The 121,896-nt window shown below is 41.1% G+C and overlaps 1 protein-coding gene across 1 annotated transcript; it reads right to left on the minus strand.

Moving 5' to 3' along the window:
- Nucleotides 1-32,269: 32,269 nt before the first annotated feature.
- LRRC9 (leucine rich repeat containing 9) lies at nt 32,270-120,487 on the minus strand. Its single transcript, XM_075282719.1, has 33 exons — nt 120,367-120,487; nt 103,999-104,089; nt 101,369-101,587; nt 100,187-100,327; nt 99,216-99,279; nt 97,591-97,661; nt 95,778-95,960; nt 92,531-92,686; nt 90,578-90,801; nt 88,761-88,892; nt 87,748-87,924; nt 86,224-86,332; nt 83,855-83,981; nt 81,690-81,836; nt 80,543-80,664; nt 78,765-78,947; nt 76,736-76,855; nt 76,388-76,579; nt 74,191-74,316; nt 70,403-70,543; nt 67,354-67,531; nt 65,886-66,106; nt 64,576-64,698; nt 63,238-63,368; nt 58,641-58,749; nt 49,182-49,315; nt 48,798-48,934; nt 47,467-47,684; nt 45,910-45,978; nt 40,684-40,809; nt 37,324-37,510; nt 35,360-35,531; nt 32,270-32,381 (listed from the first exon to the last, which is right to left on the minus strand). Exons 2-33 carry the CDS (start codon nt 104,044-104,046, stop codon nt 32,342-32,344), a joined length of 4,527 nt encoding a protein of 1,508 aa, XP_075138820.1. The 5' UTR covers nt 104,047-104,089; nt 120,367-120,487; the 3' UTR covers nt 32,270-32,341.
- Nucleotides 120,488-121,896: the final 1,409 nt, after the last annotated feature.

Raw genomic sequence — 121,896 nt, forward strand, 5'->3', positions numbered from 1 at the left:
CAAGCACCAGTGTGAGCCAAGACTAAATAGGGAGGAAGAACCCGCCCAGAACCTGATAGGAAGGCAGGCTGTCAATCACAGGGCAAGGCAAAAATTAACCACTTAATGGACAGAGGCAACAAGGGCAGAAGAGGGGTGTGGCGCAAATTCAATTACAGAACTAGAGCCGTGTTCACACAGTGCAACTAAAAACTAAATTATCAAACTGCACACACCTCCTGCACCGCAGCATGCGAGCAGAGGGTGGCGCAGAGACCTGAACAGGGAGAGATGTTATAATGTCTATGTCTGCAGCAGGCTTTAAAGGGGTTGGCCACTTTCAGACCAATACTAAGAATCAAACGTTATTGTTTGTACAATAAAAAGATATACAATTTTCCAATATACTTTCTGTATCAATTCCTCACGGTTTTCTAGATCTCTGCTTGCTGTCATTTATTCTGTTACTTCTAGGAGGTAAAAGTCTGACCATGGTCATGTGATTTACCGTCCATGGTCATGTGATCAGCACAGCTGATTACCAGGCAGATGTCTGATTACTGTGCTGTGACTATAACAAGCGACACCTGTGTGCTCATCACATGACCATGGACTGTAAATCACATGACCATTATCCACTAGAAGTAACAGAGTGAATGACAGCAAGCAGAGATCTAGAAAACAGTGAGGAATTAGTACTCCGCATACATGGCAGCAAGTGGAAAATATCCTGTTCAGTAGTAACAAGTGGTGACTTAATCCTATAGACACATCTATACTCAAAGATAATGTGAAGAGCAAAACTATTTAAAACCATATATATATATATATATATATATATATATATATATATATATATATATATGTATATATTAAACGTCAAAAGATGTTGTTAAGGATTTTGCAAGAACTGTACTTTCCCTTTGCTGCTCTTGAACTATAAAACTTTGACAACATTTAATAAAAATAATATTTAGGTTAACATATTTTATTGTTTTATATCACTCTGTATAACAGGTGATAATATAGTAACAGGTAGCAGAAGCAGCTGTACTTGTAATACAGCAGTGCTTTTCAGCATACCATATTAGAATGGGGAGTGTGTTACATTGTGTGCAGCAGGGAATGGATTCTAGCTATAATATTACTGCCATCTACTGGCACAGTAGAAGTAAATGTGACAGTGCCATTATTTATTTTTATTACTGTATTCTGCCATAACAGGGAATCTAAGGATACGTCCATATGTACCAGATGTATTGCATTCCTTTTAAATGAATGGGGTTTACAGAAATCGATGTATACGCCGTCAAAACAATTCACACATTCACATATGTGGAACGGATTTTCATTTGCTTTTTCTGCAACGAATCTGAAACGTGTCAAAGTAACCCTAAGTTTAGTCCATACATTATGAAATCCAAAGCCAGAAGTATATAGGGCTTATATATGTATTTTGGCATTAATCCAATATGAGTAATTTTGGTGTCTTTTAATAACTTACAATTGTTAAACATAGAAAAAAATTATTTGTAGGGCAGTAAAAAAAAAAAAAAACAGGGCTCAATAAGAATAATGTAGAAGACAATCTTTGAAGATAGAATCTCTGCAAGTCATTTCTAGTATATCTAATCTTTAGCTATGCTGGCTGAGATCAACATTGGTCCCTCCTTAGTGCAAAGGTCATACAATTGTATTCAGGTAGTAAAAGTGTTTTGCAATTAAATTAAAAAAGAAAAAATAAATTTAAAAAATGACCTAGAATTTCATAGCCTTTCTCTGCAGCTTTTATTACCCTCATCTTATTTAGTTATTTTCATTGTTCCTTTTATTTGAGTCATTTATTCGTCTCATTCTCCCGGGTTATGACACAGATCCCTTGTGCTGTATGTACCTGAATACTTCTAGCGTGGTACCTGCCTATACTGGTTTATACTTGTATATAGTCTTAGTATGACTTGCACACTATAGAGTTTATATTGGTCTATCACTAGGTAAGTTGCAGTGAGGATTATTTTATTTGGCCAATTTTTCTTTTGTTTTAGGTATAGATTTTATTTGGGAATGAAACACGGAGGGCAAAGTATATTTTGTGGCCTTGGATTAGACAAATTGATAAATTAATATTTTTGTAACTTTTTCATTTAAATTTACAAAATATACTTTAGCTGGTCACAAAATCCTATTGTATCAAGCGACTGGGATTGTCAATGTCAATGTTTTGTATGATAGACCACTAAGGCAGGTAGACATTGTATGTAGGCGATTGTAGCTGGGTGGGCTAGGGGCTGATAATGACTAGTCTAGGTCAATGAACCCCCTAGCTATTCCTTCTTCTGTGAAACAAACAGTTCCAAACATTGCCTTTGTATCCTCTCTGCTGGGCTTGCTGTGACATTATAGACACACAACTCGCAGCTTCTACAATCATTGTTAGACTGATTGTAAACTTTATCATTGCAGACCTTCATGTGTCCAACTAATGCTAACAGATAAGAATGTTTTTTCAGGAATTGGTAGATTGCACCTTCAAAACATGTCTCTGTCTGATATGGAATAATATTACCACAATATCGCTGATAAAAAATTATAACCGTTACAAGTATAATCAGCACCAGCCGCAATGAGAGTCCATGGGTTATGGCTTCAGGATTGATTTGCCTGCCTTTCTTAATGCAATACTGAATTCATATCATATTGGTTGTCCCATCTGGATACCTCTATTCTTCTCCTACCATAAACATGCATATGCAGTTCCATGAGCCTCATCTCCATAATAAAGCATGTTGTACTATATGTTACATAGAAGTACACTAGATCCCACAGAATTCTATGTGACTTGTGCTGAAGAATGTGGTGATGATGACGAACATAGTGCACAGTATTGTGCAAGCTCTGAATAGTGGTATTATTTTGACAATATATAGGAGTGGAGATAGTAGGTTTGTTTTATTCAGGTATTGTATGGTGGTGTTATAGCGGCCCTGTATAGCACAATCTATTCACTGTATGTCAGGATTTTTTCACATCTCTGAGCCTTTTATCAGACCTTTATGAACATCTAGTGAATGCCACCATATAGCTATACGTCAGTACATCATCCTCTAACTTCCATTAAATAATAAATTAAATAAGTAAACTATATGCATATGAATAGATAGATAGATAGATAGATAGATAGATATGATAGATAGATAGATAGATATTAGATAAATGATAGATATGATAAATAGATAGATAGACATGAGATAGATAGATATGAGAGAGAGAGAGAGAGAGAGATATTAGATAGATAGATAGATAGATAGATAGATAGATAGATAGATAGATATGAGAGAGAGATAGAGAGATAGATATTTGATAGACAGATAGATAGATGATAGATAGATAGATAGATAGATGGATAGATAGATAGATAGATAGATAGATAGATAGATAGATAGATAGATAGATAGATAGATAATTTGATAGATAGACTGACTATTCTTTTTCTTGCAGGGTCCCTCTACATAAGAAGGTGTCGCTTAGCTATACAGAAAGAAAAGCCCTACCAATATATATATAAACCTGATGGGATCCAAAGACCCTTTTGACCTCCATTACTTGAATACAGCCTTATGAATAAGTTTGACATACACGCCAGGAGCTTTCCCGGCATATATTCTAGAAGTAAGTCTCAGTTTGGATAAAGCCTTATCTAGACCATGGCAAAATATTTAGTTGTATTTCTGGCACTCTATTTTAGTATTATCTAGATATATATTCAGTATATAGATATTGAATGGCACTATTTCTATTCTCCTAAAAATGTGACTAGGTCCAGTGCATCTTCTAAGTAAACTGCAAGTGACCATGGATCAAGTATTATGAGAGAGCAGTAAAGGGGAAATCAAATTCCCCCCAAATTCTTGTCTGTACTCGATGAATAGAAGGAATGAAAGGGCTATTATATTTGCTGCTCTCCTCTGTCACACAAATCCTGCGCATCTGAAAATGGACCAACTCTGGTAATGGAAGTATTTCGAAAGTTGCATTTATATATAGTTTTTTTTTTTTTTTACATTTTTGCGTCCAAGAACTCAGGCTGGTGATAATTTGATCATGCCATATAACAATATATATTGTTTTACCTATGGCTTGAAGAGACTTACGGGTAACACTTCATGAGCTTCTCTTTGGACAACTAGTTTGTCTTTTGCACTCCCAGGATCAAAATGGTTAAAATGCCTTAAAACCAAAATGCAGTGACTGTCAGTGATGCTCCTGCCACATTGGAAGTGGGATGCTTTTTAAGGTCAATTAGATAAAGAGGATGCAAGGGCAGGTAGTAGCCCCTACTGCTGTAATAGCCAAATTATTTGCTGTTTAGAAGTTCTTGATTAAAAACTGAGCAGTCAAAAAGTAGCGGAGCCCTTGAAGGTGATTTTGAAGATGGAGGAGTATCTGGGCAGCACAAACAGCAATCAAAGACAATTAGGAGAACTGGGGCAAGTGGCTCGTTCTGTTGTGAGTCTGCATGGAAATTGCTCTTCAGATTTCAGGCTTGTTACATTTACAGCAAGACCCCCCAGCTAAGTCATTTTAAAAGTCCAACTCCAATCAGAAGATATTGCTGGAAATCTTCCTATTATGGCTGAAGTGAAAGGATTGATTGTCTATGCTGATGAGTCCTGAGATTGGTATATAAAAAATGGTAATTTTGTCTTCAAACTCCATTATCATGTTGTTTCAATTGCTAAGAAAAATACTGGGCACAAGTCCGAAAACTAGATTCAGGATTGAAGATGATGATTTTTTTTTGTGATGACTTACAAGACAGGAAGACAGGTTGTATAAGGTGCGGCAGGACAAGAATATACATTTATATCCTAAATATATATATCATTATTTTGTCAATTGATTTATACAGTAAAGCTACGGATATATGGCTTGCTTATAGGCAGACTGGAATACTTTCTTATGCACTTAATGGCTATATGAGCAATACTTACACCCACTTTTACATTAATATGAGGGTCCACCATTAGGGTCCTCATTTATGAGCCAGAACAAAGAGTTCTTACAAGAATATGTCTCGCTTTGGAGGAATTGCCCGTCTGTTATAACTCAAACACTGCATTGACTTAAATGGGGAGTGTGTAATGCTTTATTTGCCCTGTGGGAGCGCTGCAAAGAAATAAAATAATTGATAAGTTTTCCCAGGTCACAGCTGTTTGTTGGCGGTCCCAGCAGCAGGACAACACATGATCAACTTATTCTAGACAACTCTCTTCTAGAAAAAAATGGATTGTCCAAATAACCATAGCCTTTATATACTTACATTTACTAATGTAGAGACTTGAAATATAGAACAGAGAAATGTTGATGCGCAAAAAGGAAATGTTCACATGGGGTAAGTGTCTTTCTCACGGATCTCCACCCTTGTTTTCACTGTTTCAAGTAACAATACAGTAACAAGAATATACAGCCATATCAAAAACCAAGTACGGTATGTCTGCTTTGAATTCCATGGTTTTACATATCAGGGTACAATGAAAAACATCTGCCCCTTAGAAGGTCTTAAAACATGGTAAAATAATACAACTTCAGATGAACAACAACACGTCACAAATTACACCGAGTCATTATTTATTCATTCAACAAAAAAGAGACCACAATGGAAAAGTATTGTGTAAAAAACTGAATACACCCCATAAATCAATAGCTTGTAGAACCACCAATAACTTGAAGTAATGTTTTTTTGTATGATTTTACCAGTTTCTCACAATACTCTGGGGTCTTGTGGCTCACTGTTCTTTACAATATGGCGTCAGTTCATTGAGGTCTATGGGCATTTATTTATACACATCTCTTTAACCACTTCAGTACCAGGCCAATTTGTGGTCCAGTACCAGACACATTTTAGTAAGGTAAATAAACCTTTCCTGCCTTCTCTCTAGGAGTTTCAGCTGAAGTTACAGCCGGCTCCCTGTTTCAGCAGCTGCACGATTTTGTTCCACTACATCCTTGCAGAATAAGGCAGCCATCTTCCGGACGTATATACCCAATGGGTGGTCTGGAAGTGATTAAGGTCCCACCACAACTCTTGGGTTTTTATGTAGTTTCTCTGCACCTTGCATGGTATGACCTTGTGTGAATTAGCGAAAATATCCACTCCTGAGAAGATTGTCATCTGTCTTTAATGTTTTCTACTTGTGAATAATCTTTCCTACTGTACAGTAATGGCTTCAAATTGCTTGGAAACAATCGTATAACCCTTCCCAAATCCATGGGCAGCAACAACAGCTTCTCTAAAGTCACTGCTGATGTCTTTATACTTTGGCATTTTATTCACATAGGTCTGAATGCTCCATACCAGCAAACTGCCAAAACCTCTGCTTTTATAGAGCTCAGGAATAATTTATTTATTTTTTCTTAATGTAGATTGTGAGCCCCATATAGGGATCACAATGTACATTATTTATTTATTTTCATTTTAAGTATGTCTTTGTGGAATGGGAGGAAATCCACGCAAACACGGGGAGAACATACAAACTCCTTGCAGGATTCGAACCCAGGACTCCAGTGCTGCAAGGCTGCAGTGCTAACCACTGAGCCACCGCGTTGCCCCTGAGCTCAGGAATAATTTAATACATCTATGGCCCTGGTCAAAATATACATAAGTGGGCCCCTCTGCGCATAATTTAATGCCCCTTAAGTAACCCCCACATAAGGCCCCCCCCCCCCCCGCTTTCTCAGTTGCCAGTATTATATACAAATAATGAAAAAAAGTTATACTCACCTAATCCTGTTCCCAAAGACTTGCCTGTACTACTGCGGATTCACCATCTGCCATATGGTTAAACCAACCCTGATAGGGCTGGTCACACTTGCAGTTACTAGAGGGTATTTGGCTGCTACCTACTCCCTTATTTCCTATAGAAGCAGCAAGGCTGGGCTTAATTTTTTAACGCACTGCTTCTGTATTTTTACCTAATTTTTATTAAAGAAATAAAGACCCGGTGTAATTTGTCATGTGTTGATGTTGATCTCACGAGGCAACCCTGGGTAGAAGTTAAGGATGATAAAGGGTTTTGTGTATTATAGCATGTCACTATTTGACACAACATGATTACAATCTATATCTTTAAGATGCCGCGACCACCAGTTGGAAACCTGACAATAGCTTTTAGCGTAATCAGCTGAAGAGGACCACAATCTAGATCCAGCACTTCTAAATCCAGCACTTCTAAATCACAAGGTGGGAGATGTGTTTCTACCTCGTAAATACTTCAAAGTACAGTTTGTCTTGTACAGCATTTTTATATATAATATCTACACTTTACACAAATTACAACTTTCCATATGTTCTAATATTATCAACATCACAACAACAGTATATGCTGTTTAGGGTAGTGTCTCCAAAAGGAAACTCCTTGGGGCACCCTTACCAAATAATTTTTACCAAACGACAAAAAAACATTCTATGGACGCAGATAATTTTGTATGAACGCATGTGGTCATCTTCCCAGCCAGCGTGCCGAAGCTCCCTGGTGAGTTTCCCTGAGTAAGCGTGTTGCCCCTGTTAGGAATCACTGGTTCAGGGTATATCCTATTAATAGTAGTATATCTAGTTGACTTTTCATAGAATTGTATGAGATTAGAAAAAGACCTCTGTTATTCATTTAGAAATAGATCCACTTTTGTCTATAAGCCTGTGTTTGGTATTGTAGCTCTGTAATCTAATTTACTTGATATTTGTACTGGTGGTTCTTGTGTTTTTTTTTCCATTTTTCACTTATTAGGGTATCTACTTTAAGGAATAGTGGTCTATACACATTGTGGAAACTCGGTTGCTGACATCATTTTACCCAAGTTGTCTGTCTGACTCATACACAGTTGACTCAGTGATTATGGTTTGGACAGAACATTTCTGCAAATACTATTTGTAGTATTTACAAGAAGAAGGGAGTGTCCACCATGGAGATAGGACTAAGACTAGAATGGAGTGGTCTAAATCTGGTGTATCATGAATCGAGTAGTTGGTGCTGCCTTGGTTCCCGGAGTGTTAGCTGTGTTTTCAGTCATCACAGCTATCACATCGAGAACTTTGGCATTTTCAGGTGTTACATTGTTAGCATAAAGGCAAACTATGCCTCTCCTAAATGCAAACAAAGGCCTCTGAGAAGGTCGGCATGATGTTAAAGGGAGCGCCCTCTATTGGTTTGCTTGACTGAGGCTCTGTCTTCCTAACTACCTCATGGAAGATAGACTTGCACATTCTCAGTGAGCGCCCTCTATTGGTGTGCATGCCTGAGGCACTGGCTTCCTAATTACATCATGGAAGTCAGATTTGCATAGCTGTAGTGTGTCAGTAAATTCTCCTACAGTGCAAATGAAGTATTACACCACTACCCATTAAGTCAATGGACTGTTTGTGTAATGTCAAGTCCTCCAAGGCAGGAAACACTAGATGAGGGTCCTGAAAAAGAAAACTCCCCTTGCTAACTCAGGATTTCTTTAGAACAATATTTAGTTTACAAAACCAAACAACCATCCTTTGACTCCCGTAACTTTGGTATATTTCCATATACCAAAATGTGTAGGACATTTTTGTGTGCAAGATATCGTAAGTTACTTTTTAGAAACTATTTTTGGTATTTTCATCAGTTTTTATTACAAATTTTTTTAATTTAAATATTTTAATAATTTGTCCATTTTTGTACACGGGATGGCTAATACGTTTTTTTTATTTATTTTTATATGTGACCTAGGGCATTGGGGATCATTTTCATATTTATGCTTATTGTTAACATTTTTTAAAACTTTATTTTTTTTTAGCACCCAAGGGAACTTGAGCCTGTAATCTTTATATGACTACGTTACTATTGAGCTCTATCACTGGGTGAGCTCAATAGCAATGATCCCATGACATGCCCTGGGCTACTATAGCAATAGAACTTCTCCTTTGATCTCCCCATAAGCGAACCGTTCCTTTGCTAAGAAATGAAAGTGAATCTATCCTCTCAGACATCTGAACAGTCACCATAGATATCCATGTGACCCAGATGTTCCCTGATGTTAATTCAGCGTGAGTCCATAAACTCGCCCTTTATTAATAGAACTGTGCATGCCATTCAGCTACAAAGATTAAGAACTGATGAAGGGGTGGAGCATCCTGTGCGACTCCTATACCCTGAAACGCATCATCTGAAACCAAATAATATATTTGTTCCTACTAGCAGTATCTCCTAACTTTCAATCCTCCCTCGAGTGAGCGCGTTTACCAACTAACCCTTTGGATTATTTTGTGTATTTCTGTCGACTGTTTGTTGTATAAGTTTAACGCTGCCAGATATACTCGATTCATCCCAAGGCATCTCAAGGCTTATCTATGCACTTGTGATACACAAACCTGTATACGTACCTGCTCCAAGGTCCTAAGGGAGCGCGGTTACTCTTGTTTATTTTTTCTATACTGTTCCTAACATTAGATTAGAATGTAGAAACCAGGCAACATTGTTACATTGACATTTTTGTTTTCAGGAAATTCTGTAATATTCCATATACCTTATGCGGTCAATTGTCAGCTATTAGGAAATTTATTGAATGCAATGTATTGATATTATTATGTAGTGTTATATATACATTGATGTTTCCACGGATTGTGTGCTTGTCTTACAGAATTGAGTTTCTCCAAATATGAAAGTTACAAGAGTTTTGTTTGGGCCACAAATCTTCAGGAACATGTTATGTCATTTTGATCCTTTGGCTTTTATCAATTTGTCTCAAAGGTCAATACAAATTTATAAAAAAAAGTCATGAAAAACTCCATGAAAAGACCACCTGTGTTTTGACAAGCTGAGCCGGACAGAGTGAAAGGAAAATCAGCCAAAGAATGAAAAAAACAGCAGTAGGCAGGATTATATGTTTTCCTGAGTAACTTGACTAGGGAAAGTCGTCATTCACATTTTTGTCATTGTGTTAAGCACAGAGACCAAGGCCAATCGTGTTCAATGTGTTGGGGTGAATAAAGGTTACAGACAGCGAAACTCCACATGATCGCTGCTGACAATGAGACTCCAGGAACAGTAACTAGACTCAGACTAACTTTACAGTCATGAAAAGTAAGTACAATTTCAAGAGGCTAACTTGTCTCTCAACTAGAAAAATCTATTGAAGGGGTTGTGCGGAATTTTTAAAATTGAATGACAGCAGGAAAGATGATAAATAATTAAAAAACCTTATTTGTTCAATCCTACATGACTCCATCATTGACAGCCTGGTGGTTCCCATCAGTCTTTTCTGCAGCAATAACTTGCTATATGTGCATATGAAAGCTACCAATCACTGGTCTCAGCAATGAGGTACAAGATCGCTGAGGTCAGTAACTGGCTGCTAAGGTCACATGAATGCATGTGATGTCATCGCTGCAGGAGCTAGTGCGGACCACCGATGCATCTGCATTGGAGCAGCAGAGAATGAACAAGTATTATTTTTTTTAATTTTATAAATGTTCCTGATATTATCCCAATCTTTTAAAATTCTAAGACCCCATTAAGCCTATTTTCCTTCTATAGTCATCATATACTCACCACTGCACATACATGTTGTGCTTGTCATTTACAGGAATTGTACTTACTGTACAGTCATCCTCCATAAGTCCTGTTAGGGCATATGGACATCATAGAGTGGGGTCACCCATTCAGGTTAACAGCTGTAGTACAGTAGCCATAGTGGAGAGGTGCAGCAAATAGTATTACACATCTTCTAACTGATTGCTGAAGACCCATCTGTGGGACACCCTGAGGAAAATCCAAAATGGACACCCACTTTAATTCATTCATTATTTGCAATGTTGATGGTCCAGGAAAAATTAATTAATAATAAATTACAGTCTGAATTTAAAATAAAATAAAAAACGATCGGGCCATCCTAGGAACACATGTAGAATTCCTCGGCACTATTTCCGGGGGTGGGGGGAAACAAACCTGCTTTGTTTATATAAGTTCATATAAGGTTGCAAATGCAAATTAGGGAAGTAAAACACTCCAGAATCTTTACATTTTAGCCCCCCCCCCCCCCCCCCATTGTCCTTGTGGTGGTGGTGGCAACATGGTGCTATAATTATGAAATCAGAGGTTACCATTGGGTGAGATGACCTTCCCTCTTATTGGAATTCACATTATATAGACAAAAACATGGGAAAGAAAAAAGATTGAAAAACAACAGGCCACCTTCTTTAAGGGGTTGTCCTCTTTCTGACATCTCCTTCTCAAACGCCCTCCAACCTGATTAGCTCTAATTGAGAGCCTCTTCTGCATTGGCCGACTGAAAGCGTTTAAGTTCTGTCTATGGGAAACAATACGGCTCCACAGAATTCTCCTGATTGACCATGAATGCGTCCCTTTACCTTGTCTTTCCCTAATGGGCGCTGCACATACAGAGCAGTCAGCTGATTGAGGAGTGGGGGGTTCTGCCAAGGGGTTTGATTCAATCAGCTTAAAAAAAAAAGTAAGCATCAATTCTGTTCTAAGATGGATTCTTAATACATTACAGTTTTTTGTATACTAAAGGCTGGTATGAATGAAGTATGCACTACAGTTTGATAACTAGGGTACAAGTCACCTGGATAACAGCTGGGTAAGGGGAGACTGGTAATGCTAGTTCTGAGGAAGAAATTTGCAGTGATCAGTTGTCATGTCCCTTCCCCCATACATCAGATTTCCCAGCCCACCTATGTGTGAGTTTGGTCTCTTTGCACTTTACAGCGATACTTTTAGTCCCAACTGTTTTATTAACCCTATTGTGGAATTGTTGGGATGTCCGTTAATCATAAGGAAATAAATCTCTTGGAGGATGTTATTAATACAATACTATATATTTAGGCTATGTTCACGTCTGCAATATTCAGTTTTTATATTCCTATTTCATAATGGAATAATACCAGTGCGAGATTCATCATATGCTGGGTACCAATATTGCTGAACAGACCAATGACTATAATGAGATCCATTGCATTGCTGTGGTGTCCTGAGTCTCCAACATTGATGTAAGCGCAGGATAACTAAATAAATGAAAATAATACCGTAAAAAAATTTTTTTAAAAATGATTTTTTTAATGTAGATTGTGAGCCCACAATGTACATTTTCCCCTATCAGTATGTCTTTTTGGAATATGGGATGGAAATCTATGCAAACAAGGGGAGAACATACAAACTCCTTGCAGATGTTTTTTTGCCCTTGGCGGGATTTGAACACCAGGACTCCAGTGCTGCAAGGCTGCAGTGCTAACCACTGAGCCACTGTGTGGCCCCCAACAAAAATGATTTTTGAACCATACTAAAACAAAAAATGAAATAGGAACAATGAAGTAAAATTATATAAACTGCACAGAAACTGTATACACAAACTGCACACACTCCCTGTATATAAACACAGAGTGTACACACACACACATACACTGAATATATAGACCACCTTAAAGTGTGTCGGAGTGTTATGTCTCTACCACACAACCTTGACAGCTAAGCACATTTTGAGAGCACTGAAAACAATATTTTGTGTCATGCCATCCTATACATGTAGTGCCTGCTCTTTTGTATCTTTTCTATAAGGACATACATTGTATATGTACATACACTATACACACAAACATAGAACATATACACACACTTACACTCTATACTTGAATACGCTGTACAAACATACATTGTATACACACAGATTGTATACATACATATACTCTATACCCACAGACATTGTATATACTTACTGTACACGAAAACATACACTGTACACAGTGAATGTATACACACAGACATTGCATACACACTGTATACACAAGCATGCATTGTACATACGGACATTGTATACCTGCACACACTGTACACAGTCAGTTTCTTCATTGATATTACTGCCTCACATTGAATATGAAAGAGATACATAGAGGATTTGAGATATAACATACACGGTATACACACAGATTGTATACATACACATGCTGTATACACACATTATATACACACATACAATGTATACACACATCGTATACCTACACTCACTGCACACAGTCAGTTTGGTCATTGATATCATTGCCACGTATTGAATATGAAATGAAACCATAGAAGATATGATATATAATATGTTACATCTCTACGTTATAGAGAAAGCCAGACACTAATAGACCAGCTCTGCTCTCTATTTCCAGCTGCTACACAATTAAAAGATTAATGTGCTACAATTTTTGTTAACAAGCTTAAAGGGAGATCATTGTTCTATGGTTAAAAATCTAAAATGAAATTCACATCTTAACTTTCATCTCCCTGACCTGCAGCGTTCAATGTCTTTAGCTACAAATCTCACTATTCTAATGTTCTTTATCAGTGTTACAGAATCCCAGCTTGCTTTTCCCTATTCTCAGCTAGTTATACATAGATGTCTGGGCTAAGCCTATTGTTCAGATTGTATATAGTTTAAAAAGCTCTGCAGTATTTGACTCTGTCTATTGTATCCGGCTTCCCTGAGTGCTCGGCTTGCTGCATTTTACTTGTACACTGTGTTTTCAGGCCCATTTACGCCTATTCTCTTTGTACACACTTGTTCATCGGGAAGCTTAAATTGACTTCTCTCTATTCTTTTTCCTTAACTAAAGATGCACCATTAAGCGTGATTGAACTCTTTTGAAAAACACTTCCTAAAATGAAAGACCACAACAAATTAGTCTAGCGGTGTTTGCAAATATTGTTTTTTTTTTCTACAGTCAAATTGATGGGAAAAGGAATTGAAAACTTACCCATGCAATTGATACATGTTTATTTGTTGCCTATTTCCCTGCTTTTCAGTGCTCTAACACGTTTCTACAAAGATCAATGTGCAATGAGGATGTTTTTTTTCCTTATTCTTTATACAGAATGATTATGTATTGTCAATGAAAAAAAATCTTGTACAAATGAACAATTGTGGTAAAGGGTATACTCATGTAGGAAATTGAAGTTTTGCAATGCTTTACATTTTGGTATGCAAAACTGTTATGATTTGATGAGCATAAGGATATAACATTGCTAATATTAATTCATAGTAATAAAGAGTTATCTGTCTCTATAAATGATATAGTACGTTCTATTACAGCATTAGTATTTTCTGTATACAAAGACCCATAGCATGCACATGTACAGGGTATGTGCATAAAATATGTCACATCAATTCCTACTCCAATGGGGCTCACACAATCTATTATTTCTCCTATCTCAGTCACCTGAGACAATTTTAATAGAAAGACAATTTACTTACCGGTGTGTTTTTTTGTGTGTGGGAGGAAACTAGAGTACGTAGAAGAAACCCATGTGAATATATATATCACATATATACATTTATTTACACACGTGTTCACGCATACACACAAATATATATATATATATATATATATATATATATATATATATATATACGCACATATACATAAATATATATACATATACACAAATATACATAAGTATATATATATATATATATATATACATATACACATACATATATAGATAGATATGTATATATATATCTGTACAGATGTACTGTAGCTGCCTTTAACTTGAATATTGATAACTTGCTGCAAGACACAATAACTTACACAAGAAAAGCCAGTGAAAAATTCATTTTGCCGCAAAATAACTTTGTTGTTTTAGATGAAAAATACAGTTGTCTTAGTCATGTATATACATACGCACACATTAAGCTAAGCTAGACAAAGATATATATATGTTATATATATATATATACAGTCCTATGAAAAAGTGTGGGCACCCCTATTAATCTTAATCATTTTTAGTTCTAAATATTTTGGTATTTGCAACAGCCATTTCAGTTTGATATATCTAATAACTGATGGACACAGTAATATTTCAGGATTGAAATGAGGTTTATTGTACTAACAGAAAATGCGCAATATGCATTAAACCAAAATTTGACCGGTGCAAAAGTATGGGCACCTCAACAGAAAAGTGACAATTTAGTACATCCTCCTTTTGCAAAGATAACAGCCTCTAGTCGCTTCCTGTAGCTTTTAATCAGTTCCTGGATCCTGGATAAAGGTATTTTGGACAAACAATTCAAGTTCAGTTAAGTTAGATGGTCGCCGAGCATGGACAGCCCGCTTCAAATCATTCCACAGATGTTCAATGATATTCAGGTCTGGGGACTGGGATGGCCATTCCAGAACATTGTCATTGTTCCTCTGCATGAATGCCTGAGGATTTGGAGCGGTGTTTTGGATCATTGTCTTGCTGAAATATCCATCCCCGGCGTAACTTCAACTTCGTCACTGATTCTTGAACATTATTCTCAAGAATCTGCTGATACTGAGTGGAATCCATGCGACCCTCAACTTTAACAAGATTCCCGATGCTGGCATTGGCCACACAGCCCCAAAGCATGATGGAACCTCCACCAAATTTTACAGTGGGTAGCATGTGTTTTTATTGGAATGCTGTTTCTTTTTGGACGCCATGCATAACGCCTTTTTTTATAACCAAACAACTCAATTTTTGTTTCCAAAATGAAGCTGCCTTGTCCAAATGTGCTTTTTCATACCTCAGGCAACTCTATTTGTGGCGTACGTGCAGAAACGGCTTCTTTCTCATCACTCTCCCATACAGCTTCTATTTGTACAAAGTGCGCTGTATAGTTGACCGATGCACAGTGACACCATCTGCAGCAAGATGATGCTGCAGCTCTTTGGAGGTGGTCTGTGGATTGTCCTTGACTGTTCTCACCATTCTTCTTCTCTGCCTTTCTGATATTTTTCTTGGCCTGCCACTTCTGGGCTTAACAAGAACTGTCCCTGTGGTCTTCCATTTCCTTACTATGTTCCTCACAGTGGAAACTGGCAGGTTAAATCTCTGAGACAACTTTTTGTATCCTTCCCCTGAACAACTATGTTGAACAATCTTTGTTTTCAGATCATTTGAGAGTTGTTTTAAGTAGCCCATGATGCCACTCTTCAGAGGAGATTCAAATAGGAGAACAACTTGCAATTGGCCACCTTAAATACCTTTTCTCATGATTGGATAGATCTGGCTATGAAGTTCAAAGCTCAGTGAGGTTACAAAAACAATTCTGTGCTTCAGTAAGTCAGTAAAAAGTAGTTAGGAGTATTCAAATCAATAAAATGATAAGGGTGCCCATACTTTTGCACCGGTCAAATTTTGGTTTAATGCATGTTGCACATTTTCTGTTAGTACAATAAACCTCATTTCACTCCTGAAATATTACTGTGTTCATCAGTTATTAGATATATCAAACTGAAATGGCTGCTGCAAACACCAAAATATTTAGAACTAAAAATGATTAAGATTAATAGGGGTGCCCAAACTTTTTCATAGGACTGTATATATAGAGAGAGAGAGCGCTATATATATATATATATATATATATATATATATATATATATATATATATATTAAGCATTATATATATTCTGAAATTTCCCCAATGTGGGACTATTAAAGGATTATCTTATCTTATCTTATATATACACACAGACACTTGTAACATATAGTACACTAATATACCCACCACTCACCCACCCAAATCCAACCCCCCCCCACACACACACACACACACTTTACTAGCTTTGGCAATGCCAAATATCTATTTGGACGTGCCAATAAAGCTTTTTTGATTTGATTTGATATCAGAATATTGTGTTTAGTCAACAGTAAAATAAGTTCTACATTAGTTCCATAATATACTCAAAATAAAGTTAAATTCTTGTCTTGCAGTATTCTAAATGTTGTACGTTTGTTGATCTGTATGTCAGTAAACAATGATGCCAGGATAGATTTACATTAGTAGATTCCTACTATGACACTCCCAAGTAGGATATGCAAAACATAATAAGAAAAGGAATTCATTTATTGAGGTTTTTTTTTTTTTTGTAATAATTCTTTTCACTATAATTTTCTATGAGGAAATTATTCTCCATCTGACATTTGTCTGTGATAACAATAAGAAACAAGTTTTTAGGGAAAAGGCATAACTCCCCCCCCCCCCAAATAATAATAAAAAAAAATAAAAAGTAACACTTTTTAATTAAAACCACCAAAAATGATTGCTCCAACTGAAATGTTGAATGTGTGACAATACTAGGAGAATCAGAAATGACTGCTGTAGAGCTGTATGTGACTCCAGGAGTTGTTCTACAGTACTGTGCGGAAGCTTTAGGGTTCATAGCAGAAAAAGGAACCCATTGAAGTCAATGGGAGGCTTTTTTTCAGTGCTGAAATACCACACCAAATTCCTCACCATTTTCCTCCATGTGAATGCACCCTTAGGCAGGTGTGGAAAAAATGCTGAAAACTAAAAATGCTTTTTAAAATAGATGTGTAAGGGCGGGTTCACATCTGCGCACGGTCTCCGCTTTAGGCAACCCGGCGGGTTTCCGTCTTCTGCCTGAGAAACTGAACAGGGGACAGAAACCCGGCAGTCAGTTTTCAAACCCATTCACTTGAATGGGGTTGCAAAGTGACCGACCGTGTGCGTCTTCTTCCTCTCCGTGGCGAAACCTTATTTTTTAACCAGACACAAAGGACTTTGTGTCCGGTTAAAAAAGAACGGTTTTGCCGTGTAGATACATAAGACGCACACGCACACTTTGCAAACCCATTAAAGTAAATAGGTTTGAAAACTGACTGCCGGGTTCGATCCTCTGTCCAGTTTCTCGGGGCAGAAGAAGGAAACCCACCAGATTGCCTAAAGCGGAGATCGGGCGCAGAAGTGAACCCGCCGTCAACAGGTAATTTTTGTCAATTAACAAAATGAAGTGAATAAACAAAAGAGAAACGTGAATCCTATCAATATTTGATGTGACTTCCCTTTGTCTTCCATCAGTTCTTCTAAAAAACACGAAAACTTGATAATCTTCAGTAGTTGATACCTTTTTAATGGCTAACTCATAATGATGACAAATGGCTGACGTTTCGGAACGCAAAAGGCTCCTTTATCAAAGTAAATTTAAAAACATCAGCAGGGAGGTTGTTCCAGACATCTTGGACAACAAAGCACAGATCTTCTGTGGACGTAGGCTTGTTCAGTCCTTCTGACTGTTCTTGTTATCTCAGACAGACTGGATGATGTTGAGATCAGGGCTCTGTGAGGACAATATCACTCTAACATCAAATAATTCATTTAATTGTTTTATCACACAAAATAATATAATAATATATGTATATAATTTTACAGTGTAGGTTAAAAAATATAGATCTGGAATATGAAAAAGTCTACATATATGTATGAAGATATGGTATTCTCACTTGTTTTAAAATAGAAGCCATCTTTTCATTACTGCCTTATGGTATAGTAATTCTTAATCTAGATGTCACACCTGTCTGAAGCACTGAACAATATGGCTGTCGTACAGGCTTTTCCAATTTCCAGAAATATTCCACCACTGCCAAGTCAGTTCCGTCTACTCTTTGCATCGATTGCTATTAAAGGGGTATTCCACTTTGAGCAATTAAACTTATTGTTTATATAAAGAAAGGTATGCAATTTAGCAATGGGACTGATCTGAACATACCAGGTATGATACTACAGGGATATCCAATTTCATTACAATTCTTTTATTAATTCTGTAAATAGTATATTGTTCATAGATATATTCCTTATGCATATGTTAGTAGTAAAAACAGATAAGGAATCTCACCCGAACTGTTAACAGTATTCAAGAATTTGCTATAAAGCACCCAGATTAGGAACTAGTATTCTGGATATGTTCATTGACTTCTATGGGAGTGTTTTTTGTAATTTTCATTTTCGGTCTTTCTGTCTGAGATTTAGTAAAAAACTGCTTTTGAGCGGTTTTCTTATGGGCTTTGGTTTTTTTTTTTTACTTATGGGGGTTAAAATGCAGTGATGTCAAATTTATATAGCTTTTGTTGTAGCACTTTAAAATAAAAAACTTTAAAAAATACCATATACAAAAAAAAATTCTTAAAGTAGCCATATTCTGACACCTATAACATATATATATATATATATATATATATATATATATATATATATATATATATATCCTTGTACAGGGCTGCACAAAGCATATTTTTTTTAAATGTTTTGATGGCTTGTTAATCAAGGGGTTTTTTTAGGTGAAATGGCGGTTTGGCCATCTGACGTTCACCCTGTGTCAAAAAAAAAAATATTTTAGATGTTTGCAGTTCAGACATTTCCAGAAACAGAAATACCGAATGTGTTTCTTTGTATTAGTTTATATATTTTTATTTAGGATATAGGGAATGGGGTGATTTAAGCTTCTTTGATTTTAATTCTTTAATTTAAGCTTCTTTATTTTTTTTTTAAATGTAGATTGTGAGCCCCATATAGGGATCTTTTCCTATCAGTATGTCTTTGTAGAATGGGAGGAAATCCACACAAACACAGGAAGAACATACAAACTCCCTGCAGATGCTGTTCCTGACATGATTCAAACCTAAGACTCCAGCACTGCAAAGGCTGCAGTGCTAACCACTGAGCCACCGTGTTGCCATGGCAGGCCTGGGATCCTTCAGAAGGCTCCCGACCCTCATGGAAGTAGAGCAGTCCCCGTGTTGTTGCCATAAGAGACCCATCTTAAAAACCAAAAGTGAAACGGAAGTGGGGGATGGTACCGGAGGGAAAAAAGATGGGGATCAGGGACTATCAAAAATACAGAGACTCAGCATTGATGACGCCGCCTCTGCTTCTGAGCAGGTGCTATATTTTAAGTGCTGACATCTGCCATATTAAGTAAAGGCTAACTAGAACTCTTTTGTGTATGTTTTTGGGGGAGACCTTTTTTACAATGAGGTGTACATTATCAAGCCCAACACACCAGAATTTGTACAAACATCAACAAACATCATGTGACTTTTGATATATTTGGCGCATATTCGAAGGCGAGTCAAAAATTTGCACTGTAGAGTTTAATTTAATGAACTTTCAGAAAAAGATAAATATATAATTTTTTGTTATAATCTCCCTGCTTTTCAATACACTTTGCCCATTTTGTATTTCCTCATTTAAAAAAGTTTTAGGCTGAGGTGCGAGCCACAAACGCGTCGCTGTTTTTATCTCTTCACCAGACATGATCAGACATCATGTACAAGTAGCCATTCATCTATCCTACAGAATCAGTTCATGCGCATGGTCAATGTACCTATCGGTTGTGGACATAGATGGGAGTCCGGCTCCGTTTTCATAGCAGGTACTTTTACAATCTTCCTTGAATTTCTTTACCCATTCATACACAGTTTTTCAGGAATCCATATTGTGCATAAAGCCTTTGATAAATATTGGCAGCAGACATCAAAAAACGAATAACTGTAAGCTTCACTTCTTTCATGGAAATGTCACAAATGAACAAGCCGGCACAGCAGTAACTGGGGAGACAGCGACTTCATACGGAAAGTGACAACCAAAGTTTTACTATATTTTGCATCCACATGGAACCCGTTTTCACAGATCCCTCATATGGCATCTACATATATGTATTTAAAGCATACAGTTGTGTATTTCTTATCATCTAAACACTGTTGTTGTATTTGATTATCTATACATGTGTGATTACTATATATTGTGCTGAAGTGCGACCTCCACTGATATCAATGCAATTTTAATTGTTTTTATTGTCTTTTTTTTTTTTTTTTGATAATTATAATAAAATTCATCTATTTATTGAAAATACTATTTTTGTGGTTATATTCATTACTTGAAACAGATACCAAATAGGTCCAATATGCCCTCATAGACTTGAGCCTACTGAGCGATCCGTGAAAACGGCACGGACTTAAAAAGGATAACGTCTTATTTTTTAATGGACTGTTCACATGGTCCGTTAAAAAAATGAACATGTGAATAGTCACATAGAAAGTCATTAATTTTAATGCAGCCATATGACGGCCATAATAAAAATAGCCATCACACAGATGAGATTCATGTTTGTGTGAACAGAGCCTAAACAATAATAAAAAATCAAGTTACTATCACTGCTTTAGTGATCATTAGTCAAATCTGATCATTACTGTAAAAACTCATTTTTTGATCCATATATAGAAATTTCACCATAAATATGCTTTTTGCAATATAAGGATAGCTGTGGCTAAACAGGGCAAAGCCTAGTCTTACTAGATGAATCTGAGTAGATATATATATATATATAAAGGACACTAGAGACATCTGGTGGACAGCATTGGAACTGAATTCTACATGTTATGGACAATCTGAATGAATTGTTTTAAAATTAGCTTTATTAGTAAATTAAGGAAAATATACATCCTTGCCTTTTCCAATTGGTATCCCCCCCTAATTCCAGAATGTCTTGTATTTCATTCTTTTCCAGGGCTGAATTCAGAATTCTGCAGGCTGCTGCATAGCCTTGTATTGAGAATTACAGTACATCGAAAGGATAGAAGAGCAGCGGCATAGTTCAGGATCTATAACGTAAGATTCAGTTTCTATTAGAAGCCATGATGTGTTCTCTGATCCAGTGAGAAACTGTTTTCCCCCTACGCCAAACAGCGGCACAACATGGGGTATTCCTGCCCCTGTGTACTGTTTAGGACAGGTGGAAATAAGTTTAATCAACTAACAAGTCTGACCTCCCCCTCCCCTATATTAGGTCAGAGAGAGACAGGTGGGGGGGAGAGATCTCTCTCCTCCCCCTTAGAGTTACTTAGCTTTGGGGGGGATCTTCGGAGCCTCCGTCCTGTGCCTGCGGCCGCGGGTCCCGCTGTGTCGGCTGCAGCGCGCGGCAGCCTTCAGTCGCGTAGGACCCTTGTTTCCAGGGAACCTTCCTCCTGGATTGGGTTCCCGGCGGACGGAATTAGCTGCGCACTCGGTCGGGCCGCCGCGCATGCGCAGAGGTTCCTGGCGCCGCGGCCCGGCCTATTGTGCCGATAGAGTGTCAGTTATGACTCTATCTGGCTGTGGCTTTCGTGGGTCCCCTCTCCCGCTTCAGGCTACCCCCAGCCCCCCCCCCCTTTTGAGAAGGGGGGGGGTCTTTTAGGGGGGGGGGTTTCCTTTGATGGGGTGGGACTTGTAGAAGTTCCCACCCTGGCTCCTCCATCCGTCCTCCTCTCCTCCTCCTTTCCTCCGCCGGCCTTTATAAGGCCCTTACTCCTGCTACTGAGTGCTTGACTGCATGCACTCAAGCTGGAACACTGGTATCCTTGTGGTATTAGGATTCTGTTCCCTATTTGCTTAAAGTTAAGGAGTTCTTTGGCGGAGGGGGAGGGGGAGTGAGGTTCCTATACAGGGTTTAACCCTTGCCTTTTTGCCTTCCAGATGTCGTCTTCTTCCTCCACACGGGATATCCCACCAAGGAAGTCCGCCGCTAAGCGCCGGCACCTGGCATGTGTTAAGTGCAACATCCCGCTACCTGATGGGTATGCCTACCAGTGCTGCCGTGGCTGCAGAGGTTCTCCTCCAGAAGAAACCTCTCTGCGAGATGTCGTGGGATGGGTGAAGGAGTTCGTAGGGGACTCTATGAGGAAACTGGAGACCTCCATTGCCCAGTTAGGCAAGAGACCTCGATTGGAGTCTCCACAGCTGTCCCTCCCGTCTTTGGAGGGCCTACAGATAGTTGATCAGGTTTCCTCTGAGGAGGAACTGGAAGAACCGGTAAAGGCTTCCTTCCCGCTTGAGAAGATCCCTAGGCTGCTAAAGATCGTCAGGGCCAGGGAACCAGAGGCTGAGTCCGGTGAGGGCCCTGCTGGATCTCTCAGGTCCTTCAGAGCAAGCCCTGAGGTAATGAAGAGGATGGAGGCGGAGTGGAAGAAGCCAGAGAGGGCGTTTAATACGTCCAGGAGATTCAAGACCCTCTTTACCATTACCGAAAGCCAGCTGAGTTCCTGGGGACCGCCTCCGAAAGTAGACATGGCGGTTGCTAAACTGTCTAGACGCACAGTTCTTCCAGCAGAGGACGGTTCCAATCTCCAGGACCCCATGGACCGGAGGTCGGAGGGATCCCTAAGGAGAATATATGCCGCCTCTTCAGCTCAGGCCTCCGTAAGCATTGCTGCAGGGGAAGTGGTGACCAAGCTACGGTCTGACCTAGCCACCCTGGCACAAGGACACAGACGCAGGAACCCACAGGGACGAGTTACTAGAGTCCATATCGGACATTAGTCTCATGGTGGATTACCTTGCCGAGGCCGTTTTTTATCAATCTAAACTAGCCTCTAGAGCCATGGCATTATCTACGGCCGCAAGACGGCCTCTATGGCTTAAACCTTGGCGGGCGGACAACGCCTCTAAGTTTACCTTGTGCAGTCTCCCCTTTGAGGCCGGAAGATTGTTTGGGAAGGAGCTTGATAGAATAATGGAGGGGTTGGCAGACTCTAAAGGCAAATGCCTTCCGCAGTCATTCGGAAGAGGCCAGCGCTCCTTTCGGTCTTACCGCCCTTCAAGAGGAACAGCAAGAGGTCGCTTCCAGAGGCGCTCGGGAGGTCAATCCAGAGGCGGCGGTCGGGGCTCCTCCCAGGAGGCAAAAAGAGGCATATGACTATCACGCCACCATGCACCGCGCGCTCGCAGTTGTAGGGGGTCGCCTTTCCGCTTTCGCCTCAGAGTGGTCCCGACATATCAAAGACCCATGGGTCCTCGACATCATTCACAGCGGCTACAAGATCAGCTTCGCTACACCACCTCCAGACAGATACATCAGGACCCGCCCTCTTCAGGGCACCAAACAACTTCATTTGGAGGAGTCCATACAGGAGTATGTGGACAAGGCTGCATTGGAACCGGTACCTATAGAGGAACAGGGTCTAGGAGTCTACTCCCCCGTGTTCCTGGTCCCAAAGGCGTCCGGAGGTTGGCGCATGATCATAGATCTCAGGTACCTCAATCAGTATATCTGCAAAGTACGGTTCCGTATGGAGACCATCAAGTCGGTCTTCCCCTTTCTGCAGCCAGGAGATTTTTTCGTCACCCTGGATCTAAGGGACGCTTATCTCCATGTACCTATTTTTGCCCTTCACAGGAGGTACCTAAGAATTGCTGTCCGCTTAGGCGGAAAACTTTGCCATTTTCAGTTCAGAGCTCTCCCATTCGGTATATCATCGGCCCCCCACACCTTCACCAAGGTGGTGGCCCCGGTCGTAGCCGCCCTGCGTCTCCAAGGGATATTTATTGTCCCTTATCTGGACGACTGGCTCCTAAAAGCCCAGTCAAGAGAGACCCTCGCCACACAGTTGAGTATCACAGTGGCTTTCATAAGCGAGCTGGGCTGGCTAGTAAACTGGCAGAAGTCAGTATTGGTTCCTTCCACCCGGATTCAATTCCTGGGATTCAAACTAGATTCTCTCAGCATGATGATCTCCCTGCCCTCTCCGCGCAAGGAGAAGATTGGTCGAGCGGCACGACACCTTTCCCGAACCCGGAAGGTTACGATAAGGTCAGCAATGAAGGTCCTAGGGCTAATGTCCGCGACCATCGAGGCAGTTCCCTGGGCGTTATGGCACATGCGCCCTCTTCAAGCCGAGATCCTGAGAGAATGGAACCACAGTCCCAGAGGACTGCAGAAGCCTATCCAGTTAACCATCAGGGCCCGTCGATCACTGAGTTGGTGGTCTCATCTCAAGGACGGGAGGTCCACGGTCCAGACTTCCTGGACCCTGTTGACCACGGATGCCTCCCTTTCGGGCTGGGGAGCGCATCTGAGGGAGACCCTAGCCCAAGGTACCTGGAGTCAACTGGAGAGAACCCGTTCCTCCAACTGGCGCGAGCTGATGGCGATATACCGCGCCCTCCTAGCCTTTGCCCCTTACCTAGAGGGAAGGGCGGTGAGAGTAAGATCAGACAACCTGACGGCGGTTCACTATGTCAACAAACAGGGGGGAACCAGGTCCCCCTCACTCATGGAGGTGACAGACCGCATTTTCACCTGGGCAGAAGACAACTTATCCCAATTGTCAGCGGTGCACATCAGAGGGCAGCTCAACATCCTAGCGGATCAACTGAGCAGAGGCCTAGCGATGAGAGGCGAATGGTCGCTGGATCCAGCTATATTTCATCATCTCACGGAGAGATGGGGTCTCCCCGAGGTGGACCTGATGGCCACCCAATACAATGCCAAGGTAGAGGTATTTTGCTCCCTCTACCGGGAGGACAATCCCTTGGCAATAGATGCCCTGTCAATACCATGGAGGTTCAAACTAGTTTATGTTTTTCCTCCAATTCCAATGATTCCGAAGGTATTGGCGAAACTCAGGCAGGACCAGACATCGGCAATTGTGATCATGCCATTCTGGCCAAAAAGGGCATGGTTTACCCACCTCATGTTGATGAGTCGAGGGACCTACTGGAGGCTTCCACGAGTCCACAACCTGGTAACTCTAAACGGTCAGCTCTGCCAGGACCTGGACAGGTTCAACCTCACTGCCTGGAGGTTAACCGCACCGTATGTGGAGACAGAGGATTATCCCAGGCCATCCTGAGGACATTGGCCAACTCAAGAGCAGACTCTACCAACCGCAGTTACCAAAGGATTGCTCGGATTTATCAAGAGTGGTGCATAGACAGTCAGGCCGACAATTCGTCCATCGAAACAGTTCTGGAATTTCTGCAGGGTGGCCTGGACAAGGGGTTAACCCCGGCCACTTTGAGGGTGCATGTGTCGGCACTGTCTGCTCATCTAGGTACGCGGTTGTCTCAGAATCCTCTGGTTAAACAATTTTTGAAAGGGGCCTCTAGGCTCCGCCCTCCTATGCAACAGCCGGTCCCGCAGTGGGACTTAGCCTCTGTGCTTCAGGGTCTCTGTGTACCACCCTTTGAACCCTTGTCTGAGGTGGACCTAAGAAACCTCACACTTAAGGTAACATTTTTATTGGCTATAACAGCTGCCAAAAGGGTTGGAGAACTACAGGCTCTATCAGCTTCAGAGCCTTATATTCAATTTTTTCCCGACAGGGTTCAATTGCGGTTTGTCCGCGGGTTCCTACCCAAGGTTCCCACCCCGGATAACATTAACCAGGTAATATCCCTACCCTCCTTTTTTCCTTCCCCTACCTCAGAACAGGAGGAGAAGTTGCATAGCTTGGACCTGGTGAGGGCTTTGCGGATATATTTGGAGCGGACAAGCCCCTTTCGGAAGTCGGAGAACTTACTCATAAATATATTTGGTCACAACAAAGGTAACAAGGCATCCAAAGTTACCCTGTCCAGATGGATAAAGGAGGCCATCATTGGCTCCTTACAAACTCAGGACTTGCCTGTTCCTGAGTGCCTAAGGGCCCATACTACCAGGGCCGTATCTGCTTCCTGCGCAGAAAAGCATTCCCTCTCAGTGGACCAAATATGTAGTGCAGCTTCCTGGAGCTCTCACCTCACGTTCGCTAAGCATTATAGACTTGGCTGGCGCACCTCCGATGCAGTAGCCTTTGGTCAGACCGTCTTAGCTGCGGCCTGCCAGGGTCTCCCTCCCTAGTGGGGTACCTTCTTGCTAGATCCCCATGTTGTGCCGCTGTTTGGCGTAGGGGGAACGAAAGATTATGAAGATAATCTTTTTTCCCTTAGCCCAAACAGCGGCACAAGGCTCCCTCCCTTTATTTTCAGATTTACTGTCTGTAAGGTAGATGGATCATTCTTGTGACTAACACAGGGGGGGAGAGGTCTCTCTGACCTAATATAGGGGAGGGGGAGGTCAGACTTGTTAGTTGATTAAACTTATTTCCACCTGTCCTAAACAGTACACAGGGGCAGGAATACCCCATGTTGTGCCGCTGTTTGGGCTAAGGGAAAACAGATTATCTTCATAATCTTTCGTTTATTAAAGACATTTATCTAGACAAATTTGACCTAAAGGGAAATGCCATTAAATAATAATAAAATAAATAATGACATAAAATATAATGTGAAAATATAATAAAATATTCATTAGTCCCGAAAAATCCCAGACCATTCCACGGCCTCTGTGTTGGTGTTCCTGGTGATCTGAGCCTCGGCTATGACGTGCCCAACTACCCACATTGCAATGAAGTGCCAGTCTTTGATTTATGTGCTACAGCAATGACATGTACAGTACACATAACCACAGAGGCCAATTACAGTCCTCAGCAGCACATTGTGACTGTCCGCAGCAATCGCATGGGCAGTCACCAACGTACTGGAGCAGCAATGCTGGAAGAGCAAGGCATTTATCAGGTGAGTTAAGGGTCATTTATTGGCTTCATTTACAACAATGCACCCAATTTCTGATGATCTCAGAAAATCCCTTTAAATTTGATTTGATTTGATTTTGTTCAGGAATTTTAACTACAAGTAAGGGCTCGTTCACATCTGCGTTCAAGGGGTCTGTTCTGCAGGTTTCCGTTTCCTGCATAAAACAGAGCAGGAGACGGAAACCTGCAGGAGTCTCTCACCCATTCATTTGAATGGGTGAGAAAGCTGTCCGACCGTGAGCGGCGGTGAGCGTTTTATGCTCTCCACCGTGAAACCAGGTTTTATAATCCGGACACAGAGTCGGACATGCAGTACTCTGTGTCCGGATTAAAAAATCCAGTTTCGAGGCGGAGAGCATAAAACGCTCACCGCCGCTCACGGCCGGACCCGGTCTGTGCTTTGCGTCTTCTGGCATGCAGAAGACGGAAAGCACAGAACGGAAGGCTGAACGCAGGTGTGAATCGATGAAATCGATGAAATGCGGTGGAGCAAAAAATCCGGGACAAATATTTAACAGACCAATCAGCTGTCAGCTTATAGAGGACTGTGCTAAATGATGTATTCCAAAAGCAAATACATTGGGGGCCAATTAAATGAGTGTTAGGAGATTTTCCCAAAGGGGTATAAGAAATAAAATAATAGAAAGTACTTAACTGTTAAACCCCCTGCATTGTAGTTGCTCAGACTCCATATCAGACTGTACTTGAGTGTAGTGATGATATAGCATCTAACACATGTGACCACTGCGATCAATCACTGGCTTGAGCAGTGTACCATGAAGGCCAGTGACTGGCTGCAGTGGTTATGTGTGGTAGATGGCATGTGTTTGTTAGAGACAAGGAAATAAGGAATAGAAAGCAGCACCAGAGCAGCATTGTACGGGGCTCTAACAGATGAGGACTTGATTTTATCCCTTATAACTCCTTGATCAAATTTTTCTCCTTAATAAGGACCTGTTACCAGGTCTGAAAAGCCCAGTGACCAGTAGTTCCTATCAGGCTGAGTATTTTGGTGTTTTGTTTGTTCCAATCCGTTCAGCCATTCCAAAGATATACGCCCTTTTAGGCTGAGTTCTCTGGATTATGCTTGCTATCAGAGCTGTTATTTTTTGCTAACTGCAGTTTGCTGATAAAGGCTCAGACAGAGGTAATTTCTCTTTGTAAACACAAAGATAACATTGAGTTTACTGGAAGTCCATTGTCTGTCCTGGCATCGTGTGCATTTTTTTTCTCTCCAAATTGTGTAATGTAATATAAATGTAGATCAAATTATATGCACATTAAATTTATATTAGATTTCTAGTAATCATAATAAATAATCTCTCAAGGTAAAGGCAATGACTATTTCTACTGAGGTACTTCAAAATGTCTAGTCCAGGGTTCAGCAACCTTCGGCACGCCAGCTGCTGTGAAACTACAACTCCCAACATGCTCCATTCACTTCCATGGGAGTTCCAAGAACAGCAGAGCAAGTATGCATGCTGGGAGTTGTAGTTTTAGAACAGCTGGAGTGCCTACCCCTGGTCGAGTCCATCAAACACGCAAGCGCACATATCAGCTTGCTGAAAAATACAGGAAGTAAGAAGAGGAAAGAGCAGGCAAATTGGTGAGTGGAGATAAAACTGTAAAAACTCCATATGCAAACTCATGGAGTTTTTAATGTAATCTTTGTGAGCATTTTGTGAGGAATGTGAAGGAAGCTCGTAAAATAATAATTTTGATATAATTTCTGCAACAGAAATGAGCAATTTGGTAACAGATAACTAAAAAACCCACAACCCACAACTAAAAAAAGAAATCGACATGAGCTTGTACAATGAGCTTCTCATATTATCTCTGATCTCTGACAAGCTCCTCCCACTTCTTTAGGATACGGTAAAGTAACTGAAGATACTATGTATGGCTAGGAGCTGTGAAGGGTGATAGAGGATGCCTGGTGTATGAGCACATAATCTAGGAAGCAAGTCGAAGATTGCCTGCCTGAGAATAACCACTTTGCATTGCTGTGGAAATAAACCATAAACTGAGGTTTTCAGCAAATAGAATGATGATAGAGAACATGTCAGAAGTCTGTGATTTTGTCTCTTCACTCAATAAATATGGAGTTTGCACTCACAACACCATGTATTCTTTATATTGGTTAAAAGGGAAGACGATTTCTGTAAAATGACTAGCTGTCAAGAAAACTGGCACTGTCAAATAACATACTCAGGAGAAATAACTACCCAAGAGCTGCGTCCGAGCCTCTCCAAATGAGTGTAATAATGGACTGAGAGCAACGGCTGCCATCAGCTGCTAGGAGCGTAATAAGCACAAAGACTACACAGACAGCAATTCTGGATTCCTCTATAGGGGTTGTGATAATAAAACACACACACACACACACACATATATATATATATATATATATATATATATACAGTATATAAATTATTTGCTCCCGCTGCATTATATATATAGATTATGTATCATCTATATTGTTTACCAATTTAAGGGAGTCTATGCTCAGCACAGTCCTTATAGAACTATAAGCAGATAGCCAGGGTCTCTGTATATAAAACACTTTTTTTCCGCTTCCTGACCAGTGCCTCAGTTGCTGAGCTATTAGTTTTTTTTCCTGATATGCTAATACACTTTGCCACATGTATGTAACTGTTACGCTAGGCTCACAATAGCATTAGGGTTTTCGTTCTTCAGGTCCGCTTGGGGACTCGAAAAATGTAAACCCAATCCACTTAAAAAATTGTTACCCGCCACATTTCCTCCCTAAAAATGCAGAGAGAAAGGTCATGTTTGCAAGACTTTCTCTCCGTATTTTTCAAGCAGAATGGGGGACGGAATCCCTGAATGGTCACACAGTCCTAGTGTTGGACTGTGCTAGTACTGGACATTTTTGTCCACTTCATACACTAGTCCAGCATCCACAACTGGATAGAAAAACACTGTTTTTTTTTGTAGATTGTGAGCCCCATATTGGGATTCAAACCCAGGACCCAAGAGCTGCAGTGCTAACCACTGAGCCACCATGTTGCCCTAGAAAAACACTGTTTAACATAAAAACTTGATTTAAACAATCCTACTAATCCTACTATTATAAATGTGAAAGTTTGAAAGTTTGTGTGTTTGTTCCTCAATCACACAAAAACGGCTGAACAGATTTGAATGTAATTTGGTACATAGATAGATAGCAACCTCGAGTAAAATATAGGCTACTTTTTATTCCGGTAAATGACATGGCTTCACGACTGTTATGAATTTAGGTTCACATACTATATTACACTGCTCCTGCAGCAGCCTTATCTCAGCCAGGGTAGTTATCACTCTGTGTAAATGCACACTAACCCTCAGTGTGTTCACACATTTGCATATTATCTGATCTGCTCCAGGGCTGACAAACATGGGCAAACACCTTTAATCCAAATTGGCAGTTTGCCAATTTTAAACATGCCTGGAAAAAGAAAATCTAATTTGTTGCAAACAATGAGAGCTATGAAGCTAGCCAGAAGTCACAGATGACTCCTGAAGCGCAGCTGAGGAGAATCATCAGCTCCAACAGCACACTCATTATATGGCATCCCAGCGAGCTGCTGAGATACCGGAACAATCACAGGCACAGCGCGAGGTACGAGTTCAGCGGCAGGCCAGCTTGACAGCTGCCGAAAGGCCGGAGCAGGCTGATCATCAACACCAACAACACGCTTATTATATGACGTCCCAGCGAGCTGCTGGAACAATTACAGGCACGGTGTGAGGAAAAAGTTTAGCAGAAGGACAGCTTAACAGCTGCCGAAATGCCGGAGCAGGAAAACCATCGATGGCAGCAATTTGCTGAATATAGGCAGATTATCGATGAAGATGAAGTCGTGGCAGAGGCTAGTAACCTATAAGGGCCCGTTCACACGGAGTAAACGTGCGTGTATTTTGGAAAATACACGTGTAAAAATAAGACTCCCATTGACTTCAATTACATTTTTCTACACGTGTAAAAAAACACGGCAAAATACACATCAAAATACATGTGTAAAATGCAATTGAAATCAATGGGAGTCTTATTTTAACACGTGTATTTTGCCAAAATACACGCGCGTTTACTCCGTGTGAACGGGCCCTAACTTAGATTTTTGTGGCATTTTTAGAGCCCTTTTGCCCAATTTCTGGTACTTGAAACAAAGTGAAGTCAGATATTCGCCAATAGTAAAAATATGAAATTCTCTATATTTCTCGTGTTTTTGGCCCTGATGCATTAGGTCTGATGTTTTTTAGAACAATTTCTACTCGTAAACTTCGATCTTGTTGTCATATTTTTCATACAAACCAACCATATCACTCTCATTCTCTTTCATTCTTGAACAGCAAATGTATCATTAGATTTATGTAGTGATACAGGGCAGTGCAGCTGTCCCCCTGCAAAACTTAGTAGACCTTCTATGGCATCTATGTCCAGCTTTCTTTAACCCTTGAGCCTACCATGGGCTAAAGTTCATTTAACCATAGTGGTAAAGTGTCAGCCTGCTTGAGAAACAAATAAAAAGCAGCTTAGAAATCAAATAAGCAAATCTAATACTTGTACATTTTATTTGATCTGATGTAGCAGTACTATACTATAATTATTTAATAGCATTTACAATATAAATAGTATTATATACGCATTCAGCAGTAATATTTATATATATAGTTCCCTATCTATGATATGGATGAGGAATTTCAACAGCTTTCATTTAATGTTTAATAATGTTGCTATAAAATATAAATAAAATTAAACAGGATTTGAAGGATTTGTTCTAGGGTTGGGAAATTGTTAAGTTAATGCTCCAGCATCCATGCTGGTCTCAGGTCCAAATGATGTGCCATACATGCACATGACCACTGTGTCTGATCGATCACTGGCCTAAGCAGTCCCCTGTTGTTCATGCTGGTATCCCCACTGTGACATGGATGTACAGCATGCCAACACTGCATCAAAATATCAAAGTATGTTCACACAGTTTTTGGAGCAGATTTTGAGAAATTGGGGATTTAAAGTATTTGTTTTCCTTATTTTCTAATATTTCATGCCGCCCCTGTAAATTTTGCTCACGTCAGATCACTCTTTTTACATATGCAAAAAATATTCGGTGAAGGGCAATGTGTGTCATATGCATTATCTTGTTGAGGTAGTTCGGGAAGGATTGTCTCACTATGCGCTCACTGTCTTACATCCGGTTTTGACGAACTGTCCCATTTCCAAGTAATCTGCCAAATAAAATACACAAAGTATTAAAAAGGCACCGATCACACTCATATTTTTGTTACAGATTTTCATACATGTTCTTGGAGATTTTAGTGCGGATTTTGAGCCATGTTTTTACAAATCTGCACTAGAAAAACAAAATACATTGACATGCTGTGGATTTTAAAATCAGCACTGTAGGTCAATACCTGCATAGAAAAAAATCTACATCAGGTGCTTGAGAAATAGAATTTTTCATTCACTTTGCTAATACAGTGCAGATTTTCCACCTTGAGATTTGTCGGAAACCAACATATAATCCTGATTGTGTGCATGTGCACTAAAATATCTATCTGTATATAAAAAATAGCTATTGTAAATGTTTGTATTTTATATTTCTATTTTTTTACTTCATCTAAATTGTCTTTACTTAAAGGGGATAAAACCAGTCTAAAAATGTATGTAGAGCAGAATAAAATATTCAGCTAATAAATATCCTGACACTTCCGATCTGATGCTTCAAGGGTGTTCTGCTCCTCTCAATTCCTGGTTCATCTTAACACACAGGAAATGCTGCTCGGCCAGTCATCTGCTGACATTGTCACAACGCAGTCAATGATTGGCTGACTGCTCATTTCCTATGCATGACCTGTGGGGGACTTGTAAAGTGTTGGATCAGGAGCAGCGAGGGATGGATGAGGTGAGCAGGATTTATTCTATTATTTTTTTCACCCTTCTCAGTCCTTTTTTTTTTCCCCCATCAGTATGTCTTTGGCTTGTGGGAGGAAACCCACACAAACATAGGGAGAACATACAAACTCCTTGCAGATGTTGTCCTAGGCAGGATTTGAACCCAGGACTCCAGTGCTAAACACTGAGCCACCGTGCTGCCTCTTCTCAGTCTTTAACAGTGGTTTCACAGAGCCATACAACAACAAAATGTAGGGCCCAGCTTCACAAATTCTATTGAGTGGGGCTTATATCATTATAGCATGATCCAGTTTAATGGGACTGCACAGGGTCAAGGTGTCATAGCCATAATACGCCCTTTTGAAAACAACTTCATACAGACATTAAAGGTTAAACCCACTAATGTGTCCATGGACTTACTCTGACTTTTTTTTACAACTCATTTTCTGGGAATAATCTGTAATTTCCACAATCTCACACACAGTAAAAACCTATGTAATAATCCCCAGTCAGTGCCTAAAAGGCATTTAAGATGGGTGAAATGGTCAAGTAACAAAAAGCTAGTTATTACTCTTTGTACAATTATGTGTGTCTGTAGATATATTCTACATTCAACTGGAACCCCTGCAATTGCCATTTATGTAATTTCTTCATATAAAGCATGGTTTGCTATGCTAAAGCTTCTCCATTATAAGAATAGATCATGAGCCACACTGCTCATTTTCTGCCAGAAGATAATGTGTTTTTCCTAGCAACTCAACAGGACATGAAGAAGGTTGATATGGAACATATTACATTTAGCTCTGTAAAGTAAGGCAAGAATTCAAGCTCTTAAAGTATAGTAGAAAAGGACTGTTTACAATTTACAATATCTATCTATCCATCTATCTATCTCTATCGAATATTTAGTAATAAAATATCTAGAAATCAAATATCCATCAATGTATCTAAGTCTTATCAATTATCTATCTTCCTATGTAATACCTACTATTTATGTATCCATGTATCTGGATAAAATCAGACATAGTGGATGCCATGCTGTATCTGCATAGAATCCAACCCTGCCCATCAGCGGCAGCTCAATAGATATTGTATAGTACGTGTTTTACCTGATAAAGCACGACGCCAATACCTATCCCTGCACCTAATATATATCCATGTATCTAATATTTATCTTTCAAATATCTAATCTAATAAATATGAAAAATATTACATCTAACTCTGCAGTGCAAGGAAAAATTGGAGCCATTAGAGTATAGGAGTATACTATAATAAGGAAATGGTGCATGCGTGGTTTACAATATCTATCTATCTATCTATCTATCTATCTATCTATCTATCTATCTATCTATCTATCTAATCTCAATCATTTACAACTAGAAGTTTGCTTGAAATAGTCCCTCATGTAATAGATCAGCAGGATTACCAGCGTTATGCTGGAAATGAAATATTACATCTACCACTGAGCACTATTTTACATTTCATATATAGAATTATCAGTAGTTATAAGAATTAATATTAATTTTGTAAATACATTGCATTACTTATCATGGACTGATCCTCAGCTATAGTCTCTAACACAGCTCCATTTTGTAAAGCTGTAAAGGTCAGTGGGGCTCTATGGTGTATATATGGTGTTGTAGATTTCATCTCTGTATGCCTTAGATTGAATCTGTGCAATAGAACTATGCAGGCTCTATGTACTGAGATCTGCTGGGAGTATGATCCATTACAGTCCAGAGCTGCATACACTAGAGTGGACATCTCCCAGAATTCCTACTGTATTAACCATTGAGCTGACAGGCTGTCTAATAAGGATTTTGTCAATGGTCCCGATTCTTAGTTGGGCTTAGAAAGTAATCTCTTCACATTTTAAAAGCAAAATGAAGTATCGAAACTAAACTAACTTGCTGGACCTCAGCTGCAAGATCTACTATTGTACGGTGCTGACCACCGAGGCAAAAGAAATTGTTGGTTGCAGTGTATTCCTGAGTCCTAGTTAAGAGACAGAACAACCTGCTGTGTCAGTCACACCACTTGTTTCCAGTAGGATTCTTACTTGTCTTACTGGTTCTCAGGTTAGGGCTCCAAAAGCAGCAATTGCTTACAATAAAATTTTGGAACTGTAGCCTAACAGCCGAGCAGGATGGCCAGTGATTTTACTACTTCCACTGATGGACTTATATTCTTGGCTATTGATTTGGCTCCCAGCACGGTTGCTTCCGCTCTGTGTAGGCTGTTGGTACAATAAAGCTACATATGTTTGTCAGGGCCGCGGTCCCAGCAGTGGCCATTAATTAGCAGTACACACCTTCCTTCAGGCTCCAGACTGCTTGCTTGTAAGTGCGGCGCTCGATTTTGGTTGCCTTGTTGTAAGTACGTGGAAGAAACACTTGTTCCTCCTTTGAACGGCCTGAAAGCAATTTCTGCATTCACGCTGCGTGGGTTATTCATCACACCTCCATGGTGCTTGGTTTTCTTGTCTGAAATATAAAAATGTCTATTTAGACAGTAATCAATTTTTTAATAAGCACCTGCCTGTAATTTCCTACAGCTCAACAGTAGAAGAAATGGGAACACACAGATTATATGATACTGTAAGGGCTACAGAGCACATTGAACAGGGGAGCGAACTACAACAGTACTAGATAAGATGGCATATACTAAATATGAGGTCATTTAAACCAGTTTCACACACAGAGGGAAATTTATCAACTCTTTGAAACCAGTAGAGTAGCACTTACAGCAGTCTGTAGTATGGAAATGAGAAGCATAAAACAGTATATATCCTAGTAATGGAGCCAATGAATATCACTTCCCCTTGGTGACCATGCAATTCATTTATTAGGAGTTTATTGGGGAACGACTTGTGTGCTGAACAGTGCACAGCAATAACTTCTTTAATATCTATCTACAGAAGTACAGAATTACCCATTACAATTCTGCGGGTGCCATATTACTGCTCCGTACATTCAATGTATAAGAAGTCTTATGCAGATCAGTGGAAACCATATATAGTTATTTACAGATTTAGATCAATCAAGACTTGGAGAACTATAACCTTAAGACAAAGGCCTCACATTGCGGATACACTGAGTTTTCGCCTACTGTGTAAACGAAACAGAAAAAAAACTGCATTTTACAGTACCAGCAAAGTGAGTGAGATTCTGGCTAATCCCATCCACACATTTTTGAAAAATGTAGAATGTCAATTCTACCTGCGGAAACACAAGCGTTTCCCTATATTAAATAATAAGGGAAGTAAAAACACAGAGAAAAACGCAGCATGCGTTCCTGCTATGTTTTGGTTCTGGAGCATAGATGCAGTTCTCTATGTGGGGCCGTAGCTTAAATGGGTTTTCCAGGCCCCATATAATTTTTTTATGCTGATGACGTACCACATAATAGATCATCAGTTTGTGATCTCTGGGTGTCTGGACCCTGCACTGATCAGCTGAACAACTTTAAAGATCATGGTTCAGTTTAGTTGAAAATGTCTTCTGTTTTTAAGAGCAAGACACTCATATCCATGGTGAAAATAAAATAAGAGTGCATTTTGCTTTAGTAAAAAATATCAATGTATGCTATTGCATTGATGCTAAACATGGAGACTGTGACGCTGGTCATATATGACATTGGCAACATGCAGCACTGCCAAAAATTCTGTGAAATCTAGCGAGCAGATCCCTGCCTAGTTGTTTGCGTGACGCAGACAATTCTACGGCCGCTATTCTTCTAGTACCTGCTGTTCTGAAAGCCTGTGTTTATTCAGCACCCCGGCTGTGTGTATATGAAACACGCTGGCTAGTATTGTGTCTATATAGAGCACTCCATGTCTGTTTTTATGAAGCACCTATAAAAACACATTTTCATTAATCCGCAGCAAGGATGTCTGCTTAATTGCTTGGGGCTGACATCTTTGTCCTTATTTAATTGCCGCTGATTGACATTTTTGTTTCTAAGCATTAAGCATACGTCTAGAAATTAGTCTCTGTGATTTTAATACGCGGTGCTTAAAAGAAAAAGCTATGTTTAGGGTTGCTCAATTATGTCAACAACTCTTGGCAGAAAATAATTTGTGCAGAAATTAGCACTTAAGAGCCACCCAGCTCAGCGCACGCCAGCCAAGGCCTGTAAGTGTGTGGCGGGAATGAAAGGCTGAATTAGTGGCCTGATTATGATTCTCTGTGTTTAACATCCATTAACATATGTGTACTATACAAGCATCTGAATGGGATTTAAAAAGACACAGGGAATGGATTGCAATTTACTTACATTTGTTTGATTCATTTGGAAAGATGTCATCTTGTGCATTATTTAAGTAGAGATCAGGCCCAGGGATGTGGTGGGGGTTCCCTCCTGGTAGGCAAACATTGGTCACGCGTAATGGTGGTGCCTTGCTGAAGATCAGTGTGGACACTGGATGTACCACTTCTATGCCAGGATTCTGACCAGATAATGTCTCCACATGGGAAAGAGAAAACATAACATGGCCATATATAAGCTTCTCACGGTGCTTTATGAAGAATGAGGAGAGCAGTGTATAATATACCTAGGCTGATGGTCATGCAAGTTGCATGACTAGTACCCTAGGCCAGGGGTAGGGAACCTTCAGCTCTCCAGCTATTGCAAAACTACAACTCCCAGCATGCATACTTGCTCTGCTGTTCTTGGAACTCCCATGGAAGTGAATGGAGCCTGTTGGGAGTTGTAGTTTCACAGCAGCTGGAGAACCGAAAGTTCCCTACCCCTGTCCTAGGCGCTGCAACTGCAAGTGCTCAGGAGGTGGTCTGTTAGGGTGAGTTCACACGGAGGAAAGTAGAGCGCAATCTGGCACGTATACACGTGTCAGCAGATTGCGCTCGCAAAAACGTCCCATTCATTTCAATGGGAGTTAGGATCGTATACGCCGTGTTATTTTGCGCCTGCAAAATCACAGCCACAAAATAATGCGGCGTATACGCTCCTAACTTCTATTGAAATCAATGGGATCTTTTATGGCGTACAAACTGACACGCCGTATACGTGCCAGATCACGCTCAACGTTACATCGTGTGAACTTACCCTTAGTGTGCCAGGCCCTGGACCTCTACACAAGGTCCATGTTGGGTGATGGTTTTAGTAGTTTCCTAATTGGGAGGGGGGAGGCTGAAAAGAGCTCAATGCAGAGAGTTCTGTGCACTTGAAATTTTAATTTCTCGGCAATTTAAGCACGTATATCTTGCAATTCTCTTTTTTTTTTTTCTTTTCAAATACCTTTTTATTAAGGTGTTGTGCATTAAATAATAGAGACAGTCATATTACAGGAAGTTATGGCTTATTGAGCTCAATCGATATCAAGTCAATAAAGTATTGAGAACGATATAACTAAATAAGAGAAACAGAGTTTAAAGTTTTAAACATTAATTATAATCTGAGCATCTATCAATGCCTATTATTGCATGTCCTAACACCTTACTGCATGTCATCAGGGTCTCAATTATACAAAGTTTGGGAAGGAAGGTAAAAGAGAACCCATAGTCGTGTTGAGGAGGAGGATTGGTCTGCAGGGGTAGCATTCTGGGGAGATTGGTCCCAAAGGTGTTTCATGGAAGCATTTTCGATGAAGGTAAACCATGGTGCACAAATTGACTTGTGCGTACGATAAAAGTGCAATTACAGGTGAGAACGTTTTTCCATACGTACAACTTGAGCAATCTTCCTAAGTAGATGTGAGACATGAGGTAGACGTTGGAGTAAAGGTGGACGAAGCCTTTAGCTGCGGATAGAAGTTGGAACCAGAGTTGTCTGAGAAATCCTTTAGGAAGTGTGGTCCAGAGGTGTAGAAAGACAATGGAGGGGGAGAGGAGTATTATAATGTTACAAATGTGGTCTAATATATGCTGAAACTGGGACCAGTACTGAGTGATTCCTTCATATTCCCACCAAATATGTAGGAAGGCGCTTAAGGCATCACCAGCATAAGGGAAAAGTTTCTGGGGAGTATTTATGGAACAGTGTTAGTGTTTTGTACTATCTAGTTGTAAACTTATAAGTGGATTTCTGAATATGAATACAGGGGGGGGGGGGTCTGGTCTTACCGGCGGTACCGTGAGTGACCTATTTTGTTAGCCTTTGCGGTGTGTTCGCTTTCCACCCAACGCAGGCCTGAACAGGACCTTACGCAATGTCTCCTCCCTCAGTATGCGTCCTGAAGCTGGGGGGGCGGAGACTTATTGCGCAATAAGAAGTGGGGGAGTCCATGTTTAGAAGCGCGGAGCACTTGTGAAGGCACAGGTGAGCGCTGGCAGGCAGGACAGGAGCGCTGAGTGCTTGTAAAGACAGAAGCGCTGAGCGCTTGTAAAGACAGGAGCGCTCAGCGCTGGTGAAGACAGCGCTTTCCACTTGCTGTGTGGTGGTGACGGTGTCCATGTTGTCCACGGTCATCACCTACTCATGCAAAGCAGGCTCAGAGTATAATAATTGTTCATGTGTGTCCACAATGGGACATAATACTGTGTACTGGGGCCAGTATGGGGACATAATACTGTGTACTGGAGCCAGTATGAGGACATAATACTGTGTACTGGGGCCACTATGGGGACATAATACTGTGTACAGGGGCCAATATGGGGTATTATAGTGTGCGCAGAAATGCGGGAGGGGGAGCGGCGGCGACGGTAGGGGTCAGTTGGTCGAGGTCTTCAGCATCGGTCGAGGGGCCCATGTCAAAAGTTCGTCACAGGGCCCCGCCATTCCTAGCTACACCACTATAACACATCTAGAGTGGCCCAATGCTTAAGGCTGAGGCCCCACATTGCGGAAATACAGCTTTTTTATTGCAGATTTTGCTGCAGTTTTTTGAGCCAAAGCCAAGAATGGCTACAAATGGAGAGGGAAATATAAAGAAAGCTCTTATACTTCTGCCTTCTGCTCAATCCACTCTTCACCTTGGCTCAAAAAACCACAATAAAATCTGCAACAAAAAAAGCTGCATTTCTGCAATGTGGGGCCTCAGCCTTAATGTGGCGTTCAGTCATGCATTTGTCAATCATGCAGCTAGCATGGACGCCCCAGGTGTGTACACACTGCTTTCCCATCCCCTTTATTTTACTGCCAGTTATTTTGAGGGGTTAAAACTAAGGCTGTGTTCACATCTGCCTTGGAGACTCCATCAGGGGTCTCTATTGCAGAATCTTTCAAATAAAATAGCAAAGCATGCTGTTTTACCAGGTAAAATGGTGGAAATGATAATGGACCTGACCTAGCATTGGTGTCCATCATGTGATCAGTTATTGGCTTGCATTCTGTTTTTTTATTCCTATGAAGGCACAGAAAAGCCAACGCAGATGTGAACACAGCCAAACACATGCAGGTTTCTGCTCTATTTTTACAAACTGTCATATTAATTTCTGCTTTATCATATCATGGCATATTTATAGTCCTCAATACGTTCAATCTATCCAGAGAATATTGTAAGCAGCACTGCCCATATTGGCGAATACATTCTGTGCAAATTGCCTTTATGATATTGCTGTGAATGGACATTATGTCTGGTACAATATAAATGCAGAGCAGAGAATACTTCCCCCCTTATATTCAGTGTTTAATAGTCAATATAAAACAGATTTACAAGGAAAGAAAAAGAGATTTTACTTGCTGTTCCAAGAAATGCATCTCTGCCCTTGCTCTCTCCTCAGAGGTCACGGCAATGCCATCTAATATCTGTAGGTTTTGTAGCCGGTGTATTATCAGCTGACGGTGAAACATCTTACGAGAAATCTAGTAAAGCAAATGACACAGATAAAGAATTGCAATACAATACAATGTATTCTGGTATAATGTATTGTTCATTAGGAGGTATTGTACAAGATACAGCAGAGAATGGCTGGCTATACCTATTTATATGTTCCCCATGAGGCAGAAAACACTGGAACTTAGTCAACATCCTTAGATACATAAAAGGGATTTCTGGGATTACAAAAACTTTTGAAAACAACACCAAACCTGACCTTGGGTTGTGTCTGGTATTGCACTCAATTGAGTCAAGCTATGGTGCAATACCAGACAAAACTTGTAGACAAATGTGGTGCTGTTTTTGAAATAAAGTAGCCATTTTTCTCCTGTACAACCTTTTATTGCCAGGTTTATTATTATTATTATGTATTTATTTATTTATTTATTTATTTATTTCTATAGCACCCTTAATTCCATGGTGCTTTATATTTGGGGGTTTACATACAGTACACAAAATATAAAACCAAATATAATACCGACTGGCACAGTGACCGACTGGCACAGTGGGGTAGAGGGCCCTGCTCGCAAGGGCTTACAGTCTATGAGGGAAGGGGGATAGAGACAGAAGGAGAGGGGGAGGCTGTACAGATGGCAGTGCGGTGCTAGTGTTATTGGAGGTTGTAGACCTTCCTGAATAGGTGAGTCTTCAGGGCCTTCTTGAAGCCTGTGATTGTGGGGGTCAGTCTTATGTGTCTTGGTAAGGAGTTCCAGAGTATGGGGGATGCACGAGAGAAATCTTGGGGACGGTTGTGTGAGGAGCGGATGAGAGTAGAGCGGAGTAGGAGGTCATTGGAGGATCTGAGGTTACGTGTGGGCAGGTAGCGGGAGATTAGGTCAGAGATATATGGAGGGGACAGGTTGTGGATGGCTTTGTATGTTAGCGTTAGTAACTTGAACTCAATGAATGGTTTAGCTTGTGCTTGGCTTTATGCAGGGTTTAGAAAGATATTATAAGACTATTAGTAATGGCAAAGAAAATATAACATGTACCTGCATAAATATTAATTCCATAATATCATGTAATTATCAGATAAGCTTTCTTTAGACACCAATGTTTTTATTTAAACACACACATTGGAAATTCAAAATGGTACGTCAGCCCTACGGATCCATGAGTATACACAGGTTAGGTATTACATAAACCTGTAGTGTAACATTCAGATCTGCAGGAAAAACCTCTTATTTAACCACTATCATGAAGGTTGGGACAAGCTCACTTGGTATCTAAAGCTGAGGAACCAGTATGTGCCCCCTTTCTAGATTCCTTCCATGTGCAGGGACTGCTGGTCCAACCCTACATGTACATTAAGCTACTTAAAAATAAAAAATCTATTCCTGTGTTTTATCAGCAATATACTCTGGCAATGTAAAGGGAACCTGTCAGTTTTGACACTGTAATTGCTATAAGACTTCTAGAGAGAGGTTTTGGGACAAGTCCATGTATAAGTGCAGTAATATAAAATATATTTCAACAACTCCTGATAGAAGAGTCAACTGTTTTTTTCTTCGCCAGGTGTCCTGTGGCCTCAGTGCCAAACCCTTCCATCATAGCCAATTGACATCTGTTTGTAAGCAACAACAGATGATGCACAAGGCGCCAGAGACAGCAGTCAAGGTTACATGGAAGGAAATGCTGCCAAGGTCACAGGGCAATTGGTCGGTGAGGAAACACTCAGTGGACACTTCTAAATGAATATTCGTAATAGAGATGAGCGAATACTGTTCGGATCAGCCGATCCGAACAGCACGCTCCATAGAAATGAATGGATGCACCTGGTACTTCAGCTTTGACGGCGGCCGGCCGCTTAACCCCCCCGTGTGCCGGCTACGTCCATTCATTTCTATGCAAGCATGCTGTTCGGATCGGCTGATCCGAACAGTACTCGCTCATCTCTAATTCTTAAGGCACAGAACTTGTTTCAAGTTATTTTTCTCCGCTTTATCATTCTAGCTATACATACAAATTTTCTGAAATGTCTCCCCAACCCCTGATGGCAGGTTTCCTTTAAAGGCACAACAATGGGTTTTGGGATTCTTTTTTTGAACAAATTATGCTCCCTCTCATTGACACCTAAGGTGACTGCTTATTCCGCCTACCCCTCATTTGGGCTTCATCAGAATACTCCATTATCCACAGGAAACTTCTGGATATTAGGGAGCTGCCTATTTTAATATTCTCTAATATATTTATTTTAAGGAGCTTTAAAATAGCTGTTCTCATTGTCTTCATTGCTAGCTGTTCAGCTGCACCCACGCACGAGCCATTGCCAAGCTGCTCAAGGGCACAGGTGAAGAAGAGGAGGTAGGACACATTTTTTTAGGCTGTTTTCACACATTTGATTAATTCAGTACAAATGAATGTGGGGATGCTATTCAGGCCTATGTAGACTATTACAGTTCGGTCCAATTACATAATAGGCACCCACTGAAATCCATGGACTGGTACCGATCCTCTGTATGCAGATGCACACAGATTATTTTGATTATGTCCTACATATAAATTAATGGAAAAAAAAAAGTCATTCTTGAACACATCGTGAATTAAGCAGGTTGTATCCTACAAAAAGGCTGACTCTCTTAGGAGCACCCTATGTCAGCATTTGCAGTGCGCCAAGTGGTCCATAATATAAACTCAAAGGATTCCTGTACACCACAGTACTTAGTGTGGAGTTACATCATATTCTATACATAGGTTTAAATCTTAAATTGTCAAAAGAGATGTTTTATTTTATTAGCTGACCGGGAAACATAAACTATGAACATAAGATATTATATGGCATGTAACTCCTTACAGACACATAACCAACTCAGTCCAGCACAAAAAGCATTAAATGGGTTTTCCAAGACTTTATAATTAAGATAAGACTGCTGGAGGTGAGACACTAGTCTCCCCTACACATCAATGGATGGTATAGTGCTACAGCCTTTGGTTTGTCCATTAGCCACATGGACTTCTGCAGCAATGTCTCATTCAGGTAAATGGGACTAAGGGGGCCCAGAGGCCTGCTACAACGTAAGACATTGGTATTATTCATTGCGCATGGTAAATGAGGATCCCATTACATTTTTTGCATTGGTGCCCAGGAACTTTGAGGTAAGCCTCTGGGTTCTAAACTGCAATACTACACATAGGCACTATGGTAATGTATGGCACTGTGCCCAAGCACCACAGCCCCTTCAATCAAACAATTGGGGGTCCGTAACCACTTTAACCCCTTAGCGACCCTTGACGTAACTGTACGTCATGGGTCGCATGGGGATGTATGGAGCGAGCTCACACGCTGAGCTCGCTCCATACACGGCAGATGCCGGCTGTATAATACAGCCAGGACCTGCCACTAACAGCAGCGGTCGGTGCCCGAGCCGATCGCTGCTGTTAACCCTTTACACACTGCGGTCAAACGTGACCGCAGTGTGTAAACGGCGCCGGCGGCATGGGCGCCGCCATGTTTTGCCGATCGCCGCCCTCCTGAACGTCACAAGAGGGCGGTGATCGGTTGCTATGACAGCCGGAAGCCTATTGAAGGCTTCCAGGCTTGTCTCTGCACAAGATCTATTAGACGATGCCAGAGGCATCGTCTAATAGAAGTGCTGCGATTTTCCTATTCACTGCAATACTGTAGTATTGCAGTGAATAGTATGAGCGATCAGACTCCCTAGGTTTCAAGGTACCTAAGGGGTCTGATCATAAATGTAACAGAAGAAAAAAAAAAGTTTTTAAAAGTATTAAAAAAATAAAAAAAATATAAAAGTTCAAATCACCCCCCTTTCCCTAGATCAGCTATAAAAGTAATTAAAGAACATTAAACATAAACATATTAGGTATCCCTGCGCTCCAAAATGCCTGAACTATTAGAATATTAAAACATTTATCCCGTACTGCGAACGGCGTAGCGGCAAAAAAAATAAAAACAGCCAAAAAGCGTTTTTTTCAACACTTTGCCTCCTATAAAAAATTGAATAAAAAGTGATCAAACCATCGGATCTTTCCCCAAATGGTATCAATAGAAACGTCATCTTGTCCCGCATAAAAAGACACCACAACCAGCTCCATACATGGAAATATGAAAAAGTTACAGGTGTTAGAACATGATGACACAAATTTTTTTTTCTATTTTGCAAAGTTTATCATTTTTTTAAAAGTATCAAAAAATTTCAAATACTATATAAATTTGGTATCACCACGTTTGTACTGACACGTAGAACACAGGTAACATGTCATTTGTACCAAACAGTGAATGCTGTAAAAATTAAACCCATAAGAAAATGGCGCAAATGCATTTTTTCTCCAATTGCGCCTCATTCTGAATTTTTTTCCAGCTTCCCAGTACATTGCACAGCATATTGAATGGTGCCATTACAAAGTACAATTTGTCCCGCAAACAATAAGCTATCATGTGACTCTGTGAACTGAAAAATGAAAAAGTTATGGCTCTTGAAATGTGAGGAGGGAAAAACGAAAATGCGAAACCAAAAAATGGCCTGGTCCTTAAGGGGTTAAGGCTAAGGCCCCACATAGTGAGCTGCAGCAAATAAACACTGCAGAAAAGACCACTGTGGAAACGCATTGCAAATTTTTCCATGGCATTTAGCAATGAAAGCCCACAAGCGTTTTTGAAAACACAGCTTTTCCGCTACTTTTTTTTCTGCAATGTGTGGTTGGGACTAGCCAGAACCTCATCAAATTTGCAGGTACTGTAAAACACAGCATTTTTTTTGCTTTTGGGTTCCCTCCGCAGCCGAAACGCTGCATATTTGCAACATGGGGCCCCCATCTAAGTCTTGATTTGCAATCACACGACCGAGAGAGGGACTCCTAGCAATCCATCTAGTTATCTATGTCCCTGACTCCCAGCAACATACTGGCCCATACTTAGTCAAAACTGGACAGTATTAAGCCAAGGGGCAAGGATTCCTAGCAGAATAGATAACTATGACGCTAGGAGTCGCTCTCCCAGCATACTGTACAGGTCGGTAAATCTGGCCAACACAGGAACCGAGTTTCATGGGTGAAATTAGGTTGTGTAAATGTGGGGATAGAAAACCCCTTTAACTATCCCAAAAATATTAGTAAATGATACTTACTGGGTTTCCAGAGATAGACAGCTCTAGCAGTGTAGGGATTGCCTCCAGTTTTTCTACTTCTGAAATTTCCTGTTTCACAATATAAAATACATTTTTAAAGGACTACAGACTTTATAAAATTTACTATGATTATATGTTCATACACGACATCTTTAGTGTTACTTATTGTACTTGTCACCACAAGACACTGAATATAAGTTCCACAGATATAACACAGTTATCCTGCATACAGGAAACATGATCTCTAGTGTGGGGGGCTAATAATATCTTATGAAAAATTATGTATAGAGGTAGAGGCAGCGATTATTCTATCTGTCCATCTCTCTCCCAGAGAGATGCAGTTTGGATCTTGCCAGACTGGTTATGCAAGACACTATGCACTGTGCTATTTTACAAAGAAACTAATTAAAATGGAGACAGTTTGGCAGGGACTATGGGCATTGTTAGGAAAGGATCAAAGACCAAAGACCCTTCCAAAGATAAAGGGACAAGAGAAGGGTAATTAAGCTAATTGTCTCCAACAAGGATGTCTATTGTCTTTAGAATACCATGAGATAGACATCTAGGATGTGTATTTGAGACATGTGCTGATGGCTGCCATTTTGATTGATACATGCAGCTACCATGAGGTCACTGACTCCATTTTAGAGTAAAACTAGCCTTCAGGGGGGTGTGACCTCTCTCCAGTTTCTTATCCAATAGATATGCATCAGGGCTATTGTTACAAACTTCTCCACCAATAGATGTATGCTAATTATACTAGCCAATCCTGTTCTGTCTATGCCATGTGATATATACTTTGTTCTAGCCACCATTAAACCAGAATCCATTTTGATACACGACCACCATGTGTCTCTGTTGATTCTCCGGGCTAAAGATGGCGGCAGCCGATCTTGGCCTGTTAATTAATTTTCCTTTACAGACAGCATATCTCTGGGGTATTATGATTTCCCCCGACACTAGCAACAGGTCAGCACTAACCACTTCAAAGGAATCTTAAAGGAAAATCAAACAACACAGTCTCCATCACTCTCACATTTTTTGGCAGGACTCTCCAACCACACAGGGCCATTTTTGCCAGTTTTCAAGCCATTCTCTGAAAATGTCCTGCTATTGAGGAACGGAAATGTTGGGTGAAGTCTTTAAAATGTACCCATGGCACTGGTCAGTTTTGCCATTGGTTCTTCACAGCAACAGTTCATGTGACAGCAAGTTGACATACATCTCTGTGATGACTTTTCCTTGTGATATGGTGGTCACCTTAGTAGATGCAGACAGTACTGACCCTCTGTTTGGGAGCCAAAATGCAGCTTCTATAAACTATTCATGGTTTATTACATACAGCATAGCACAGTATTTTATCTATACAGAAGAACAGAGGAATGTTTATGAGAAGTTGCATGAAACTGTTACCTATTGTATAATGTATTAAATTGGTTACATGTAGCTTTAAGACAGCATGTCTTTGCTTACTGGCAGAACACTCTCACTATAAAGGCAAGTAAACCTAACAGACAGATGGCTGAGGATACTTCAGGTGACCAAGTGGCACGTTACCTGAATTTTATTGAATCCAATAAACAATTTCTTCAACTTGATAAGAGGGTGTAGATTGCTGACATCACGGAGCCGGTTTTCTTCCATTCGGAGAGAGACTAGAGAACTCTGCTTGGCAAAGGAAGTCTCAGCGATCATTTTAATACGGTTATGGTCCAGTACAAGTTCCTGAAGATACTGTAAACCTTCAAGGCCTTCCACTTGGCTAATCTCATTTCCTAAAGAGGGAGGTGGGATAGCTTAGTTGTATTCTCAGCAGTTAGGATATCCAATATATTAAGTGAAAATTCATAGTGGTCTATATAGATTAGTGGGGACCCATAGATAAAAGTAAAATTCCTTCTCCATTATAATACCTGGTTTTACCAGACAGAAGGGTCTGCTTATCATTTCCGTTCCAAACCCTAGGTCTCCTGGAAATAGCCGTAATGCGTCTGTATTACATGGACTATAATATGGCTACAAATCTTGTCCCAGCTGCTGGTCATATAACTCTAAATTACAGCATCATATAATTTGGGTCATTTAACAATAAGTTGGGAAGGGATTTCCAATAGTAATATGGTCAGTATAATATGAACATATTGCAGCCATCTGCTAAGGATAGGGCATTGTCTTCCCTGCAGTTTCCCTGGAGAGGGCAGTTCTACAGAAGTCCAAGCCACACAAAAACGCATTGAGCAACCATAGCTAGACCCCTTCTATCCAAGGCCACATAACAAGTGCAGGGGGTGCATCTATAGTAAGCAAATCAGTTAATAAGAATATATTTGCATTGCCATTTATGTAATTCCTTGATAAGGATGGCATGTATAACCAACGATGAGCCTACACTTTACATACATTATCAATGCAAGACCCCTAAGGCATCCACCAGTCAACAGAATAAAGGCATTGTGCTATGTTACCTCAGTACTAGACACAGCACCACTCCAATGCACTGACTCTTTCATTCTGATGATCAGTAGTAGGTAAGGAGGTAGTTCCTCCACTGATCACATATTGATAACCTGTTCTAGAAAAGGCCATCAATGTTAAAGGGAGTCTGTCATTAACTATGGTAATTTTTAACTAAGCATATATTTGCATAGACTATAGAAAGGCTATTTCAGACATACCTTTTATTCATTAATCCCCCAAGCTGTTTTTGAATGAGCCGCTTTTCAGTGGACTAATTTAAAAATGGCCGGTAGGATTAATGAATAAAAGGTATGTCTGGAATAGCCTTTCTAAAGGCTATGCAAATGTATGCTTAGTTAAAAATCACTATAGACTACCTTTAACCCCTGGAAATAGCCTTTCAGCTGTTTATCTTTTAGATTTTCACTTACCTTGCAAGAACAGAGATTTCAAATTCTTCAGTCTGCTGAGCTGCAACTGCGGCAAATTACTGATACCATTGTATCCCAAGTGAAGCACCTCCAAACTCTCCATTATGGGAGACAGAGACTCCCCAAATAATGCATCTCTGTAATTGAAAGAAACACAACCAAATGAGAATCTGATCAGTGTGCCACACAGGAGATGCATGTGATGCAAAAATCTTCTGGTACAAGTCAGAAAGATATGGTTAGAGAGGTATAGAGGTTCAGACTGGCCAGAGATTCTGATTTCAGATCTTTCCAAATATGAATATGCCATAGTTGGCATAACCCTGGAGAATATAAACCTTCACACTAGTTTTTAGTGCTTAGCAGGACATTTGTGCTAGTTACCTATTATTCTTGCCTTGCTGCCCATATCCACTGGAGTTGACCTTTTGGTGAAGTATCTGCCGGCTGGTCAAGTGATTCTGAGACTTCTGCCTTGGCAGGATGGACTCAATGTGGTTGTAGTTAAGATACAAAATCTACAGAAATAGTTTAGACGTGTTTAATGTAAGACGGCTCAGATAACATATTTTAGATCCTAGTCAGGAATAAAGAACATGAGTCAATGATAACACGTGTCCACCCTGCTGATAGCACTGCATATGGCTGATAGTAAAGGAGTAGATGCAATGCATACGTTTTCAGCACCACAATTTAACCCAAGTGTTCATCAAGACAACCTCTTTCCAAATTGAAGCTGAACCGGCTGTCACATGATCTTGCAAGTCCAGCTTCAGAAACACCTTGCAAACAAGCATACATAGATTTATAGTATACAAGCCAGCACTTGTTTCCAGCAGAAATCTGTAATATAAGGGTATGTTCACACAGAGAAATTTGGTCAGGAAAAAAGGAAAATCAGCATCAGAAATTTGAAGAAGATTTTGATGCATGTTTCTCTCTTCACACAGAGTTACGCTCCGCTCATTCTGAACGTAAAACTCGTTCCTAATGAGCGCGTAAAAACCAGATCCCAACTATGGGTGCCGGCATTCGCGCGCTATCCATTGAAATCAATGGGAGGCTTTTTTACCTATTGCTTTCAATGTGATACGCGCGTATGACGCCACCCATAGAAATCAATGGAAGCTGGTTTTTACGTGCTCATTCTGAACGAGTTTTATGTTCAGAATGAGCGGAGCGTAACTCCGTGTGAAGGCTCCCAGAAACCACTCCAAAATCAGCTTAAATCAACTGCTCCAAAATTTCCTCCCATTAATTTCAATAGGAGTTTCAAGTTGAATCCACCCGAAAAATAAGTATGATACTTAATGCAGCATGGAAAACTGAAAAGGACATGTTTCTAATTAAAAACAAAGTTAAAAAAATCAAGACTTTATGTTAATATTTTACTTGGTGATAGGCCGTTTTAAAAACAATGACATTAAATGATGGTATTCACATGCCAGACAGAAAGCATGGTCCATTAAAAAACCAAAGCAGACATGCTCTATCTTTGTTTTAACGGACCCAATTAAAATCAAATAACCTGTTTGTAATGTATGTAAAGCGAATTGATGTCCAAGTTATGTGCAAGTTAAAAACGGATTACTGCGTTGGGTTGCAAAAGAAAGGCCAATGAAATTCATCATTTTTTTTTTATTGGACTAACAGCTATTAAAAAAGCGGATACATAATGGATGACACTTGGCTATCAGTACCGGAATGAAACAGATGCAAAACAGCTGTCAAAAACAGGTTTTCAGGGTGTTTTTCACGGGCATTAAAAGCGCAGTGTCAAGTGAATAAGCCCTTAGAATTATACCCATGGCCAGGGTATTTTTAATAAGCCCCTGCTGCCATGGTAAGCCATTGGCACCTTGCTGTAGCATTCGTGGGTACTCTGTCCCTCTCTGTCACGCTCTTCATAGGCCATTGCTGCAGGAGCTGTCAAACATATCAGTCACAGCCAGGCTTCTGGTATGACTGGTGTGCACAGCTTTCTGAGCCTGCAACATCCCCAATACGTTTTATTATGTGGGAAGAATTAGGATAGTATAGGAAAGGTTTAAAGGGTTGTCCGGTCGATTAATGGTTTCAAAAAGGCCCAGAATGTCAAAAGTTACACCACTCCAATTTTCACCAGTCCTGTTCTGTTGCTTCCTGGGTCTCTGCTGGTCTTTTCTGCTTCCTTCGACACAAGAAATGGCTATTGACTGGTCATTTTCTATGTGTTGATAGGCACCAGGAATTAGAGACCAGCAGGGGCCTGGGAATCATCAGAACAAGAATCAAGAGGATCAGCGTAGAGAATATGACTTCATTTATTTTTTATGCCATTCTGACCTATTTTTTCTATTTTTTTTTTAAATATATATTAGGGTCCAAACAACCCCTTTACTATCCATCTACCTGTCTTTCGTAATTGCTATGTGCATATCCCTTCTCAATATAATAAAAGAGATATCAGGAGGAGAAGAAGATTAATAACGAAGGCGTACTCTGCCCTTAGTAAAAAGCACCGTGAAAATAACTGATACTGGAGCAGGTATCTAGACACTTGCAAATATATTAAGTGCAAATTCATTAATTCCCATGCCATTTATATAGATTACCACAAATATGCAAGTTTTTCAGCTGTATAAAGTAATGTAATATACATCCGGGAAAGGTGTCAGTATAATATATAAATATATGCTTGATCACCACTAATGGAACACTGCTGAATCCAGCCACATCCCTCACATTACTGTAAATACATACATTAAGCCAGGCTGAATGCACTGCCTTGTATTATTCATAGAGCACTTAACTAGAGAGTCAGGCTGAAAGGAAATACAGATTCTATATTAATATTACTTATTTATAGCACTGTCAGTCTTGGAGCTGAAACATCCTTCCGGAGAGATGTGCTATTATTAGGCCACACAAAGAACTATGCTTATATATCACATGCTGTGCGCTGGCGCTGACACTCTCAGGTCACTGCTAAAGCTATACAATTCATATTTCAAGGGCAGATCAATAAGACTGAATTGGAAACACCCTTTTAACTGCTGGTCAAACAGAAAGCGATTTTTTTTTATGTGTGTAGATTGTGAGCTCCACATAGAGCTCACAATGTACATTTTTTCCTATCGGTATGTCTTTGGAGTATGGGAGGAAATCCACACAAACACAGGAAGAACAAACAAATTCCTTGAAGATTTTGTCCTTGGCAAAATTCGAACCCAGGACTCCAGTGCTAACCACTGAGCCACCGTGTTGCCCCAGACCTTAAGTGATGCATTAAAAAGAACCTATAATAACCACTCCTGTTATGTCTTAAGTTTCACATGAAATAACAATTGCCTAAGATTTTTTTTAGGCCTGTCCTTAGAATAGGCCATAAAGATTTGATCACTAAGGGGAGGAGGTTACAAGTAGAGATGAGCGAACACTAAAATGTTCGAGGTTCGAAATTCGATTCGAACAGCCGCTCACTGTTCGAGTGTTCGAATGGGTTTCGAACCCCATTATAGTCTATGGGGAACATAAACTCGTTAAGGGGGAAACCCAAATTCGTGTCTGGAGGGTCACCAAGTCCACTATGACACCCCAGGAAATGATACCAACACCCTGGAATGACACTGGGACAGCAGGGGAAGCATGTCTGGGGGCATAAAAGTCACTTTATTTCATGGAAATCCCTGTCAGTTTGCGATTTTCGCAAGCTAACTTTTCCCCATAGAAATGCATTGGCCAGTGCTGATTGGCCAGAGTACGGAACTCGACCAATCAGCGCTGGCTCTGCTGGAGGAGGCGGAGTCTAAGATAGCTCCACACCAGTCTCCATTCAGGTCCGACCTTAGACTCCGCCTCCTCCGGCAGAGCCAGCGCTGATTGGCCGAAGGCTGGCCAATGCATTCCTATGCGAATGCAGACTTAGCAGTGCTGAGTCAGTTTTGCTCAACTACACATCTGATGCACACTCGGCACTGCTACATCAGATGTAGCAATCTGATGTAGCAGAGCCGAGGGTGCACTAGAACCCCTGTGCAAACTCAGTTCACGCTAATAGAATGCATTGGCCAGCGCTGATTGGCCAATGCATTCTATTAGCCCGATGAAGTAGAGCTGAATGTGTGTGCTAAGCACACACATTCAGCACTGCTTCATCAAGCCAATACAATGCATTAGCCAGTGCTGATTGGCCAGAGTACGGAATTCGGCCAATCAGCGCTGGCTCTGCTGGAGGAGGCGGAGTCTAAGATCGCTCCACACCAGTTTCCATTCAGGTCCGACCTTAGACTCCGCCTCCTCCGGCAGAGCCAGCGCTGATTGGCCGAAGGCTGGCCAATGCATTCCTATGCGAATGCAGACTTAGCAGTGCTGAGTCAGTTTTGCTCAACTACACATCTGATGCACACTCGGCACTGCTACATCAGATGTAGCAATCTGATGTAGCAGAGCCGAGGGTGCACTAGAACCCCTGTGCAAACTCAGTTCACGCTAATAGAATGCATTGGCCAGCGCTGATTGGCCAATGCATTCTATTAGCCCGATGAAGTAGAGCTGAATGTGTGTGCTAAGCACACACATTCAGCACTGCTTCATCAAGCCAATACAATGCATTAGCCAGTGCTGATTGGCCAGAGTACGGAATTCGGCCAATCAGCGCTGGCTCTGCTGGAGGAGGCGGAGTCTAAGGTCGGACCTGAATGGAGACTGGTGTGGAGCGATCTTAGACTCCGCCTCCTCCAGCAGAGCCAGCGCTGATTGGTCGAGTTCCGTACTCTGGCCAATCAGTGCTGGCCAATGCATTCTATTAGCTTGATGAAGCAGAGTGTGCACAAGGGTTCAAGCGCACCCTCGGCTCTGATGTAGCAGAGCCGAGGCTGCACAAGGGTTCAAGCGCACCCTCGGCTCTGATGTAGGAGAGCCGAGGGTGCACTTGAACCCTTGTGCAGCCTCGGCTCTGCTACATCAGAGCCGAGGGTGCGCTTGAACCCTTGTGCACACTCTGCTTCCTCAAGCTAATAGAATGCATTGGCCAGCGCTGATTGGCCAATGTATTCTATTAGCCTGATGAAGTAGAGCTGAATGTGTGTGCTAAGCACACACATTCAGCTCTACTTCATCGGGCTAATAGAATGCATTGGCCAGCGCTGATTGGCCAGAGTACGGAACTCGACCAATCAGCGCTGGCTCTGCTGGAGGAGGCGGAGTCTAAGATCGCTCCACACCAGTCTCCATTCAGGTCCGACCTTAGACTCCGCCTCCTCCAGCAGAGCCAGCGCTGATTGGCCGAATTCCGTACTCTGGCCAATCAGCACTGGCTAATGCATTGTATTGGCGTGATGAAGCAGTGCTGAATGTGTGTGCTTAGCACACACATTCAGCTCTACTTCATCGGGCTAATAGAATGCATTGGCCAATCAGCGCTGGCCAATGCATTCTATTAGCGTGAACTGAGTTTGCACAGGGGTTCTAGTGCACCCTCGGCTCTGCTACATCAGATTGCTACATCTGATGTAGCAGTGCCGAGTGTGCATCAGATGTGTAGTTGAGCAAAACTGACTCAGCACTGCTAAGTCTCTGCATTCGCATAGGAATGCATTGGCCAGCCTTCGGCCAATCAGCGCTGGCTCTGCCGGAGGAGGCGGAGTCTAAGGTCGGACCTGAATGGAGACTGGTGTGGAGCGATCTTAGACTCCGCCTCCTCCAGCAGAGCCAGCGCTGATTGGTCGAGTTCCGTACTCTGGCCAATCAGCGCTGGCCAATGCATTCTATTAGCCCGATGAAGTAGAGCTGAATGTGTGTGCTTAGCACACACATTCAGCTCTACTTCATCAGGCTAATAGAATACATTGGCCAATCAGCGCTGGCCAATGCATTCTATTAGCTTGATGAAGCAGAGTGTGCACAAGGGTTCAAGCGCACCCTCGGCTCTGATGTAGCAGAGCCGAGGCTGCACAAGGGTTCAAGTGCACCCTCGGCTCTCCTACATCAGAGCCGAGGGTGCGCTTGAACCCTTGTGCAGCCTCGGCTCTGCTACATCAGAGCCGAGGGTGCGCTTGAACCCTTGTGCACACTCTGCTTCATCAAGCTAATAGAATGCATTGGCCAGCACTGATTGGCCAGAGTACGGAATTCGGCCAATCAGCGCTGGCCAATGCATCCCTATGGGAAAAAGTTTATCTCACAAAAATCACAATTACACACCCGATAGAGCCCCAAAAAGTTATTTTTAATAACATTCCCCCCTAAATAAAGGTTATCCCTAGCTATCCCTGCCTGTACAGCTATCCCTGTCTCATAGTCACAAAGTTCACATTCTCATATGACCCGGATTTGAAATCCACTATTCGTCTAAAATGGAGGTCACCTGATTTCGGCAGCCAATGACTTTTTCCAATTTTTTTCAATGCCCCCAGTGTCGTAGTTCCTGTCCCACCTCCCCTGCGCTGTTATTGGTGCAAAAAAGGCGCCAGGGAAGGTGGGAGGGGAATCGAATTTTGGCGCACTTTACCACGTGGTGTTCGATTCGATTCGAACATGGCGAACACCCTGATATCCGATCGAACATGTGTTCGATAGAACACTGTTCGCTCATCTCTAGTTACAAGTCCCAAGTCACGGATCAGCTGGGGGTATGTTTGGACTTCAAACTATATAGTATATGGAAAGGAAACAGATCGCTCCTTACTAGTAATGAGCAAGTAGTATTTGATCAAATACCTCGCCGGCATAGAAATGCGTGTAATCGGCCGAACACCAAGGTGTTAAAGGCATTGAATATTTGAAGCATTTAACCCCTTGGTGTTCGACCGATTACACGCATTCCTATGCTGGCGAGCTATTCAATCGAATACTACTCGCTCATCTCTACTCCTTACCCTGTATAGTGAATGGGCAAAGTTACTACACCTCGGCTCCAACTGATGTCAATGGGAGTATAACTGGATTTCCTACTCCTTTCCACTATACAGGGCATGGAGCTTTCTGCTATTAGCTCCATTCACTGTATAATGCACAGTCCGGATGTACCCCTGAACAGATGATCCATACAGGGAATGCCTGCAGGCCCCCGCTACTACAATTAAAGACTATCCTAAGGATGGGCCATATAAAAGAAAATCCTGGACAACCCCTTTAATATTCCACATTGTGCTATATTTTTTCTGGAAATGTAAAAATGAATGAAGAACTGGCTTTTACCAGTTCTTATTTGTGCTTGACATTATTAATTATCCATCCTTTGAATGATTATGCTGCTTGCATTGCCACAGCACAGTTTACACAGTTTATATACAAGGAGGAGGGTCCATTTCTGTTTTTTGCAATGGGGCTATAAGAATTCTATTTATGCCCCTGATACTTTGTATCATACTGGGCTACATGTAAGTTTGTAACTTTTGAATTATGTAGATCTGTAATGTATAATTCATAGCTCCATCTAATGCACTCCTAGAACCCTACTGTTCTCCACTTGTGTACTTCCATTGTCTACTGGGATATCAATAATGAAAAGAGTAGGTTCACCCTAAACATAGAACTACCACAATATACAAATGTAGCAGGGTTAAGTTGAATTTCTGCAGTGTGATATCTTATCATATAAGACAATAAAAAACATTTTTCCATGACTTCTCATTGGTTTTTGTTGTCATCTGTGATAAGATATCATACTGCAGCAGTTTAACCAGTTGCAGAGGATTAGGTTAACTCTGCTACATCTGTATTAGACAACTGTTTAAAGGAATTATTTACCAGATTTAAGGGTAGGTTCACACACAGTTTTTTTTCAGGCTAAAAAAAAATATGAATTAGGTAACTTTTTACGTACTTTTTACACGATGCAATTTTTTTCTCGCATTTTTTGTTGCGGTTTTTGTCACGTTTTTTTGAGCGTTTTTTGCTCAAAAAAACCTTGAAACTTCGCTTTAAAAACTCTTGCAGTTTTTGCAACAACTACATCAAAAACCACATTAAAAACCATGTCAAAAAAAGAGGATTGCATTTTTTCCGCCTCCCATTCATTTCAATGGTTTTTCAAGGCGGAACCCACCTGAGGTTAGGTATGTTGAAAAAATTAAAAAATCAGCTAGATGAAAAAAAACTGCTACTGAATGAATGGGAGGCGTTTTAAAGTGAATTTTAAAGTATCTAATAGACGAATGAATGAATGAATGAATGAATGAATGAATGACTGTATGCCTACTTTACTCCTTTCCTAAACTCTGGCGGAATCTGAGGCAGCCGCTGCGTCAAAATCTGGTCAAAAAACTCTGTGTGAACTCAGCTTTAATAGTGTGCTTGTATACATAATGGAAATGTGCCATGTGCCCACTAGAGGTGAAACACATTTATACTGAAGCCACACATGGCAAAAAACTGTGCCCTGTCTATTGAATTTCATCCACACATTGCAGAAAAATATCCGCAACAGAAATGCTGCATATTAATTATTCCTATGGAAACGTTGGTGGTTTCCATATCTCTGCAGACTTTCTATGAAAAGCACTGTGGGAAAAACCACAATGTGTTTCCGCCATGGTTATTTCCACTGCGCTTTTTGTCTGTGCCTTGCTATGTGGGGGTCTTAGCCTAAGGCTAAGGACCCACGTTGTGGAAACACACCTTTTTTGTTGCAGATTTTGATGCGTTTTTTGAGTCAAAGCCAGGAGTGGATTGAGCAGAAGGGAGAAGTATAAGAACCTCCTATATATTGCTCATTTCTTTTGTGGCCATTTTTGACTCAAAAAAACGCAGAAAAATATAGAACACAAAAAGCTGCGTTTCCGTAACGTGGGGCCTCAGCCTTAAACTATGTTTTCACCTTGATAAAAAAACACAGCATAGAAAAAAATTACAAAGATAATCTCCTGTTAATAGTGGTGAAACAACGTGCAGGTTGCTTTGAAGTACAATACCATTAGACTGGGGCTGCATGGTGACTTTGGCCACGACTCCTGTCACTGTGACGTCCTGCAACTCCTTCACCAGTGTAAGGGAATGGAGTCACACAGCTAGATTTTTTGTAACTGGAAGCTACAGAACCTTAGGTCTGCAAGGTATCTCCTTTCACTTACATAGGTGAAGGAGTCGCACAGTGAGACAATAATCTTTAGGTGCGTGGCAGGAGTTGCCGCAAAATCTCCAATCAGGACAGGTTTTTTTTTTTCTCTAGTGAAGTGGGGTTCAACAACAATGGAATCAATACATATTAACTTTAAGACTGGGGCCCCACATGTCATAAATGCCGCAGTTTGGCTGCAGAAAATAAACACAGCATTTTACAGTCACTGCAAAAAATACACGCAGCAGACAAGTTGCAATTTTCAAAATCGTTGTGGTTTTGGAAATCGCTGTATGTCAATTATACCTACGTAAAATCTGGCGGTTTCCCTATAGGTATAATGGAGACAGAAAGTCCACAGAGGAAACGTTTCCACTGCCACTACGTTTTTTCCTGCAGCGTTTCTGTGGCCTACTACATGGGGCCTTAGGGTTGGTTCACACTAGCGCTTGTATTCCGTCCACAAGGAGTCTGCATGAAGACCCCCCCGAATGGAATACCAACACTAATGCAAGCACTGTGCAGTTAAGCACACGGAGCCCATAGACTATAATGGGCTCAGTGTGCTTGCCGTGCACTGCCCGCACAATTAATTCGTGCGGGCAGTGCGCGGCAAGCACACGGAGCCCATTATAGTCTATGGGCTCCATGTGCTTTGCAAGCACATCGCTTGCAATTGCGATTGCATTTCGTCCGGGGGGGTCTCCATGCGGACTCCTTGTGGACGGAATACAAGCGCTAGTGTGAACCAACCCTTATCCTTAATGTTCACATCGGATTCAAAAGCATTTCAGTACACTCACCTTCACATGTGACAGGAAGATTAAGCCACTGAATGATGTCAGGTTGTTATTCTCTAGATTCACAGTGTGAACATTTTTAAACTGGTCAGCTGGAAGGAGGTCAACCGATCTGCAACACAAGAAAAGTATTAGGGTCATTTATACTGACTGTCCATGCGTGCCGGTCATTGGGATGGGAAGTTTCTAGGAATATTTGTCCAGATCACTGCTGGTTTGTTTACTGCTTTAACATGTGGCAGATCATCTCTGCTGTGTAGGACTGAATAGAAGGATCGTGCGTTTCCAACATATTGCATAAAAGATGCAATCATATGACAAACAAGTGCTTTTTAGCAGCTTTAGGCTAAGGCCCATGGGCCGGAAATGCAGCGCTAAAGCGCTGCGGGAACAATCGTGGCATGAATGTATCGTGGTTCTTCCCGCAGCGCTTTGAACAGAAAGTTCACAGAGTTCTCCTCCGCTGACTTTCTGTTACAATTATATCTATGGGGAAGCAGCCAGCATTTCCGTAGATATAATTGACATGCTGCAATTTTCAAAACTGCAACGTGTCCGCGCTGCGATTTTTTCCACAAAGTGGGGATGGGATTCGAATTAATCCCATCCACTTTGCAAGTACTGTAAAATGCCGCAATTCAAATAGCGGCGTTTTCGGCCCCGGCCTTATGGACCATTCACACGAAGGAAAATGGTGAGGAATTTGGTGTGGAATTTCAGCGCTGAAAAAAAAAAGCCTCCCATTGACTTCAATGGGTTCTGCTAGCTTTTTTTTCCCGCTAGTGGAATGAAAAGCTAGCAGAACCCATTGAAGTCAATGGGAGGCTTTTTATTCAGAGCTGAAATTCCACACCAAATTCCTCACCATTTTCCTCCATGTGAATGGACCCTTAGGTGTGATCCTGGGGACCACCAGTAACATTGATTCTAGTAGCCCAATGTATAACAATATGCAAATATTACCCATTCACTAATTCTTTAAGGGGTAAACTGTTGATTATCTATCCTGAGGGTTGGTTCACACTAGTGCTTGTATTCCGCATGGAGACCCCCCAGACGGAATGCAATTGCAATGTGCTTGCAAAGCACATGAAGCCCATAGACTATAATGGGATCCGTGTGCTTGCTGCGCACTGCCCACACAAATTAATTGTGCGGACAGTGCGCGGCAAGCACACGGAGCCCATTATAGTCTATGGGCTCCGTGTGCTTAACTGCACAGCGCTTGCATTAGCGTTGGTATTCTATTCGGGGGGTCTCCATGCGGACTCCTTGTGGACAGAATACAAGCGCTAGTGTGAACCAACCCTTAGGGCTCGTTCACACGGTGTAACGTCCCGCGAGATTTGGCACGTGTACGCCGCGTGACCCTTTGCGTGCCGTACACGCTCCCATTCATTTCAATGGGAGCAGGGATCATATGCACCGCGCTAGTTTGCGGCCGTGCATTTATTCACGGCCGCAAACTAGCGTGGCGCATACGATCCCCGCTCCCATTGAACTCAATGGGAGCGTATACGGCACGCAAAGGGTCACGCGGCGTACACGTGCCAAATCTCGCGGGACGTTACACTGTGTGAACGAGCCCTTAGATTGACAGGGATTTCACTTCTAGAACTCCTGCCAGTGTCAGAACTAGCACAACTTTGCACAATGTGTTTCAGCTGGGTGACCTACTGCAAGCTCAGTCTAAGGGCCCGTGCACACGGAGTTAACGTGAGTGCATTTTAGTATAATACAGGTGTATAGAATACATGTGTAAAAATAACACTCTTATTGACTTCAATTAAATTTTTTACACGTGTAAAAAACGTGTCAAAATACGAGTCGTGTTTTTTGGCGCGTATTTTGACACGTTTTTTACACATGTAAAAAATTTCATTGAAGTAAATGAGAGTGTCATTTTTACACGTGTATTCTATACACGTCTATTATGCTAAAATGCGCTCGCGTTAACTCCGTGTGCACGGGTCCTTAGGGTCCATTCACACGGAGTAAATGCGCGCTCATTTTGGCAAAATACACGTGTAAAGAATACACGTGTAAAAATAAGACTCCCATTGACTTCAATGACATTTTTTTTACACGAGTATAAAAACACATCAAAATACACATCAAAATACACGTCAACATACACGTGTAAAATGTCATTGAAGTCAATGGGAGTCTTATTTTAACACGTGCATTTTTTACATGTGTATTTTTCCAAATTGAGCTCCGTCTGAATGGACCCTAAGTCTGGGTTCATACAGAGATTTCTGGACCAAAAATGGCTAGCTGCAACTGGATTAGGCCCAAATGAATGGGCCTAGTTGGGAGGGAGTGTTGCGCTGCGGACGTCCACTGCTGATTCAGCCACGGAATCTGCGGCAAGAAAGGGCAGCTCACTTCTTTTTTCCATGAGCAGGAAGAAACCACTCGCAGAAAGAGGAAGTGAACAGCTCCTGTTGAAGTCAATGGGAGGCGTTTTTTTGAGCTGGGTTCTGAGGCGAATTACGCGTCAAAATCCAGTCCAAAAAACCCCGTGTGAACCCAGCCTTAAGTTAGGAAATAAGAGAAAAGACGTTGCTGAATATTAGTAACAAATTATTATTAACCCATATTAGTCAATGATAATGAATCGATAATACACGGCTGAACTGAATTATAATACAATGCAGTATATAATGTTTCTTTTTATTTGTCTTAGATCTAGAGGAGTTACAGAGGGAGTTGGTTGCTTAAGGGTAAGTTCAGACGGGGTTTTTTGGCGGAGGCCGCCTCAGGTTCCGGTCCAAAAAACGGGTAACTGCGACTGCGGCACCGGCATCCAATCGCGCACTCCACTCCGGATTAGGCCCAATGAATGGGCCTAGTCGAGAGGAGGGAGTGTCTTCAGGCTGAATCGCGATGCGAAACAGCCTGAAGAATGAGCATCTTGCTACTTGTTCCGACTCCTGGAAGAAACACCTGAACGGATCTCATTGATTTCAATGAGAGCCATCTTTTTGGTCAGGATTTTGAGGTGAATACGGCCTCAAAATCCTGACCAAAATACTCCATGTGAACTTACCCTTAGAGGCCCAGTTTACTGGCACTATGTTCCACAGGAAATCAATATGCTGTCTACTTTAATCGTATAACTAGAAAGAGAGAATACAGTGTGACATATACATCCATCTCTGAGATCATTTATGGGGAGAGCCAGGTTAATGAGTATATGCCATAGACATGAATATAGGAGACAAATGATGATTCTGCTGATAAGTTTTGATTTTAGGAGTATAGTTATAGTTGGTACAGAGGTAGCAGTCGCTACTGGGCCTTGGAGCTTGAAGGGTCCCAATAGCTTCTCTGTAACATATGAAGATACCAGTATTATAAACGGCACATGATACAGGGGAGCCCTGATTCTTCATTGAGCTCATTGAACTTCAAGTTATATCTCCAAGCTTTCTCGTTATTCTTTGGGTTGTTGGGATAAACAGTACGTGGTATAGTATAGAATACATATGCATTGTAAGTCTGTATCATTCTGCAGATTCTCAAACAGCAACTGGCAAGAGAAACCAGGCTGAGGAAGGTGAGACTTCTGGGCAAAGTAAACATGGCCCCTTCACAATGTGCAGTATGCTCAATATACAGTATATTAAGTGGAGAGGCCATAGTGCCCACCTGAATGCTACAGCCTCTTTACACAGCTGATCTGTGAGGTATCTGGGTATCCAACCCCTACGGATTAGATATTGATGCCTATCTGATGCTAGGTTCACAATAGTGTTCAACTTTCCGGTCTTCTACCACTTGGGGGCCCGGAAAACGGAAAGCTAACCCTCTTATAAAGCAGTTACCCACTGAAACCCACAGGCCTCAGACTATAATAGGATCTTCCGGGTTTCCCACATAAAAAAATGCAGAGGACTTATCTCTCCAAATTTTTTGAGTCGATTTGGGGACTGAAGCCCCAAACATAGTTCAAATGTTGGTGTGAACCAAGCCTTGAGGATTCATTTTGTTCTTGATCTGACAAAGGATCATGGCCTAGCAGAAAGAGAAGTGGCTTAAGAATTTTGGGGGGATGTTGGGCACAACCTAGCAAACAAATAGGTTGTATAAATAAGACAAAGGTGTCTAAATAAGTGCCAGATTTATCAGCCAGATAAATACACAAGTCCAAAAGTAGTGGGATAAATCTGAGACATTTTCAGATCTTACAGTATTAGGGTCCATTCAAACGGAGTAGCGTGCCACGTGACCTGGCACGTATATGGCGTGTTAGATTTTGTGCGCCGTATACGCTCCCATTGATTTCAATGGGAGCCTGGATCGTATACGCCACGTTATTTTGCGGCCGTGATAAAGTCATCATTTTATGGTCTCTAAAAATTTAGCTCATAACATCCCATAATCCCTGAAGAGTAAATCCATCCTAGTTGCTGAAGGGGAGTATGAATACTGAAAAGACAACACTAGAGTCATAAAATGTGGCATTTCTGCATGCCATGCACACAGTAGACAATTGTAAAATGTTATACTTAGTGCAGCACTAGAATAATTAGATATGTTCTCCACCCAAAGCTCAATGTAAATGTGCAATGTTCTGTACAAAATGGAATCATACCTAATTGATGAGAACCTCCAATTTAACTCTTGCAGCTCAGTAAAATTTTGATGTCCAATTTTTTCAGCAACCATATCAGAACTAAGTCTACCACCAAACATGTCCTTGGCATTTTCACACTCAACTGGGTCCTTTAAAACAAACAAACAAAAAAACCCACAAGAATAGAGGCCATGAAAAACAGATTCTGCATACAATAAACAAATCACAGCATTTCCAGCCTGTGGGGCTCTGGCCTAAATAGCAGAGGACCATAATTCCTTAGGATTTTTAACACAGCCTTTCAATTACCTTTATTGCACATGAGAAACTCGAGTAAAAACGTGATGAAAAACTCAACAGAAAACTCATATGAATTTCCACAGCACAAAACTGTAAAACGCGATGAAAAATGTGTTTTTTTCCATGACAGAAAACGCAGCGTTTTCTCTGGGGTTTATTGCGCTGCATTTTTTTGCTGCATTTCTGCCCAGTGGGGTCTTAGCCTAAGGCTGGTGTTACACGGCCGGAATGTAAGTCTGCAATTGAGGGTTTTTTATCCGTGGTGTGGCCGGGCCACAACCGTGGTCTGCAATTTATACAACATGTCCATAATGGCCGTGAATTGCGGCACTGCACGGACTTGCCCATAGCTCTCTATGGGCAAGTGTGGCAGGACACGGACATCTGCGGAGTCTATGTTGCCGATCAGCAACTAGTGTTGCTGATTCCTTAGGCAACTTGCGGACAGTACATTCAATACGGTCGTGTAAGACCAGCCTTAAAGAGAACCTATCAGTATCTGCATCAACTCTTAACTGAATCTGGCAATCAGTGCTGTTAGATTCATCATCCAAAATGCCAATTAGATCCCCTACTGTCAAATGGGCGGGAGAAGAATGTCTGGGACCGCCCACCTGAAGGTAGAGAGCTTAATGAGCATACTAGGTGCCAAAACTAACAGAAGTCAGTGTTCAATAATGGTGAGGGCTAGAGAAAAAAATTCTCCATTTGCGTCGGAATCAGTGGAGCAGTGCCTAATGGAGGATGAAAAGAGTTAGAGTTGGTATTGAAGTAAAAGTATGTAAAGTATTAAATTAGAAGTCAGGTTAACGTTTGCTACTCAGGACCTCATGTGACCCAAGGCCCAGCCTGAGAACGATGGAGAGATTCGAGGATATTGTTGTAATTACAAAGCATATCTATATAATAACATTTGGTGCCACTGCAAAAATTAATATTAGCGCTTTCATTACTGTGATGGCCAAAGAAGACACTGCAGTATTAATTTCTAGGAGACTGACTACACACTGTCCTTTAATAAAATATGATTTAATAACCACAGATAATATTGCTTACCACTGCAGATCCATCCAGAGCTTTCAGAGGCGAAAGATGAAAGATAACAAACAATCGATAGTTGTCATGTTTCAGTGATATTGGATTACTGTACAAATCCAAAATCACAAGGTTGTTTAATCCCTAATAGAAAAATATGACACATGTAAGATATGACTGTTACAACACCAGATAAATGCTCTTACAAATTAACGTTTATAGTGGGCCCATTACCTCTCCTGACATGTCTATTTTAGTAAACACTTGCATTATTCATAAAATAACCATAACCAGATATTTGAAACACTTGACTATAGAGTGTTATCAGTTTGGGGTCTCCCTCTACACCAAGGGTAGGCAACCTTTGGCACTCCAGCTGTTGTAAAACTACAACTCCCAGCATGCATACTTGCTCTGCTGTTCTTGGAACTCCCATAGAAGTGAATGGAGCATGTTGGGAGTTGTAGTTTCACAGCAGCTGGAGTGCTGAAAGTTGCTGATCCCTGCTCCACACACTCCCACACCGTTGAATCAGCGTCTCCAGTATTAGACTATGAGGGACCAACCCTTCAAAAAGAGAAATGGTAACACCCAATTGTCAATTTCTTCATAAATATTGAGAAGGACCAGAGAAGCAACACAATGTAGTTATAAAAAAAACAAGATTCAAAACTGTAATTTCATGGGGAAACAGACAAGTCAGGAAAGGAGAAGTAAGGTATGCTGCGGCTGCCAGGTGTGAGCAGGGCAGAAGAAGAACCTGGAGGCATAATCTACTTCCTTAGCTTTTATTATACTGGCAGTTCTGTTTGCAAAAAATGCTGTATATTACAGTACCTGCAAAGGTAATGGGATTCTGACTAATCCCATGCACACACTGCAGAAAAAATCTGCAGTGGAAAAATTGCGTTTTGCGTATAGTTTTAATACGGGAAGAAAATTCGCTGAGAAAAACACGTGTCTTTCTTTTGGGGTGCATTTCGCACCTAGGAAGGGCTTATGAACCAGTTGTTGCCTGTTGCTTAGGACAGGACAGGCAAGTGGTAAGGGATGGGGGATGGAGGTTCAGCTTAGGGCTCAATGGCTATGTCTTCCCTTTTCTTGGTTTTTGCAGCAGCACTAGGGGATTGTACAACTAGCAATCCTTACATAGCTGATCGACATGGGTGACATGACCAGACCCTCAATGATCTGATATCGATGACATGTTCTACATATTTTACCTTTACAGGCTTGGTATTTTAGGACTCTGTACAGATATGTGGCAGATAAACATGTGGATCTATAGTGAATTCTTAAATACTATGACAAGCACATTAGTACAATTTTACCTTAAGATGGTAGATTTCTTGGTTGCTACATATTTGGTTATTGCTCAGGTAGAGTTCTATCAATGAGAAAGCTTTCTGCAGTCCTGCCAGCGAACTGATGTGATTGTTCTCAGCAGACAGAAAGTGAAGATGCGAGAGATTATCCATAACTTCTCTGTCGAAATGTGTAAGCTGGTTATTGTTAATGCTGAGGTGTCGCAGCTTCACAAGTTTTGAGAGTCCTGGAAAATAGTATTACAATTACAATGGATAATATTTTATTATGTAAAGAAGACATTTGACTACCTGCATCAACTCTAGTTCTTAGTATATGTTAATAGCTTCTGCTCCACTGATTCCAGCACAGTTGGAACTTTCTCTCTATCCCCCACCATTCCCGGGCAACAAGCGCAGTTAGTTTTGGTACCTGATGTCCTATTTAAGCTTTGTATTGTCATAAGGGCAGTGTCAGGCAGGGGGGCGAAATTCAGATCTCAAATCAGAGGCAGCCAGTGTCAGAGCTCAGAATTACACCCCTTGTCTGCTCCTACCTGACACCGCCCCCCTGAAAGTTCAGAGCTTAAATAGCACAACAGGAACCAAAAATATCAGCACTGATTGCTCAGGACTGGTGGGGACTTAAGAGAAAATTCCAACTGTATCAGAATCTGTGGAGCAGCAGGTATTAACTGATGGAGGTGGTGAAAGAACCTCTTTAAGAAGACCACAGTAAATATAGTAGATTTTCCATGTAGAGAAGCTGTGTTGCTGTGCTTAGATGGGAAGGGAAGTAGAGTCTTAGCTTCACTCATACATCTGCCATCTGTCTAGGAAGATGGAGCTACTTACATTGGTTTCTATGTAGGCAGCTCCATCTTTACAGTACCACAGTCTATGACCTACCTTAAAATCTAACATAAATGTGTTTGCCATTTTTTTATTATTCTTCCCCGACCATACCATCATTCCCATCCTGAAAATAGACAGATGCAACCTATCTATTAGCAGTGAAACAAAATGGAAAAAAATTTATTAAGACTGGCGTATCATACAATAGTTTTAATAAATGGCTTCATGGCCAGAATGGAAATTAATATAACTGGCATAGGTTTCCATACTAACTAAAAGCAGAAATTAGTTATAATAAAAGCAGAAATGTGTTATAATATGAGACATGAATTATAATAAATCAGTTGGGCTGAGGTGTCCTGGGATTGGGGTTTGTGATATACGATTGGCCCAAGAAAATGTCTTGTGCCAAACGTGCACCTCAATGCCATCCCTCTATGCCAGTGTGTTTTAATGGCAGATGCTAATGGACAGGTAACATAAAAAAATCCTCAATCACACAGTGATAAAATAAGAATGTTAAGCTCTACATATTTTTGTGTCCCTCCTATTTGTTATGGTATACAGTACATAGACAAAAAGTGGCGAGACCCTTCCTTTTATCCATCTAGCACCCACTGCTAAGAAGTCTCCAGAATACCTTCAAGTTTTCTGATGCCGTTTCGATCTAGACATAGCTCTTCTAGCTTCACACAGTTTTCTAGACCTTCAATTCTAGACAGATAATTGTTACTGAAAGATGCCCACCGAAGGTTTTCCAGTTTATCTAAATTTGTGATTCTGGAGAGATTCTGTCCATCGAAGTTTACTGATGTGATCTAAAAAATAAACGTAGAATTTATTATTAAGAGAAAAATAACTTCCGCATTCCAATGATATTTTATTGGGTTAAAAAGTAACAAATCGCGGTTGCTTTGGGAACGGTTATAAATGTGCCCTTCGTAATATTTCTAGAGCTGAACACTATGGTTATCACATAAGATACATCTTACTCCCAGCCATTTTGGTACCGCTGGATGAAATGAAACCTGACAAGCAAGCTCTTAACCTTTCGTTGTGGGAACATTACATGATTTCACATGATCAGTCATATTGCAGCTTGGTGAAACTTTTACCTTGGGGAACTGTGTTTTGAGACTGTAGATTATGTCAGTTCATGTTTCTAAGATATTAAATGGAAAAACCAAAAATAAAAAAAAGAATCTTTCCTTCCTGTTGTAAGTAATCCAATAAATGTTTCATTGCCATGCAATGGAAATAAATCTATATAAATAAAATGCATTGACAGTTATATTATTTAGAAATTAAATAGTTAATTCTCTGTAACCACCAACTTTCTTTATTAGGTTCTCAATCGCGAGTGATTCAATTTGTATAAGAAAACCGAGTTACAAAGTTCAGTAACACGTCAATTCTATAAAAAGCTGAGGCCCCAGGTTGGGAATACGCTGTGAATTACAGTACCTGCAAAGTGGATGGGACTCTGGCTAATCCCATCCACAAATTGCAGAAAAAAATATCCATAGCAGAAATGCTGCAATTTCAAAAACCGTTGTGTTTTTGAAAATTGTAGCATGTCTATTATACCTATAAAAATGTGGCGCTTTCCGTATAGGTATAATAGAGGCGGAAAGTCAGAAAAGGAAAACTCTGTGGACTTCTGTAAAAAAAATGTGATGTGCTTCCACCACTTTTTTTTCCAGAGTGCATTTTCACTGCGGCTCGCTACATGGGGCCTTAGCCTAAAGTAGTTAAAATAAATTAAAGACGTTTTATGGGCATTTTATATTGATGGCCTGTCCTGAGGATAGATCATCAATATCTAATCATGATGCTCTGCCACCCCTACCAATCAGCTTCAGGTGGGCATCGGAGCTATGCAGTGCTGGACCAGATATTGATAGCCTTTTCTGAAGCTAGTCAAGCAATATAAAATACCCAGAGAACCCCTTTAATATTTTCCAATAGCACAGCTTATGTCCCTGTCAAATTAAGCAATGGTTGCACATGTATGCTGCCGTTCTATTCAGCTCTACAGGATTAATGGAGATAGCTGAATGCCAGACATCTTCTTCAGTCCTTTGACATGAGCAGTGGCGTACATGCACACCTATTGCTCCATTCAATAGGGGAGTAAGACACCCCTATTCTTATGATCAATGACAATCCCATCACTGATAAGATAGGTGACTGTGGTACATCCACAAAAGAACATGTTATTCTGGGCCAAAACGTAATATCCAAAAAATTCTCTAAAGTTGCTTCCAGTAGGTGTCATCCTTCTTGCTGATTTGCTGTTCACTCCAAGTTACTAGGGAAGTTCGTTCTTTAAAAACCAGCAAGCTAAAGATGGGAACACAGTGAGTGGAGGTACAGGGTCAGGTCTCTCTTCACAGCCTCTGCATGCCTACAAAAACATCAGCGGTTCTGTGCTCTATGTCTGTACACTTCTTATTGGAGTCTGCAACTTCTCAGATCCATCAGTTCTATAGATATTACTGCAAGGAAAGTCTAACTAATTCTCATTAGCTGTTTGTGTTATTGCTAAATGGACATTAGTCATAGATTATTGCGCTCAAACTACTCTTTTTTTTTGTTAGGGATTTTTTTTAGCTGCATAATATCCTGGATTTTCAATTCATTGTCCCTGAATCTCCTATGTTATGATCACCTGGGTTTTTTTTCAGCTATTTGTTTGTTTGTTATTTTGCACTCCTGGCAGAATTAAATAAAAAAACAAAACAAACAGCAGTGGTAATAATGGATGTGGTAGGGGCAGACTGCTCTACATTGTACATGCCCCTGAGTGATGCAAAATGTGCTACAGCCGTAATGGGACTATTAATATAAGAAAAACTGATCATACATCATGTATGAATGCCTTTACTGCCAGAGAACAGTTTGTCCAGTAAGACTCTGCAGATATTTCAACGTTTGATGAAAACCCTTTAAACGTATTCTAAAACTGGAGACACTTTCTTTCTCAATGAATGGACCATCACTGCGCAACCATTTCTTAAGCCAGGTTCCAACAGATGTAATGCCATGTTATAGCCGTATTATGGCTGTAACACTTCCACAGTTCTACACAACGACACTGATGTATGTCACAGTCCTTCAAAGGTTTGTGCGACATGTATACAGAAATTCATTAACAATCATCTAGTTAAACACCTGCCAACATTACCGTGAACGTGTCTCAGTTCTACCAAAATGCCAAAAAAAGTTGACAGATTCCATTAACATGTATAATAAAGCAGTTTTCACAAGATTTAAACTTAATACCAATCCAAAGGGTATGTGATAAGTGTCAAATAGGTGGGGGTAGGTCCAACCTCAAAGAATGGGAGTCCCATGTACCCGTTTTTGATTGTAGCAATAGGTCAAGCATGCATGCACGCACTGATTTCCTGCTCCATTCAAAAAGGGCCCAAGGAACTCCAATAATTGTGATTAGAGGAGATGCAAATGGATAAACCCCCCACTCATCAAAAACGTATCACTTAGGTGATAAATGTAAACCTTGGGTCATTATTGCACCTTTTACAGGCTAGGACTTTTTTCCAAATATACAAGTTTATAATCCAATACTAAAATCCCTCATGCTAATATTTTCCGTAAATATTTCTTTGCTTCTAAAAATCTAAGCATATACAATATAACGCCTGTATGTTAATGTTTTTTTTTACCATATGATACCAGCTGTTATTAAATTCGGCATATGGATCTAGGCAGTTCTTGCTAATTTGAGAGATGATCTGAGCAGAAGGTAGTAGACTAAGGCAACGTGGTCTAATATTATCTGTTCGTGCGCTGATCTGTAGCAATGCCTGCAAAATAGCATAAATGAAATATAATCCTTATTATATCACTGAACAGATTGGATAAATGAATATTCAAAATGAAATATTATAAAAGTAAACTTGTTAGAGTTTTCCCTCTACATATTAGTAGATGAGATTCTGGTTACATTGCTGGGCCTTTCATGATATTAAAGAGGACCTTTCATGTCCTCATGCATATGCGGTTTTATATACCATTAGAAAGCCAACAGTGCACTGAATTCAGCACACCGTCAGCATTTCTGTTATGTGCCCCAGCGCTGGAGATATTGGTGCCGATAGTTTCAGCACCGATATCTCCCTACAGTCAGAAGGGCGTTCCTGACAATCTAGATGGGCTGTGAGAAATGCCCCTTCCCTGACAGTACTTGTCCATAGACTGGTACTGGGGTAGGGAGGCGTTTCTCAAAGCTCAGTGTCATCGATGGGACGTTCCTCACAGCCCATCTAGACTGTGAGGAACGCCCTTCTGACAATGGGCAGAGATCGGTGCTGATATCTCCAGCCCTGGGGAACATAATGGGAAAGTTGAGAGCGGTGAGGAATGCCCCCTCCACTTCTGATAGTACTCGTCCTTAGACGAGTACTGGGGGGTGGTGCGTTCCTCACCGCTCAGCATCATCACTGGGCGATAAGCAATGCCCCCTCTCACAGTACAGCGCTATAGATGACAGTGAAAAGCTATGGTACCGGCACCGATAGCTCTTCACCGGGGGCACAGAACGTGAAAGCGGCTTTCTAGCAGCGTATTAAACCGCATGTCCCCAAAATGGTGAAAGGTCCTCTTTCAAAAAAGCAATAGCACTTATGTACATCTCTACATAAATTGGAACATACTGATACAGTCCTATGAAAAAGTTTGGGCACCCCTATTAATCTTAATCATTTTTAGTTCTAAATATTTTGGTGTTTGCAACAGCCATTTCAGTTTGATATATCTAATAACTGATGGACACAGTAATATTTCAGGATTGAAATGAGGTTTATTGTACTAACAGAAAATGCGCAATATGCATTAAACCAAAATTTGACCGGTGCAAAAATATGGGCACCTCAACAGAAAAGTGACATTAATATTTAGTACATCCTCCTTTTGCAAAGATAACAGCCTCTAGTCACTTCCTGTAGCTTTTAATCAGTTCCTGGATCCTGGATGAAGGTATTTTGGACCATTTCTTTCTACAAAACAATTCAAGTTCAGTTAAGTTTGATGGTCGCCGAACATGGACAGCCCGCTCTCAAATGATCTGAAAACAAAGATTGTTCAACATAGTTGTTCAGGGGAAGGATACAAAACGTTGTCTCAGAGATTTAACCTGTCAGTTTCCACTGTGAGGAACATAGTAAGGAAATGGAAGACCACAGGGACAGTTCTTGTTAAGCCCAGAAGTGGCAGGCCAAGAAAAATATCAGAAAGGCAGAGAAGAAGAATGGTGAGAACAGTCAAGGACAATCCACAGACCACCTCCAAAGAGCTGCAGCATCATCTTGCTGCAGATGGTGTCACTGTGCATCGGTCAACTATACAGCGCACTTTGCACAAATAGAAGCTGTATGGGAGAGTGATGAGAAAGAAGCCGTTTCTGCACGTACGCCACAAATAGAGTTGCCTGAGGTATGCAAAAGCACATTTGGACAAGGCAGCTTCATTTTGGAAACAAAAATTGAGTTGTTTGGTTATAAAAAAAGGCGTTATGCATGGCGTCCAAAAAGAAACAGCATTCCAAGAAAAACACATGCTACCCACTGTAAAATTTGGTGGAGGTTCCATCATGCTTTGGGGCTGTGTGGCAAATGCCGGCATCGGGAATCTTGTTAAAGTTGAGGGTCGCATGGATTCCACTCAGTATCAGCAGATTCTTGAGAATAATGTTCAAGAATCAGTGACGAAGTTGAAGTTACGCCGGGGATGGATATTTCAGCAAGACAATGATCCAAAACACCGCTCCAAATCCTCAGGCATTCATGCAGAGGAACAATTACAATGTTCTGGAATGGCCATCCCAGTCCCCAGACCTGAATATCATTGAACATCTGTGGGATGATATGAAGCGGGCTGTCCATGGTCGGCGACCATCTAACTTAACTGAACTTGAATTGTTTGTCCAAAATACCTTTATCCAGGATCCAGGAACTGATTAAAAGCTACAGGAAGCGACTAGAGGCTGTTATCTTTGCAAAAGGAGGATCTACTAAATATTAATGTCACTTTTCTGTTGAGGTGCCCATACTTTTGCACCGGTCAAATTTTGGTTTAATGCATATTGCACATTTTCTGTTAGTACAATAAACCTCATTTCAATCCTGAAATATTACTGTGTCCATCAGTTATTAGATATATCAAACTGAAATGGCTGTTGCAAATACCAAAATATTTAGAACTAAAAATGATTAAGATTAATAGGGGTGCCCAAACTTTTTCATAGGACTGTATATTATGTACAAAGAGGTCAATGGATTAACCTCACTATAATTATATAGATACATGTCCATTGATATGTCTATGAATAATATATTTATAGCTGCTGTGTTCTGATGTCAGAAAGTGATAATAACACAGAAATGCATTACATAAGGGTTGCTTAAAATTTCCATTTCCTATTTCTTCTAAAAATTTATTACATATCTTTTCTTACATGGCTTCTGCCAGTACTAACATAACACTGGATGGGTAGCTTATATGCATGCAGAAACTTACATACTCCAGTTCTTGTTGCAGTCTAGCAATAGGTCTCACCACCACAGATGACCATTACTGGATCTTCATAGTCTTATGGAGATTAGTGTGATTGCTTTAAAGGGGGCATTTACGTTATTCACATGGGAAGTTAGATAACTTTATTCCTTAGATAAATGCAGTTATTTTCCAAAAACTGTGTTTAGTGCTTATTCAATTTCACAGGATTATACTGTGTTTCAATATCAGATAGCATAGAGATGTACAAAACATGTGGTTCTCAAAGGGGTCTTCGCTTCTAATGTGATGGCATATCGCTAGGATATGACCACTGGCACCCCAATGATCATGAGAATATAGGAGCCTTAGCACTGGTGTAGCACTGCACCTCATTCTAAGTTTTTTTTCCCTTTTTTTTTTAATGTAGATTGTGAGCCCCAAATAGGACTCAAAGTGTACTTTTTTCCTATCAGTATGTCTTTGTAGAATGGGAGGAAATCCACACAAACACAGGGAGAACTCCTTGCAGATGTTATTCCAGGCAGGATTTGAACCCAGGACTCCAGCGCTGCAAGGCTGCAGTGCTTACCACTGAGCCACCATGTTGCCCCTTCATTCTAAGTCTTTTTGCTTCACAGCGGTGCTTACAGCCACTTGTCTTGACCCCGTTCACATACACATACATAGATCCATGCTGCAATTCCCTGGGCATCACGGAACAGTGAACACTAGTAAAGAAGATACATCGCTGCGCTTGGACTGTGTCCCCTTCATTCTCAGTGTCAGACGGGCTCTAATAATCACAGAGAGATGGCATATCATATGGATATACTATCCCATACATTTATAAGTCCTACACTGACATTCTGCAGACTCCTTTTCAATATTACATCTTTTTTTAAACAAGCCAAAAAGCAGAATAAACTTTATTCCATGAAATAAAATCAAAGAACATAACCTGTGAAATTCGAGCTCCAGCACAAAATTTGGATGATTCAGAAACCTCTTCCTTGGTGAGCGGCACTCCATCTAAATGTGTCAGCGACTTCAATCTTCCAATCGCCGCCATACGCACTAAAGCTGGCTTAGAAAGGACAACCATGTCAGCTAATGGCTTCTATCATATGTAACTTTTTATTGTACTTTATGATGGTCTTGCAGTTAAGTGAACATAATGAGAATGTTTATTACACATAAGCACAGAAGTAACATCACATTGTGTTGCCTCTCAGGGGCTTTAAGAAACTAGGTCATGTATTCAAGATGCTTCATTCAGAACTCATGAAAGGGGTTACTGCAATTGTTAGTCTCAGCTAAATGATGACATCCTTATTAAAGTCAGAAGAAAAAGATTTTCTTCCAGCGTTCAATCTTGGTTTTTGTACAATACGGATGCTAGAAGAGCTCATAATGAAGACTGTAACAAAAAAAATACAAAAAAATCTAGTGTTGCTCAGGCCATTAGACTCCAAAATACGTTAAATCTGTGTGGCTACTGTAGTAGGGGTGAAACCGAGTAATTGTGCTTTTGTACAATGGCCAATAAGGTCGTTTTTGTGGCACAGGTGTAAAAATGACATAGAAACAGTTAGGTTTTAGCTTTTTAATCCCAGCTAGAACATAAATATAAAGCAATTATAATCTTCTGTGATTGCTATAACATGACAGAAACAGGATGACATGAATGTAATAGAGTATTGTTAGAACACCGCTATAAGGAGGCGTAATTACGCACAACAGATTTACTATAATAAACCTAGTAAGGGCAATGATGTAATGTGTGTACACTCTCTGCACCTTGTATCAACCAGCATTATGTACAAGGGATTTGTGTGACTGAAATATACTGTTTATATGGATAACACATTAGTCTCCATAACATTAAAGGGGTTTCAGAATGCACCCCGATGGTGATAAGCTGTCCAGGTCATGGTAACATACTAGACAAGGCTGGATAAAAGTCCAACACAAATCCAACCTATGAATCTATCAAGTTGATCTTGAGGAAGGCAAAAAAAAACTTGAGGCTGACACCAATTGCACCAGCAATGGAAATATTCCTTCCCAACTCCAAATATGGCAAATGGACTAAGTCCCTGGATCAACATCCTATCCCAAAAATGTCTAGCTCCCATAACCTATGATGTCTGTACAATCAACAAAGGTATACTGGAACCCTAGTAAACATCTGATAGCCAGGGGCTGCTAAAGACAAGCAGAAACATATATTATATGGTGTCCACTCAGATGAATGGCAGTCTAATAATAAGAGGATGACTCTAGTCAGAACAACGTGAAGAAAGTGAAATGTAAGGACAGTTTCAAGGGTTTAGTTAGGATTCAGATGAAGTAACTCCATTCCTCCAGGTTCCCTGCGTTACTTCCTGCATCGCTGATAATATTTCCTCTAAGTCATTGTAGCTAGTGAGCAGGGGAGTCAACAACCTGAGAGCTGCTCCCTCTAAGCTAGGCAATACACAACTACACTAAATAGCACCCACACAATCAAACATTCCGCAACCAAATATAATCAGCAAAGATTTTTTTAACCTATATGGGGGTGATGTATGAAGACCAGCATTGATCTTCATATCTGTGGCACTAGGGGAGAATGTGCCTCATGTATAACAAGGCGCACAACTCTTTGTAAATGAGACACATTCTTCAGCAAGCTCGTGCATCAGGACTGAAATTTACACCAACTTATATTAGGTGTAGACTTCAAGGATCTTTTTCGGTAGTAAACTGGCATACATAATGATAAATCTGGTAAAGCCAGCAGTCCTGTCCTCTCTTAGGAAAGTGGAGAAGATGAAACAAGATAGGGGTCTTGGGGTCCAGTCTTATTTCCCCCCACTCAGACTATGGAGTTGCTTTGGTTTCTTGTTTCCCGGCACTGAATCATAGAGACAAGTGCAGGAAAGGAATAGAGAACACACTGCAGCTGCACAGTTTTCTCAATGATCTGACAGAGAAATTCAGGAGAACTCAAGCCCAATCAATTTTATTGTGGTGAGGGGCCTTATGAACTCCCTGGTGTAATGGTTCAGAGCTACCTGTACCCTCCTGTATGTTCCCTAGAGAAAAAGGAATTCCGTATGAACAATAAATGGTAGTATTTTCAGAGCTAAGTTGCTTCTGCAATGCTGACTGACCTTCTGCCAAGGGTTGTGAGCAACATTCAGTGTGAGAAGGTGTCCTGCATGTCTGCGCAAAATATTTATTTCATCCATCGTCTTGGTTAATTGATTCCAGCTCAAGTCTAAGTGCTTCAGTTTCCCCATGCCTTTAAAACCTTCCAGACTTATCACACAGTTATGGCTGGCATCCAGGTATTCCAAATTGGCCTGAAATAATTGGTAACAGACAGAATAATGTTTTCTTTAGAAGTGCACAAACACAATTACAGCTATCAGGGTCCCTGAACCTTGCCAAAAGGTGGACACAGAAGGATGTGGGCAATCCGCCACAAATCATAATATTATATATGAAAGAAATCTTACCAAGTACGAGACATCTTCCAAACTGGTGAGCTCATTAAAACTTATTACAAGCTTCTGAAGCCCTTGAAGTTTAGAAATTTCCTTTAGTTTGCTTAAACTGTTGCCATGTAAGTTTAAAATCTGTGTAAAATAAACTGTAATTATGAATTATCCATAATATTACTTATATGCTATATGATATATATATATATAATTCATGAACAGAATGCTTTTCTGCATGTACTAACTAAAACAATTAATGGGTATACTCACCTGTATAGCCATTTCCTTACTGCCTGTTTACATCATGAATGAAAAATGAAACAATTTTGTATATTGTGTCTACAGCTCCTATGCCGACCCAGATGTCTCTGTGGTAATATTCTACAAGCGACCCACGTTTAGTTTGATTCTGAAATTCTAGGGCCAATTCACATACATTATGACCAATAAATAGATCAATAATAGAACAAGTCAATTGGCGCTCATTTAAAAGGCCTTCATACAAATGCTAACTGTATATGTGACAAGCAATGTTTAAAGGAAGCCTGTCGCCAGGATAACATGTTAAAACAGCAAGACAGTTAGATAGGTTAGGTTCACCTAAATCTAATGCCTTTTTCACTATGAAAATTCATGCCTCTGTTGCTGAGATATTCATTTATTTCAGAATATACAAATAACCCCTTGTTTACATCTGCGTTTGGTAATCCGTTGGGGAAGTCCGCATGGGATCCCCCCCGAACGGAATACCAAACGCATTGGCAACAAGCGGTGTGCAGTGAAAGCACACGGACCCCATAGACTATAATGGGGTCCGTGCGCTCTTCGCGAGCTGCTCACATGAATCATGCGGACATGAAAGTAGATCGCGAAGTACTCTTCTGTCCGCATGTTCCATGCGGACACCGCGTGGAGACCCCATTATAGTTTATGGGGTCCGTGTGCTTTCACTGCACACCGCTTGTCGATGTGTTTGGTAATCCATTCGGGAAGGGGGGGGGGGTTCCCATGCAGACTTCCTGAACGAATTACCAAACGCAGATGTGAATGAGGGGTAAGCAGTTTGGAACACCTAGGTTGGCTCTATTGCTCCAAACTACTATGCCCTACACTGCTTTAACACACCCTCCTTCCCACTCCCTCAAACAAGAGAGGGGAAAGGAGGGCGCATTAGAACAGTGTAGGGTGAAGTCTGAAGCAACAGAACCGCCCTCAGTGCTCCAGATTACTTATTTGCATATTCTGAAATAAATTAATATCTCTACAGCAGAGACCCAAATTATCATAGGGAAAAAGCGACAAGAATCAGGTGAGCGAGCGTGTTGCTAGGTTAACATGCTTCCCTTTAATATGATTGCTCATTCTCATACAGTTGTTGACAGCTCATCCCCTATTTAAGCAAGCGTAAAAGCTGTGGCCAGCTGATAAGTCTTAACGCATATGTCAGCTGTCCTGTTTACATGGGGCAGTATTTTTGTGAATACTCATGCGCCTGAATGGTACAGATGTAAGATCACATGACAACGCAGGGGTTTTTGTAGTCTGTTACTATGGAAACACATCTGCAAAAGAGCTGTAAACACAAGATGGTGAGACTTTTTGTAAAGTTGGTTATATATTATTTCAAATGTAGTCCAGAAATAAAAAAATGGTTACAATAGTCGGCATATCCTATCAATAAAGCTTCTCACTGACGTTTATTGGTGTTGATAAAACAAAAACTATATATACAATATTCTACAGTACTGACGTATATAAAGCACTACTTTCCCTACCCTGTCTTCCTCCATCTTCTTTCTATAGCTTGTGTAATGTTTCCAAATAGCATGATATTTTTATCTCATTCTGACAAGTAAAGTACAATGGAAAGTAGCATATACATTGTCAGCAAGGAAAAACACGCGAGGAATACAAATACAGCCTGGAGCTCCATCTTATACATCTTCTTAAGAAGTATGCTTATAAAACACGCTAAAAAAGGCTTTTCTATATTGTGTTGCGGTAAGTCTCCTTTAATATCCAGGCAGCTGAGCTTTGCAATACTCACTGTTATTTGACTGTATGTATTGGCTTTTGCAATGGAAAGAATGGTCCCTTCATCCAGAGTAATTATTTTGGGCCTGGGTTTAATAATCGGTTCCATGGAAATAACATCTTTATCCAATTTAATTTCGTCAGAGAATTCTCCAGCTGTAATACTGGAAAGACTACAAGTCATGGTGGACATACCCTACCAATATAAAATATATATACATAACTTTATAACTTATTCAACATGCAGGATAATAGATCTTGATATTTCATGACGTACACATTATGTCACATAGCACAAATAAGCTAAAAGTTAGTAATTAGCGTCTATTAAGGTTGATGTAAAAGATTACAAAAAGGTTATTTTTCCCCAGAAACACTGCTACCCTTGCCCATGTGCTGTCTCAGGTATTGCAGCTCAGCCCCATTCAAGTAAAGGGACCAATGGACAATAGTTAAGCGGGTGCTGTAAGAAAACAAGATAAAAAATAACTTTATCTGTTAGGATCACATCTTCCATCTTGTATTCTGTCAGCCATCTTGTAACCTTTTTCTTATATAAACTTTATGAAAATGTCTGTTTAGAGTCTAAGAGACCCCTTTAGGGGATAAGGCGTGTGGAATGTTAATGGTTGGGTTATAACTCCTTATCTGTTTATGGTAAGGGTCTTATCTTTGAGGGTGTGTGTAGAATAACCTGTTGACCGTCAGACCAGCATGTGATCATTATCTCTCTTGCTGTGATATACATCTAGAATTAGTGTAAGATGTTGGTTTACACATAAATATTTTAGATTCTTCTTTATGCCATGAGAAAGGTCATCCCAGGTTGGAGTGTAATAATGAGATGCAGATTACATCAGACCATATCCAATAGTCATGTGCCACAGCTTATGTTATAACCAATCATGTCAAGTCCAACCTGCTTTTGTCTGTATAAATGCTACTCTCTGTAACAATAAATAAGAACTCTTTTGATACACCACCATCTTGTGTCTTAATCAGTTCTCCAGGCCTAGAAGAATGGCTGTAGTCCATCTAGGCCTGTTAATTAATTATTTAATTTGGAGCTCTGCAACATACTCTTATGAGGACCATTTGATGTCCCCAACATTATCTAATGTGGTTTATCTAATTTTGCCAGTTTTGGCACATGCAACGTGAAGCACGGTGTACATGTCGGAAGTATCTTATGATGACAAACCTAGGTTTTAGGGATGTCAAATAGGACAAAAAGCAGCCAAACAGTGTGACTGTTTTTGGAGAGCAACATCACCGTCGAAATATAAAATAAGAGATCATAATGGAGATAATATAATGCTGGGGCCACATGTTGCAGATTTTTGGTACAACTTTTTCTACAGTTTTTAAGATAATGTCAAGAGTGACTTCCAAAGCAATGGAAAGAAAGCTCTTATACTTCTAGGTCATCAGTATGTGATCTGTGGGAGTTCAACTCCCAGACCCTATAGAGACCAGCTGTTGCAGCAGCCTCTGGCCACTGAAAACTGCTAGTGGAAGCTGTAGGTGGCACATCCACCACTGTTTCAGTTCAAGTAATAGCAGCAGTGCTGCAGTTCCACAAAACCACCACTATGCAGTGGATGGGATGCCGCGTTGTGCCTATTACTCTGACAATCAAAAAAACTGAGTCCTGATTTCTTTAAAAAAGTGAATTAACATAGAATTTTAGTCACAAAGACCTAGTGAAAAAGAATATAAGAATTTCCTTTAATTGTTATTAACCTGTTATTTACCTAAAGGTTATTTATTAGACTGCTTTATATGCACTACCTGTGTGATATATTCATACTCCACAATGTACTCTGGCAGGACCAGTTCGGTATCAAACACAAACCACTCACAGCGGCGTAGGCTGCAGTCACATCTGTCATGTGCCCCAGAAGAACACCTTTCTGAAAAAGACACAAAAGCAAGTTAGGCACTTCATACAGCTGTATACCTTGTAGAGGCAGGGTTTTATCACAAAGTGGGATCAACATAATGTGGAAAGTTTATTTTATTTTATTTTTTAAAGTAGAATTTCATGGGATTTATTCACATCTGTATTTCATGTATGAATAGTGTCCACATTTTCATGGATGGATCCATTTATTTTAATGTATTCATTTGTCCGTTTTATTACAGACTGTGGGTAAAAAAAATAATAAATAAAAGAATACGCCTCTAAGATCCAAAAGCTTTTATAGAAAAGCTTAGAAGAAAATGACTTCTGGATGCTGTGGGAGTTCGATGAGTGACTGCATCATTCGCATTGTATTAGTATGCCCAAGGTTAAATGGATATGGACACAACTGAGTCTCCTCCAGAAAACAGCATCCATTTGTTGGCCTTATTTCCCAGACTAAACTTGGTCATGTACATAGAACTCACTGTATCATAGTCGTTTTTTCTGCAGTGAGCTCCAAACGGTTCAATCACCACTATACTACACCTTTATGTCACTTTAGTACAGTAGCAATTGGGCTGTTTGGAAGCTCACTGCAACGTAGCTGACTATGATACAGTAAGTTGTATACACATGGCCGAGTTCTGTTCAGAAAATCTAGCCCACAAGTGGACTGTGTTTCCTGGATGGGATGCAGTAGTGTGCATGGCCATTAAGACATGAAACCTTTTGTCGAAGTGTATGGTGTTCATGGTCTTTGCCATGTTTATGCTTGTGATCATTGTGCTATCACCTATACTACTGCCCTCTGCAGGCAGTCAAGGAAGGTTCTTGCCCTCTGCAATCAAGGAAGGTTGGTGTTCTGTCACTTTACTGATGCAAAACATACGGTTGGGCACTATCTGAGTGGTTAATGAATACAATACCAATACAAGGTAAATTCCAGAATTGACACAGGAAGGTGACTGTCATCACTCCAGGGTTGTAAAGTGTTGTAATGCATTTGTATATAATTAATGGTTAAAATCTCACCATCGTCTGAAGAACACAAAGTGCCGCTGTTCAGTGTCAGAGGTCTGAAGACAGAATTAGCATCCGGATAACTAGCAGGATTAAGAGGAAGAAATTCTCGTGCTTGAACACTATGGCCAAGGAACACTTTACAGATGACAAGTTTACCTAAGGTAACACAATGAAAGAAAACTGAGAAAGTATTATAATGAACATATCCTGTCGCCTAAATGTCACAAAATCTGGGATGCCTACACTTTGTATGATTTTCCCACCCTGACACAGCTCATTCCCATAACCAATAACTTTAACTATAGACCAGTTGCTCTTCTGCCTGATCATATGGCCCCAAATGTCCATTTCTTGTACCCATCCAAGGAACACTTACTCGCCACTTTCTCGCCAAAACATCAGTGACTTTTTTTTAACGAAGGAATAGAATAAAAAAGGAAAACAAACAGTACTTATCTCTCTGATTCCCTGCCGCTTTCACTCTGCCCAAGACCCCTGCTGGTCTCTACATCCGGGACCCTCAAGTCACAGCTACAGCCAATGCTTGAGAAGCCATTTCCAGTGTGTCGAGAGGAAGCAGAAAGTAGTAGAGACCAGCAGGGGTCTTCAGCAACCTCAGAGTGAGATAGGCAGGGGATCAGTGAGGTGAGTATTCCTTTTTTTTTTTTAACTAACCCATTCTGAACTTTAGGTAAAAAAAAAATACCTATAAGACAATCCATTTAAGTAGTAATTTAAATTGTTAGTTGTAACTTTAATGTTGCTGTTTTTTGTTAATGTGATACATGGCAGTCTGAGACTGATTCTTTTTGTACTGTACAGTTGCGAACTTCTGCTCTGGTGGCTTCTCCTGGGTCTCTTCCAGAGTTCCGCTGAAGAGACAGATTGATCTCAGTGGTCAGGTGACCGCTGAGGCCAATCAGCAGTATCAATGAATCTCCAGAAGAGACTCGAAAAACAAAAACCCAATCTGCTTAAAAAGTGGTTACTCGCGGAAACCTGCAGACCCCATACACTATAAGGCTGAGTTCACACAGAGTTTTTTGGTCAGGATTTTGAGGCGGAATCAATGGGAGCTGGTCATTTCTTTTTTCCGTGAGCGGTCTGTTCTGGCTTCCGGAAAAAAGAAGCGACATGCTCATTTTTCGGTTCAGCCTCGGACGTCCGCCTGAAGACACTCCCTCCCGACTAGGTCCATTCATTTGGGCCTAATCTGGAGCAGAATGCCGCAACTGGATACCGCTGCACTGCAATCGCAGCTACTGTTTTTTTGGTCCGGAATCTGAGGCGGTCTCTGTCTGTCTGAACTCAGCCTAATGGGGTCTGCCCAGTTTCTACCTGATAAATGCAGAGAGAAAAGCGGATTCAGGGACGGAAGCCCCGAAGGAAATCCAGGCTCAGTTGTGAACCTAGCCTTAAATGTGCTAGAAAACACATCAAATGTATTATATATTTCTTTGGCTCATCTGAGCAGAGGGGGTAGCTTAGCAGAAATATGGTGTTTCTTAGCATGAAAGAGGCATGGCTTACAATGCACATGAGGAAAATTTTGGCACATAATCAGATGACCAACAGATGGTATTACGTTAGATGAGAGATGCACCAAATTTATAAAAAAGCGTGAACAAATTTCATACACTATGTTCATCTTTAGACTGCCTGGTTTAAGTTTACACTATTTTAATACTAGTCAGGAATATTAACTCAGCTCAGTAATTCAGCGAGTTAAACAAAGTCCTTAGTAAGGAGGAAGCCTTTTGGTATTTCTGTGCTTGGGGCAGCATGAATGTGCTGACAGACTCCCTTTAGTTTTTCTCATAATTGGGTTCAGAGCTAAATACAATTGTTATTTTAAATGAATGTGTGGAAATCATTGTAAGTGATGAATAGTATCTGTAATGTATGATTGGAGTACATTGATCGCCATAATACTGAGGACATTGTAATCAGATGATTGAAACTGACAGCATGTATTTTTGCTTTCCAGGAAATGCTGAAAGTATTATTAACATGTTCATTGAACCAAGCAGTTGTGTCAACCTCGGCTTGTCCCACGATTATTCTCTATGTGATTACATGGAATGTAATTCATTAGTCGGGCAGACCTCAACAGTGCATTCACTGGGCCATCTATCATTTAGTGTATCAATTATGTTTTCTTGTAATTAGTTTACCATGTTTAAAGACTTCTGGATCATAATGATTTGTCTCTCGGTTTGTTACTTGCTCCAATTTAGAAGTCTCATAAAATCCCAAACTGTTGGAAAGGAGAACAGCTTCTTCTTGTTCCTGATCATACAACTGTAGAAAACACATTATGACATGGTAAAGAAGAAGACAATTGTGAATGAAACGTATTATGGTGAAGGCAAGACAGAGGATATGTCACAATTCTGAAGCTTTTCACTAATTGCAGTCATAAAGATATGACAGACTCTCATGGCTCAGGCCAGAGCCCTTTTACTGCCTGTCTAAACAGCAATGAAAAAAGGAATGAAAGGGAGTAAGGGTCAAAGTAATAGCTCTCACAGTGAAAAACTGAACCAAGATCAAAGGTGTTCTCTTGCATGTTCTGAAGATCTGATTTCCTGACAAATTTTCAATCCAAGCAATTTGGATTCAGTTATGAAGGTGTCCATTAAAAAACCAAACAAACAAAAAAAACGGTCACCTATCATAACAGACATTAACGGACACTAAGGGCGGTTTCACATCTGCGCCCCGGTCTTCATTTTCAGTTTCCATCTTTTACCAACAGGAGGCGGAAACCCGGCAGACCATATCCGCCCGTGAGCGTTTTATGGCCTCTGCGGCAAAACCAGGTTTTTTTAACCAGACACAAAGTTCTGTATTTCCGACTTTGTGTCTAGTTAAAAAAAAAAAAAAAACAGTTTCGGTGCAGAGACCATAAAACGCTCACGGGCGAACACTTTGCAAACCCATTCAAATGAATGGGTTTGAAACATGACTGTCGGTTTCCGTCTCCTGTCCAATTTCTTGGGCAGAAGACGGAAAGTGAAATTGGAGACCGAGGCGGAGATGTGAACCTGCCCTAACTGATGTTAAAAAAACCACACACATTAGCATCAGTTAGTATCCTTGTTTATACTCTCTGTTTTTTTAAATTCTGTTTTCTTAGCATGCGCAGAAAAAAAAACAGACACAAAATAATGAACGGTAACTGATGGCTATCGGTTACTATCCGTTATAAGTCCATTACCCATAGACTCCAATGTTAAAAAATAACAGACGCCTGATATACATCAGGAATCCGTTGTTTTTTTAACGAACACAAAAGTCCTGCATGTAGGATTTTTTGTCTGCAAAAAAAGGGGACGTGAGTGGGTGTATAACGGACATACGATAAAATACCACTGAAATCAATGGAAATTTTAATGGATTTGTGACGGTTCTGCTAGTGTCCGTTGCTAAAATCTTGTAACGGACAAAAGCAACGGACAAGACGGTCACCAGCAATGGTGGGAACGCCCCCTAAATCTCCTCACAATGTTTTATATCAAAAGAAGGATATGATTTATGCATTAGGGAAACTAGAATTTAAGAAAGTCCTAAGAAAATATTAGAACATTTTTCCACACCCTTGTACTGAGCTCTGAATATTCCTTTCATTAAAATGAGTAGGCCAGAGCCCAGTATATAAAACCAGGCCTGCAGATAGATACGTTAGGGTTACATGATTCAGACTGTTATTTTCCCTTTGTAAGTCGGTACCAGGCTTGCTGAGATACAACCTTTCTTATCAATATGCAAATGAGCTCTTTGGAGCAATGAGGAGGTGGTCAATTACCTCTTTGGAGCAATGGAAATGCCCTTGTAGGTTCAAATAACTTGTTCACATATTGACAAAAAATGCAATATATTGGCAACTGGGGCAGTGATTCACAACTGGAAATCACAGTTTTATTAAGGTAACATATCTATCTGCAGGACCGGGTTGATATGGTGAGTTCCGGTAACAGACTCCCTTTAACAGGAAAGTAATGCAGTGTGGATCTCCTTAATGTAATGTGTAAGAGACCTTGTAAGAATGGTTATAGAGGTATATATATATATATATATATATATATATATATATATATATAAGATGCCTAGAGGTAATGAGAATTGAAGCGCTATACTGTTAAGCTATCCTATTGGTGCCACTAATAGAAGGAGAGAAAGTGACTGACAAGACTCTTCAAAATGACAGAATGATCAGTTCACAGTACCCTGGGCTTTACACCCAGATAACTTATAGATACTTTTATCTATAGAACAAATGTCATGACCTCATCACTCCTGTCACATCTGTTAATGTTAATAAATATTTTTCTGCTTCTCTTTTACTCTTCCTGGAAATGTATGAATAAATGGACAACTGGGCTCTACCCCTAGAGGAGAGATCTAAAGGAAAGTGTAAAACGTATACAGCAACTAAACCACCAGCGTGCCTTGTCAATCCACCTTTACTTTGAAAATGAAGAAAAACTGAACAGTTTGTATCATACTGCAGGATATTGTAGCTCAAAATGATATTTTTTACCTTTCTGACCTTAAACCCATCTTCAAGAATTTGAAGGAGATTGTTCTTTTCAACTGATTTGATGGGGTCTAAAGTATAAAACAGATATTCTAGCATTTTCTTGTAGTTTCTGCAAGAAAAGGAATAATAGCAATGTAAATTAGTATTCTAAAGTTGTTAAAGGGCACTTCCACTTTTACAACAATTGATCTAATGTGTCTCAAAATGAAAAAAAAAACGGAGGCCCACAGTTTTTGTGCTGTGTAGTTTGACCTTCTGCCACGTGCAATTTCCTGCTCATGCCTCTTCTTGCTAACCTACAGACCGACCATGTAAATCTTCAGTGGTTTGACAACCCTCCGGGATTGTCTGGAAGTCTTAGGTAAAAAGTGATGCCCAGCAAGTCTCTAGAACAACTGTTTGGTAGGTGTGGACACTAAATACACTGCCAAACTGAATATTACTCCAGCACTGATCAAGGTGTATGCTGGTAAAGCTGAGTGACTACTGAGAGAGAAAATTAGGGCAGCATGTTCAACTATGTGCAGGACAGGATCGTCCAGTGCTATGGTCAGTAGTTCTGTCATTCCTACATGAGCACTTTGACTTCCCTCTTTCTTTTAGGGAAATATATGCAAAATAGATTTATTATTATTATTATCCCCTGGCCCTCTTTCTTTTAGGTATACTAAATGAAAGCTATTATGATTTTTTTTTTTTCCAATTTACAATTAATTTCCTTACTGTGCAAGGAAGATTATAATTATGGCATGGAAATGCTCTGGCATACTCTCCCTTCAACAGTGGCTTCAACGTATTAATAAATATGTTCCTATATCAGTTACTGTGCTTAAGTAGGAAATGTCCCATAAATTTGAAAAAATATGGTCATGTTGGCTGGAGATGACCGAGACTCCTACTTCATCGGGTATATGTCAAGTGCTGGGGGCAGATGGGGGCTCTGGGCGATATGAATGGTGTATAACTGTGTGGTTGTTACTTGTTATACATGAGATCTGTTGCGCTCCAGAGCGTTGGAAAGGGGGACTGGAGTCTGACAAAGCATCGGGGATAGATCAGTATGCTTTTTTTTTTCTATTACAACCAACCCTATCTACCCCAGGAGTTGCTCCAAACCTTTTAATAAACCACCAGAAACAATAAAAAAAAGGAATTTGTCTTTATGAGGAAGGGGGTTCATTTCATTGCGGTCACCTTTGTATGGCCATGTTATTTACATGCTGGTACATGGTTCTGTTATATTTGACACATTGTTAATATATATAATTTTTATAGCATACCTTTTTAATAAAGGAGTAAAGGGAATACGGTAGAAGAGACAATTGTCTATCATTGTTAGGTATTCTAGATATTAAAGGGTCGTTTAATTACTAACTAATCCTTACCTACACAAAAAGAAATGTAAAAAAAAAAAACTTAAGAGGAAGAAGTCAAACAATGATTCAGATGTAAATTTTGAGCTGCAGAATACATTTAATGCCTGTCTCTACAATGAATATAATGACATAAGAGCCTGAAACCTACGCTGCGGCAGTGCCATCTTCGTTGTCAAGGTAATCCTGAAGTCTTTCCTCAAACCTGAATCGTAGAATTCGATTGTGCACTCTGACTATTCGATTTATTTTCACTCCAGTGATCCCGAATGTTTTAAAGTTTGATGCACAGAAGCGTGATAAAATCAGATCATAACAGGACTTGAACCTGAATAAATTAAATTGAGAATGTGAGATTCCAAGAGATCAGAGACAGTGAAGCAGAAACAAAAGGCAAATAAGTGTAAAAATGTGACAAATGCAATGGCTGTAAGCGACAGCAATAGGTGTATGTAAATGGAAACTCAGTAATATTTTGCCTCTGTCTATATACAATAAGGTAATGTGAATTTACAAAAACTTTCTATAAAGATATGTTTATACGGAAGCAATAAACAATGGAACAGCACTGCAGTACCTACTCTGGTCGCTATAGTTTGTATGCCAAGAGAACTCGCAGCTCACAGTAAGTAAACTTTAATGAGAGCATTATTGTCTCAGTACAGGTGAACACCAAGATCCAGGGTGTTGGACCCCAACAGATCAAATATTGATGGCCGCTCCTGTTTCAATGCAATGCTTACCTCATCTTTCAGTTGTGGTTCCAGTTATGAAGCTTACTGGGTCTCTGCTCATCTCTACTTCTACTTCTTGGACCCCGTCAATGTCATAAAACTGTCAAAAATGAGCCTTTCTTTCCTTGATGTATTCCCCCCATTAGCATATGGGAAGTATGGGACCCCCATTCTTGTGATGGGCAGGAGTCCCACGGGTTGTATCCCCTTCTAAAAGGCAGTTATCCCTTATCCTAATTACCATTAAGCTCTCATTATTGCTTGAATAGACGACATTTCTGCATCCAGAATGAGACAATGTAGACTTTTAATATCTTCTACATATACAACTTTCAGATCCGCAATGCATTCCTCTATCGGACACAACAGATGAAAATATTCCAGTAATTATCTACAGTACTTAAAGTGAACTGTCATGAACCAGGCTTACCATGAATCTGATGGAGCGCCTTCTTCAAAGCGAACATTCCCTACGGTTTCAAGTTCTGTCTGTAAGAACTGGGCCAAAAGATCAAAGCTCTGTTCCGTCCTCACAACTTCCTTCTCATGCAGAGCATCAATCCTAATACATTAATAGGATAAAAGAAAAATAGATAAGAAAAGATTATCTTTTCCTCAAACTTCTTTTAGACCTTGTTTATACATATTGCAATACATATGTGTCAGTAGGGTACAGTATTTTCAGTATGAATACCTGTCAACTAAAGAGTGAAGTAAGTCACTTGCTAGTTGACCTGTTATATTTGACATCAGTTGATCTGTTATATCCGACATCTAATATGTTTTTGGTGCAAATGAACAGCCCAAAATAATCCAAAATTAGTTGGCATAAGTAGCAGAGAAGTGTATCACTTTTGCTCCAAATCTATGATACAACGTGCACCATATTCAGACTTTCACCATCTCCGACATTTAATAGCTGCTGATCCACTGATTCTGGAACAGTTAAGAGTAAGTTCACTCGGGTTTTTTTGGTCCGGAACCTGAAGCGCCAAAATACGGGTAGCTGTGACTATGGCGGATTAAGCCCAAATGAATGGGCATAGTCGGGAGGGAGTGTCTTCAGGCTGATGTCGTGAGGCAACTCCACCTGAAAGAATGAGCATGTCGCTTCTTTTTTCCGGGAGCCGGAACAAACGGAGGGGCGTTCCCAACTTTTAGTAGCTGAGACTTTCTTCTCACTGACACAATCTAAAGAATGTAAAGAAATACAGTGGGATGAACAATGATCTCCCCACTTTACCAACTCCTTTTTATCCCAATCAAAAATAGGGTTATAGAGGTTCAACCAGGGGAGCCCCAAAATGACATCAGAAGACAAATTTTCCATAACAAAGAAACTTATGACTTCAGTGTGTGTTGAGCCCACTTGCAAAGAGATTAAGGGGGTTTTGAAAAGGCCCATACCCCTGACCAGTGGAGTAAAATCCGCAGAACTAGAGCCATGTTCACACAGTGCAACCAAAAACTCAAAGCAAATTATCAAACTGCGCACGCCTCCTGCGCCGCAGCATGCGATCAGAGGGTGGCGTAGAGACACGAACAGGCAGAGATGTTACACCTATTATACGTATACAGAAAACACCAGCGTTTCTGTAGGTATATTTGACATGATGCAATTTACAAAAAAATGCAAGCGTTTTTGAAAACACAGCTTTTCCACTGCAGATTTATTTCTGCAATGCCTGGATGGAATTAGCTAGAATCCAATACTCTTTGCAGGTAATGTGAAACACAGCGTTTTCGCAACATGGGGCCCTGGCCTAAAAAGATTGTCCCAAGATAATTTTTTTTTGTTTGGATAGGGTAGATATAAAAAAACAAAAATTCCCCCCAAAAAAAACATACTCACCTGTTCTCGGTGCTCCAGGTGAGTTTTATTTTAAGCCAGGGAAGGTGAAAAAAGTTTTAAAAAAAGGAAAAAAAAAACACAACATACTCACCTCCAGTGTCTCCCAGCACAGTCCGGTCCTGTAGCTCCCATGCTTTCTCCTGGCAAAAGTCGTTACCACTGGTCAGTGGCTTGAGGAAATGGACATGAGACATCACAGCCACCAAGGCCTTTCAGTAACACGAGACAACAGAGTCCCAGATTCAACTGCGCTGGTAGACACATGGAGCACCAGGGACAGGTGAGTATGTTTATTCATGTTTTTTCGCCTTCCCTGGCCTATTATAATTTTTTTTTATCCTAGACAACATCTTTGAGTGTTAAATACTTGCAAATGTCTACTTTACACAACTTACTCCTCCACTCTGTGAGTCCAGAACTGTACTCTCTGTTTTAAGGCATATAACTTTCGATATATCTGCTCTTTCAGGTCTGTGTCACTTTTCTTGCTTTCTTCCTTGTCCCATGAGCTAGATTCCTCTATAGCTTTCTGCAGTTCAATGTGATCGTAAGATCTAGAAAAGTTTCTCTGGTACTTATTTGATGACTGTAGGGCATCTGCGGGCAGGTCCCCTTCTAGCTATAAAGAACAGATAAATAACAACGTGTACACCATTATACAGTAGTAGTAAGACAGTAATAGATACAGAATAGTAATACAGTAAATTTGTAACAGCTCAGCCTGTTCTACAATGTTGATCCAGATGAAGACAATGAGGAGGAAGCCAGTGTTCCTCATCTCAACGAAAAATTCCATCCTGTCCCAAATATGGGAGATCATTTTTATCATTTAAAACGCTTTCAGGCTAAGGGTGAATTCACACTGAGTAAATGCTAGCTTATTCTGAACGTAAAACACGTTCAGAATAAGCGGCGTCTAAAGCAGCTCCATTCATCTCTATGGGAGCCGGCATACGAGCGCTCCCCATAGAAATGAATGGGCTGCTTCTTTCACTCCGAGCAGTCCCATTGAAGTGAATGGGGAGTGCCGGCGTGTACGCTCCGGCATGAGCAGAGCTTGCCGTACATGCGAGCACATCCCATTCACTTCAATGGGACTGCTCGGAGTGAAAGAAGCAGCCCATTCATTTCTATGGGGAGCGCTCGTATGCCGGCTCCCATAGAGATGAATGGAGCTGCTTTAGACGCCGCTTATTCTGAACGTGTTTTACGTTCAGAATAAGCTGCCGTAAACGTAGTGTGAATGCACCCTTAGGCTGAAACACAATGCTTTTGGTTGTGGAAAAGAATGCCGGGTTCTACAGTACCATCAAAGTGAATTAAATTTTAGGCAATCTCATCCACACATTATGGAAAAAAACACTATTGAAATGGGCATTTCAAAAACGTGCAAATTTTTGAAAAATGCAGCATGTCGATTTCACCTGCAGAAATGATAGATTTTTTTTTAACATAAACTAATAAGGGGTGAAGAAGGTAAAAATGAAAAATGGAATTTTTGCATTTTTGCTGCACCACATTTCTTACACCACAAGGTAATTATGACTGGGTTTCAAAGTATACCAAGTTCATGTATTCATGGTCATATTCTTTGGCAACTGATAAGACAACAGACTGTCATCACTAAGATGATCAGAGAAAATCTTTAAAAGGATTCTACCATTAAAAATCTTCTTCCGGGGGTTGGCTTAAAACTTCTATGCCTCGGGCAGCCGCAGTCAGCCACAGTATTGTAAGCGGCCATTTTCTTGTGGCCGGCAGTCATGTGCAGTCAGCTTTGCCCTAGGCCCGTTATGTTTGTAAAAATGCTCAACTTTTAATTATCTACAATTTAAAATTGTGATTTTCATGGGAAAAACCTCTTAAGGCTAAGGCACCACTGGGCGGAAAAGCAGCAAAAAACGCAGCGTAAAAAACCGCAGAGAAAACGCAGCGTTTTCTTTTTTTTTTAAATGTAGATTGTGAGCCCCACATAGAGATCACAATGTACATATTTCCCTATCAGTATGTCTTTTTGAAATATGGGATGGAAATCCATGCAAACACGGGGCAAACATACAAACTCCTTGCAGATGTTTTTTTTGCCCTTGGGGGGATTTGAACACCAGGACTCCAGCGCTGCAAGGCTGCAATGCTAGCCACTGAGCCTCCGTGTGGCCCCTAAAATGAGGCGTTTTCTGTCGAAGAAAGAAAAAAACGTGCATGCAAATGTGTTTTTCATCGCGTTTTTCAGTTTTGTGCTGTGGAAATTCATATGAGTTTTCTGTTGAGTTTTTCAGAAAAAAAAAAAGTTTAATTAGAGAAAAGTATTGACCCACCTTACTTGTAAATAATGCTTTAATACTTACAGTTTTAACTTGGAAAAGAAGTTTTTTCATTCTGTCCTGATGTGTTTGTTCCAATTTGATCTTTACATTTTCCAGTTTTTCTAATTCTTCCCTCAGTTGCCGGTGGACTGTCTTCATACGCATGTTATAGTACATCAGTTTTTTCATGACTGTAGACTATAAAGAGAAAAGTTAAAGGTGGTTACAAACAGACACATCACTAATACCACTGAACAATGTTGGTAGGTTCAATTTCGCCCACAATACAGCCCTCCAAAATATTAAACAGGAGTCAGAAAATAAAGCACTTCCTGGTTTTGTGACAATACAGTGGGGGATTTATTATTAGTTTTAAGACAGTTTTCTTCCATAAAAAAGATTACATTTTTTGCACAAGCCTTATTTATGTTAAAAAAACAACTAAGGCCTGTAGTACTTGGACTGACCATGGTCATGTTCATAGGGGTCAATGTATCATAGTCAGTTATCATGTAGTGAGCTCCTGAACAGCTCCAATCGCTACAGTAATGAACAGATATAACTCTATAAGTTCATTACTGTAGCAATCTGGCTGTTTGGGAGCTCATTGCATCCTAAATAACAACGATGCAATGACTCCTATGCACATGGCCATGTTCAGACTGGATACCACGGCCCACATACAGACCGGTTTCCAAGGAGCGGGCTTGGCCATGTGCACTAAGGCCGGGGCCCCACGGGACGTAAACGCCACGATTTGCCCGCGGCTGAAACGCTGCGGGAAAAATCGCGGCGTTTTACAGTGCAAGCAAAAGGGATGGGATTCATGCGAATCCCATGCCCACTTTGCAGAAAAAAACGCAGTGCGGACACGCTGCGATTTTCAAAACCATTGCGGTTTTCAAAATCACAGCATGTCAATTATATCTACGGGAACGCCGGCGACTTTCCCATAGATATAATTGTAACAGAAAGTCTGCGGAGTAAAACTCTGCAAACTTTCTGTTGAAAGCGTTGTGGGAAGAACCGCAATGCCTTCACGCAGCGGCTCTTCCCGCAGCGCTTTAGTGCTGTGGATACGGCCCATGGGGCCTTAGCCTAAGGGTTTTCCATTGTTTAACTGGGCCTCCAATGGGTCCTCCAACAGCCTCAAAAGATTTACACCAGAAACTGACGTAAATTGTACGACACATCTGAAGCCACAGTTACACGTCGGCTTATTGCGGAAACCTTACATACCCATTCACTTCAATTTCAGACATCTGTGATCTTTTTTTGCAAACCAAATAAAATAAAATAAAAAAATAAAAAAAATCGGTGGAAACATCCTTTTCTTTTACTCATTCTTATGTATCATAGATGCAGCACAAAAGTAAAAATTATAGAAATACAAAGTATAGAAAATGGAAAAAAAAAATAATCTTATTTTCACAAACATGAAAAGCGGATCAACCATGGACAGTACACTACTTGCAAATGAGCAGAATGGGCTGCTATTCATGAACAACATAGAATAGCAGGTCCATATGTACCACAAGTGAATGAGGTCGTACTTTGGTGCACTTTTAATTGAGACTAGTATAACACCAGTTGTAAATGGAGTCTGCCACCAAAAAAAACACTGCAGAAACAATGTGTTTTGAAAAATGCAGTATGTTACTTTCACCTGTGGAAACACTGCATTTTTCCTTTAAGAGTCTAGTCACACTGAATGTTTTGGCGAGGATTTTGGCGCTGTTAGAATCCACATGGAAAAAACGCCTCCCCATAGAGTTCTATGGGTTCCGCTGGCTCTTTTTTTTTTCCAGTAGCAGAAAAAAAGCTTCCTTTGGGCAGACTGCAAAAATCAACGTAGTCAATGGGAGGCGGAAAATCCACGTGGAATTGACAAAAACTGTGTAGAAAAACCGCTAGCGTTTTTTTTCAGGGTCCATACACTGTGCTGGAGGAAAAGACATTTCCTAATTCCTGAAGCGGATTTTTTCCTCTCCAAAAAACTCAGTGTGAATGGACCGTAAGGGTAAGTTCATACAGGGTTTTTTGGTCAGGATTTTAAGGCCGTATTCGCCTCAAAATCCTGACCAATAAGACGGCTCCCATTGAAATCAATGTGAGCCGGTGAGGTGTTTTTCCGGGAGCTGGCTTGTTCCGGCTCCCGGAAAAAGAAGCGAGGTGCATATTCTTCAGGCCGTTTCGCCTCGAGATTCGGCCTGGATACTCCCTTCTCCCGACTAGGCTCATTCATTGGGCCTAATCCGGAGCAGAGTGCGCGACTGGATGCCAGTACAGTGCACCGGCATTCAGTCGCGACAACCCGCATTTTGGATCAGAACCTGCCTCCAGCTCAGGTTTCGGTCTAAAATACCCCGTGTGAACTTACCCTCAGGCTGAGGTCACACAGGGTACTTTGGTCAGGATTTTGAGGCGGAATCCAAAATCAATGGGAGTTGGTCAGTTCTTTTTTCCAGGAGTAGAAAAAAAAGCTGAAATTTCACACCAAATTCCTCACCATTTTCCTCCGTGTGAATGGACCCTTAGACTTATATGTGTTGAGGAAGTTAAAAATGAAAAACACAGAGAAAAAGGAGCAAAAAAAAAACCCACAAGCTTTTTTATTGTACATTTTCTGCTGCACTTCTTAGCTTCATTTCTGCAATTGCTCTGTGCACGCAGCTCTAATGTATTCATGGATCCTGATATTTACTCTCTTAAAGGGATTCTACCATTAAAATACTTTTTTTTCTAGTTAACATGTCGGAATAGCCTTAAGAAACACTCCTGTAGTTCTATGGAGAACAGGAGCGTACTGTGCATGCGTACGTAAGCGGCCTTCAAAAAATGGCCACCGGCTGGCCTGTGCACTTGGCTCTTGCCTGCGTCCCGATGGAAGAGCCAGCTGTGCAGGTGCCGGAGTGTGATCCCAGCTGAAAGAAGATGGCAGAAGAGGCGGTTGCTGTTGAAGATGGAGGTGTTGCTGGAGAGAGTTCTCTGGCAGCATTGGGGATGCCCCCAGTGCTGTTTGAGCACTGGGGCCCGCCCCCAGTGCTGCGAGAGAACTCATTTGCATACCGGTAAAAACGGGTATTTCTACTGAACGGCGGGCCGGAGGCAACTTATAAAGGTAGGAGACGAATAGCCTTTCTTAAGGCTATTCCGACGTGTTAACTAGAAAAAAAAGCATTTTAATGGTAGAATCCCTTTAAGATTAAAATGTATGATTTCAGATTGACAATATGTGAACAAAGAATATTCAACTCCAAGCTGCAAAATATTTGAAGAAATGACTTACTTCAGCTAAATCCTTGATTTGTTTATGGGATACATCATACGTATCAAGTCTTTGTAGCTGTGGTATATGATATAACACATGTGTAGCATAATTACAGAAAAGGCACACTGGGTTAGGACTGTATTGTGGATCTTTAAGGCCTAAATCCTTCAGGTTTGGAAGTCTTGATAAATTTGTGATCTCCTAAAAAATAAATAAATAAATAAAGTGTTAATAGAAAAGTAAAACAAAACAATCAAATAACTTTATGAGGTTAGGGCCACAACACGTTTGCAGAAAGATACACTGCTTCTTTGATTATAAAAATGTGCCTTTAGGCATGTATATGCTGCAGACTTTTTACATAAAAAAAACCTGCTAGTCGATAATAGCAGTAAGGTAGATAAAAAAATCTCATGCACTGCACAAAAAATCTGCAGTACAGATTGACTCGTGGTGTGGATTTAAAATTCGTAGTATGTCAAGTTTTGCTGTGGATTTTCACTCTTTACAATGCATAGAATGGAATGGAATCTTCTTAAATTGCATGCACACCTTTTGACTGTACTGAGTGCATGGAGATATCCAATGGTCTGTGGAAAAAATTGGGGGCCATCCTTGTATTGCCCAAATTTCACGAATTTAGAGCAGGGATCAACAACCCCTGGCACACATGGCATATTTTGCTGGCACTGCAGCCAGCACAGGACCTGAATTAATTAAATGAAGAGGGAGTGTCCCTCCAGTGCTCTGCTAGAGATGAGGTATAGGACGCTCCCCCTTCTCTCACTGCCCACCAATGAGAGGGGTGAGGGGAGGCCAGGAGGCGGAGCTCATCAACATACAGCAAAAGGACCCTGCCTACTACAGTGATAAGCTCCTGCTCTATGCATCCTGCCAACAACACGCAGACAAACTCGCAGGCAGAGACTAGTATTATATAAGTGAGGTGGCATGTAGCATGGTGGCTTTATGTAGATGAGGACAGTTTGGGTGAAGCATCTGGAAAAGTGAGGAACCAAAGAGGTCTGTTTTGCTAACTTTACAGAGGCAAGTCACTGCTGAAAGAAGTGATCATAGCGGGTCAGATGAAAGAGACAGGAAATGTGAACGATTACATCAGAGAAGTCACCTGTCATTAAATGTTTTCTGTGCTGTATTCACCTACATGGTCTGCAAAGCCCTGTGTAGAGACAGTATTTACCACTATATGCCAGTGATCAGGCTATATAACAGTGATGACAAACCTATGGCACTCGTGCCAGAGGTGGCACTCAGAGCCCTCTCTGTGGGCACCCATGTGTAGAACAGATTATACTGTGTCTTGGCCACTATGGAGCAAATTGTACTGTGTGTAGCCCACTGTGGAGCAAATTGTACTGTGTGTAGTCCACTGTGGAGCAAATTGTACTGTGTGTAGCCCACTGTGGAGCAAATTGTACTGTGTGGAGCCCACTGCAGAGAAGATTGTACTGTGTATCGGCCGCTGTGGAGCAGATTGTACTGTGTGGGGGCCCTTCTCTATTTTTATCACACAGTATCTGTTGTATAACAGACAAGTGATATTATTACAGATCGTCCATCATCGTCCACAATTGTGGATCCGCACAGTATTAAGGTTAAATTGCTGTTGGCACTTTGTGATAAATTAGTGGGTTTTGGGTTGCAGTTTGGGCATTCGGCCTCTAAAAGGTTCACCATCACTGCTATATAAAGTATATAGCAATATATATATACAGTATATTTTATATAATATAATATCGCAGCTATATAGTAGCTTCTCTTTAATAGAAATACATTATTATTATTATTACATACAAAATTTCACACTTACCTTAAATGAAGATAACTTATTACCAGACAAATTTAGTCGCTCCAGATGAATATTTGGATCCAGGCAGTTTCCTGCAAACATAAATCCATCACAGAAATTATAGTATGTTTGGGTCTATAACCTTCATGGAATAAAAACTACTACTGTAGGTTACCTGCATATCAGTGTCAAATAAAAGTCAAAATGTATGTCATATCATCCCGCTGCTTAAGTATGCAAGATGTGGAAGAAGAGTCATGATAACAGTCAGTACAAAATTGAACAGCTAAGTTGATTTCACTGCATTGCTTCTAGAGATGAGTGAACCGTTTCGGGACAAGCTAGGTTGGACTCGAATATTCCAAATTGTTAGTTTTTTAACAAAACTATTTGGGATTTGTCTCGATTGAACTAAAATGGCCACTGCAACATGCACTGTTGCAGTTATTTAGTAGTCTTGATTCACAATGAGTGGCTGGGCAGGGTAAACTATTATTTATTTAGTTTACTTATTTAGCGCCATCATATTACACAGTGCAGGACTCCCCTTAATTGTCTGGACTGTTACTTATCATAAAGTGACAGTATATCCTAGCATTATGCCATCACTTTATAAGATGGCAATCCCTCTTTTATTAATAACATACAATAAATATACAAAACTATACCACATATGGGTATAACCTCTGGTGTAATTGAACGGAAAACCATAGAAACCACCAGGTACTAAAGTTTAAGCAAAAGTGAAAAAAAAATTTATTGTATAAAATCCACATATAACAATACAACATATAACAGAAATACAAAGGGGGCAACTGAAATACCCAGTGAACCGGAGTGAAGATGGGGATTATGGTAAGTATGCACAGTACAAAACAAGTTGGTATAAATAACATAGACATAGGCCAGCAAATGTAAGTATATAAAAACGGATATATCTTTCGCGCGTCGGGTGTGGAGTGGAGTGGGACACTTGGCCTTTCCACGTGGAAAAAAGCGCCTCCCATTGATTTCAATGGGTTCTGCTAGCTTTGTTTTCCACTAGTGGAATTTCCCATTGATTTCCATGGGTTCTGCTAGCTTTTTTTTCCCACTAGTGCCACAGAACCCATTGAAATCAATGGGAAATTCCACTAGTGGAAAAAAAATCTAGCAGAACCCATTGAAATCAATGGGAGGCTTTTTTTTCCACGTGGAAAATTCCACACCAAATTCCTCACCATTTTCCTCCGTGTCAATGGACCCTTGGCAAACAGGGATGTGGAAAATCTACATGACAAAAGAATGGGGACACCAGGAACTCCTTTCCCAGGTTTTCACACACACATACATTTTCTTTTGTGGAACCCGTCTAAAAATCCACACCAATATCCACAACAAAATCCACATATTAACCAACATTGTACTGTATTGTGTTGCACAATTTTGGTGCAGATCCTGCAAGTGAAATTCCACAACAAATCTGTGAGTGAATCCTGCTTTAAAGACAGCTCTGCAAAGTGTATGCACAGTAGCACCTATTAATCCAGAGATTTGCCATGTTATTCCTCTGCTAGTGGTAGGATTAAAAGGATTGTGTGATTACAGCTGGAAAGGTAATTGAGAAGACTACAGAACAGTCTTTAACACAGTTTATATTTACATACCTATTGAGTCTATCAAGTTCCCAGCCAGATTAAGCTCTTTAAGATTCTGCAGTGTATCCAATCCCTTGAAGAAAAAAAAAGAAAAATAGATAAAAATGTAAATTAAATTCTAGCCGATTAATAAATCTAGTACATGATTCATAATGTTATTAGTTAAGAAATCAATGTATCCTGTACAGAAGATAGTTCTAGTATTATATAATGATGCTCTGGTGCTAGTATTCTATAATGTTGTACTAAGCCATTTAAAGGATTTATATTTTAATTTAGTTCATTTAAATTCATTTTCATTTAGTGCTGGATGTGATCACAAGGCGAAGGACCCACATTGCGGAAAAGTTGCTTTTTGTTGCAGATTTCGCTGTGTTTTTTATGAGCCAATGCCAAGTGTGGATTTATCAAGATGTATAAGTATAAATTATTCCTTGTAGTTTTCTGTTCCTTTTGTAGCTCAAAATCTGCAATAAGAATAATCTGCTTTTCTGTAAAGTGGGGTCTTAGCCCATATGGTGAAGTGCAGCAAAAAAAACGCTGCAGAAGAGACCTCGGTAAAAATGCATTGCATCCTCTTCAGTACTGTTTCTCACAGAAAGTCCAAAAAGAATTTATGCTCCCGTTATACCTATATAGAAAAATACAGCATTTCCGAATCTGTTTTTTTTCTGCAATTTGTGGATGGTATTAGCCAGAATCACAATCACGGCTGCAAAATAACGCGGCGTATATGATCCAAGCTCCCATTGAAATCAATGGGAGCTTTTACGGCGCGCAAAGTCTCACACGCCGTATACGTGCCACATCATGCGGCACGTTACTCCGTGTGAATGGACCCTTAATCAGATCTATGAAACTCCCTATTACAAGTCCCCATGATTACATCAAATAGCTGGTAGAGACAGGTGATGACCGCTTGGATATATATAGTCAATGGGCGGTTGGCATCTGGTAAAGGAGCTACATAAGATACTTACCTCTACTACTTCAATTTCATTATCATTTAGCCACACCACTTCCAGTTTCTTTAAGTTTTCCAAACCCTCAATAGTGGTAATGCTGTTATGATAAAGGAACAGTTTTTTCAAATGCTGGCAGTCTTGAAGTCCCTCGATTTTCTATGAAATAAAAAAAAGTATAACTGATATGATTACATTCACATTTCACATTATTTTGACATTTGCTTTAATGAGTAAATGATGTAAATGTTGCTATAGTAGATTGCTCCATATCACATGTCCTAGTTATAGACAGAAAAGGTTTCCAAAAGTGAAGATCATGGACTGTTACCGAAAATGAACCCATCATGTATCAGCAATGGCAAATTTACCATTACAAAGAGTCTATAAATGTGCAGTCCGGAGTCATAACTTTATTTTAGAAAATAGCAAAAACTTCTTGTAAAAGTAGAAGTAAGTTACTAAAAGTAGAAGAAGCATTACTTACCTCAGCAAACCCCAATTTCAATATCTGCCGTTCAAATTCCTCTTTGGACTCTGATAGTCTCTGCTTTATGGTCCTTCTTCATACACATAAAATACACTGGCTGAGGCAGGTCACCATTGTAGCCAGTGATTGGCTAACGCTGGGTTCACACCAGCGTCTAGACTCCGTTCTCAGGTTTCGTCTTCTGCATGCAGAAGACGGAAACCTGTCATGCTGAGTCCGGCCGTGAGCGCCGGTGAGCATTTTATACTCTCCGCAGAAAAACCATTTTTCTTTAAATCGGACTCAGAGTACTGCATGCCCGACTCTGTGTCCGGTTTTAAAAAATCAGTTTCGCCGCAGAGAGCATAAAACGCTCACCGGTGCTCATTGCCGGACACTTTTCAATCCCATTCAAATGAATGGGTTTGAAAGATGCCTGCAAGTTTCCGTGTCCTGCCCTGTTTTGTGCAGGAAACGGAAACCTGCAGAACGGAGTCCAGGGCGCAGATGTGAACGATCCCTGAGCGGTCATTTCCTGTGTGTCAAGAAGGACCATCAAGTAGGAGAGAAGTGTGAAATTTTAGATCGGCAAGGGTTGGAGAATTGGTCAAGTGAGTAATGTTTTTTTTATTTATAACCAATTCTGCCTCTTTTCTAAAATATGTTATCCTGCCGTACAGCATCATTAACATGTTTTTTTTTCTATTTTGATACAATGAAGACTAACTTACAGATAGCTGACACTCTGTAATCCACAATTCTTCAAGTAGTGGGCAACATTTCAGATCACAGATAGTTTCTATACTCTGTCCAACTAAGGTCAAGTTGGTAAGATTTGGGAAGTAAGACAGCCCCACCATTTTCGGATAACCAGAGAAGAACATTTCAAGAGTTTTTGTTGCCGGTCCATCTTGTCTAATCTTGTCGTAATTTACACCATTGCCCAGACACTACAAGAAAAAAACATAGTCAGTAGCAAAAAATATCTTTACATCACATATATACATGTATTAATAAAAAAGTCATTCTGAATTTGCAATCACTTAGTACATCTTTACCATGCCCTGACTGACCTTCCTTTTTCATCGCATAACTCACAATAGGGCCCATTACATACAGCCATAAGGCAATATATAGAATTTTATAGCCCAACTGCAACACCCATTCCCTACAAGGCCTAAGCCCTCGTTCACATCAGCATTTGGATTCCGTCCAGGGGAGTCTGCATGGTGATCCCCCCAAATGGAATACCAAATGCAAGTGCAAGCGCTGGAGCAGTAAAATCTGCGGCGCGCTGCCCGCACGAATCATGCGGACAGGAAAGTAGAATGTGAACGCGGACTCCCCCGTACGGAATACAAACGCTGAGGTGAACGAGGCCTAACTGAGACAAACATAGATTACTATGGAATCCTTTGGTTGGCTAAGTATGGTTCAATGCATGGGGTCCAGGTGTTGCAGACCCCACAGACCCTAAAATGCAGCAGTTTTACAGTGGTCTGATGTGGGCTTACAGAAAACCTGCCTGCAAATTTTTCCGTCTCTGACTCCACCCAAAACTGGCCCTGACTACAACTCTATGACTGGTTTTATAAGGCAAAAAATTAGTCTGCAGGCATTACTGCACATTTTCCGTATGTTTGCTGTCAATTTTCCTATACTTTCCTGTCATTTCCTCAATTGGCTGTGCGGCTACTCCTACTTTATGGTAATAGCATGTATATGTGTATATATATCTTTGTTGATAATACAAGTTCATAGGTGTTGAAACATCAATCATTTTTAATATACGGAATTGTTTTCTTCCTGAGAATGATATGACACCTGTAGAAGACGATAGCATGTTCCAATTACTAGAAGAAGACAATACAGTCCATACTGAGCTATGTGACCTTTCTCAAATGAGCTGTGCGAGAACTTCATGAAAAGCGACAATTAGGAAATATTGCCTTGAAAGCTGTAACCTCTGCATTTGCCATTTCTGCAATATTTCTAATTAACTAATCTGCAAGGCCAAGAACAGAGTTTTGATAGTATTACTAGCTCATAAAACAGAAGGAGCACATAGTAATACACATAAATTAGCGTATCATCATCATAATCATTATTCATAGCATTATCATAGATGTCTTTACAAAGAAAGGATTCTGCGCTGACAAAATGCATGGGTTTCACATGAAGTGGATTTTATCACTGCAGATTTGATGATGTACTGCCGATACTTCTGCTTTTTACGTTGTAGATATACCACTGCATGGTGAAATCTACTGCCAATCCACAATAATATCTATAAGGCAGGGGCATAACTATACAGCGTGACGATGCAGCAATCGCTTCCAATCCCTGGGGCCAGAGGAGACCCAAAGGGCTCTCTACAACATAAGAGGACACTAGGATTATAAATAGCACAGTGTTAGTGGGGGCCCCATTACAGATTTTGTTTTGAGGCTCAGGAACTTCAAGTTATCCCTCTGCCACAAAGGAAAACATCTAAGGGTCCATTAATACAGCAGAATTCGGCACTAATTTTAGAGTAGATTCCACCTAAAAATCAGTGCCAAATTCTGCTCTGAATTCAATGGCAGCAAACATTGAAGAGGAATGCTCAATCTTGCCATGAATTTCCCTGTTGGTTCAGAACCTGCAGCGAGTGCCTCTCTGCGGCTTAGGCCCTTTCATCTGAGCGGGAGGCTGCAGGGATGGAAATGGAGGAGGAATTTGAAGTGGAGGTCCATATCCACAGTGCTATTCCTCCAGCCTTTCCCATACACAATGCATGCTTGATTCCACCAAGTGTGCATAGGTTCTCAATGAACTTCCAAATACTCCACCCAGGGAAGCAGAGGGCTGGGTATTGTAAGGTTTAGTTCACACGTTGGGGGTTCCGCGCGGGTTTTGACACAGAGAGAGACGCGTCGAGACGCGTCTCTCTCTGGTCAAAACCTGCCTTCCGCGACCATCGTGGTCGCGGCTTTCCCCTCCTATGTCGGCTCAAATGAATGAGCCGACATAGGAGGGTGCTGCCGCTAGGCAGAAGCCGCGGCCCAGCGCGCCGCGGTTTCCGCCTGAAGATAGGACATGTCGCTTCTTTTCTCTGCTAGCAGCAGCCTGCCGCTAGCGGAAAAAAGAAGCCCGGCGGTCTTCATAGACCACCATTGTAAAGGGGTGGATTTTGAAGCAAAATCCGCTGTCAAAATGTGCCCCTATGCCCACGTGTGAACGAGTGTCATCTTTCCAGTGGAGAGCATTGAGAAACCAACTTTTCTGTAATGTCTATGGGAATAGTGACCCCAGAATTCTACCGCCTCCTATTTCCACCACTGTACTCTAGAAAGATTCATTAATATTACATGGTACTTACCAATTCTTTAATTATTTCTTCTGAATTGAAGTCATCAATAGAGACCATCTTCTCACCATCAAAATGTCAGAAACATCCCAAATTTCTGTCCCTAAATGAAATAGAAATAATTTACTGGAAATGAAAACTTCTGTTGTCATGTAAATATGTGAGATTAGGTTTGTAATGACGCATCATAGCTTGTGGGAGTCAATCAGGGCCATTCTATATGGCTTCATTATCATTCTACACCCAGATGTATTTCTCTTTACTGATAATTTATAGAAAGCAATGCAGGATGTTATAAATTGTATATTACCCATCATGGGGCAGCTTATACAGAGGTGCCTATAGAATAATAACATGATCCAGGATTGAGGCAGAGTAGTGGATTAGGTGCCCAAGGTCTCACTGAAATTAATGGAGCGGTGTGTGTCTTTACGACTATATATTCCCCCTTGTTCTTGTGATCAGTGGCCAAGCACTACCAATCTGCAACTTATGCCCCGATCCTGTTTATAGGGATATCCTATAAGGGGCTATACAGGAATAAATTCAAAGCTCACTGAGGGTGCCCCTGGTCCTTGGGCAGCATGTCCCCTTTCTTTTTGGCGCACAGACTTCTGGAGCCAGAAATACATCCCCATGTCCCCGTGTGCAGCTTTTAATTCAATGCAGGCCACTTTCAGCATGGTCGTTCTGCAATCGGTCTAATCCACAGAGTTTAACCTTTGCATATGAAAGATGTGCACAAACTACAGAGAAATCTGCAAGTGAGCCGCTGAGAGTAAGCTCACACGGGGGTTTCTTGGTCAGGATTTTGAGGCCGTATCCGCCTAAAAATCCTGACCAAAAAGACAGCTCTCATTGAAATCAATGGGAGCCGGTCAGGTGTTTTTTCAGGGAGCCGTTTGTTCTGGCTCCCGGAAAAAAAGAAGCGAGATGCTCATTCTTCAGGCAGATTCGCCTCGCGACATCTGCCTGGAGACACTCCCTCCTGACTAGGCCCATTCATTTGGGCCTAATCCGAAGCGGAGTGTGTGACTGGATGCTGGTGCACTGCATCAGCATCCCGTCGCAGCTACCCGTATTTTGGTCCAGAACCTGAGGCAGTCTCAGGTGAACTTACCCTGAGAGAAAAACACCGATTTAGGGGTGCTTTTTACTGCAGCAATTTTATAGTGGAAAGTACAGTGGGGCAAAAAAGTATTTAGTCAGTCACCAATAGTGCAAGTTCCACCACTTAAAAAGATGAGAGGCGTCTGTAATTTACATCATAGGTAGACCTCAACTATGAGAGACAAAATGAGAAAACAAATCCAGAAAATCACATTGTCTGATTTTGTAAGAATTTATTTGCAAATTATGGTGGAAAATAAGTATTTGGTCACCTACAAACAATCAAGATTTCTGGCTCTCACAGACCTGTAACTTCTTCTTTAAGAGTCTCCTCTTTCCTCCACTCCTTACCTGTAGTAATGGCACCTGTTTAAACTTGTTATCAGTATAAAAAGACACCTGTGCACACACTCAAACAGTCAGACTCCAAACTCCACTATGGTGAAGACCAAAGAGCTGTCAAAGGACACCAGAAACAAAATTGTAGCCCTGCACCAGGCTGGGAAGACTGAATCTGCAATAGGCAACCAGCTTGGATTGAAGAAATCAACTGTGGGAGCAATAATTAGAAAATGGAAGACATACAAGACCACTGATAATCTCCCTCGATCTGGGGCTCCACGCAAAATCTTACCCCGTGGGGTCAAAATGATCACAAGAACGGTGAGCAAAAATCCCCGAATCAGGCGGGGACCTAGTGAATGAACTGCAGAGAGCTGGGACCAATGTAACAAAGCCTACCATCAGTAACACACTACGCCGCCAGGGACTCAGATCCTGCAGTGCCAGACGTGTCCCACTGCTTAAGCCAGTACATGTCCGGGCCCGTCTGAAGTTTGCTAGAGAGCATATGGATGATCCAGAAGAGTATTGGGAGAATGTCCTATGGTCTGATGAAACCAAACTGGAACTGTTTGGTGGAAACACAACTCATTGTGTTTGGAGGAGAAAGAATCCTGAGTTGCATCCATCAAACACCATACCTACTGTAAAGCATGGGGGTGGAAACATCCTGCTTTGGGGCTGTTTCTCTGCAAAGGGGCCAGGACGACTGATCCGGGTACATGAAAGAATGAACGGGGCCATGTATCGTGAGATTTTGAGTGCAAACCTCCTTCCATCAGCAAGGGCATTGAACATGAAACGTTTGACCTCTGTCATTGCCAACAAAGGATATATAACAAAGTATTGAGATGAAATTTTGTTACTGACCAAATACTTATTTTCCACCATAATTTGCAAATAAATTCTTACAAAATCAGACAATGTGATTTTCTGGATTTGTTTTCTCATTTTGTCTCTCATAGTTGAGATCTACCTATGATGTAAATTACAGACGCCTCTCATCTTTTTAAGTGGTGGAACTTGCACTATTGGTGACTGACTAAATACTTTTTTGCCCCCACTGTATCTGGTGTGGTCTTACTCAAAGGATAAACTCACACAGGTCACTTTGCAACTTTTTGCAAATTGTTTGTCGTTGTTTCTTTGTAGACAGATGTTACTTTAAACTCTACAACAAATCCTTGTACAGTCTAAATATACAACATTTTAGTTTTGGGATTTTGTGGTGTTCATAGTCTTTTTTTCTGAAAATGCAACATGCTGCGAGTATGGTATTTTTTTCTGTAAATTTTTCCATTGGCTTCTTTAAGACTTCAAAAATGCCAGAAAAAACGCTTTTACAAGTCTTTAAAATGCTGAAACAAAATGTTTGAAGGAAGTGCCATAGATGTTCTCTATAGATGTTTTCTTCTCTATTATTTTCAGGAAAGGACCAGAAAGAAAATCCAGAAAGTATATCTGTCCCCATTATTACTATTTTATGTCTCTCGGTTTACATATGTTGAACTATCCAATGCAGTTTCCCTCCAGTGTCATACAGAAAGGCTGGAGGGACACTGGTGGGCTAAGGCCCCATGTTGCAGAAATGCAGCTTTTTTTGTTGCAGGTTTTGTTGCGGTTTTTTGAGGTAAAGCCAACAATGGCTACAAAAGGAATGGGAAATATAGAGAAAGTTCTTATACTTCTCCTTTCTGCTCAATTCATTCCTGGCTTTGGCTCAAAAAACTGCAACAAAATCTGCAACATAAAAAGCTGTTTTTCTGCAACATGGGGCCTTAGCCTAAAACAGAAACCATGCGCACCTAAACAAGCCATTTTTGCATTATTTGCATCAGTTGGAGCAGATGTCATTTAAACAGCAGACAGAACAATGCTGCAATCTTTTAGTTGTCTATTTGAAGCTATGGATGCTAGGATGATGCACAAAGTGCATAAAATGTCACAAGATGTGCCAAGCTCAGGCATAAAGCAACTGGCTGGATACAACTGACATACGTAAACCCCTTACAAATATTACCATGCAGGCAGGGGTATAACAGGTAACCAAGCAGGCCCCACAGCAAAACTTATAATTTGGCCCCATTTCACCACCAGCAAGTTCAGAACTTGAAATTTGTAAGATTATTTTGTTTTCTTTCACAGACAGGGATAACACACATAGTAACTTACAGTACAGATAACTACCTGAGACATCCCATGTCTTTTCCTTAGGCTAGGGCCGCCGCTGACTGGCCTGAGCAATCACATAACCACAGAGGCCAATAAGGGGGTCTAAGAAAAGGCACCCCAGGACTTGACAGTGTGCCGGGGACACGAGAAAACACCGGAGCAGCAGAGCTCGGCCATGCTGGGAGACACCAGAGCATCGGGCACATGCGAGGATGTATTTTTTTTTCAACTTCTGACCTAATATATATATATATATATATATATATATATATATATATATATAATATACATATATAGTTATCCTGGACAACCTCTCTATGCCTATGTGGGCATTTATGTGAACAATATCAGCAGCTGCTATAAACAGCACATTTTATAAACATAGGGCTCCTTTATCTGTCAGGCCCGTCACAGTAAAGCAGATCTACCCTGCCATCGCTGCATAGAGCGTTCTTAGCATGTGCATATTGTAATGTGACAGGAGCTTATACTGCATACGATGTGCAGACACATCCAGCTTTATCACTGCATCACATTGGACACAATCCATTTGACACTTCTTATACTGAGCTGCTGTCACAGATATGCACAGAGGGAAGAGAGAACTATACGCTGAATAATCTGCTTTATTGCCAGTTGTCTGCAGATCTTTGTGGTTCCCCACTGATAATAAAGCATCATTCCATGTGTGTAATTTGTTGCTGGTCTTACATCAATCACGGCCTGTAAATCCTGTAAAGCAAGCATTTTCTATGACTGTGAAGCCGCAGTACAGACAGTTGGACACCAGGTGGCTATATGACTGCACTAAAAATAACCACACAAAGCCTTTCAGCAGACTCACTGAACATCAGGATGACTTAAATAGAGCAGCCCTGGTCAGAATGACCAGAAAATGGACAAAATTGCCAAAAACTAAAATTCAGCAGGAATTATGTAACAATGTTCTAACACAACAATGACAATATGAGAAAAGACTACAAACAAAGCTAAAGGGTCTGTATGTACACTTAACAACCAACTTTTATTGATGTCTTAACACATCGAAAATAAGAAATGAACCAGTAGACTGTAATTAACCGAAATGGTCTACAGCGCCAATAACGACCTATCTGTCTCCACAGCAACAGACAACAAACAATCCCTGTGCAGTCTGATCCTGCAGTCATATTCCCTTCTGTCCCTCCTTTCCTTCTTGATAACCTACCAAATGTATATTAACAAAAAATAGGAGACAAATGGAAGGAAATAAGACGACATAAATAGACAAGACATGGTTTGTCACCAAGGAAAAACATAGTTTGCGTGGGAGCTGTAGATACAGAACAAGATTTATTTAATTAAAATCGACGGTGAAGTTCCTTTATTTTATTTGAGCAAAAACGCAAGTCAGGCCAGTATGTTTTTTTCTTTTCGTTTTTTACCAGCCTCATCTGAGGCCAATATTTTTATAGTTCGACATGCTTTTATTGAAAATGTCTTCAGTACGTAATGTGAATATTAACATTGCCAAGAACATCGCCCCTAGTTCTCAGTTTGATGCCAGGCTCGTATTAAAGTGTACACAGGGTTTGCCAAATAGCCAATAATAATGTAAAGAAACAGCAAATTCTAAATAAATGTTGAATCCCGAGAGAGGAAGAATAATAGAAAGACAGAGAAGAATAAGGAAGAAAAGAAAACTGAGGAATAATGGGAAGGCCAAGCCCTTATCAAATAATGTGTGCCAGTGTATTACTGGCACAAGCCATTCTAGGTAGTTATCCATGAGTCAATGGAGAGAGGGTTCCAAAACATTGACAAAAGTGCCTCGCCAGGGTACAGGTGATGGGCAGCCAACGCATGGAGGTGTATAAGTGGGTGTTTTTCCGCCCTAGTGAGGACAGCACTCGGCATTCTCTCCAAATATGCAACATGGACCCCACATCACCAACATATGGATGGAGCCTGAGGAAAGGGAAGGCCTTGAGGAATTGGTAAGGAGTTTTGTACCATTGAAAGAGAATTCTTTAGTTCAATTTTTGCAACCTACACGATATAAACAGTTTACGAATTAAGGTGAAAGAGTTAAAGGTTGTCCAATTTCAGGAAATAAATATTATTGTTTGTGTAATGAAAGTTAGGTCTAGTTCACATTTGCATTCGGTATTCTGTTCGGGGAGTGGACTTGAGAATACCGAATGCATTAAAAAGCAATGAGCAATGAAAGCACAAGGACCCCATAGACTATAATGGAATCCGTGTGTTTACTGTGCGGTGTCCGCACAAATCATGCGGAGAGGAAAGTAGTTCTATAGTCTATGGGGTCTGTGTGCTTTCATTGCTCACCGCTTTGTACCGAACGCAGATGTGAACCAGGCCTTATACAATTTTCCAATACAATGTCTGTATCAACCTCTCACAGATTTCTAGATCTCTGCTTGCTGTTGTTCATTCAGCTTGCTTGCAGTGGATAGAAATCAGTTTATGGTCATGTGATAGACAGTCCATGATCATGTGATGAACACACAGGTGCAGAGCTCGTTACAAGACTGTTGATTACTGTGCTGTGACTGTAACGAGCTGTGCACATGTGCGTGTACTAGGGCAAAATCTGGAGTTAAGCCAAAGGTTTCTCAATGCTTACACTAGGTTCACACTAGCATTCAAGTTTCCGTTCTTCGAGTCTGCTTGGGAACCTGAAAAACGTAAACCCAATCTGCTTAAAAAGGAGTTACCCCTTAGGCCCCATTCACACAGGGCAAGAGAGGGCGGATTTTGGCACTGAATCCACGTCATAATCTACCCCCTCACAATAGCGGTCTATGTAGACTGCTAGCTTACTTTTTTCCATGAACGGCAACATGCAAAAAAGAAGCGAGCTGCCCTTTCTTCAGGCGGATTCTGCGGCTGATTCAGACACGGCGTCCGCTTCGTGGCAGCACGCTCCAGGCTAGGCCCATTCATTTGGGCCTAATCTGGAACTGAGTGCTGCGACTGTCGGAAGCCATGACAATCACAGCAGGCATATTTTGGTCCAATTCTGACACGTCTTCCCGTGTCACAATCAGGACCAAAATACGCCCCCTTGCCCCGTGTGAACTAGGCCATAGACTGTGATAGATTCACAGGATTTTTCCCCCTGTATTTTTCAAGCGGAATAGGGGATGGAATCCTGCAAAGGTAAACAAGTGCAGATGTGAACTCAGCCTTATACAGTATTTTGGGAAATGGTGCAGCTCTCCTTTGTTCTAAATGGGCAAATGATGGCTCTACAGGATAGGTCATCAATATTAGATGAGCGGGAAGTCTGAGTCTCGGCATTCCTGCATACGTGTTTGAATGAGTCATGGCAAGCACTGTCTCCAATGTTTTTAATTTACATAGTAGAAGCTGGGCAGGGACAACTCCTTCAGACTACTGGGTAGCAGGGGTAGCAGCAGTCAGACCCCCACCAATAAGATATTGAAGTCAATGACAGAAATGCTATCCCACTCACTAGAGAGAGTTAATAAAAGTTAACCAGTAAGGGGGCGTTCACACTACCGTCTGTGTCCGACAGGTAGTGTCCGCTCCTAGTGTCCGTTCAAAATCTGGCACGGACATTAGGAGCGGACACTAGCTGTGTCCGTGACACTTGCCATTCATTTAAATGGCGATCGGGTGCGTTCTTTTGCACTCCGTGCCCTTCCTTCACTGTCTGCATGTAAAGATGTCCGACTTTTCAAGCGGACAGAAAAACTTCTTCTTTATATTTTATATGGACTATGTTGTTTACTGAGAGCACCACCATAGGATCATTCAATAATTCCCCTCATCCTACCTTGTTACTTCAAACCTGCATTAAGCAGTGCCACCTCAGTCTTTTTGTATATGTCCTCATCTCTACTCTGTTTACAATTGCTACTTTTAATCCCCTTTTCTGTCCTCTAGGGGACGACAGCGTTTGCCATCAGCATAACAAGGTGTCAGTATGCAATCAGTATGTGCATCAGTCCATTTTAAGTCTCAAACTGAATTCAATCGGACGGATGGCATACTGATGTGTGAACCAAGCATAAGTAGTATGTACTTCATCATGTAATACACAAGCCTCATACAGCAATGTGTATGCTAAAACAGTATTGGTACTTAAGGGGTTAATTCCTCAGCTGCGTAGGTCACCATGGTTACTGCATCCACCTACAACCAATAGGATTGCTGGATAGGTATTTGAAAAAAAAAATCAGTTGTCTGCTGTCAGTTAGCGCTCAGTGTGAACAGGAGCTGGACGTCTGTGTGACTGGCTCTGCAGAGGGGACAACTTTATGGTGACAACTTTGGTAAGAAATCTAATGATATTACTCAGGATCTTAAGACACGACCAATCAATAGACATAACATGTTACAAATAATGGCTGGTGGTGGAGACTGTTAGTAATTGCCCAGCATTGGTCTCCGTTCACACAAGTACATTATTCTGCTCCATCATTTATATGACAAATAAACTTTCCCACCTTGCCATGTTTAATAAGATTTCTTCCTGTGTCCACTAATATCAGTTGTCAGCAGCTATCTCTGGGCAGGCAGAACAGCGCAGTCAGCTCTGCTACTCCGCATACTTATAAAAGCGAGATCCTTCTGATTTTATATTTCTACTATTACAAATAGTGCCTGTTCTGCCTTCTATTCTGATCCATTAGGATATGTTCACACACAGTTTTTTTGCAGGCTGAAAAAATCTGCTTCAGGAATTAGGAAACGTTTAATGCATTTTTTTTAGATGATTCTTTTTTTGTCTGTGGTTTAGATGCGTTTTTTTACGCCTCCCAGGGATTTTCAGGCCTGGGCCTCATATGGCGTAATGTGGCGTTTTACAGTCAGAGTAGACCGGATGGGATTGTAGCAAATCCCTTGCCCTCTTTGCAGTTAAAATCTCACTGTGGACACACCGCGATTTCCAAAACTGGTGCAGTTTTGAAAATCAAGCTGAAAAAATCAGCTAGAGGGAAAAAAAACTGCTACTAACAGATTCCACCTCAAAATCAGCCTGCAACAAACTCTGTGTGAACATACCCTTAGAAACCAAAGTCCTCATTTAGTACATGTGATAGGAAATGCTTTTGGTACACACATGTCTATAGTCCCCTATTAGGTGGACAGATGCCAAAAGCATGGCAGTACATGGACAACATGCTCGCTTACTTACTTGTATAGGAAGGTGCAGCTTGCAGTGGAAATGGGTGGCAGTGACTCTTTTTGTCAACCAAGGCTGAAGTCAAATATTGCGCAAAAGCTGCTTTTTGTTTGTGGCAGATTTTGCTGCATTGTTTTTAACCAAAGCCAAGAGGGACGTCAACAAAAACGGGAAATATATAGGAAGTGCTTATACTTCTATCACCACTCTATCAGGTTCTCCTACTTCACTAAGGGCTAGTTCACACAGAGGTTTTTGCAGGTGGATTTTGACGCGGAATTCATTTTAATGGGAGCTGCTTCTTTTTCCTGCTAGCAATTTTTTTCAGCAAGCGGGAAAAAGAAGCGACATGCCCCTTCTTCCCATGGATTCCGCGGCTCGAGACTCCCTCCTAATTAGGCCCATTCATTCAGGCCTAATCAGGAGCGGGATGCCACGATAGGATGCTGGTGCACTGCATTGTTATCCTGTCGCAGCTAGCTACGCGGAGAGTTCACACGGTGGGAAAGAGCTCCAGTAAGAAACATTTGTATATACAGTATGTGTATGGCAAGTATATGGTACGGATATGTACAGACATATATATCTGTATGTTTGTGTGTTTATTTATTTATACATGTCTTAAAGAAGTGGAAATGATACAATGTTTATCTCTATACACAGCATGTACGTATATACATGTATAATATGCATCTATATGTACATGAAAGTTGTGTGTACTATACATTTATATCATAGTTATGTACAGTATGTTTCTATTGTATAGTTAAGTAATAGACCCCTGTATACAATTTATGTAAAGGTGTGTGTGCAATATGGATCTATATGTTTGCTTGTCTATAAGCCTTGCTAATTATGTTGAGAAATATTAAAAGCGACAGGAAGCAAAAAAGCTTCAGCTTCTTAAGCCTGCTATACCGCTAAGAAGATCGCCAGCACTCTATCTATTGTAGAAATCAAATTACTTTATTTTCCAACCCTTTCCCAAATATGTGTAAAACGGGTACAACTGAAAAGACGAATTGGCTTATGCCTTTCCGAATTCAGGCCCATTCAATTGCTAAGAAGAAGATCCTTATACTAGTGATGGATTAGGTAAGGAATGACTAGGAAAAGCCACCTTCTAGGGAAACGTCCTTGAGTGGCTCAAAGTGTGGAGACTGCTTATGCTCTAACACTGGATAGAGATCCCAAGGAAGGACAGCTGGTTATAAGGAGGCGCTATGTGGGCACCTCCTTGTATATAGGTTTTAATGGCTAAGCTGGAAGCTGCGGGCCCCTGAAACAGAAGAGTCAGGGCACATATCTGATCTTTAACATTCAAAAGCCATGGCATTAAATGTAGTGGCTCTAAATGTAGGTGGAAAACAGGTCCCTGAGAAAAAAGACTAGCTCAGATAAAGGCTATGCCATCGAATGTCGGCCAAGAATGTGACCACATTGGTGTACCCGAGACCAATCTAGGAGTGATGAGAATCGCTGGAATGTGATTGATCCTGGGAGGGAGCAGGGAAGAGAGACATAGAGTATGGAACTAGGTCCAAAGCATCCATGGCATGGCCTGATCTGAGACACGAAGGTGAAGAGGGAACTTGTAGGCTATGGGTAGAAATGTCATCAATGAAGTCTTGCTGAAGAAATCACTTGCCTGGGTCCAAACATTGCCAGCTGTGGAAGTGCACAATTCCGTTATCCATAGCTGGAATGTGGATTGCCAACAGCGCCAGGATGGGATTTTCTACTCATTCCAGGCATCTGGTTGTTTGGGCCATTAATGTCAATTTTGGGTTAAGCCCTAGTGGTTCAGGTAAGTTACAGGTGTCGGATTGTCCGATCATCCGATGACTGCCAGTGAATCAGAAGAAAGAACAAATCCAGTGGATGACGTGGGAAGTGACTGTTGAAACAGCGAGAAGAATGGGGCAATCCAGCGCCACTGGGGAACTAAGCTAGGATCGCCTGTTGGATTGGGCAGGTGTGAAACTAGAAGTAAGGAAAATCCCCAGGGAGGAAACCAAGGAACCCAGAACATGCATGCAGGAGCGGACAGGGATGGGTGAGTTCAGGAGCAGAAAACAGACCTGAGCCTGGAGGAACATATGTGAGATGTCATCAAAGAAGTCTTGCTGAAGAAATCACTTGCCCGGGTCCAAACATTGCCAGCTGAGGAAGTCCACAATTCCGTTATCCATAGCTGGAATGTGGATTGCCTACAGTGCCAGGATGGGATTTTCTGCTCATTCCAGGCATCTGGTTGTTTGGGCCATTAGGGTCAATTTTGGGTTAAGCCCTAGTGGTTCAGGTAAGTTCCGGCTGTCGGATTGTCTGATCATCTGATGACTGTCAGTGAATCAGAAGGAAGGAACAAATTCGGTGGATGACGTGGAAAGTGACCGTTGAAACAGAGTGAGAAGAATGGGGTAATCCAGCGCCAATGGGGAACTAAGCCAAGATCACCTGTCGGATTGGGCAGGTGTGAAACTAGAAGTAAGGAAAATCCCCAGAGAGGAAACCAAGCAACCCAGAACATGCATGCAGGAGCGGATAGGGATGGGTGAGTTCAGGAGCAGAAAACATACCTGAGCCTGGAAGGACATATGTTTCTCCTTGGAGAGAAGGATCCTGGCAAAACTCTATCATACTCTAGGACTAGAAAGCAGATCCGCCTGGATGAAAGACACGATTTTTGATCACTCAACTGAAGTGAGTGAGGGTGTCCTAGGGATCTAGAGGCTGTACAGGAACTGAAATTGAGAAGGAGTTTTCACCAGAATGTCGTCCAGGTAGGGAATGCCATGACCATGGCTAGGAACCTTGCGAACACACAAGGTACAATGGCGAAAAGAGATTGCGTTTCGACAACGTATGTAATACATTTACACACAAAATTCTGATTTTAGAGATAAAGCACAATAATCCATGACATGTGTGTGCCCATCAACCACTTGGTGGCTTTATTACGATGGGTCCCTACACTAACACTTCATATATATAGGGCAGGAGATAACCCTCTTATATACTCACTGTTACAGTAATAGTATATAACTGGTATCTTGTCTATAAGGGGAGTACAGCATTTCTTATAAAAGTCTTAGTGTAGGGACCCATCTGAATGAGGTCGCCGTGACGTGGCAGATGGGCTCGCACAATTTTTCAAACTGTGCGCTAAGAACCTCACATTTAAAACTGTAGTTAGGGATACATGGAACCAGAAGAATAAACTTGCTTACTTAGATGTCTTCTCTGCACCGCCGTTCGGTATAAATCCCGGTTTTTGTCGGTATGCAAATGAGCTCTCTCATAGCACTGGGGGCGACTCCCAATGCGCCGCCTCCATCTTCTTCATGAACGGGTCTTCTTCCGGGGGTTGGCTTCAAACTTCTAGGCCTCTGGCTTAGGGCAAAGCCGACTGCGCATGCCTGCCGGCCATAAGAAAAGGGCCGCTTACAATACTGTGAAAGTGGCCATTTTCTTGTGGCCGGCGGGCATGCGCAGTAAGCTTTGCCCTAGGCCCGAGACCTAGAAGTTTGAAGCCAGCGCCGGAGGAAGACGTGTGAAATAGATGTTCCTTAAGAAGATGGAGGTGGCGCTGGAGAGCTCTCTCGCAGCATTGGGGACGCCCCCAATGCTGTTTGAGCGCTGAGGCCTGCTCCCAGTGCTGCGAGAGAACTCATTTGCATACCAATGAAAACCGGGATTTATACCGAACGGTGGCGCGGAGAAGACATCTAAAGGTAGGAGAAGAATAGCCTTTCTTAAGGCTATTCCGACGTGATAGTGAGTAAAAAATGGAGTTTTAATGATAGGATCCTTTTGAAGAGGACTTTTCAGGTCCTCCTACACATGCCGACTTTCTCATTATGGGCCCCCGGGCTGGAGGTATTGGTGCTGTTAGTTTCGGCACCAATCTCTGTCCACCGTCAAGAAGGGTGTTCCTGACAGTCTAGCTTGGCTAGCACACCCATCCTGACAGTACATCAGGGTGGTGGGGGGCATTCCTCATAGCCCATCTACATTGTCAGGAACGCCCTACTGATGGTGGGCATAGATCGGTGCCGAAACTAATGGCACCAATATCTCCAGCCCCGGGGCACAGAATGGGAAAGCCGACAGTGTGCTGAATTCAGCGCACTGTCAGCTCTCTAGCAGTATATAAATCCGCATGTGCAGGAGGACATGAAAGGTCCTCTTTAAAGGGATATATCTTGACAACAATCCAGTAAATGGATAGATGGCAAATATTAAATTAGTTAAGGTCCAATAAGGGTTGCCACCAGAGTTGTAAGTCACTACAAGTTGTAAGTCACTACTATAGTGGTATTACTGTCTGGAGGCCAGTCCCAGTATTAAATTTCCACCAGTCATATTAACCCCTTCCCGCTGGTGACATTTTCGTTTTTGACTTCCCGCCTTCCAAATCCCCTAGCTTTGTTATTGTTCCGTTCTCAGAGCCATATGAGGGCTTAATGTTTGCTGGACAAATTGTTCTTCATGATGCTACCATTTACTATTCTGTACAATGTACTTGGAAGCTGCAAATGAACTCTGATTGTGGGCATTAGTTACGGGTCTCCACTGTAGAATATAGCAGAGACCAGACTGCTATGGCGGACACCCTACTATTACGGCAGATGACGGGAAGGGATTAAAGGGCTTATCCCAATTTTTAAAACTGATGTCGTATCCATAGGATCAGCTGTTTCCCCATGCTGGCATGTCATGCAGGGTTCGTCCACCATATTTTTAATAGTGTCATAGTGAGTATTGCAGTTTTTTTTTTTTTTAAACTACAAAAAATGTTGCAAAAGGAATCCACCTGAAGATAGATCATGACACTCCTTTTTTACTTTAACTGAAAAATCAGCTAGAAAAAATCTGCTACTGTCTCCTATTGAATTGAATGGGAGAGTTGGGAGGTGTTATTTTTATCCGGATTTTAAGGTGGATTCCGTGTATGAACCAATATACCAAGGTGGAAAAGCCCTTTCAGTCACTCGGCACGGGCCACATGAGTCCCTAAGGGGAAGGCAGCGAGCAGGTCGGATTCAGTCAGTGACAAGCTGTACCACTATCTATACCTGAGCCGCAACTGGCACATTTTTCTTGGCACCGCCGCAAGCCCCCCACAGTGTTAGAGACGCATTTTAGCATTACTTTTGTACTTAGTGTAATAGTGCCCCCCTTCCTCCCCCCCACAGTTAATCACATTACTCTTGTAGAGGAAAATTATTGCCTGTGGGACCACTATTACAGTAATACCCTATAGGTATAATGGAAGTAGAAAGGCTGCAACGGGACCGCGAGAAAACCTGTGATGTGTTGCCGCCTCAGTTTTTCCTGGATATCTTTTTTGTTGCAGCCACTACATGGGGCATTAGCCTTTGGGTAAGTTCACAAGGGGAGGCCACCTCAGGTTCCGGTCCAAAATACAGGTAGCTGCGACTGGATGCCGGTGCAACTGCACCAGCATCCAGTCGCGCACTCCGCTCTGGATTAGGCCCAAATGAATGGGCCTAGTCGGGAAGGAGTGTCTTCAGGCGGATGTCGTGAGGCAAATCCACCTGAAAGTATGAGCATCCCGCTTCTTTTCCGGAAGCCGGAACAAAACGGCTCCCGGAAAAAAAGAACTGACCGACTCCCATTGATTTCAATGGGAGCCATCTTTTTGGTCAGGATTTTGAGGCCGTATCCGCAAAAAAAACTCCATGTGAACTTACCATTAGAGTCTCACTACAAATCTCACCTGTACAATACTGGAAACCAATTGGCTTGTAGCTACTTTTAAGTGTCCATTCACCGGCAGCAGATCTGTTCCTGTACTTTCTGCAACTGTCCTATTGATCTTAATAGGGCCTGCAGAAATCTAGGTGCTTTCTGCCAAATCAATCCCATCCAGATGTACAGAACTGACTTTCAGCCATATTAATTTCTGCTGTGTGTGAATGTCCCCGTAGAACCAAACACCTTAGGGTATGTTCACAAAGAGGAAAAGGTGGCGCACACCTTTTCCACCTTGTGAACTTTCCGCACGGCTAGCTGCAACGGGATGCTGATACAGTATCAGCATTCCGTCGCGGCATCCTGCTCCTGATTAGGCCCAAATGTCTCGAGCCGCAAACGCCACGGCTGACTCAGCCACGGAATCCGTGGCAAGTTAGGTCATGTCTGTAGCCCCTTCTAGGGGTAAAATAACAGGACTAGACAACACTGTACAGACACCCAGGATTACCTATCCCAGCCCCACCTGCTTCTCTGTGCCCCTGCCACCTAGGGGAAAAGCTGCAGAGGATTGGGGGAGAAGGGGATTGTGGGTCAAGGGAAAACAGGAAGGAGATGTGGGGACCGCATGGTTGGGAGAGCAGAGAGTCCAGCACCTGCAGACACAGGGTAGAGCTCCAAGGACAGTCTTGCCAGCACAGCAGCTAAGACCAGGAGAGGAGGTCACCTGGCAGCTAGACAGCTCTACAACTTGGCTCCGGAGAGACCCCTTGTCTCATCACACAGGCGGACCCTGCCCCACTCCACTTGATTGCTGCAGAGCCAAGCAGAATTCTGGAAGTGAATGCACCTATGTGTCTGGGAGTTGTGAGTAACCACTGCTGAACTGTGTAATAGAGTTGTTGTGGGAACTATTTCTGAGGACAGTAATCCTAAGTGCACCAACGGTACCAGCAAGCGCGCCAACACCAGCGGCAACAGGGCCCCAACTGATGGACTGAGTTATTTATGTTGCTACAGCTTTATTACGGGGAGATTTGGTACATGCAGCTAGTTATGTGGCGTGTGTGTGCCAACGTATCTGTGTGAGAGAATTATGTACTATGTGTGAGTCATTGTACATTAACCCTGTGTTCCCCAGAGTTTAGAGCATTAGGAGATCCATTTATACTATTATATCTGCCAGGCCTGTCATGCATTTATAGCTCATGGTTATGGTTACAAAGGAGCAACTGCTGGATTGTTTATGTGTTATGTTATATGCTATCTTACCTTTCTACTTTTGCAATTTGCTCTCCTGAGCACACTCCTATTTAATTCTATCCCAATAAATACTCCCCAGTTGTTTTACCCCTACTCTGTGAGTGTGTACTGAGCTTAGGCAGGGGTTTCCCGAGTCAACCCCTGGCAGAAGAGGACAACCCTCCTGCCTTCCTACAGAGCTCCGAGAAAGATTCGGGTGGAGGCACTGCGCCATAGCAAATTTAAAGACACACACACCCTTCCTATAGAGTGAGGTCTGAAGGGGTGTTACATGTCGCTTCTTTTTTCCGCTACTAGCTAGCGGAAAAAATGGAGCGGCTCCCATTGAAAAATGGGAGCCATTTTTGCAGGTGGATTTTGAGGTGGATTCTGCTTCAAAATCTGCCTGCAAAAAAAACTCAGTGTGAACATACCCTACATTACCAGAGAAACATGAAAGATGTGTTTAGCAATACCATTACCACACAAGCTATAGTTATACTACTCTCAGCATTCCTTACTCATTTCTATAGTATACAAGCAGCAGAAAAACTAGCAAGGCATCTATTAGTCTGCTATGCAGCATACTAGTTGTAGGAGAATGCTGGGATATGTAGTTCCACAAGTCACGTGTCGTCTACCTGTCCAGCTCTGTCCTGCGCAGCTCCGTATGCTTCTCCTACACGTCCATGTCAGCTCCAGCTCCCGGGAATTCTCCGTTATCTCCTCGTACCATGGTTTAGTGGACAAGGGCCTAGTATCACTGTCTAGCCAGGTTGTATTCGTTACCCAGGACACCGTTGCCATGGCAACACAGCTCGCGCTGCAGAACAGCCAATTGAGCGCTGCAATTTCTCATTTGTTTCTCTGAAGGGCCAATCACAGCACAGCTCACTGTATAAAGGGGACTGGCCACATTCCAGTCAGAGTACTATAGCACCGACTAGTGAGGAAGTGTTCGGATGTCTGCAAATACTGTGTTTAGTTAGAATAGGAATTGTTTGCCTCCCTCATGTTTGTGTGTTCTTCAATAAAGCTTCAGGCCTGTGTACTCTCCCTCCACATGTCAGATAGCTGAGTTGTTAATTGCATGCATGCTGTGGGGCCAGGAAATACTGGGATGGGATGGGGCGAGGGGGAGCACCGAGGGAGATTTCTTCCTGGAGCTCTGCCTAGCCCTGCTCCATGATGTATGGGATTGTATTTATTTATTATGCAAGTATTGTTGTGGTGCATCATATGCGCTGCGTTGTAGTACTTTGTAATACTTTGTTTGACGACTGATTGTGAATAAAAGTTATTTTCAATCAAATACTGTACGTGCTCACAATGCCTCCAATCCGGGCGGTAGTGGGGGCAAACTGAGAAATTGCCCAGAACTCCATCCTCAAAGGTGCCCTAGACTGCTCGCCTGGTGCCTCAGGGCAGCTCTCCTTTCAAGTGAACCGGAGTCCTCAATACTGCCATAGCTCCTAGTAGGTGTGATGGCGGGGTCTCATTAATACAGCTCTATACACTACTGTGTGGTGAGGTACTGTTATGTGGAGAGGAGTGAGGGTAGTACATGGTGGAGTGGGGAGAGGAGGGATGCATGTTAAGACTATAAGACTGCATGTTGGAGGGTCTGAAGGAAGAGGGAGTTGTACATGGGACCAGTGGCGTAACAACCGTGGTAGCAGCAGTGGTCCCTGCCACAGGGTCTGGGACATTAGGGGGCCCTGTGATATATATATATATATATATATATATATATATATATATATATATATATATTTTTTTTTAATAGTCTGTTACCTGCTGGAGTAACTCCGCCAGGTAGTGGGCCTTATTTACTTACCAATCCTGCTCACAGCCACTGGCGCTTCTGCGGAGGCGGCAGGAGCCAGGATTGGTAAGTGAGGCCGCGGGCCCGCAAACCCCACAAACATTATCATTATACTCTGGGGGGTCTTTTATGGTCAAGTTATGTCAACAGAGGTTTGAAAAAGGTTTTTTTCTATAACCCGAAACGCGTTGTACTGTACTGTGTACATTCCATTAAAGATTCTCTTATCTACACCTTGACTCTTGGTATATCCACACGACCTCTGAGCACGGATCCTCTTCTTCGCTTCTATGTCCTTATATTGAAAAGGTTAGAATAATGGGGCAGATTTATTATGACAGGCATA

Source organism: Leptodactylus fuscus, chromosome 7 (assembly GCF_031893055.1).
Source record: "Leptodactylus fuscus isolate aLepFus1 chromosome 7, aLepFus1.hap2, whole genome shotgun sequence".
In the NCBI taxonomy this organism is placed as follows: domain Eukaryota; kingdom Metazoa; phylum Chordata; class Amphibia; order Anura; family Leptodactylidae; genus Leptodactylus; species Leptodactylus fuscus.

Excerpts from the sequence above, each read along its gene's own strand:
- LRRC9 (XM_075282719.1), bottom strand. The coding sequence starts at position 104,046 with ATGGTCTCTATTGATGACTTCAATTCAGAAGAAATAATTAAAGAATTG. Across the intron at positions 97,662-99,215 it reads GAACTTGATAGACTCAATAG|GAAACTGCCTGGATCCAAAT; the intron begins GTATGTAAATAT and ends TTATGTTTGCAG. Across the intron at positions 95,961-97,590 it reads ATAAGTTATCTTCATTTAAG|GAGATCACAAATTTATCAAG; the intron begins GTAAGTGTGAAA and ends TTTATTTTTTAG.